Raw genomic sequence first — 144,179 nt, forward strand, 5'->3', positions numbered from 1 at the left:
AGTATGAGGGACTGGTGGTAGAAAATGTGTTGAGGTGGGCCTGTTGAGAACCATACTCCTGCAACAGCTTGAAACGTAAGTGAGACTCTAGTGTCTAGAAAATGGGTCACTATGGCACCACATATTTCAACCTTGGAGAGAATTGTCGTCCTAGCCGAGTAAGTGAGCATCTCACCAGGGAACCACAGTGTCTAGTTATTATTTGGTGCTGTGATTACTATTACAGCCGAGGACCAAGAAAACATAAAATAAATAAAAAATATCACCAAACACTGAATAAAAGAGTGTTTCTGGGATCCTCAATATTTAGTGAAAACCAAGTTCATGGGAGAAAAAACTAAGCCCGTGCTTTTTCATTTCCTCAAACCCAGGTATATGGAGTATAGGTGTGGGCAAGAGCAAGTGTCCCCCATGAAAGGTTTCTGTATCAGAAAGGAAGCAGAGTGGCTGCTTGGCTTCCAGGAAAGTGTTCAACCTTGCTGTCTCAGGCCCTGTTTATGAAGTTGGAAGCAGCGGATGGGAGTGGCATATTTTGTCCTTTCTAAATGTCATGAACTGCTTTATGAAAATTTACTCAAACGTCAGGAAGTTTTCCATATGTAAAAAGCCCAAAGGTACAAGAACAAAAGATTATAAAAATATTGATTTAGAAATAGGAAACCTCTTATTTTTCTAGCAAGACCATGAACCTGGTTCTGTGCATCCACTTCAGTAGCAGGTATGGCTGTCAAAATATTTACCTGGAGGAGAACCAAGCAGAAAGCTGGCAACCTTGCCCACAGGCCTATCCAGCCACCGTGGTTGCTTGTCTTAGGAAAAATGCAGCGCCAGCTTTCTTCGTTTCCTTGTCACATCATAGCTTTATGCCATTTTATAGCTTTAAGGGCTTCACGGCTGTCTTTATTTTGTATTTGCCCACTTTCCCCGCAGACAGAATTTAGCCAACGTTTGATATTCATTTAGGTTCTTTGTAAAAAATGGAAGATTGTGGTTCTAATCGAACCCATTCATGTTCTTTTCTTTCCTGGCTAAATCAGGGGAGGGGATATTTCCAAAATCCATCCTCTCGAGGCCACGAGTTGAGGTGGTTTGGATTCCCTCCCAATCTAATCTCTGCCCCTCAGAAGGAGAAATGAATCAGGGTCTTACAAGGAGAATCGCTCCAGGTCTGATGGTTGTTCTGAATGACCACCCAATTCATCCCACTCTCAGAAAACTGCTTTCCTATCATTTGTTTTTGGGAATTAATGATTATTGCTGAGATGGAAAGTACAAGGAAGAAGATCAGTAGCCTTGAGGAGACTGAAGCCCCTCTAGGAGTCCACAGATAGTGCCAGTTTCTTATAAAATCTCACTCGAAAATCCACTTGGGCAGTAGGATCGATACAGTCAAAGGCCTGCAAGAGAACCCTGCCTTGAGATTAATTTCATGTTGTAGTGCTCAAGAAAATAGTGTTAGAGGAAAGCATTAATATCCTATACTGCCCCGTGGATCAAATGAAAGGGTATAAAATGCAATAGATAGGCTCTCTTAAGAGTTAAAAAACAATGACCGCCGAAGGATGTGCATGTTGACCCAAAGCTTACTCACTTCTTTTATCAAGATTGATAATAGGATTCTGGTCATGGGAAGCCATTGGAGCCCAGATGGAGACCAATTTCCTGGGCTTAACACACTAGGTCACTTTGGATGTGGACAGGCAGGTAGGAATCACCTTGTGTTTCATTGCTGAGTTAATCCCTTTTCCTCCCTGTTATTTAATTTTCTTTTCTCCAGGGTGACTTCAGGATTTACACAGCATTTTATTCAGTTCAGCAGCCACTCGGCTCTGATGGTGCAATCAGCACTCTGCCTTCAATTTTCTTCTGTCAGTAAACGACCTCTCTGGAACAACTGCCTGGCAAACAAATTGGGTCACAATATGCTTGTCTGTAAAGCCGACAGCCCATCACATCCTCCACGCAACGTTACCCAGATCAACTGTGTCAGAGCCCCAGCGTTGTCATGTGACTCTTGTTCTTATTTCTTAGCTTAGTGAGAGATGGCTTAATTTCCCGTGGGTGAGTTTAACCCTTGAATGGAAATTTGCCTTAAAAAATTGGAAGAATGTGCAGATTGCTCATTCACCACTGTTCTCTCCTACAGTAGTCAGAATAACAATTTATCATCAAGCAATCCAGGAAATATTTTCATGCCTCCCCCCCTAACCTCTGCCAGACTGCTGTCTGGCTCTGACTGACTTCCTAACTGAGCTTTCACTAAATAAATAGCTTTTCAACAAGTCCAGCAGGGAGGCAGAATGGAAACTGAGTATTGTGGCTTTTTCGGGAAGTGAGACTATGATGGATAGAGTCCTTGCTTTCTGTTTAATCCTAAATAACCCATTTGAGCATTAATCTTTGAATAGAGAGTAAGTGTAGATTATTATGAAGCTTTGATTCAAGTCCCCAGTCCTCTCTTCACTCGGGCTGAGCCAGCTGAGCACCTAACAGCAGGCAGTCACTAGACCCTAGGTATGGTGCCATTTCCTGCAAACCAGCTAGCCACTTGGTGGCGAGATGATTCCATTGGACCTCTTCCAGTGCAGAGAGAAAAGAGATTCTCATTTTTGGAATGCACATGTCTTCTCAATATCATCTGCCTTTTTGCCTATAATGCTTCTGTCTTGTTCATCATGGTGACTTAACTCCACACACTGCAACATGTTGCTTCTGATTAAGAGACTCATTCCCCAAAGAAGTGTAGCAGTAGGCTTGTGCCTATGGTTTCCACGCAGAAGTTGCTGGCCTACCAGGACAGTGGCATGGCCTCCTGATGACCATCCCTTATAGGACACAGGAGGTGCCATGGAGTGGAAATCAATATGTGTGTCTCTCCTGAAGCCAGAAAACATGGCCCAGGAACAAGGAATGGATTCTCTCATTATTGTAACAAATAATCCATTTGCAGATTTCTTGTTTTCCATCCCTGCAATTTTGAACTTTGCTTGTTTGGAGATTTTGAGTCCTAAGGGAGGAATGTATACATGAGGAGATAAAAAAAAAAGTGTTTCCATTGTGTTGAAAGCTAAGACTGCCCAATGTCCATTTTGGTCTCCTAATGTCATTGGGTCAATAGGCAACTCAAAACTACAGTGACACCAAAGAAGGAAGAGGAGGAGGGGTGGGGGAAGAGGAGGAAGTAGAAAAGAGAAAGGAATGGAGGAAGGAAGAAGGAAAAAGAAAGAAAGACAAGACTAATGAAAATTCAGACCCTTTAGGAATAAAGCTTTGTGTTACCCCTATTAAGTAAAGAATTGTGACCAGCTGAGGTTCTGTTTGAGGGCAAAGAGAAGATGAAATGAGAAGTGGAAGAAAGAAGATAGAGCTGGCTGCAGTAGTGCATGCCTATAATCCCCAGCTACTTGAGAGGCTGAGGCAGGAGGATCACAAGTTCAAGGCCAGTCTGAGTAATTTACTAAGACCCAGTGTCAAAAAAAAAAAAAAAAAGAAGGAACATATAACTTTGTGACTAGTTAGGAAAATAAGCACTACCATAGCAGTGATGAATATTTTTCTTGGTTTATGTGTATATGGGTACATGAGCACAGTGTATGCATGTATATTATAGACATGTCTGTATTAACTATTTTCTTCTTTTCTCTTTTTTTCCCCTTTAATATTTTGTACAATTTTTGTACTAACTTTACAATTTAGTAATTAGGAAACAGAATATTCCTATGGCAGTATACCAAATTTTTTTTTGGTATTGTTTGGTTTGTTTTGTATTTTAGCAGGTTCTTATTATGTTTCCTTGGCAAGTCTCAAATTCAGGGGCTTAGATGATTCCACCCATCCCAGCCTTCCAGGTAGATGGGACTATAGGTGTGTTGCTGTACATTACACCTGATAATCTGACAAACCCTTCTTTCCTTCCTCTCTTTTCTTCTTTCTCTTTCTACCTCTGTTTCATTCTTTTCTGACATAGTGTCTTGCTCTGTTGCCCTCCTGTGCAGCTGGGATTAAAGTCATGTACCACTCTGCTGGGCTTTGTGTCTGTTAAGGTTTGGATATGAAGTGTCCCCAAAAGCTCCTGTGTTAATGCAGAAATGTACAGAGGCAAAACGATTAGATCATGAGAGCTGTAACCTAATTCTTCCATTCTCATTGGGGAGGTGGGTCATTGGGGGCATACCCTGGAAGGCCTGCCCTGCAATGTCCCTACCCCTTCCTGGCTGCCAGGTAGCAGAAAGCAACTTTTCTTTGCCTCACCCTTTGGCCATAATGTTCTGCCTCACCTTGGGCCCAGAGCAATGGAGTTGACCAACCATGGGCCAAATCTCTAAAGCTGTGACCTCAAATACCCTGTGGCCTTAAGTTGTTCTTGTCAGGTATTTTGGTAACAGCAATGAGGAGCTGACTAACACAGTGTCAAATTTGAGGAAAAATTGACATAGCTGAGAGGTGGATAGTATAACTACCTTCTAGAGATGGATGCAGTGGATGTTGAGACTTGGTGTCTCATCATTTTGAGGAAAGTGTGAAAAATCTTCCTTTGATGGAAGGAGAGCTGTACTTGTTAGACTGAAACATGGAGTTGTGTTTCTTGTTGTGTAAGACTTCAAATATGAATAAAAGATGTGCATGAATGCTGAGCAGGAGAAGGGTGGGTAATGGCCCTATCAAGCTATCACTCTGGGCTCTAAGCCCTTCATTTTGTGATGCTAATGCCCAGACTGTTTCCATCTGCCAGCTGCTCCCTGCTAGACTCTGCCAACAGGGGCAGGAGACAGATAGTCTATAAAGGTGGGAGGGAAGGGGTTCCCTCTTCCTGTTTGCTTCTCAGAACTTCTTGCCTTATTCCTGTTCCAGCAAGTGTCACCTTACTCTCAATTCACCCTGACACTGGCAGCTTACGTCTATATGCTGAATCCACATTGGCAGAATCCACTTTATCCCCTTTGAGACCTCCTGGCTGTGCCCCTTCTTTAGAGGTTTGACTTTTAGCTCTGTGAGATCCCTCCTCTGAGCTTCTAAGTTTTAATAGTTTTAACCACTTCCCTCTAGTTCCCCCAAACCGAGGTCTGCCACCTCAGTATTGTTTCCTTTTTCTGTTACCAAGTGAATAATTCTTTCTGCTTGTTTCACAGTTCTGGATGTTAAATTTTCTCTGGCATGGGGCTTTTTGCAGAAACGGAGTAAGCCAGGTGGCTGGAGTTTGCTGAACAGAGCATAGGAGAGTAGAGTCTCTCTTTGAAAGACATAAGCAGAATAAAAAGACAAACTCTAGTCTGGGAGAAAATATTTCCAAATGAAATATCTGACAAGGGACTTTTATCCAGAAAACGTAAAGAACTGGGGCCATGGCTCAGAGGTAGAGCGCTTGCCTAGCATGTGTGAGGTACTAGGTTCGATTCTCAGCACTGCATATAAATAAATAAAGGTCCACTGACAACTAAAAAAATACTAAAAAAAAATTTTTAAAAAAAGAACTTTCAAACTCAGTATTACGAAAACAGTCCTGTTTAAAAAAAAAAAAACAAAAAAACAAGGGCACAAAACTTAAACTGACCCTTCACAAAGAATATAAACAGATGGCAAATAAACACATGAAGAGAAGCTCAACATCAATTGTCACTAGGGAAATGCAAACTAAACTATAATGAGATTCCATAACATGCCTATATTGGAATGTCTAAGATTTAAAAAACTCATTGTATGTGTTGGTAAGGATGTGGAGGAATTGGTACTTTCATATACTGCTGGAAGGAATACAAAATGGAGTACTTTGGAATAATACTTCAACATTTTTTTAAAAAACTTAAACATATACCTGCTATTTGAACCAGACTTTCCATTCCTTTTTACCCAAGGGAAATGAAAGTACATATTCACACAAAGACTTGAACCAGAATGGCCATAATAGCTTTATTTTTAGAACTAGAAGCAACCCCAATGTCTATCCACATATGAATGAATAAACAATTTATAATATATGTGTTTGTGTGTGTATGTACATATATATGCATATATAATGAAATATTATCAAGCAATTAAAAGGAACAAATCATTGAAACATATAACAAAATATAAGTATTAAAATAATTGTGATGAATGAAAGAAACCAGGCAAAACAGTATGTATTTTTTATTTTTAAGTGGACACAATATCTTTATTTTATTTTTACGTGATGCTGAGAATGGAAGCCTGTGCCTCACGCATGCTAGGCGAGCACGCTACCACTTGAGCCACATCCCCAGCCCCAACAGTATGTATTATATGGTTACATATATATGTAACCATATAATATATGGTTTATATATGGTTTATATATATATATAAAACATTCTAGAAAATACAAACTATTGTAATATACAAAGACAGAAAGCAGATCAGTGATTGCTTGGGATGGTATTTCAGAGAGGAGCACAAAAAAATGGATTACAAACGGATTTCTTTGGGAGGTGATGGATATTTTTATTGTTTTAATGGTGATGAAATTTTCATGAATACAAAACCTATGTCAAAATTGATCAAATTGTATACTTTATTTATTTGTGTATTTTATAAATTCATTCCATAATTTTTATTTTTGGCTATAGATGAACACAATATCTTTATTTTGCTTATTTATTTTTATGTGGTGCTGAGACTGAACCTCACATGTGCAAGGCAAGCACTCTGTCACTGAGCCACAACTCCAGCCCCCAAACTGTATACTTTAAACAAGTGTAGTTTGCTATATGTACATGTGATAGCTTTTCATCACTGTGACCAAAATATCTGACAAGAACAACGTAGAGGAGGAAAAATTTACTTTGGGCTCATTGTTCAGAGGTTCTGTCCATGGTTGGTCAACTCCATTGCTGTAAGGCAAGGTGAGGGGAACATCATGGCTGAAGGGTGTGAAGGGTGTGGAGGAGGAAATCTGTTTAGCTCATGGCAGCCAGGAAGAGAGGAGGTGAGAAGGATGGAGGGGGAGAGAGAGAGAAGAAGCAGACCAGGTACCCCCACCCAAAAGACTCTTACCATAATTAGGTTTCTCCAAAGACCCTTCCCATGATTACGCTTCTTGTCACCAAGATTTTACAGATTATCAACAGGATTTCACAGGAGTTCTGCAGAGAGTTCAGTGTGGTGTGAAGCTTCCACTTTCTTGTAAATGCCAGATTTGCACACAAAAGGTGTGATAGAGTCTGTCTCAAATAGTTTATTGCTGTATTAAAGATACTCTGTTTTCTTGGTTAAAAACTTAGAAGACCTCTGTCTAGCCTAATCATATGGGACAAAGTGTAACTTTTCCCAAACATTGGGTATAAAGTTCCCAAGCAGTGGATATAAAGTTCAAAGAATTTCCAGACTCGGGGTCCCAAGAATTTTAGGCAGTAGACCCTCTGGACCTCTGCAGCTTAAATAAACCTGCTTCCTGAAAATTCCTCAGGTGTCCAGCTTCATCTGTCCTATATCAGAGATAGATAGACATAGAGGAGCCAAGCACATGTTTTCAGTGATCTACTTCTTTCTGCCACTACTACTTGCTTACAGTCACTACTCAGTACTCTATTCAAATTATTTATCCATCAATTGCATTAATCCACTGATGAGTTGGGCGTGGTGGCACATACTTATAATCCAGGCCACTCCAGAGGCTGAGGCAGGAGGATTGAGAGTTCAAGGACCTCTCTTTCTCTAAAAAAGATTAAACTACTGATCAGAGTGCCCACAATCTACTCATTGCCTAAACACCCCACTTCTGAACCTTGCAGTATTGGGAATCATGCTATAAAAACATGAGTTTTTCAGGGGACATAAAGAGTTCAAACCACAACAATCAGTGAGAAGTAAAACAAATCAGAATGCTGTTAGAATGGTGGTAGTTAACAAAACTGCACAATATTCCTTTTAGTAGTTGACCAACTAAACTCTCTCCTGTGACTCTGGCTGCACACTGCACTCTTTTTCTTCTCTATTTATTTATTTTTTATTTGTTCTACTTAGTTGTATATGACAGCAGAATGCATTTCAATTCATCCTACACAAATAGAGTGCAACAATTCAATTCTCTGATTGTACAGGGTCTAGAGATATACCATTCGTGTAATCATACATGTACCTAGGTAATGATGTCCGTATCATTCCACCAGTTTCCCTGCTCTTATAACCCCTCCACACTCTCCCCTTTGCCCAATTCAAAATTCCTCCATCCCTCCCACCCCCCCCCCCTCGCCCTCCATCATAGATCAGCATCTACTAATCAGAAAAAACATTTGGCCTTTAGTTTTTGGGATTGGCTTACTTCGCTTAGCATGATATTTTCCAACTCTATCCATTTATCTGCAAATTAATGCTGAGTAATATTCCATTGTATATATATATACTACAGTTTCTTTATTCATTCATCTATTGAAGGACATCTAGGCTGGTTCCAAAGTTTAGCTATGGTGAGTTCAACTGCTGTAAACATTGTGTACACTGCACTCTTACTACAGAGATTTCTTGCTGGGGTGAGCAAGCCCAGCTGAGTTTGGAGGACAATATGTTTACATCCTACTGTGACCCACATATGTGCAGACTGGAAAAATAATCCTTGAAAGAAGGAGCAAAGGAGTAATAGGATCACTGCATGGGTGGGGCCCAAGAATGAGGGAGGTGAAAACAAGGAAAAATATATGGCTAAATTGTTTATGCACATGTAGCCTAGGGACAATCAGGAACTGTCTAAGCAACATTCTCAATGCTTACTTTAGCTTTCTGGAGAGAAGGAGGCATGTTTCTGTCTTTAAAATACTTAAAAACAGGTTCAGTGATGGCAGGACAAAGGGAACATGCTTCTTTATATGACATCATCTCCCACTTCCATGTTCAGAAGGGTTTTTATACTCAAGGTCATTTTCTGGCAGGATTCTTAAAAACCTAAAGATGAATGAATTACATGTTTCATCAAGACCCATTGAAAGAGTGACTTTGTGGGAAGCAAGGGGTCATTTTTCTTTCCCACATTTTGTTACCATAATCAGTGATTATTATTGGCAGTGATTATTATTGCCTAAACACCCCACCTCTTCTTGTCACCAAGATTTTACAGATTGTCAATAGAATATCGCAGGAGTTCTGCAGAGAGCGCATGCTCTGTGGGTGCATATGTGTGTACAGACAGAAAGAGGGAGACAGAAAAGGATTAGAAATACAGAGATAAGGCTTGGGGTTGTGACTCAGTGGCAGAGTGTTTGCCTGGCATATATGAGTCACTGGGTTCAATTCTCAGCACTGCATATAAATAAATAAAATAAAGGTCCATTGACAACTAAAAAATTATTAAAAAAAAAAGAAATACAGAGATAAGAGAAACTGTAAGAGGTAAATAGTCAGGTCCTCATCCCACCCTTCCACTCCCTATATTATAAAGAGCTTTATTGGGTCACAATAAAGATATACTAGAAATTCAGGGGTCAAAGATGCTATAATGAACGACTGTTTAAAATTTTTTTTAAAGAATCTGGTAAAATCATCATTATTATCAGCAGTAGGGACAGGTTTAAAAGAAGCACATAAAAAGATTTTTTTTTCACATTATGACCCCAGCTGACAGCATAATTTATTACTGATGTATACACCTTTTTTGTGTGTGTGGTACTTGGGATTGAACCTGTGGTACTTTACCACTGAGTTATAACTCCAACCCCCTCCCTTTTTTTTCCCTTTTGATACAGGGTCTCACTAAGTTGTCCAGACTGACCTCAAATATGTGATCCTCAGACTCCTGAGTTCCTGGGATAGCAGGTGTGCTCCACCCAGCTCTTACGTGAAAAATCTTTTTATTGGTTCTTTGATGATGTGTACAATATTTGTCTTAAAAATGCTGAAGAGGGAAAAATCAAATGGATTGTGCTAATGTCTGTGTCCCTTAGATCACTAGGACCACTGATGAACAAAAAAAGCATTTTCTGAATTTCACCATCACTAACATACATAAACCAAAACAGCAGACAATTCATATTAAAGTCAGAAAAATTTCAGTCTGATTCTATGAATTTATAAAGTAGGATGAGTTGTGGAAGGCAAGGAAAATACATTCTTAAAAATGAATCTGGGCTTATTTCAAAGAATTGCATAAATGAATACCTAGATGATGTTTTAGAGCATTGTAGAGTATATGTAGGAAGGTACCTTAAATTTTCACAAAGCTTGAGGGCTGAGGATATAGCTCGGTTGGTAGAGTGCTTGCCTTACATGGACAAGGCCCTGGGTTCAATCCTCACTACATAAAAAAACAAAACAACAACAACAACAACAAAAAATCCCATGAAGCTTGAGAGGTGAACCATAATAATAATAGTACTTCCAGAATATGGAAGATTGGCAATTGATATTAACTAAAATAATATATGCATAATCATAGATTAAGATACCAGAATGCATAGAAATAGCATTACAACTGATAATCTCTTTATAAGTTGTTTTCTGTTTCTAGAAAGGTAGAAACATACATGTAGAAAGTATACACGTGTTTAATGGCAAGGTATTTTGGTGGACTCTCGTCATTATTTGGCTACTTGGCATTTGAAGCCCCTTAACCCCGTGTTAAGATAATCTCCTACATTTGAACCCAGGTGGTAGAGGCTGAACCAGCCCAATGCTTGCTTTCCCATGCTGTATAGTTAATGCACAGGTGTATGACCTAGATTCCACTATTAGATCCACCTGTACCAGATTTTTGACTTGTAAGCTAGTAATGAAAAAGAGAACCAGTAGCAATAGCAAGTGGCATTTCCAATGCAAAAAGAATACCAACTAAGAAATGATGGAGCATCCTTTCCTTTCGGACAACTCAACTGCAGTGCTTGTTGGAATAAGTTCCAGGTGCAGAACCAGCAGCCATGCTGTGGTGGTGACAATTGTGAGATCTGTTTCTTTGCTGAGAACCATCCAATCTTTTAAAGCATCTTATCTAATTTAAAAAATGTGACGACTGCTCATTATTGGAAATATGTAGAATTTAGAAAAAGACAAGGTGTTTTCATGTGTACACACATATGTAGGGTTTATAAGATTGGGATCATACCATAGTTTTATTCTTGTAATGTGACTTTCTTTCTTTTTTTGGGGGTACTGGGGATTGAACTCAGGGGCACTTGGCCACTGAGACACATCCCCAGCCATATTTTGTATTTTATTTAGAGTCAGGGTCTCACTGAGTTGCTTAGGGCCTCGCTTTTTGCTGAGGCTGGCTTTGAACTCACCATTGTCTTGTCTCATCCTGGGATTACAGGTGTGTGCCACTGTGCCTGGCTTGTAATGTGATTTTCTGTTTTATTTTCAATGCCTTTCTTTGACAGGACAATTCTAAATAACAACATGATTTAACTGTTCTGCTGTTGAATGTTTAGATTTAATATTCTGTTGTCAGAAGGCTTTGAAGAACATTCTTATATGTAAAACATTGACTACATCTCTAATTATTGCTTTAGGGTAAATTCCTAGATGGCAGATCATTAACAGTAAAATGGGAACATTTTAAGGCTCTGTACCCATTTGTAAAATTGTTCTCCAGAGGTGGCTGACCCACTCTTGATTCCCTGGTGGGTTCTGAATATACAACACTGATAATGAACTTTTACAAAACTGGAATGTCAGACATGAAAATATTTTTTAAAATAATGAATGTGATACCTGCTATGAGTACACTACTTGCTCAACAAAGCTATGGATTTTAGAGGCATTATCATATTGAATCCTCACAATAGCACTATGTTTTGATACCCTAAGTCTCATAAAAAAAAATTAAAGGGAAATGGCCAAACTTCCTGAGTTTCACAAATCATAAAATGTAGACTCAAACCTGGAAAAGCATTAGCTTTCTTATTTCAAAATTCACCTTTTCCCCTAATACCACTGTAACTCAAGAATGTAAATAGCTTTTGCGTTTTGAAATAAGTATTTGGAAGAAAAGAAGTATGAAGTGAGTTGAAAGTAGTAGCGTAGAGGTAGAGAAAGTGTTAAAAAGCACAGCACATCTTAGTTACCCTTGTTTACAAACTGACAAAACATGGGATGAGCACGGTGTTTTAACCAACGAGTATTTTATTAAAAGCCAGTGGTGCACCAGGCTCAGTTGTTGTCCAGTAGGCCGACAAATACAAATGATGCCACCAATTCACTTAGCTTATCTGATTAAACAAAATACATTTCATAGAAATGATTATAAAATGCATTGCTGATAGAAACAGAATATATTTTATACTTCTAGATCTTGTACCCTAAATAATTATTAGTAAAAACCAGCCAACCCATATGGTAAATAAAGTTAGCAACCAGTTATTTATTTTAGTCAACAGAGAAAGACAATTGTCTTGTTGGAATGGGTTTCTGCATTCATCACAGCCTTGCTGTTTCAAAGCTAACGTAGTTGACCTGCAATATGAAAAATTAATTTTTTATTCTGCATTAAATAATTGTTAAACACTTTTGGTTTAAAGTTAGTTTTGGTTTCAGAATAAGTTTAATTTAGTATTTCTGTCTCTGTGCCTCATGATTCACCATCTGTGGTGGGTGAGAATCACTCCAATTAAGTATTGGTTACAGGAACAAAGCAAAACATAAATGGGATATTTTAATCCACTTTGCTTGACATTATTACCAAAACTGAATAAGAAGTTAAGATACACAGGTGATTTCAAGCAAAACACAACAGCAGAAGGGGGAAGGGAGTGGGCGGGGAAACTGGTGTTATTTGAAGCAAGCCTGTCTAATATTTAGAGACATTTATTGCCTTTTTGGAGACTCGGGTCATTCTTTAAAGGACTGTATTGGGTCCATTGGTGTTTGATGTATCCCTAGGTTTGAAGGTTGGCTAGGAGGGGTGTAAGAGCAAAAGGAGGGTGGGAAGGACTTAACAGGTGTTGGGTGGAGTGTTTACTGACACAATCACGGCAATCGCAGAACCCCAATTACCCCAGGGAGTGTCCACCAGGCCTTTCCTGAGACCTCCAGAGATGGGTCTGTTTTCTTCAGGCAGCGGCCGCAGCAGCAGAAGCAGCAGCAGCAGCAGCAAAAACTTCTTCAAAGACAAGGTCAACTTTTATTGCACAAGAAGCAGAACACATCCCCTCCCCTTTCCTGAGCTGGAGACCTCCCAGTGCAAACAGGTCTGGATTCTCATCGGCTCGCACCTCTGGCCAGCAGGGGGCGCTTAACAAGCACGCCTGGGGAGCACCTTCTTGGCGGGAAACATGAGGTATTGTGTTGGCCCCAGCAATGTGGTGGGTCAGTCACTATTCTCAAGCAGCTTTTGTAAGTTGTTTTGTATCTTGAAATAAAAAAGAAACTTCTGTTAGTAAACAGAATGGAGTATCTTAAGGGTGTATTTGCCATGGCCTGTATAATACTTGAGATTCAATATTTTCTACCTTGAATAAAAAGGTACACATAGGTTAAAGTGAATAAGGCAAGCAAATGATTTTTCAAGGACTAGAATTCTGTTTGACAATCGAATCTAAAAATGAAAAAAAAACTAGAGGAAAAAAAAAAGAGTGGCACAAAAATGAAAATGTCAGTAGAGACTGAGAGAAATGAGGTAGAAGAAAAAGAACAAAGAACTGACAACATCCAGTGCCACCCAAATTCATTTAGGTGAGACCATGGGAAATTGGCCTTTCCAGAACCCATTTGATTTTTTTTGTACCAGGGATCGATCTCAGGAACACCCAACAACTGAGCCACATCACCAGCCCTATTTTGCATTTATTTAAGACAGGGTCTCACTGAGTTGCTTAGTGCTTCACTGTTGCTGAGGCTGACTTTGAACTCGAGATCCTACTGTCTCTGCCTCCCAAGCCGCTGGGATTACAGGAGTGTGCCACCACACCTGGACCCTTTGGTGGTTTTAATTAGGCAAATGCCACATCATAATCATTAACACTCCCATTAGATATAATTTATGCACAACATTCCCAAGAAGACTGTAAATTTCACGGGGATAGGGATTGACCAAGGGATCGACCATGTCTTATGCTTGGACTTTAAGCATAAAAATGGGCATTAAATGTCTGTTGAATAAAAGAATTTTAAAGAATTCAGAGCAAGGAATTCTCAACAACCAATATGGTGATGGGAGAAAGGAACTCCATGTATCAAAGGAAAAAAAAAAAAAAAAGAGAACGTATTCTCCTATGATCTGGGTATTTGTCCCCTCTCACACTCATGTTGAAACGTAATCCCCAAAGTCATATGTTTAGTATTTTGAGGCAGGGCTTTATAGGAGGAGGAAGAGATACCCAAGTTAGTAAGCTTGTCTCACCATGTGAACCCTTGTGCTACCTCAGGACTCCACAGAGTCCCTATCAACGAGAAGGCTTTCACTAGATGTGGCCCCACAACCTTGGACCTACCTCCCTACCTCCTGAACCATAAGCTGAATAAGCCTTTATTCTTTATAAGTTGCCCAGTCTGTGATCTTCTGTTACAGCAAAAGAAAATGGACTAATAGACTAAGATATCTTTTGAAAAGGTCTGTGATGCCCTTCAGGCATACTTGGGCAAAAAAAGAGAAAAGGTCTCTAATGTGTACGTTCTAAGAACTGGATGTGTTGCTCACCTTAACCACCCAATACCACACACAGGCAGTTCTGTACATGAAATTGAGGACCAGAGGGGTTAAGGAACATGACCAGTTACACAAGCAGAAAGTGGCAGAGTAGTGATAAAAACAAAATTTACACTCTTTCTACCATACCACTCTACCAACCATTAATGGCACTTCTAGTATCAAGAAAATAACTATGTATTTCTTTGCTCATAAAAAAATTGCCTTCTCTCATATTCCTGCTTCTTAACTTCCCTGCCTCCCTTAGGACCAAGGATAAGTGGAAAAACAGGAGTAGGAAGATAAAAAAAAAAAAAAAAAAGAAACAAAAGATAGATATCCAAAATAGTGAAGACACACTTACTAAGGGCGAAAAACAAACAAAAAACTCCAAAACAAAAAACCAAATCCACAAAAATAAAACAAAAGAGGCAAACAATTTGTAGAAGAAAACCCAAATGTCTGATAAATAGATGAGAGGGTCAACCTCAGCAGTAATTAGGAAAATACAAAGAAAATTCATAATGAGATTCATAGTATCAGACTGGTAAGCAGGGGCCTGAATGGGTGAGGATACAGCCAGTGAGAAGAGACTTTGAGGAGACATTTGAGGATAAAGTTCATAGGGTTTGCCAACACATTAGTCAATCAGGTGCAGGCGAAAAGCAGAAGGAGGTAGACATTATTCTTAGACTTCTAATGAGGAAGACTGAAAAGAACAGTGATCCTATGAGCAGAAACTGGGAGGTATTAACCAGGGAAAGACCATGAGGCTTAGACATGACCCATCCTTGAAGGTGTGAAAAGGAATCAGTGGTACCGTGTAAAAGGAGCAGCCCCCTTTCACACTTTTCCATAGCATGGAGCTGCTATTTCACCCCAGGCTGAGCTGTGTAATTGTAATTGCCTCTGAGGAAGGGGGCAGACCCATCCAAAACCAGGGGGGTGGCCTGATAACTTTTTCCTACTCAGATTCCCTTGAGTAATGCATGTAACTTATAGCTTTTCAGAATGTCAATTTGACCCAAATCTCCTTTTCACTAATTCTGCTTTGGGACAAAGGTGGTCTCCACTGGTACTACTGGAGAGGTCTCCCTAGCTGGCTAGCTGAACTGGGTCTGAAGCCCTACCAGAGACCCAGCCAGCTGTAGATCTGCTAAGAACAAGTCTTCCTGTATTCTGTCCCATTTCTACAGAATGTGGCATCCTGGCCAGGCCTGGCAGGAGAGTGAGAAGGAGAAAGCAGCAGGATCCAGTGTGCTTCCTATTCAGAGAATACCATTTGAATGTCAGAGTGAAAACTAATACCACCCCGTTCTCTAGGTCAGCATGAAAGGCAACATTAGTAAGCATTTCTTTATAAACAAAACCCAAACAACAGAATAAAAAAAAATCATCTTCAATTCTCAGAACCTGATGTTTTAGAAAGGAAAAAAAAAAATTAGTATCTAACCCACATCTGGTCTAGTTGATTTGGGATTTAAAAGAAAATGTTTCTTAGTTTGGCCAGAGATATAATGACTCAATATGAATTATCTGGTTGAAACAGTGGTTTGGAAATTCCTTTGCTTTCAACCCTTGTTTCTTAAATGCTAGGTAACATTTAGTGTAGGACAGCAAAGATAACTTTGCTCATTTATATTTCATATTTCTTCCTAGAACTGCACTATTATGTAAAGCCACCAAATACTCAGAATTCATGATAGCAGTTCTAAGCAAACACTTGATTTTTCACTCTATACCTTTCCTTAAGGATTAAGATTAGAAAGAAAGACAGAAAGACAGAAAGAAAGAAAAGAAAAGAAAAGAAAAGAAAAGAAAAGAAAAGAAAAGAAAGAAATGGGAAGGGACACAAATGCTGAAAGACCTGTTTATTAGGTTTAATTCTGGGATTTTTCTAGCATGTTGTTTCTCCTTGTTCACTCTCCCATAGTCTTCCAAGAATGCTACAAGCTAATGACAGATTTGCCCTGAGAAGATATTATTAAAGGTAGAGGTACATCAGTGGCCTCATCTACAAAGTCAAGGTCTGGATTCTGAGAAGCAATAAAGCCTAGGGCTGCTTGCTTGACTAATATATCAATTAACTGATATATGCCTCTGTTTGTCTTGTCCAAGAGATTGAATCCAGGGCTTCTTACATGCTGAACACATGCTATACCACTGAGCCCCAATCCCAGCCCCTAGGAGAGAAAGTTTCTAAGCACAAGTTTGCAATCAGACCAGTTTCAAAATGTAGGTCCCCAGTCAACTTTCTAGTGTATCACCTTGAGCAAGGTAATGAAACTTGTTCCTTCTCTAATAGACAGTGACCTAATGCAATATTTTATGTATGGCAAGAATCAGCCTGGGTGGTGGTGGGACTGGTCAATTGTCTCAGTTGACTCCCTACCGTGCCCAGTGTCAGTGGTCACTTTCCATTGGGCCCTAAGGCACAGAGGAATATGTCTAATCAAGGAGAAAACAAAAGAAAGACCAAGGGAAACCATGTATTTAAAGGAAAATGAGATTAAAACCTGTTTCTTGGGGGTTGGGGTTGTGGCTCAGTGGTAGAGTGAATGTCTTGCATGTACGAGGCACTGGGTTCGATCCTCAGCACCACATAAAAATAAATAAATAAAATAAAGATTTGTGTCCATCTACAACTAAAATATATATATATATATCCATTATGGAAATAAAAAGTATTTTTCCACATTTACTTTGTAAACCCCCACCCCCCGCTCCCCTGCCAGGTTTGGTCATTTAGGTTTTCTGCAGACTGAGTTGTGTGAGTGTATAAACCCTGGCCCATGACAATTGATGGAAACTACCATGAAGAAAATGGGTCACCTTTTCTAACTTCACTATGTTAGCTGAAAGTTCTTGGCAGAGGACTTCCACATTTAATTGTACTTGTGATCCCAGGCTGGATGGTGCTATCTGTCTATAAAAACAAAGAGAAAAATTATTAGCAGGGAGGGCAAAGAAAGAAGTGGAATGAATCCATTTTCAATTTGAGTGGCAAACTAGGCTATAATAGGAGAGGGAGCATTTCACTTGTTAATATCAGAAAGGCCCTGCAGTAATCCCCACCTCCAGACTAGGTATTTAGGAAATTAATTCTCACAAGCTCAGCTGAAAATCTTTTAAGCTATTTTTGTTCAAGGGAATGAGTTGTGCCTTGGCTTCCTAACAAAAATCAGACCATTATTTTCAAGTACATGGTTTCTTAGACTCCTTTTATCAACTCCTAACATCCTTTCTTTCCCTACCACAGCATACATTTGTAAGGCTTATTGCTAACTCAGTAATACACAGATCTTTTTTTTTTCAAATGGGAGAAAGTTTAGAAATGTCTATCTCATTAATTAAATTTCCATTCAAGTCTGAGATTTTTTGGTTCCTTCCTGGAGACTTGTCATACCATCCATCATAACAGGTGCCCAATATTTACCATTTGACTATTTTGGGCATGGCTCTTCCTCTGGGGTCCTTTAGTTGTTAACACCATAGGAAATTTGGAGAAGTACAGTAAATACATTTTTCTCAGAGAGATGATCTAAAGCTGTTTATGAGATTTTCACAATCAGGTTAAGAACCATAATCTGTATCCACTCTACATTTCTTAGTTGTGATTTAATTGGCGCTGTTCAGTTTTTGCATGGTGGTGACTGGTCCAATTTATTTTACATAGGTGCTGTTTTTAAGATAGAGGGACTTGGTAAGTTATGGACAACTATTTAAATCTTAAGAAAGATGTCTATATTCTTCATCCTTGACCCATGGAAACATGATCTCAATCCCTGATTTTTTTTAGGTGAGGGATCTAAGACCTGGAAAAGTGACTTACCAACATGAGACTCTGAGTAGCAGGTGTTTTCATCCCTGGGCTAGGGATGTGGGGACGAGCAGAGCCAGCACCACAGGCTGCTAACATGCTAACAAAGCTGGCAATATGCATGGATTCACAAGGATGGCTCTTCAGCAATGGAAGAGGAAAATTCACATGTGGATTCAGCTGCCTGGCAGCACAGGTGGATCCCTCTGGACAAAGGACCTGGGGCAGCTTGGGTCCTGGAACAGGGCTGTGTCAACAGACCTTCCCACCATGCTGTTCCCTGACCATATGTCACAAGCGATCTTTGTGATTTTTTTTCCTTTGGAGGGTATTTTTCAGGTTCTTATTTCCTCCTGGATTGATTATTTTGAAAGTAGAATGAATATTCAGTTTGTTAGTAGAATTTCCCACTGATTATCACCAAGATTATTAAATGATAATAGGACATGAGATCTATTTTTCTAATTGAACCAACTTCTTCTTATGTAATAGTGAACTAATAGCCTATAATAATCTGGAGTCACTATGCCTCTAATTCTGGTAGCATTTGAATAGGTGAGAGAGTAAGGGCAGATTATGAATCTATTCCAAACTATTTATTAGGCTTCTATAATATATTGGTTCAAATGTAAACTGTGGCTCAAAAATAACCTGTAGACCAGCATATAGTAAGCCACAGAAGGTCATTAGGAAACTTAAAGAGTAAAGAAAGCCCTAGAATGGTATACACAGCAATTCTCAAAGTGTTGATTCTAGACCAGCACCATCAGCATCAATTGGGAAGTGCCATCCCAGGCCTATTGCATGAAAAACTCTTGGATGGATCCCACAATTTGTCTGAACAAGCCCTGAAGATGATTTTGAGGCATCTTAAGGTTTAAGAGCCACTGATAGACTGGGAAGCCTATCTTTGTAGTTTTGTAGATCTGCATTTGAATCCTGGTTTTACTATAAACAGTGAGACATTAAGTTAATTATTTCTTTTTATTTTATTCATTTATTTATATGGGGGGCTGAGAACTGAACCCAGTACCTCACACATGTTAGGCAAGTGCTCTACCACTGAGCCATAGCTCCAGCCCCCTAAGCTAATTATTTCTGAGCCTCAGTTTTCTCGTCTGTAAAATGGAAATAACAACTCTCTCATCAGATTATGGTAAAAATATAATGAAGATAATCTGTTTGTATTTGTATCTGTATATATCCATTCTAATAGAGACTCTTGCATATGGCAGGTAATTTGTTAAGGACTACCTCTACTTTTAAAACTCGAGCTAAAAGTATGCTTTCTAACCTGAAAAAATGATTTTATTTTACTTGAGGAAAAAATACTATGTCTGAACAGATTTATTTGGTCAGACATGTCAAAAAGGAATGAATGAAAAATCTTCATAGACATAGTCAACTAATTACTAGTCGTATGATTCTATAGTTGTTGGGAGTTTTGTAAACAAATTGGTTAAAGATTTAGACATGATGAAATGTTCTGAGTTACTTGCATTGTTTCTCTTTTACAATGTCCTGACTCACTGCCATTTTATGAAGATAAACTTGTATAGGTTAATAAACAGGCCAAGGTCACAATCGCCTCTTGGAATCATAGAGCAAGACAATGTGAACTTAGGTGCGTTTCTTGCCATATTACTGGCAACAGTATAGTAACTCGAGAACAGTGCAGGGTTAGGTCATTCATTCCTAGGAACCTCCTACCTCTTGACTTTTTTATATCCTTAAAAGTTTCATACAGAATGCATTCTCAGTGTTTGCTAAGGAGGATGCCAAGCTTGGGTCAATTATTATGCTAATCTGAACAGCCAGCGGAGGTCAGCTAGAGGAAGCGTCTTACTCGGTACTGTGGGTATCCACGAAGGACGTTAGTGACCCCAGTCGCTCCTCCAGAGTGTTAATTCTGTATCTCATGTAGAAGGTCGAGATGATTAGGGCACAGGCACTGGAAAGAGATAAAGAACAATTTCCAGCAGGTTAATGGCTAGGATCTAATATTCAAAAAACAATAAACTCAGAGCCAATTTGTATGCTGGAGCAAAGCATTTTCTAAAACAACTTGGCTAAAGAGGTGTTCAAAAGATCATGATGCTTGGGGCTGGGGTTGTGGCTCAGTGGTAGAGTGCCTGCCTAGCATGTGTGAGGCACTGCGTTCGATTCTCAGCGTCACATATAAAATAAATAAAAATAAAGGTCCATCAACAACTAATAAAAACATTTAAAAAATAGGTTGATGCTTGTCATGGAACTTCATGGCCAGAAGGAGACTTAAAAAGACTATAGCTCTAGCCTGGGGATATAGCTCAGTTGGTAGAGTGCTTGTCTCACAAGCGCAAGGCCCTGGGTTCAATCCCCAGCACCAAAAAACACAAACAAAAGACTATAGCTCTAGTCCCTCAAATTGCAAATGATGGACATTCTAATAGGACTGTTCAAGGTCAGACCCAAGCTGGACCATCAAGCCAGTGTTCCTCCTCCCTCTACTGGAGGAGTCTGGGCAGAGAGTGCCTAGTCTGCTCCCCAGTGACTCACAAATCCCTTGCTTTATCTGGAAACCAGACTGGGCATGTTCTCTTTATTGTAAGGAACAGCTTAGAATTGGACCATGCTATTTTCAGAAGGACTGGTTACAGACTGGAAGCTGTTTAAAAAGTCAATGCCTGTGTTTTTAGGAGAGGGAAAAGACATTTTGAAGATGTATTATCTTTTCTTCACATTTTGAAGATGTCTTGTCCTTTCTTCAGAGGACAGGGAACAGATGGAAAAACAACAAGAAAAAGATACTTTGTAATTTATAGAACAATGTTCCAAGGAATGGTATCTATTCAGAACTTAGTTCTCTGCTGAATTTGGTACAATCATTATGAAAATATGACCTATGCTTAAGAAACAAAACAATGTCAATGTAGGGGACAGAAATTGTCAGACAAAATATTTGGGTCCCCTTAGAGACAAATACAACAAAGATTTACAATGGCTCTTGGCAATGTGAAGAGGTTTTTCCTTGAGAGAATTGAATCATTTGCTTAAATCACTCAGAGTAAATACATTTACTTACACAATTGCATAAAATATAAGAATATGGTGGAGAGCCGGACATTTCTGGGACTTCACTTTATGCAAAATTCCAATGTTTTCTGACAGACCTGTTGGGTGGAAACCAGAAAAGCAACAATTTGACACCATGGCATACTTCCTTCATTAGGCAATGTCTCAGTGGGGAAAAGATCCTGGAGACAGGTGATCATTCCCAGGGAAAAGACATAAGAGAAAAATATTAACTGAAGCCTTTTAGTTGTCACTTTAACCAGTAGTTTCAATTGTTTCTAAAATGTTTCATCCAACACATGTTCACTGAGAGCCTTCTTTGGGTCAAGTAGAGTCGGGATCAATGGAGAACAATAGAACACCATCCTTGCTCTCATGCCAGCATAACTGGTGACCAGTTATTAGAAGATTAGTGAACAAGAACCAATTCAATGATTTGCATTTACCACCAATATTTTGATCATCATCTCAAAGTATTCAAAAGAATGAAGTGGTCTCCATGAAGACTAATTCAGCTTTGTCCCCCCCAGAGTACAACGCAGAACTGGGTACTAGTTGCTTAATGAACAAGAGAGAATTAAAATGCAAAGACCTACAATGAGAAGGAAGGGACTATATAGTCATCAAGTAAGACAATGAGATATTTTAAAGGTTACAAACAGAAATCTCCTCCCCTTCAAACAAAATAAACAAACAACCCCTCTTCCCCAACTCTGCTTTTTACCATGTGCAGGGAGACTTTTGACTTTTCCTTCAGGAGTTCTGTTGACATGGGCATCTGCCCGAGTTGGTTTTGCTTCTGCCTTGGAGACGTTCAGAACTGTCTGGGATTCTGTCACATGGAAATCTACCAAGTCAAAATGGAACTGGATCAGTTTTCTCCCCAATGCATTTTAAAACACAGGATCAACTACAAAGCAAAGCGCTCTTAATCTATATAATGGCCAAGTACATAAATGGATCTTCTCATAAGTTGGGTGAAGTGGCTGGTGATGGAAATCCAATGCTCAAGCAAACAAGTAATAAAACAATATAAGCACAGCCTGTTGTCACCCCACCAATTTGCAAGGGCAATTTGTCTATAACAATTAATGCTATCACTGAAATAAGAAGTATGAAAATACTACATGCTGATTTTCCTCGACCATGCTAATATTATGTCCATTTAAGAGACATTTGTTAAATGCATAAAGGGAAATGGACTTTGACCACTTAGGCAATTCCTTCCCCTTTAAACTTTCAAGTTGCACCCTTTCAGATTCCCTTTGCAACTGTTAACTAGGACGACAAGGTGGGTTTTTTTTTTTTTGTCTCTTTCTATGGGGAGAATGAGAGAGTTTAGTGAGGAATTCAATTTTAGTTAAGAAACAAAGATCTGCCAGACCTCGAGAGTTCTCAGACTCTGGAGTTTGAGAACCAGAACTGCTGTATCCTTCCATGTCTTGACTTCTCTGTCGAACCACTCCATCCACATCTGAGAATTCATCATTGAAATCCTGAGAGAGACAATGAAAGGAAGAGAGGCCAATTTTTCCTCATTAAACAGGCAGGCTTTTGTGACTTGTGGCCATCTCCATTAGGCCTGACCCATAAAATACGGAAAAGAAGGAAGGATTACCCCACACTACTGGGATTTTCCTAAGAGATCAGAGTATCTGGTTACTGAAACTGAGATTGTTCTGGGCAGTTAGCATTCTGTCCACAACAGTGGCCAACTTGTTTGAGACAAATGTCTAGAGAAAAAAAAAAAAAAAGCTGGAATGCTAATGATTTGGAAAGCTTCCAGTATAAAACTGAAGAATTCTCATTAGCACTTTGTAATGAGAAAAAACTAAGTGCTATAGACATACAGAGGAGAAAAGAGTGGATAGAAAGCTCTAAATCCAAGTTTGAATATGCAGACAGAGAGGTATTACTAAATTATAGTTTTTTAAAAGATGTTAAAAACAGAAGGAAAAATGACTTTGAAAGTAAACCATAAAATGAAAGTTTCAGCTGTTTTTTCTTCCCTCAACTAGATCAAAATAAGGTCAGTAATGTAAAATTTAAATTATAGGGAGATGATAGAGGAGTAAGGGAAAAGGCAGAGATGTTTCAGTTTGCATTCCTTGGACTCCTCCAAAGTACTTGGAACTACAGAGATAAGTGGGATCATTAAAATGTCCCAGCAGGAGTATAATTAGGCTGAGCTTTTAACATTTTAGTTAGCTGCCAGATGAAGAAGAGACTCCTCTTGCAAGCAAATCACCAACCTTTTGCCTTGAACTTGCCTCTTTTGGTCATCTCAAAATTCATTTGTATTTTACATAAGAATTTATAGGGGAACGAAAACTGAAAAAAATAAATCTCTTCAAGTTCATCATGATCTATTGAATGCCTATCGTGTTATCAGGCTGTATGCAAAGCTCCTCACATACATGATTGCATTTACTGCTCCTAACCACACGGTGATGTGGGCATTTTAATGGATGAGAAGACTGAGCAGTGCCAGAACTTGCCTGATGACATCACATGATAGGTGGAGCCTGGATCTGAAGCCAGGTTTGCTGGATTTCAAATCACATCTAATTGTGTTTTGCACTGCTTCCCATTACTTTTTGTAAAAGATAAATCCTTAAAAAATTGAGATAAAATTCACACAACATAATTTAAAATATGCAATTCAGTGGTTCTTAGAATATTCACGAGGTTATGCAACCATCACCACTATCTTGTTCCAGAATAGTCCTCCCCAAAGAAAGCCCATACCCACCAGCAGTCACTACCAATTTCTCTCTCTTCCCACTCCCTATTAACCACTGACTTAATTTCTGTGCCTATGGTCTGCCTGTTTGACACATTTCAGAGGCAGAGGGTCCCTGACTCACAAGTTTTTGACTTTGTGACAATGTGAAAGCAATTCACATTCAGTAGAAACTACATGTCAAATTTTGAATTTTGATCTTTCTCTAGCCTAGTAATATACTCTATAATAATCTCTTGTGAAGCTGGATCGTTGCAGAGAGCAGAAGCTCTGGGTCAGCCAAGTGATCATAAGGGAAAACAATGGATACTTTGTGGTGTACTCCACTGGTAAGCCCTGACTTTCAATGAGCTAGGCATAGTGAATGAATTTTTGACTTATGATATTTTCAATTTATGATGGGTTTATAGGGATGGAATCCCATCATAAGTTGAGGAACATCTGTAACTGTAATCATACAATACATGACCTTGTGTGTCTGACTTCTTTGATTGAGCATTATGTTTTCACTTGCCACCCATTTGGTTGCACATATCAGCACTTCATTTCTTTGTTATGGCTGAATAATATTCTACTGTATGTATACACTACATTTAAAAAAATATATTAGTTAGCTGAAGGACATTAGGGGTTTCTTTCTACTTTTTGTCTGCATGAATAATACTGCTATAAACACTCTTGTGATAGTTTTTATATGAACACTCTACTACTCCTTAAAAAAAATTCTACTACTCCTTAAAAAAGTTCTGTACAGGAAGATTTGTAGGAGGTATTGAAACTATGGAATCATACTGCTTCACTAAATGCAAATATATAAGAATAACAGATTTGGGAATAATTACACTGTACTCTTTGGGGAAACATTATATTCCATTAGAGGTACAAACCTTGTACAAAAGGGAGTTATTTCCCACTGGAGATTTACCCTACAGTCAACAAATTCTAAAGGAACCAAAAAAATGTCTACCTGTTACTTAGGCATTATGGTTTCCTTTCAATCATTTCTGAGTTTGCCTCATTTTCTTTTCTAAGCTGTCAAGCCTATGAAGACAAGAATTAGCTTTCTCTCCACATGTCTGAGGCAGGAAAACAAGGCTACTACTCAGCAAAAAGAGATGCCCACTCTCACCTCCTGATGGGAGAGAAGCCCTGAATTAATTTTGATTTTTCCAGTTTTCTTATAATATATACTGGTATGGTGCTTTGAATATAGAATACATTTGTGGGCTGACTTATACCCTGCTTCAAATAGATTTGCAAATCCCTTTAAAACCATGCTAATGGTATATATAGCTCAGTCATAGAACACTTGCCCCCCTCCACCACCCCCGCAAAAAAAAAAAAAGAAAAAGAAAAAAACAAACAAGCAAACAAAGCCAGTCCTTATGTATTTCTGTGGTGACCACAAACTCACTAAGACAGCTTATTATCATGTTTCATTTGTTTTACAGAACTCTTCAATTACTAGAAAAAAGTTATGGTTTCCAGTGTGTCCCTCTTCTTCCAGAGAAAGAGAGATGTGTCTCGCTGCTTCAGCTCTGCCTCAAACTCTGAGGTCCTAAGCTCTTCCAAACCCTGGCCATGGTGTACGCACACAGTAATTATGGAACACACTCCCTTTCTTTTGCATGAAGATAGTTATGTAGGCAACTTACCAGGGGCAGAGATGAAGGACGGTCTGCTTGGAAAAAATTTTCACCAGAAGACTGAATGGGGCTGCTACCAACACTTACATTCTGAAATTATTGGAACAAAATGAAAATCCAGATCAATTATAAGCAACCAGAGTCAAGAGAGAAGAAAGGCAGCTATAGAAACTCAGGATGGTCACACTTACTTCCAAGTGCCCACACACAGATTTTAGCAGTTTGTAAGTTGAATCTCTGGAGAGCAAGGAGACAAATATGTACTGAAAAACCAAAGAGAATAACTATTAACAGAGACTCCGTTATGAGAAGCATGAGTTCAGAGTTCAAATAAGCAGCTGTATATATTTGTTTTCAAATGACACAAACCATCGCCCTTACCCAAACATTCAAATTTTACTTCATTTAAATAAATAATAAAGCAAGTACAAGGAATAAAGCAAGTATTACCTCCCCCATAGCAATAAAGCAAGTATTACCTCCCCCATAGCAATAAAACTTCTAGACTCAATTTAAGAATAATAAAGAAATGTAGGGCTCCAAAATTCTGACATAAGTGGTCCCCCAAAGCTCAGACAGCAAAGGGCATAGACATTAAGAAAAGACCAGTGGTATCTGCGAGATCCTCTTTAAAGTCTCTCCCACTCCAGTTTTGTTTTTGTGTTTAAAGGTATTTAACAATTCCCCTGGGTCCACTTTCTCTGCCCTGACCTAGATTTCCTCTGAAAACTTCCCAGCAACTCTAATAGGCCAGTTCTTTTTCACACCATTTCCAGATTCTTCCCTGTACAAATATGGAGATTTTTCTAGTGGTTGCTTATAAGTGAGTTATGGGAAAAGAGTAAAATCAGAGCCAGGCAAATAAGCTGGAGACAAATGACATAAGGAAAATTATTACCATAAATGGGATATTCATAAAATATAAAAACTCACTTTTTCTCCATCTATCTGAGCAACTGAATCTTTTCAGATTCCCTTTGTATGACTTTGTGATGACCCCTCTCTTTCATCAAGAAAACTCGATGTCATTTCCAAGTAAGTATTTATTATATTCCAAAGTAGTTAACACTGTGGGTTCTGGCATTAGATTCAGTTGTAAATTTTGGCTTTGATATTTACCAAGTGGGTAATTTTGGGGAAAGCTGCTCAAGCATTCTTCCCTCATAGGTTGGTAGCGTGGAATAAATGAGAAAATACAAAGAAAGCATTTGATGTGTGAGGGATACTAATGCCAGTTAGCTGTTGGTATTTTTTAAAATCTCAAAATAGATATACTAACTTATTTTCTAGCTCTTCAGAATTGCCTCTTTTTATCTTTCCATAAGCTATCTAGTATGGTGAGAAGTGGAATATAGCTATGTGTTTTCATAAATATAGTAAGTAAGAGATTAAAAAAGAATGTCAAGTAAAAAACAAGTAACTGAACTTCTCCATTTCCTCTCTCCTGTCAAGCTAAATAAATACCATTCTCTCTTACCCTCCTCCACCCTCTCTCTTTGTGGTGATGGGATTGAACCCAGGGCTTCAGGCAAGCTCTCTATCACTGAGTGATCTCTAGCCCATGAATTATTACCACCTTGAATGGGAATATTTCTGGTTGCACATGTCTGGGATAGCCCAGGAATCAACAGTAGCTCTAGAATTTCTGGATAGAAGAGAGGTTGTCCAAGCACCTGGCAGCAAAAAGGGGTGGGAACTGATCCCAAAGCTATAATTGTGGAGCAGGTACAGGTTTCATGCATTTGGGATGACTCTGGGGAGGCACCTAACTGGTTATGAGAAGGCTGGCCAACCCCCTCCTAGAGACTCCTCAGTGTCACCTGCCTCCCCTAACAGCAAGGCTGCTGTCATTATTTTTTTTTAGTTATATTAAAGAAATTGAATATTTCAGTTTTGTCTGACTGAACAATTGTTAAGGAAAGGGAAGTTGGGAAAGAATTTAACTTTTTTGACCTTGGTCAAGCAAGTATAGTTAAGTCATTAGGAAATTCAAAATTGGGAACAATTACATTAGAATAAATCATTTTGTGGGGGGAAATCTAACATGATTTCCCTAGGCTATAATTTTTAGAATTAGTCTTATAGAAAATCTCCAGCTTCACTGTGGGAATGATGACATTTATGGTTTCAGGTCTCTGTCCTTGGCAAGAATCCTGGAAGGCAACAGGAGGATAAAGCAAAAGTGCTCACGCTCTGCAGGAGTACTCACCTTGTCTGTGACTGTTGCTATAATCAGGGCATTTGGCACCAGAAGAGCAGTTTTGGTTTTCTTTATTAGGGTTACTGAGAATGCCGGAATAGAGATCTGAAATAGATTCAGGAAGTTAGCACTGGTTTAGACTTCACACAACACCACTTCAAATCTACACATTAAAGGAAAAATGGGGAGAAAAGATAAACAAGGAAATCAACACTAGCATCAAGCTCCCTAGACTTCATGAAGAAAAGTGAATCTTCTCAGCAATTTAGTGAGACCCTCAGCAACTTAGTGAGATCAGGTCTCACTAAGTTAGTAAAGCATTCCTGGGTTCAGTCCCCCTGTACTAAAAGAAAAATAAAAGTGAATCTTACAAAGTGGTATGAGTCAGGCGTGGTGGCACACACCTGTAATCCCAGTGGCTCGGGAGGATGAGGCAGGAGGATCTTGAGTTCAAAGCCAGCCTCAGCAATGGTGAGGCACTAAGCAACTCAGTGAGACCTGTCTCTAAATAAAATACACAACAGAGCTGGGGATATGGCTCAGTGGTTGAGTGCTTTGAGTTCAATTCCTGGTAACCTCTCCCCACAACCAAAAAAAGAAGAGTATGGATGGTGCCACCTGAACTCTTCAAACTGGTATTTATAAAGCCAGAGGACAAATCTGGACCAACAATTCTACTGAAGGTCTTACTGGGAAACTTTTCTCTTTAGACATGGGGAATAGAATATAAAAATTACATTCATGTTCCTTTATCAGAGCCCAAGAAGTTTCAAGATTTCAGTCACCGGCTTTGAGTTAACTTCCACATGCCCCCCTCCCCTCTGTACAGGGCATGTGTGGGTGGGGGCAAAATTCAAGAATGCCAGTGTAGTAGAGAAATCACTGCAGAGTCTGGGTTATTCAGTTCTGTTACTATCTGCATGACTCGCTCAGTCTTATAAACTTTCTACTCTGGGCCTGTTTCCTGATCCATGCATTGGAGATAGACTTGTCTATAGAATTTTCTATGACTTAAATGTGAAATATAATATGGAAATATATGGAAAAAGGCCAGTGTCAGATAAAAATTTCCATCCATTTCCTCATTTGTCTCATGAAACCAGGATTTTTAAAAATTAGAACCAAAAAATAAATTTATTAGAACCAAAAATTACAAAAATAAACATACATTGGTGAAATATAAGTTCACCTTTGGTTCTAATAAAAATGACAAAACTATAGAAGCTGTCATTATTAACACTTATTTACCAGATGGGAATGTCATTTAATTACGATAAGACTATAAAGTTGGTATCTTATAAGATAATGAAATTTGTTTAGAGAGGTACATGACTTGCTTGAGGTCCTACACAGAGAAGGTTACAAAGGTGAAATCTGAACTGAATTGATCTGAAATATAGGTTCTTTTCAATATATTGTGTTATAAGAATGTACAAGATGGTGCAAAGAACACTAGGTTCTTCTGATATCTTGTTATATCCTCCCAACCTCATTTGGTTTCAAAGAAGAATAGATCATACCACTTTGATCCCTGAATAATAGAGTCACACAGGACTGGTTAAAAGAAAATGATGTCACTCCCTCCATAGGTCTGTGTGCTCGCCTGAACATGTGTTTTGTTAAAATGCTTCATTTATTCCAAAAGAGATCAACAAGGTTGACAGGAAAGAGGAGCCTTGAGTTAGTACTACCAGCCTGAGGAAGGAAAACAAACTTTTAATTTTGAATCTTTGCATTCTCATTTGGGTTTATGAGATACGCTGACTAATTGCGCTGCCAAGTTCCAGACAGGAAGACTAAGGAGGAATGAGGAACTAATCCAAATTAGGTATTTTCTCAAAGCTCTTTTGCCAAAGAACTCTACCCACAAAAATTTTTAAGAATAGGAGGTAATTCTGCAGTTGTAAATTGGGATACCTTTGGGAAAACTGAATTTGAAGACCTATGAAGATTAATGATGATATCAAAATGAGTCCAATTTGGTTTTTGAGCAGCAGTGCAAACACACAGTGACAAGGGACTATAAATTTAGATTTTTCTAAGGCACCGAACACCCTTAAGGAGTTTTCAATCATGAGTGCAAAATTACAAATCCACAGCATTTGTGAAACGAAGCTGAAATTACTTTTCAGTGAGACTAGATGGAACTTGATACATGCATGCTAATTTTACTAGTGTCTGAAATAGAGACCGGCCGACGACAAGGTTCTGATTAAATTAAGGCTAACTTTATTAACATTTTTCCACGGCAGGGTGCTTAGAAAGTTCCCCTTCCGAGAGCAAATTATCTGGGTGTCTTCAGTTCATATTGGAACATGCTGGACTTCTATTGACAGTGAGGAAATTCTGTAACATCTCGGAAGCCCAGATCTCTTTTGATACTCATCAGAGGGGAAGAAGCATATGACTCACTATTATGGTTCTTATTCCCACCCCCTGCTAATTTTCAATATTCTGTCTCTGTAAGTTAGACAGAGCATATGCAAAAACAATCCCCAAGAGTCTGCATCTTTAAATACCTAGGGTTTTACCTTCTTTTTATCATTTCTCTGTTAGGTAGAAGTAGGGTTTTTAAAGCCATTGCAGAATAGTATTAGCTTGAAACTACATTTACTACCTTTTATTCTTTCATCTCTTACTAAGGACTGTCTTGGTCCATGAATATCTTTAACCCTTGCTTCTCTGCTCAGAGATGTTGGCTCTCCCTGAACTTCTGAGAACTACCTTTACCACACTGATTGGTACTACATAATCTCCTTCCCAAATCCACGAACGAGTTCTCATAATCCAGAAATCTAGACCGTATGGTGAGACACTGCTTAATATTGCTTTGTGTTATATTGATTCAGATAATACCTCAAACCAAAATTTGCTTATTTAAATGTGTCTCTACAAAATAAAGAAGGAAGGGGCTGGGGTTGTGGCTCAAGTGGTAGTGTGCTCGCCTAGCATGTGTGAGGCACTGGGTTCGATTCTCAGCAGTACCACATAAAAAATAAAATAAAAGATATTGTGTCCAACTAAAACTAAAAAATAAATATTAAAAAAAAATAAAGAATACAAAAAGAACATGTTTTACCTGAAGAGTAGTATGCTTGTCTACACCTAATGCCAAAAAAAGAAAGTTTCCATTGTATTTGTTGAGTGGTCTCTGTACACGTGCCAGAGGCTTTCAGGAAAATATTTTTAAAGGAGCAAATCAACTCAAATAAAAAAGTTTATCATCAGCCTACTTGCTGGGTATAGAGACTGCTTATTCATCATCATGAATCAGAGTGACTGAAAACTCACTGTCATGCAACCCAAGAGGGTGTTTTTCTTGACTTCTTACTCTGGTGGCCTGAGTGAACTGTGATGTAACACCATGCTCGAAGGCAAGGATGTCATCAGGAGGGGATTATCTCTTCTCTTCCTACACTGCAGGTTTAGAAGGCGGTGCCGTGGGCAAACTGCCAATTTCCTCAGGTTATTCTCATTTATGTTCAAGTGTCACGCACCTCTGCTCCCTGAATCTGTGTTTAAATTAGAGAATGAAAAGGCTCAGTATCAGAGAGTCCTTGGGGAAGTGGGTCTGAGCCTCCTCCAGAGGAGGCCTAAGTGCTGCCCTTGCTGCTGAGGACGTGCTTCATGTGCAGGTCTCCTCTTTGTTGGTCTGAACATGGTGTGAAGTTTAACGTGTCTTACACAAAGGGTTTTGGTTTTAATGAATGCCTGTGAAAGAAATTGTATCACCTTCCCATATGAAACACTCTTGGAGTGTTTCTGGTGACATTTGGGCAAAGGGTATCTAGGGGAGAGGGACATTGTGCTTGTACAAGGAAACGCGTGAGCATGCTGAAGGGAGGACTCAATCCTTGACTCCATTTTCTCTCTCTCTGACCTGTTGGTCTCTTGAGTTATTCTTCCCCTCAGATATCTTAAATTCCAGGTCTGAGAGATAACATCTGATGATGGATATTGAAACTGCCCTTTCTGCCCCCAGCCATGATTTTGTTGGTGCCGACAAGACCAGGACAAAGATCAACTCGACCAGGATCTGAGCAAGATCACAGGCACTGCCACCCCCTAGCCTCTCGCCTCTGCTCTTTCCTGGTAGAACCACAGTGCTCCTGTTGAGGCCCTGAAGACAGTACTCTGACCTGCCTTCCCAGTGCAACCACCCTGAGAATATATTCCTCAATCGCTTTTGCTATTGTTGTTTTTTTGGGGGTGGCTGGGAGTGGGCCTGGTCTGCTGGGATTCCCCAGGGGCCAGGACTACAGTTAACAATGGTATTTAGGCAAAGAGGGAAGTTTACATCATCTGGGGGCATTGAAAACCTGTAGTCTTTGAAACCATAGCAAAAGAAACTTGGTATAAAGGCATAATCATGACATATTTACAAACAGAGTTAAGCTAAAAACAATTTATATGTGCAATATATAAAAATGCAGGATTAGCTTTCTTTTCTAGATATCATACCAACCTTGGTGTCTTTCCCAAAGACCTTGGAATGAAAACAAATCCAGTTTTCTGATACAAAGAGCTTTCCTTGGTATAGTATTTCTTTCTGTAGAGCGCAGGTAAAGCCTGGGAGAATACAGACAGGTATAACAGCACCATTTAGGATCCCACTAAAATATTATTTTCATTATTTCCTTTTAAAATAAAAGTTGTGCATCTATTCAAGAATGGGCAGAGATAGTACACTCATTCTCCAAAATTCTATCACCTCTTTCTCAGTCATCTCTAGTGGAATAAACGCTGCGGTGATTGGATTTTATTTTTTAATTCAAAGTCTTACAGATTCTAGAATAAGAATCAAAATGGGACGCAAGTCAACCATCATACCCGAGAAACCGAGACTGGTGTTTCGGAAGCCTCCTGTTTAGGAAGGTGTGTCACCCGTGTGCCAACTGTGGCACGCCTGGTCCTCCCTTCCCAGGGATCCTCACTAATGACTCACTAAAGAAATAGCCGGCCACTTCAGGGAGAGCATGTGACTTTGCCCTCTGCCTGGAGATCACTGCAGGAATCTAGCACCTTGCCTTCAACACATGTACACCAAGAAAGGCTAGGAGTGAACCTTGGGGCCCAATGTGATGGGCCACACACATTATCAGCATTCTGGGAATCTGCATAGCACAGATATTAGCATAACTGTCTACTTTGACCTGTGTGTCCTTTTAACTTTCTTGTAGCCTCTCTTGACCCAGGTTTGTCATACTAAAAAACAAAACAAAAAAAAAACAAACCTCAGGATGATTCAATCTGCTGTATTTCATCAATAAATACAAAAGGCAGGAAATCATTCTGGAACTATGCTGGATGAGTCCATAACTCATGAATAGATTCAGCTTCTCATTCTACTCTCTTATCTTGCAAGGCACTAGGGGAAAGGTGACTGTGGCTGGAATTATTGCTCCTCCATGACCTGCTGCCTTCAGAAATCTATTCCCCTCACTGACTCGGTCCCCCAAATAAGTAGCAGGTTCTCACATATGTGGCTTAGAAGGTCAAACAGGTCCAAACTTACTTTGCCTCAGTGGTTCCTCAGTTGGGACATCAAGAAACAACTTGTGAAAGTGCATGTTCGCCTTGTACTGCAGAGAGAAAGACACAGGCCTCACTGCACAAATCCTAACTCCAAATTAGATTAAATAACACATTTTCCCTCCCTTACTGCTATCTTTAGGAATTTACCCTCTCTGATCTTATAAATCTCCAAACCAGCCCTTCAGTTGGGGCACAAAGGTTCATTCTAACAGGATTAATGCCTCACTGGGTGGACACCACATGCAGCAGGTGGTCCGTTGAAGTATCAGGCAGGACAAGGATGTTCCTAATAAGAAATGAGATGAACTATAAGGAATCTCACTAGAGAAGGTACTGGCTACCAGGGCACTAAAGATACGAGTACCTCAGAAGACCCCAAAGGGTAGAGCTTTGTACTCAAATAAATCTGAACTACAGTCCGTGGTGTGGGATCATGGCCCAGTCAATTCACTTCCCTGGGTCTTGGTTTTCTCTTCTGTGCCAGAGGCCAAAGCATCAGAGAGATGCCACTAGGCTTACAAGGGTAGCACACTGCCTGCTTTCCTTCTTTTCTCCCTTCCTTCCCCACTTCCCCTCCTTCCCTCCTTCCTTCCTTCCTTCCTTCCTTCCTTCCTTCCTTCCTTCCTTCCTTCCTTCCTTCCTTCCTTCCTTCCTTCCTTTCCCAGGGGCACTTAACCATTGAACCACATTCCCAGCCCATTTTTAATTTTTTATTTTGAGACAGAGTCTTGCTGAATTACTTAGAGCCTTGCTAAGTTGCTGAGGCTGGCTTTGAACTTGAGATCCTCCTGCCTCAGCCTCCTGAGCTGCTGGGATTATATGCCTGTGCCACTGTGCCCGGCTGACAAGTGGGATTTCACACAGAAGAATTATCTCTCCAGGGCAGTAGAAGGCCCAAGAGTTGGAAATGCTGCACATTTCTTCATCTTTACCATGTGCAGCTTGCAACTTGCTTTCACAAACCTCATCCTCAAAATAACCCTAGGAACTCGGTGTCCCTATTCCAGGGCTTGGAATCTCTCCTCAGGAATACCGGGAGCTTTAAGCCATACCAAAAAAGTAGGTAGTGTGCTACCCCTTTAAGCCTGGTGGCATCTCTCTGAGCTAGGTCCTCCCTCTGCAGGATCACTCTGCTGCATAGGATGCTTCTGAAGAAAAAGTCTGATTAGGAGAACTGAGAGAGACGGGCAAGTAGGCCCCTGATGATGTAGTCCCCAAACCAGGGGGGCTCAACGGCAGGACCAGACCTCTTGTTGCTGTACAGGAAAGCTGTAGACCAGGTTGTCACAATGACAGGTGGTCCCTGCAAGCCAGCTATTTTATAGATAGACACCTTACATAAAGTACATTCTTAGGTGTGCAAAGTGCCCTCCTAAGAAGCATCTTAGGAGGGCACTTTGCACTGAGAAAGATACCCTGATGAAAGCTAGGTGTTTGATGGGAGCTTCAGTAGGATTTTGTGTTTAATGGCTACAGGGAGCACTGTTCACACATTTGTTTAAAACATCCTAGGCCATGGAGTCTTTAAAATCATCAGTGTAGAGGCAGGAGGATCTCCAGTTCAAAGCCAGCCTCTGCAATCTAGTGAGGCCCCGAGCAACTCAGCAAGACCCTGTCTCTAAATAAAATACAAAAATGGGCTGGGAATGTGGCTCAGTGCTTAAGTGCCCCTGGGTTCAACCCTTGGCACCCCGCTCTACCCCAAAATGTCAGTGTAATGAAGAGCCAAAAAAAAAAAAAAAAAAAAAAAGGTAGTGGAACAACACATATAGTACCTGACTCTTGATTGGATCTGGGTAGGGGAAAAAAAATCCCAAACACCTTTACTTTATAAAGGACATTCCTTACTAGGGCAGTTATGGAAATGCAAACTGAATTTTGGTACTTCATTAAATTTCATGGGTGTGCTGTTTGTTTTAATTTTTAGGAAATACATATTTAAGCATTTGGGGTGATGTGTCATAAACCCCCTCTCAAGCCCCCAAAATGACAAGAAGACGGGCCTAGAAGTGGAGCTCAGGGGTGGAGCATTTTCTTAGTGTGTGGGAGGCCCTGAGATCAACTCCCCACACCCAAAACAACAACAAAAAACACCAACCCCAAACTCCTGGCCCCAGTAAACACGTCACACTCAGTGACACAGAACTGGGCTTTGTTACCTAGCGGGGTGTATCTGAGAGCAGAACTGAAATCACTTCTGCAGAAGGCCTTTCTTCTCTGGTGCCTTTTCTGTAATTTTAATTGTGATGTCACATCGTCCCCTGTCCTGCTAACTATTAGACAAGCACTGTGTTGGTATATGCTCTCTGGGTACTTGTCAGAGTTAGGGGACATAGCACAGCATCCGCTACCTCTCAGTATGTGTGGAAAGGTCAGGTGTGGAATCTAATATTGATGAGACATTGACCAGAGGAAGAGCCATGGTCTGTCCTTCCAAACTCTCTGAACTCCTGTGCTTATGTCAGCCATGCAGGAAGTTGCCTGCTCAGGTTATTTTATTTTATGTGTTGTTTTTGGATACACATGATAGTGGAATGTATTTTGACATATTATACATACGTGGAGTATAACTTATTCTAATTAGGATCCTATTCTTCTGGTTGTACATGACGTGGAGTTACCTGGTCATGTATTCAAATACAAAGTTAGGAAAGTTATGTCCGATTAATTCTACTGCCCTTCCTATTTCCTCTTACCCCTCCTTTCCCCTTCCTCCCCTTTGTCTAATCCAATGGACTTCTTCTACTCTTCCCCTTCCCACCCTCCCTTGTTGTGGGTTGGCACCCACATATCAGAGAAAACATTCAATCTTTGTTTTTTGGGGACTGCCTTATTTCACTTAGCATGAAAGTCTCCAGTTCCATCCATTACCGGCAAATGTTAAAATTTCATTCTTCTTTATGGCTAAGTTATATTCCATTGTGTATATATACTACATTTTCTTTATCCGTTCATGTGTTGAAGGACACCTGCGCTGGTTCTATAGCTTAGCTATTGGGAATTGAGCTGCTACCATGCTCAGGTTCTTTCCCTCCCTGGGCCCTAATGGGTCTGTCATCCACTTACTCCATTCCCCTATTACCTGGCTGGAAGAGGAAGACTTTTTTCTTTCAGTCTTAGGGTCATTTTTGCTTTCTGTTTTACAGTCGTTCTTATCACCTACTAAAGAGGTACCATCACAATTGGATTTTGACCTGGGGAAATAAAATCCAGGAGATTATAAGATGAATTGTTTTATCCACTCATTATTTATTATAATAAATCTTGATTATTATACTATGTCACGCGAAAACCTGATGTTTATTTGTCTCTTCTAGATATCAGCAATCATTTCTGATACTCTAGGGCATTTACACAGCACGAGTCTCAAGTGAGTGGGGGATTAGAGCAGGCTCTCAGCACAAACTGCAGAAATGATAACTTATTTATAAAAGGAGAAATGACAGTTGCGATGTGAAAGTAACCACATCATTTCAAAAGTATTTTTGTCAGTATAAAGAGGTGTATTTGAAGCAAATTACCAAATAAAATTACAGCTATAATTCAATTAAAGAATATTTCAGTCTCAGGACCCATTAATATTTAACAAGTATTAATTGAGGGAGGCATTGTGCTAAATGCCTTGGGCACACAAGGCAGTCTTTATGTTAGGGAGCCTGTGTGCACACGCAGCAGACACGACTTTAAAAAGGCAGGACTTGATTCAGCAAGACGTATCAGAGGAGTTGGGAGAAGGTACAGAGACAGTAGGTCAAACAAGAGGCAAGGGAAGAGGAGGTCAACAGAACAATGTGGGCTTAATGAGTGGGGCCTAACAGGATGAGCAAGAATTGGGTATGAGGAAAAGAGAAACAAAACATCTCAGATGGGGGAAAATAGTAAAAGTGAAATCAGTTACAAAAAACCCAGAAACAATGTTTAGATCTGGGTCAAGTCTTCTTAGGTCCTGTCTTGTCAAGGGCAGAGGTCAGAGCTCCAGAACTTCTTTCTAAGGTGATTCTAGTTCTGGCTCTCCATTTTAGCAAATGTGGAATATGAACATTCCTTCAATCCTACAGCTAAAAACAGTCATGTCCAAGTGGAATGCATATATGATCTCCAGAGGTAATATATGAACAAGTCTTATGATTGCACAATTGCCTGCTTATTTATTGGGAGGAAATGATATACAAGAAATCCATGATTTTACATTATTATTCCTTTATAAGAGGCCCTGTTCATATTTGGTTCAAAGTAGATTTAGGAAGAATATGAAATAATTTGGATGCCACAGAGGGGCAGAAATGACTGACATTAGACATGACACTAGGCTCTGATTTGCTTAGTTGTGAAAACACAGGCCATAGATGTCCTCGGCCCCTTCCAGCCCCAACAGTTCATGATCCCACTACGCTCACAGCACAGGTTAAGTGCTGCTTAGCAACTCAAGGTAAGTGATTGGGTTTCAGTTACAGGCCATTGAACCTATTTATACATATAAATTTCCGGGGAATTCTAGAGATCACATTTTGGAACCTGTGAGTAAATGTCTGTTCTCGAAAAGGAAATTATTCTTACAAATGTCAAATTACCAGTTATTCACACTCCTTTCTGATTTCACTGTCATCACCTCTTCTGATTCAAGTGAGTACCAACAGCATTGCCAAGGACATGGCCAGGTCTTCTGAAGACCCACATGCCGCATGTAGGCAGGTATGACAAGGTGAGCAGGTGACTCTACCTTGGGTAATTTCAAGCCACAGGGGGCTGTCTGTGTAGGGGGTGGAAAGCTTCTTTACTCTGGGTTTTTTCAACTGTGCCATTCTCAATGAGCAAAGCCCCATGCAAAATTAAAGGGTGCAGCCCCTGCACAAAAATGATTAAGGATTTCCTGACAGTGCAAATAGAGCATTTGCCCCTGTGCCATAGCCCAGGCCATGAGGCCACACAGTTTCCAGCGTGTCCTTCCTGATGCAATGTGCTGTTCTCATCTGAAGCCTGGAGAAGTTGGAGTAAAACCAACAGTGTCTGCCAGGTGACAGTTGGAGCCAGTTGACACTGCTGAAAATTACATGAAACAATAACGTATTTGGTGCCCTTACGGAAAGACTCACTTGATGAGTGAGGCAGGATGTTTTTACAAAAAAATATTGTAGAAGGGATGGAGAAAAGTGAGATGCCACAAGACAGGCATGCAGAAAAGATGGAGAAATAATTGGAAATCAGAGTCTGAAAAGAGAAATCTGGAGGCAGAGTTAAAACTTACGCTTGGTCCTGAATGAAGAATAGATTTGGAGAGAAGATATGGGCTGGGAGCCAGGAAAGAAGTAAAAAGAAGCAGTTAGTTAATTATCTGTTAGTAGGTGTCAAAGAGGGAGAAGTTCTAATAATGGGCAGGGAGAGTAATTGCTGTTCAGTTGAGATAAAAAAAACATTGGGGGCCAAAGATGTAACTCAGTGGTAGTGCACTTGCCTAGCATATGCAAGGGCCTGGGCTCAATCCATGTATTTCAAAAACCAAACCAAACCAAACCAACCAAACAAACAAACAAACAAAAAAAATCAAGCAAATCACCAAAAAACCCAAACAAAAAAATTTCACATTTACCTTTCATTGACCATTGGTTTAATTACTCTCTTTAAAGGGCTCAAAAGCAACTTCAAGTCCCTTCTTGGTAGTTGGTGTCTCGGAGACTGATGGAAACCACAGCTATATACCTCAAAATACCCCTTCCCTGCTAACTTCCCTCACAGCGTAGTCACAGACACAGGTGGCCTGGTGGATCACTGGGATGGGTTTTCCTCTGTTCTTTTCCATGGCTCCCAGGAAAGTGAGAAGCCAGGCCCAGAGGCTGAGCAGATGCTGCAACTGGCCATCCTTGCCAGGTGCTTCATAAATCTGTGCTTTGGGGCTGGGGCTGTGGCTCAGCCGTAGTGCACCTGCCTGGCACGTGTGAGGCATTGGGTTCGATTCTCAGCACCACATATAAATAAATAAATAAAATGGAGGCCCATCAACAGCTGAAACAAACAAACAAACAAATAGCTGACTGACTGAATGAATGAATAAATCAATCAATAAATCTGTGCTTGGGAGTGGGGCTTCCTGGCTTCAGTCTGCAAAATTAGTGCTTTCAGAAAAGGCTACCCATACTTCAGAAGGCTGGGGCAGGAGGAGAAAAAGAGGCTGCTAGAAAGAGATGAGAGAGGAAGCCAAGTGCCTGTGCCTGGTTGTCAAGGAAAAACACTCTGTTCTTTCCCGGAGGCCTTATTTGCCTACAGTCGGTCCACACTCTTCACACCAACCATAAAACTAGAAACCCCAGTGCTTCCCACAACCCCGAGAACAAAGAGTCAAGTGAGGACTCACCGCAGGCAGATGCTTTTCTTCTGGTCTGGGGACTCGGCCTCCAACGAGGGGGTAGGGGACTGGGCTGTTGGACTCCTGCTGGTTTTCTTTTTGTCCTCCACACCATTTTCAGCCTCTGAGCTGGAGAAGAAAGAGAAACGCTTCACCTTAGACATCCAGAGGGAAGTGGAAGGAAAAAAACGGTGGAGTAACCTGGAGTTCTGGAGAGCAAATGATCTTGAATCCCCACTGACAGGCTGGTCAACTTGGACAGCCGTGTACTTTCCCAATCTCCATTCTGACCCCTCGGGGCTGGAGCCTCGAGGGCAATACTTGCAGATCACAGCTACTTCACTTGAAAAGGCCGACTGTGCAAGGATTGCTCAGCTCCCAGGGCTGTGCCTGTGGGCCCTGCACCGCCCAGCTTTGGCCAGCCTAGGCGTGTGCTGGGCAGCAGATCACCTGGAGGGTGGGAGGGCCCTGTGCGCAAGCACTCTGGAACCCACAAGGGGTGGCTGCCTGCAGGTGCTGGGAACTCCCACCCACTCTGTTTGTACTTCTCTTATGTCACTTATCACCTTTTGTTGTAGTTATGAAGGTTCCACTTTGGGTTGTTGTTGTTTTAGCCAACCACTTCCCTAAGCAATTTACAGTCTTTAATCTTTACAACCACCCAGGCTGGATAGGATTGATTACCTTCATTTTACAGATGGGATATCTGAAGCTTTCATCAAATATGAACAAGTTTACAAAACCAGCATCTACCTTGGTTGAAATTCAAACTCAGTTCCGTTCACCTGTAAGGTATTTGTGTACACGTTCTCTCTTTCAGTCTCTCTCCCCACTCAATCATCCATCCCCCAACCACTCACTCGTCCATTTATCCTTCTTACTAGCTCTTCAGCCTGAGAGCCCCATGGTGAAGTGGAAATCTGATTCATCTTTACACAAACCACAGGGTCAAGGATAGTGACAGTATGTAGTCACGGTCAAGTGGTTTTGGAAAAACTAGATCTAACCCTGGTAAAAGACAGAGTGGAAAGGAGTAGACAGGAAGGTGAGTCAAGAGAATTTGTACATTGAACCACTAACAAATGGACAATGACCATCATGGTGTACACCACTTGGGTACAATTTCCAATGTGGGAAGCAGGAGAAAAGGAATATTCAGTTTTTTTTGTGTGTGTGGTGTTGAGGATTGAACCCAAGGCAAGCACTCTACAGACTGAGCTATATCCCCAAACCGAGTAAAGAAATATTGAGGGGAGAAAAGAAGGTGTTATTAAAGGATCAGAACTTCTTTGATGCCAGCAGTAAACACATAAGACATACTTTTGAGGATGTAAAAACACTGTGGTAGTTGAGCATAAAGTAAGACATAGTAAAATGGCATTGCTATGACAGATTACTTCATTTTAACCCTAATTTACCACCTATTAGATATTTCCACCTGCATATGAACAAGTAGGCAGGAAATGTTATTGGCTGGTTTAAGCTTTGCTGTTGCTTGCTTAGCCCTTGTCACACATAGAAACATTGTAGTCTACACTAGGAGTCCTATCCTAGAGTCGAAATCAAGATCCAGTGTATCTGACAAAGATAATCAACCAAGTAATAATTCCTATGAACGACTGATGTTCTCATTCTGTAGTTAGCATTTCTTTCTTTTTTTTTTTTTTTTTCCTAAGTAGACAAATATTGGAGAACAGAGATCCAACCTTTTACTTCTCTGGTTCTTCCAGTACTTAAAGCACTCAAGTATATTAAAAAGGCTTAGTTCTTATCTGCACTGCATTATGTGACAAAGATTATATGGGAGACCTTGGACTCTTATTAGAAAACATTGATTTGGTTTAAAATAAAATAATTGAACTTTTAAATTTTAGTACTAATTTAACTTACGAACTTAGAGTTTTCAAATTGTGAATTGGCCTTGGAGCACACCTTTGCTTTTTCTATTCATCCCTTAAGACATACATATTACTCCTATTCTTTAGGGGCATCAGGCAGAAATCCACTTGAGAAGTACTCTTTAGTTAGGGAGACCAATTGTGTGTGGAACTTCAACAATCCATCTCCGCATTCATTTAAATATTTACTCAATTTTATGCAGGGGACAGAACAAGATTTGGAGGCAGAGCCTTTGCTGTTCTATATAGCCCTTTTGTATAGAAAGAGCCATTCCTGCTAAGAGCCACTCTGAAAAAGGTGTCCCTCTTTCAAAGCCACATCCCTGATACATAGACTGGCAGAGAGAAAGCTGCTCCTCTTACATCCAGCACCAAGATGTAAAGAAAGCCCAGCTCCCTCTGGCTTTGAGCCCCTCCTGGACCTTGCCCTACCTGGTCAGGCACTTTAGTACTGAGTGTCACCTGGTGGTTCTGATTCAGGGATTCTAGCTTAGCACTGGTCAGATTACAACATCTGTGCATCCTATCTGAACAATGTCTTGCAATACAAAACACACAGGCATGTTCAAGTCAAAAGAGGCTATTTCCAGATACCCTCCACCTGGCTCTTCCTTAAACTTGTGCTTGTCTTCAGTGCAGGTTCTGTGCTTGAGGGCCCTACCAGGAGGACATTCTTCTCAAAGCCTCCCTGTAACTCACTTTGCCCCTAAACAATGAATGCCTTGATCTGTTAGCTTTTCACCCACATGTCTTGTTATCTAATGACTACACCAAATTCCTTGCAGGCAGGGAACTTCTGTTTGTTTTTTTTTTTTTTTTCCCATAACAGTTCTGCATTTTGCTCACAGTGGTCATCACATGTTGATTGATGTGGGATTAATTACATATTGTCTCAAAGAAAAAGTGAGTTTCATCTATGGGTAAATTCCATGTTTAGTTTTTTTTTTTTTAAGATGCTTTAGACTCAAACAAGCTAATTCCTAACAGCTGAGATTTTTTTTTTCCCTGCCCCTTACCTTGGAGGTTTTGTCAAACCTAGACTGAAGTTATTGTAGAATCCAAACAGTAGGGACGTGCCTGCGTCTGAGAAGCAGAGTGTGGGAGGGGAAACGGAATGCTTCCTCAAGGACTCTCCGTAACTTTAAAGTTACTCTCCATGAGGCTGAACATTTTTATTTAAATCACGAAAATAAGCAAATCAGGGTTTTAAAGAATATTTTTAGTTGTAGATGGACACAATGACTTTAATTTTTTATGTGGTGCCCAGAATCGAATCCAGTGCCTCACACATGCTAGGCAAGGGCACCACAACTAAGCCACAACCCCAGGCTGTATTTTATTTTATTTTTTAACAGAAAAACAAAGCCTTTTAAGCTCCCTTAATCTCCAACTGAGAGACTCAACTAGAAAACAATAAACAACAACAACAAAAAAACTAATTTTTTTTCTTTCAACAAATATTTATTGAAATGGTCCCTGCTGGTAAGATGCTTGGAGCTTCAGGAGGATAAGTGAGTTGACAGTTCTAAGCACCCATAGGAACAGCAGAAGATGGTGGAAACCATCACTTGGTGCTGGCAGGTTATTTCTTCTCCCATCTCCATTCCAGTTTATGCATCAGCTATGGGTCCTGAAAGCTCTTCAGTAGGAATTTCAGAGCAGTGAGACAATCATGATTACACCCACCAAGCCCAACTTCACCTCCTAGGGGAAAGAATTTTTATTCAGCTAGGACAAGCTGGATTCAATAAAATGGTTACACAATCTAAAAATAAAAACCAGGTTGGACTATCCTTATCAATGGCCCAATATTGGTCACTGCCCAGACCTCAGTAGTCTGATGATGACATAAATTCAGATGTCACAATTTTCCAGAACTTGAAGTTTTACATAGAGTTAACTATCATTCCTCCTGGTGATAGTCTCTGTGAATTTAAGGTAAACTCGACCCTCTTTTCTCTTGTCACCTCAGTCTCCCCAGCCCTTTGCCCCTCCTGCTGAGAATGTATTGCACTCAGGTATCCTCACATGCAAGGCCAGGTAAATAAGGAGCCACCTGGCAGAAGCTATATTAAGCTGCAGCTCAGGTGAATAAAAACAAGCGTCTCTCTGTGGTTTAGTGTTCCTTTCTAATTACAGCAGTAATTCCTGTGTTTGAGTCTACCTTCATGTTAAATTAGTGTTCGCAAAGGCATAAAAAAAAAATCCCACTAGATTCCTTATGTTAGTACAGGTGGGGGTAGTTTTACAACCACTATCATTAAAAAACAAACAAAAAAACCAACCACCCTCTGGTCATGATTTTTCAAATGACAGTTGTTACCAACAAAGAGGATCCCCACAGGATACATTTTTGGACATGGCCAGGGAAAGCAGAGTGTCGCGTGTTGTACTGAAAGCTTAGCTAGGACTGACTCACTAAGACCTGGGGACTCCTCACAGATCCTTCCTTGTTTCTGGTGTGTGCCTGCCTGTGGCTTCATAGCTGAAGCAAAGACTGCAATACTTGGGAAGCAACTAGTTAACCAGCAGGGACAGAGGAAGTTCCTGGGAACTGCTGGGCAGCAGCTATAGTACAAACACAGACAGACATCTAGGAACCAAAAGAAGGAAGTAGCGTGGGGTGCAGAGGTGCCAAAGCAGGTAGAAGCTGAGCCGAGGACAGCTGGGTGACTCTGCAGCTATTCTAATTTGGTAAACTTAGAATCTCCCAAGAGAGATTTTTAGGTCAAAATGGCCTTCCATTTGTAACTCTAATATAGTAATATCTTTGTCTAGATACTTTAAATTTAATTTATCTATCTACATATTTATTTCTGAATAGGTACCATAAGCACCAGTGCAAAATCTGAAAATTACAAATAAGGAAACAAATTTCCCTTCTACCCCCGTTTAGTGGTGGCCTGGTTTCTTTCTGCAAATGTACCTACTGTTCCTAGAAACTTGTGCTTTCTTCCTGGGACATCTGGGCATATATGTGTGTGTGTGTGTGTGTGTGTGTCTGTTTTAAGTATAAATGACAGCTTTAGTATTCCACACCTCGTTTTGTTTTACTTACTGTATTTCAGTGTTCTTTTCCTTATCAGTATACAATAGATCTTCCTCATTCTTTTTAATGACTGCATAAGAGTTCCATTTTAATGAATGAACAATATTCAACCAGTTCCTTATCGATGGGCATTTAGGTGGATTTTAGTCTTTTGCAAACACAAAGAACATTTCAACACGCAACTTTGTATTTTTATTATGTATGTGAATATACCTACAGTATAATTTCCTGTATATGCAACTGCTATGACAAAGGCATGTGATTTTAAAAATTTTATAGTGATTGCCAAACTGCTCTCAGTAGGGATTCTGTGACTCACATCACAATATATAGCTGTGTTTACACATTTATGTTAATGAAGTGTTAAACTTAAAAATATGGCGCTGAGGCTGTAGCTCAGTGGCAGAGCACTTGCCTAGCATGTGTGAGGCACTGGGTTCAATCCTCAGCACCTCATAAAAAATAAATAAAATAAAGGCATGCTGTCCATCTACAACTATATAAAAACATGTATTTATTTAAAAAGTACCTAGCAGTGTACCTGATACATAGAATAACATCATTTTAATAATGACCAGTGTTAAACTTTTTTAACAGGCCTTTACATTTATTTTAAGACAGATTCTCAGTAAATTGCTGAGACTGGCCTCCAACTTGTGATCCTCCTGCTTCAGCTTTCCAAGTTGCTGGATTACAGGTGTGCATCACTGTGCCAGGTTTTCTGATGGCTTTTTGATAAAAACATTTAGGAAAAACAATTCTTATTATTACTGCCTCGTGGATTCTTGGCAACACTCTAGAACCTCCTTTGTTTTCAAGAGTTGGGGGTCTTACTATGCTGCCCAGGCTGGTCTTGAACTCCTGAGCTCAAGAGATCCTCTTGCCTCAGCCTCCCAGTAGTTGGAATGTTAGGCATGCACCTCCAAGTATGGCTCTTTAAATAAAAAAATCTTAAATATTTAGAAGAGTTAAGTGGATTTTCAGGGTCAGTGTGACATTAAAATAAGCCATGAATGACTAACTTTATTTTTTCTTGATAGACTTATAGACAGATACAAGGCAGATAGATAAAAATTTACCTCCTCTCTCTAGGGTGTATAAAATGAGGATTTCTAAAAGATGCAATAATTTTGATATAAGAATGATAGGAAACCATCATTAGAAGAGGGATTTCTCCAAATTTCTGGAATATGGGGAACAGAATATAAAGTACAATATTCACTCATGCAGCCAAGTAGTCTAGAGTATGGGCATCAGTGTGACATAAGAGAACAGAGACCTGTTGGTCAGCAATTCAGAGAGGTGCTATAGGAGGGGTAGGTGAGAAGTTGCTCAAAACATTAGATTTGAAGGTGTACCTGTAAGAAACCTTTGATAGCCCTCTCTCAGTCCCAAATGGCAGGCAGTTAAGAGTTTAGCCCAAGAGTGAAAATATCAGAAGTTTCATTTTTAAAAAACATTAAAACCTGAGGTACAGAAACCAGGATACCTAGTACAAGGGAGAGAGCCCCAGGTCACACCCCTGACCTTCCATTTTGAATAAGGCAGTCTTCAGACAGAAGCCATCTCCCTGTCCATGGACAACAAAAGTCCAGGCTAGATACTCTAACCCCTTCTTTTCCCTTTAATCCCTTGTTCTTGAATATGAAACAATAAGCAAAGATTGTCAGATCTTTAAGAAAACTTTGTGAAAGTCTGAAAGAAAAGGCCAAGATAAACCTTGACAAATAAGACAGTAAAATCCTAAGGAAACTCACTGCAGAAACCAGAAGAAAATAAAAACACACAAGCATAAAAGAAATATATATATATATATAAAAAAACCAAAAAAACAAATCCCCAAACCTAATTACTATCTTCAGAGAGAAGACAGTCCCCATAAAAAAAGAACTTCAGGGGCTGGGGCTCAAGCGGTAGCGCGATCGCCTGGCATGCGTGCGGCCCGGGTTGGATCCTCAGCACCACATACAAACAAAGATGTTGTGTCCGCCGAAAACTAAAAATAAATATTAAAAAATTCTCTCTCTCTCTCTTTAAAAAAATAAGATAGAGAAATAAAGTCATGATGCTTTAATTAAAAATAAAAATAAAAAAAGAACTTCAGTATCATGGAGCAGAAAGGACCATTTTTTTTTTTTCCCAGTTCTCCCAGAGTCCAAATCCTTAACATAACCTAACAAGGACTCCAGATCAGGAGGGTGCCCTATCCACTCTCCTAATCTCTCTGACCCTAGCTCACTCAGCCCAGCCACACCCCAAGATATGGGGAGAGATTTCTGCTGGCCTGCTCTCCTCAGAGAGTCACGCGATTTCCCTCCTCTCCTTCAAGTCGTTACTAGAACATCACCTTCTTCATGAGATCTATATATTAACCAAGGGCTGGGAGACATTCAGAAAGATAAAAGGCAAGAGGGAAAAAGAAGACACCTGTAGGGCAGGTGCATCTATATTAAATGAACAGGGGTTCGAAAGAGAACAGAGAGGAGAGACGCAGGGAGCAAGGGAAAGAGAAAACATTACTAAAGAAGAAAATGGGAGGGTGAAGGGCAGAGGCTACTGCTTTCTTATCCTAAAAAGTGGGAGGTTAAATTGATTTTAAAAAATGCATGAGAGAATAGGAAGGGGTATTATGCCATTTAAAACTGGGAGGAGGGGGCTGGGGACTGAGTGGTAGAATGTGCTTAGCATGCACAAGGCCCTGAGCTCAATTCCCAGCACCAAAAAAGAAGAAGAAAAAAATTGGAGTTGGAAGAGAGAGAGGTCAGCAGTGTCAGTGAGCTGAGTCTTTTCCATCAAAACAGGAAGCTGAGAAATAAGGTTTAAAATTCATAAAGCAAGAAAGAGCAGGAGACATATATTTTTACAGATAGTAAGGTGACTAATTCAATTAAAATCCATACTGTTAAAAGTGGCAACCACTTTTAGTCACGGATGGGTGAGGTGGTATTGACTTCATCACAAAATTTTAGTGCATTACATCATTTAGGTAAACATTCTAAAAATTAAAAAAAATCTTTATTAATATCTCTATAGATAGAATGTAAAATGCAGAGTGAATAATAAAAATAGATAGATCTACTATCTTCGGAGGAGTTCATACCCTGTGTAAAACCCAAATGCCAGATTCTGTGTTTTCAAGTTACTTAGCTTTTACTAGGAATTTTAGTTGAGCTCACAAAGAACAACACAGATGATAAGCATAAAGAAATCAGGAATTCATTTCTTCTAATTATAAAGAGAATGAAGGATGTTTTGTAAAAGAAATAAGCACAGCATTGTGTGGGCATGAGGTGACCTATCTTTCTCAATTTAGCAAAAAAAAAAAAAAAAAAGAAAAGAAAAGAAAAGAAAAAGAAAAGCAAGAAAACCCACAAAGTAAGTGCCAGCAACATATTTCAGTCCAATAAAGTAGAAATGTAAATAATATCTCTATTTGTCTTATAAACCAATAAAAACAAAATAGTTCCTTAGATTGGAAAAACTAAAATCTTCCATTACTACCTGGCAGTCTTAAGTACCTCTTGTGCCAACAGAATGCCAAAACTGTGCAGAACTGATTGTAGAAGGATTGACATTTGAGCTGGGTACATATGATTTGGAGGGGCAGAGATACCAGAAGGGATAAGAAACATGAAGAAAGTCAGAAGTTAAATCATGCCAAGGAAGAGTCACATGCTTACAAGGAAATCTAGCAGCTTGGTGTTTTCTGAAGTACAGGCATCAAGAAGGAAGCAGCAGTAGTTAGGTGGCCATGAAGCTTGATTCCTGATGGGAAAGAGCTGCTTTTAGACTTTGATTGGCAGTCAGGATTAACTAAAGATTTGTAAAAAGGGGGAATGAAAGGACCAGATATTCAGTACCCACTTTTTCCCACAACCTCATCAAGAATCTGATGAGAGATGTACTTCTGTAGGATTATTCTCATGTTGGTGTACATGAACTGGGGAGGCCGGAGACAGAAAATGGAAAGGCAGATGGGGGATGCATTGGAAGGCAGGAAGCAGAGCCTGTACTGGAGAAATACTCCAGAGATAACACCAAAATGAATGGGGAGAAAGAGCAACAGAGAGAAATCCTGAGGTTATCTGGGGGATGGTATCGATGGCACTGCTACTATGAACAGTTACAGGAACGCAGGAGGAAGGAATTTTTAAGTCTGTTTTAGATATAATAGAAAGAACATTGTTACTAACTGCCTAAAAAACTGAAAGAGCCCAAAAGAAATGAACAATTTTCAAAAGAGTAAAGACTTTTCGGAGGAAGATTTCTGCCAGCTTGAAAAGTAATTCTGTTGCGTCCCAAGACACTGCCACAGCAGAATAACACCTCAATCTCATGCAACAGCAGGGCTGGAGGATGGTGTAGCTGAGGCCTCCATCTGGCTCCAATGCACCTCTTTAATCTGATCTCACAGAGCTCTCTCTCTCTCTGCTCCCATTAAAAATGGGCAAGTCACTGTACCCATTTCCTCCTTCACATCTACTCCCAAGTCTGTTTTTCTAAATCATTACTTTTCTCAAAGCTTGAGGCAACTCACATTATTCCACAAAGTGTTTAATTCAAGATTCTGATTTCAGAAGGGACAGAAAACTAGCTTATGTTAAACACAAACAAATAAACAAAAAACAGCCCCCAAGAGTTTTGTTGGTGCCTTAAAATGAAGTCCACAGCTGCAGCTGCCGAAGTTGCCCCTTCCACCCCTGGAACATGCAGCAACGATCTCTGATCTCTGGGGTGTCCCTTTCCAAGTCTTGGGACATCAATGCCTGATTCATTCTCCTGAGACATCGCCTCCATTATGTCATGCCGCTGCTCCTGAGCCAACAATGGCTTTCTATGAGCATCAGATGAGACCTCTGGACAGGAGCCATGACCCTCCAGAGTTCCCCAGTCCCCCTTTTTCTACTTTTCAAAAAGAAATTCTCCATCCCAGGCCTGACTGTGGGTCCTCACACCATGACCTCGGTTATGTCACATTCCTTCCTCCCTCCATGTACTATTGGCTCTTGGTTCCTCTGGCCTGCAATGCCCTTCCTGCTCCCCAACACTGCCATATTTCCAGTCTTGGGACAGTCCAATTACACCCTCCTTATCTCCCTGCTGTATTTCCAATGTCTGGATGTGAGAAATTGTGCAATTAATTCTCGTTGATCGGATAACTGCGATATTTTGCAATACAAGACAAAAATCCATATTTTAAAAAAAGGCTTGAGCTTACATTTTTGTCTTGAAATGTACCTGGTAACATCCTTCCCAAATGTGGTGAGCAGTTGTATTGGAAGAGGGCCTTGCTGAGAGCTGGGATGGGAGGAGGAAAAGTGCCATCTTTTCACTTTCCCTCTGCTGAATTAACATTGTGTGTAAACTTATCCTTCAAACTGACTGGTAGGTGAGCAATATTTTGAAACCATATGAAAATACTGCCTTTATTACTGGAAGAAATAACAATACTAAGCAAAACCATAATCGAGCTAAATAACTTCTCAGCAGTGGCATTTTGAGGCCAAGCACTGTTGGAAAACAATAAAGGAAAATGACAAGAAAATCCATGAAGGAGGCAGGATTGACTTCTCTGATTTCCAGTCAAGGTAGACTGATGCTGCTGATAGTAATCTTTTGTTACTCACAACCTGAGCACGTAAGTAAATATCATTTTGCATTGCTTAATCCTAACAAAATTCCTGTAAATATATACTGAATACGTCTGAGTTATCAAATCAGAATATAACCTCCTCGGGGGCCAAGACTTTAAATATTTTTCATATTTCTATTTCCATTCCCTTTTGAAGCTGTTATTCTGCTAGTAATTGCTGACTACCAGAGTAAGCCCCTTTTCATACACCTAAGATATATTAGAGGGCATCTATTGGGTTAAGGTTTTTGGCCTGAGGCATTTATTTCAGGAAAAACAGATTTTTAAAATATAATTGAAAACCTTACCCAAACTGAAAGACAGAAATTCACAAGAACGGAACATAATGTCCAGGGAAAACAATGTAGATAAAGTACAATTAACAAATCTTCAGCTAATAGGGTAAATATGTAAAATATCATGCATATCAAATAAAATTAGAAAGTAGTTCAGGACCTTTAGAAATAGCTATGGATTATGGAAAGCAATGTAGTCTTTGGACATATCTTTTTTGGAGGTGATATAAAAAATATGCCACGTAATAAATCAAAATAGCCACTTGGAATTAAAGACAATTCTGAATGATAAAATGAAGCAAAGCTCTTTACATAAGCCAGGCTTGCAACAGGTCAAATTTATAAGTGATCCTATCTTTAAGAGTAGGAATCATGGAGTTTAATAGCAGCTAAGTTCTTTCACCTGTCTTTGGGTAAGGCCATCTACAAATTTCATATGAAAATGTAGTCTACACCAAAAGCCATCCTATATGCTTGATAAATAGCCACATGTATAGTTTTTGAACTTCCACCTGGTAGGGAAGAACAAACATAGGCATGGGCCCTATTTCCAATACACAGAGTTGAGATAAAGAGATTAAACACATGGATAAAACCCAAAACCCATTGTGCTATCAATTCTATTATAACTCAAAATAATGTTATTAGTGTTCCTTGGGATTTTCAGAATTAAGTGGGGTCCATCATAGAGGAAATGAGTTTGGAACCCTGTTTTGAAAGAACAAAAGACCAAGATAGTACAAAACTGGGAGATTGAGGATTTCAGGCTAAAGTCATAAAAAGTTATAGCATGCAAAGAATGAGAAAGAACAGTATGTGGGGCCTCAGGAATGACAAAGAGAGGCAGCATTTGTAAAATGAGGACTGGGAGGTAAGCAGACTGCTAAGGAATTGCATGGCTGAGGTGTTGATGGGGGGCGGAGGGTGCAGTTGAGCAGAGAATTTCTAGTTAGGAGAATAACAGGTCTTGCCACGATTTTGAGATGAGACATTTTATGAAAATGATACACCACTGAGAAAAATGATTGTGTATCATCTGATAGATGGGTATCGCAAGAGAATAATGTCAGTAGTGCTACGGTGTGAATGTTTGTGTTTCCACAAAATTCTTACATTGCCCTCTAAATGCCCAAGGTGAGAGCATTAAGAGTTGTTCCCTTCGGGAAATCCCTAGGTCACAAGAGTGGAACCCGGGCTGGGGCTGAAGCTCAGTGGCAGAGTGCTTGCCTAGCACGTGTGAGGCACTGGGTTCAATCCTTAGCACCACATGAAAATAAACAAATAAAATAAAGGTGTGATGCCCATACACAACTACAAAAAAAAATTAGAAGGAAAAAAAGAGTGGAATCCTCACAAGTGGGATGCAGGCATGAATATGACACTATGAAACTCACTCGGCTGTATAATTCATATGCACTAATTTTAAAAAAAGCATACATCACCATGTCAAAAAAAAAAAACAAAAAACAGACAATAGAAGACTGAGGGAGTGTACAGCCTCCATAAGGATACAGTAAAATGACAGGTGTCCACAAACCAGGAAGCAGGTCCTTACTAAATAGGAAATTTCCTGGCATCATTTTTTGGGGAGGAAGGGTATCAGGGATTGAACTGAGGGGCATTTGACTACTGAGCCACATCCCAGACCTATTTTATATTTTATTTACAGTCAGAGTCTCACTGAGTTGCTTAGTGCCTCGTTTTTGCTGAGGCTGGCTTTGAACTTGTGATCCTCCTGCCTCTCCTGAGCCACTGGGATTAGAGGTGTGAGCCACTGTGTCCGGCTTCTGGTATTTTGATCTTGGACTTTCAGCTTCCAGAACTGTTAGAAGGTCTGTTGTTTATAAGCTACCTAGTTTATGGTGTTTTGTCATACCACCGATAACAGATGAAGATATTAGGTTTTTCGTTTCCAGGAATAGAATGAATGAGGATCAGGTAGAAAATGAAAGAAGGAAAGAGGTGCCCCAGAGAGGCCTTGCTAATACACTTTGTAGGCAGGACATTCCTTCATGTAAATCCTCTCAAGTTTCAATTCTCTTGTTGTGACCTTAGTGAAATTATACCCACAATAACAAATTTTATTGAGGGGAAGAAAGTGCAGAATAAATCATGCCAGAAATACATGTATTTGGCCAGAAAGGAATATCATACCTATTAATAATGCTCTAACATTTAAAGTTAAAACAGACAAGTGAAAACGAGGGCCATTAGGAGAAAACTTGGAAGAGACAAATGTTTGCTTTTGTTTTGAGAACTGTCCCTGTCCCCATGGAGCTGAGCTGTACTACTCTGTCCCTCACCGGGATGGGGGATGGGACGGTGTGTGGGGGGGTGGGAGTAGGCAATTGGACCTGCAGCACTGGAGGGAAGAATAGCCTCCTGTCACCCTGGCTGGCAGCTGTGATGACTAAAGCCCTTCCCTTCCTCTTACACTCTTTATTTCCTGTAACTCTGTCTTTCCATGTGGGACAGTAAAAAATAGATCAAAAGTCAGAGTGAGTTCAAAGATCAAGATGTGTGGGCACCACTGCAGACTTAAAGGCACTGAGAATCCAAAACAGTATGGAGTGCTCCAGAAACCTGGCACTGCTGTTTCTCCCTCTCTCAAACTCACCATTTCTACCCCGTCTGCTTCCTGTATTCTGATTTCATAGTTCAGACTGGATGGGTCTGAGGGCAGCACAGGACATCCACAGGGGCTGTGCCATACTGGAACTTGCAAGTCATACCAAGTAACTAACATAGCTTGGATTGTATGGATGTCATTAGCACATTCTTTGTTAAAATGCCATGTATTATTAAAACTCAGGACTCTTCCAAGAGAAAAATTAGCAGAGTACAGTGGTGCATTCCTGTAATCCTAGCTATTTGTGGGATGCTGAGGCAGGAAGATCACTTGAGCCCAGGAGTTTGAGGCTAACCTGAGCAACATGGCAATACCCAACATGAAAAATGGAATTACAAATATAAAACAAACTAGATAAAAAATTAATAGGACTGAACTTCTAGGAAAGGCACTGTCATTTCTTAAGAATAGGACAATTATGTATTAGATAAAGCAGTTTTCTTTAGAAAGCTTTGCTTTAACCAAAACACTCCCAAACTAGACACATACTACCCCGTGACAAAAAAATAAAAGAGTACGGTTTTTGTTATTTGCATTTTGAGTGAGGTTTTAACAAATGTAATGTAATCTACCTAGGAAAGCAAATGTTTCTTAAATGTATTTGGCTTTTCCTATAATTTATCATATTCTGCATATCATATTATACAGATTAGTATCAATATCTAATTAGTATCATATTCTATATATCATATTGTACATATTAGTTGTCAATAATAGAGTTGTTCCATATTATTATCAGCATAGCAAAAATTTAAAATATACAGTTATAGTTATATATGTGTCAACGTAGAATAATTGAGGAATTAGTGATAATTTCTCACTGTTATTGAAAAGAGATGTTTATCCCAACATTTTAAATACAATTAACTTGTATAGACTAGGAATATTAGATTTAATATAATTTACACATGATAATACCTCTTTTAAGGAAATAAACATTGAATCTGAACAGATTCTAATCTTACATCTTATATCCGTATTTCCCATCCTTAATTTTTCCCACCACAAATAGGTATTTTCTCTATCTGCACTAAGAACATGTTGCTTTGGAAAACACACCTTCTTTGTTTTTTTCCTTCTTCCTCACCACTCCTTCCTACTGAATTTTCCAGATGACTACACTTGCATTATATCTTGCTATCCTCAAAGAATACCTGCACCCATGATGGTCCTGCCAATCTTTGGGGTATGCATGTGAGACAGGTGCTACCTGTCCACACTCCACAGAGAAAGGAAACAAAGGTAAGGACACTAAGAACCACACATCTGCAGCCTCAGTGATCGAGCCTCTGTTATTCTCATACTTTGTCTATCTTTTGCTCAGCAAGCCCATTCACACACCAGAGCCTGTGGATTTTACTTCCTTGATATTTTTTACTTAAGTCTCCTCCTTTTCTTTCTTTAGTTGGTTGACTTAGCTAGTGATGTCCTTAACGTCTCCTGCCTGAGCCACTGTCCCTCCCAACTTCAGAGTTGTATGTGACACCTTCTCCTTTCATCTGTGTGGAAGATCACTTTGCTTATTTGAAAAGCTCCAATATGATCACATTATTCCTTCACCTTCTTTAAAATCTTATGGCTATCAGTTATCAGGTGCTGATGAAGATGAGTACAGCAAACAGGTCCTCCCCATTCTGATGCTTCCCTTTCTGACTCTTCTCCCAAACACACTGTGCTTGGGCTGCTATGCCCTCTCTTGAGGTCTCCCCAGAGCACTGCACATCTTTCAAAACTTATCTCTGGCTGGGTCACCCCCTAAATGAAGCCTGCCCCAATCTCCTTTATAGCTTTATACTAGGTCTATTTAAAAATTATGAATGGGCTACGGTTGGCTTGTCTTTCCTTTGCTTAGACCATAAGCCTCAGAAGGATAGAGTTGTGGTCTTATCACATCTCTTATCCCTACAAAGATGCTCAATTCATCTACCTCCAGTACTTCCTGTTCTTGAACTCAGCCTTAAAGGTCAGATTTGCTGATTTCTGGCCTAGAGTCCCTTTTGGCTATGTTGGACAGTAATAAATAGCAACAGGAAGGGATGTATTTCACTTGAAATTCCTGGGCTTGGGAAGACTGGCATGGGAAAGGCCAGAGAACTTTTCTGCTGGGGGCTGAATCTTGCTCTGGAAACTTAGACTAAACATGTGAGGGCAGTTTGGGGGGGGGGCAACAGCTACCTACCCAATTCTTTCACACAAAGATAAAACAGAAGGCTCCTGCGAAAGTGGTGGGTAAGGAAGAAACATTTCCATTGAGGAAGCTTTACCATTCCTTCCCACAGAACTGGGTGAAAGGTAGGGGAGTTGGCCTAGTTACGAGGCTGATGACTTTGTCAATGCTGCTGGGAGGGACCTTAGTGCCTTAGTTTGCTTTGTTAGAATTTGAAGGGTGATGTCTAGATATTGCAGACTGCAAGAAACTGGAAGAAAATGGGTTTTTTTTTTTTCTTCACTTTACTCCATTTCAGAAATGGAGAAGGCTCTAGAAGAAGAATCTCTATCCCATGATCTGTAGCTTCCTAAGAGTAGCCAAAGGCAGTTTCTGGGAGTAGCATCTTTGAAAGGGATGTTTATCATATTTTGGTATCTTAATAAGAGCCTGGACTTTCCTGCCTCTCCACCAGCCCTCCCTGTCATAGCCTGTGTCTCTGTCAGATCTCTGTCATAGCTGCTCTTTGTCAGATCTTTCTCAAATTTAGAAAACCCAGACTTTCCTCCTCTTCCATTTATAAAAGCTTTGAGGAAAGGAGACTTAGGGTCTGTATGCATTTTCTTTCCGATGAAAGGAGTTACAAATCATTGATAAAAGGAATAGTGGCAATGTTTGAAAATCAGTCATGGTTATTGTTGGGTTTCATAGAAAAAAACTCAGACGGGTCTACTTTTTGAGATTAATAAATTTACAGCATAACTGAGTAATTAAGGGTAGTCACTTAAAGTTGACAGAATAGTATAAACCTGAAAGTTAAACTTGTTTAATCTATATCCAAGCCCACTACTTACACTTCTTATTTATTCTGAAGCAAATCCCCCAGATCATTATTTTTTCATCTGTTAACTACTACAGTACATAGTTCCAGATTGTTTCTTTAAAAACAACAACAATAAAAAAAAACTAATATATTGAGCCTCAAAACGATCACAAACTATAATTGATTTTTTAAAATGAGTGAAAACTAGCCACCCTGCAGGGTAGGTATCAGCTCTATACGGTAGGATTCAGGTCTGGAGTAGACTGAGGCAGCTGTAGGCATGTGGCTGGGTATTTGGGTACCTGGAAAGGGAATCAGGAAGGTCACATTCCCTGAACTAGTCCAGATGGCCGGGGCCAGCACAGATGTAGGAGGCATCCTCTTGGACATCCCCCAGGACCATACCCTTTTCTCTTGGGGGCTACCTGCTCTGGCTATTCTGTGGGGAAGAAAAATATAAATGACATTCCCTAATCTCAACATCTGGGCCAGTAATCTGGCTTCCTTGAAGATAAAGGAAGAAAGATTCCCAATTACACAGAACAATATAAAGCAGTTATAATTGTGAACAGAATGTATCAAAGAGGATGAACTACCATGACTTGGTTGCAAGATGGAGTCATACCTGCATCCTGTCTGGGCCTTATGTGGCAGCTACTTCTATCCTGTAACCTTTGCCCCACAGCCAATGGACAGTGTTGAGAGAGGCTTAAGTAATGGCAGACGAGAGCGAGGTGACAGTCCATCAACACCGTGTGTCAGCAAGGCCTGGGGCTGTGCTGGTACGAGACTGTCTGGGCTTTCATACAGGCATGTTCACCGGTCTTTGTGATTTTTGGAACAGTCTTGTAGCCATTTGAAAAAATGAGCATTACGTGGGTTTGAAACAAAATATGGAGTTCTAGATGCAAAGGTCAGTTCTCTCAGAAGTATGTGATTCTCAAATGACACCTGACCCCTTATCCTTGCAAGAAGTTCTTTGAAAAAAAAAAACATATAGAATTTTGTTCACGAAAAGCAGCTTGTATGCAAAAATAATTCCAATCCTATCCTTGAATGTTTCCAGATACCAAATGGGCAGGTTACTTTAGAAAGAGCACTGAGGAAATCTCTTCTAAGCTAGAGGGCCAGCTTGTTTTTAAGGCAGACATCGGCACAGTACGGTTTGCTCAATAGTGAGAGATAATGGGAAGGACCCCTCTCTGTAGAGTTCCTGAACCCTCTCACCACCATTCTTGTATGTGGCCTCTTACCCCAATGTGGCCATCGGGCCTCTTACCCCAGTGTGCTCCATTTATATTTCTTTGGAATCATCTTTAGAAGAGGTAGGCCAGCATTAGCGGTGAGGGTAGCGGTGATGATTGGTGGAGGGCCTATGTCTCTTTTGCAGCTCATAATTTTGTTATGAATATAACAGTATGAATGTATGAAGTCACTGGTGGAGTCCCCATCAAAGCTGAGAGAAGACTGATTTATACATAGAAGACAACAGAGGTACAGTGGTCTCGCTGTACCCATGGAAGGCACACTCTGAAACCTCTGATGGACGTCTGAAACTTCAGATTGTACTGAACCCTATATATAATATGCTTTTTCTCTTATGTACATACCTATGATAAAGTTTAATTTATAAATTAGGCACAGTAAGCAGTTAATTGCAATTACTACTAATAAAATAGAACATTATAAAAATATACTGTAATAAAACTGCCAATATTACTGTTCTTATGCTTCAGAGCTGTTATTAATTAAGTAAGTAAGGGTTACTCGAACACTTCCACTATTATAGCATGACTGTCAGTAGCTGTGAAACCAGCTACTAAGTGACTAACGGATAGGCAGTGTATAGAGCGGATATGCTGGAAAATGGGCGGTTTATGCCCTCTTGGGATGGAGTAGAAGGTAAGGAATTTTGTTGTCCTGCTCAGAAATGTATGCAATTTAAAAAATAAATTATTTATTTCTAGAATTTTCCATTTAATATTTTTTAAAGCATGGATAACCAAAACAGCTCTTGTGCAGTAAAGTTATCGATAATGTTAACGTAACTAGAAGAGCAGCAAGTAACTGGACAAAGGGGACAAAGGGGTAAAGAGATGTGAGACAGGAAGTGGGAGGGCCCTGACCCTCCAGATTTTGACTGGAGGGTCCTTATTGGCTTTTCTAGTTAGTGGGACTCTGGCTCAGCAAAGAAAATACACAGATTGCAACACTTAGTAAGACTGAGAATATAAATTAGACTAAAGAACTTTTCTCTTCTCTACTATGGGTCATTTCAAGTGCACTTAAGCGATACGGTAAACTGTCTGTGAACTCCATAAACTAATGGTTCTCAAAGTGTGGCCAAAAGACCTTCTGTGTTGGAACTACCAGGGGCTGAAGAAAGACCGGCTTGTAAAAACGCACTCCTTAGCCCTACTTCATACCTCTTTAAAGTCTTATAACCATGAAAATCTTGGAATCACTGAACTGAATATCAACCAAGCTGAGATTATTGGGACAACTGGAAAGCAAATTTCTTTTTTTCTTTCACCCAGCAATGTTATTAGGGAAATTGGGAGACAGTGGTAAATTTATCAGCACAAATCAGGGCTATGGAAAAACAATCCCTAATAATGATGAATCTGTAGTGCTACCTTCAGGAATAAAGTTTCTATATTAGACACAAAATTCAAAATCAAAGTATGAACCACTTTTGGGTTTAAGACTTGGGAGATACAATTACTGGTCATTTTTATTTTTTGTTTGATTTGTGGTTGTTACGGTTTCCACCACAAGCTTCTTAGAATCATTGGTATTAATTTTTAAAACATTCTTGGAGAAGGAATAAGGACCGCATTTCATTTTGAGATACCCAGTATGTGTGGTATATTAAATGTTTAGGGACGGATTTTGAGCAGGAGGGTTACAGAAAAATCTAGAAGACTTACAATGTATACATGTGACTGACTATACATTGGAAAATGAATTTTAAATATGGTTTTGAAGCATTTGTTTCAAAACTATGAGTGACATTAATTTTTTGGGTGAAGAAGGTGGTGAAAATGAGATTAGGAGTCTGGAAGTCCATGTACTAAATTCAAATCCTGTGTCTGTTTCTATTTTTCCTGGTATTCAGGGGGACAGTAACTTCTCTGAACTGTCATCATACACATATCAGGAAGAATAATTCCTTCTGCCTTAGGATGTTGTGAGACTTTTAAAAAATTTAAATGTTTTATATTTGAAAAACACACAAATACATTAAAAATATTTTTTTTTTAAATTTGTTTTTGCCATACAAAAAGTGTTCTGAATTGATTTAAAATTTTTAATGCTAGGAAACAAAACATTGAATAGATATAATCCCGTGATCCACTCTCACAATTATCACATGATTTGTTTTCAGTTTAATAGTAAAATGGTTGGAATTCAGAAATATATTTCATTAAGAGATTCCAATAAGCTGGCTCACCCACTTCTAAGAAAACTCTCATTGGAGGAGCTTTTCTCATTAAAATTAAAACATATTTTCTGTTTACAAATTTTTATGTAGGGATTAGCCATTGAAATGATAACTGTGAAATGTTCTATGTGCCAGCATTAGTAGCTATGGTTCTCCCAGGTAAGGAGGATCAAATGACCTAAATATGAGGAGGGATATGGAAGAAACAGGGGGAGGTAGGCTGGGAGATTCCTGCTGATTTCAATGAACAGAAATATTTACATGGAATTTTACACAATTGAATCATGTTATATGATTTTTTTGTATTTCACAATTAAAAAACATCAGAAATATTCCTGAGATTATTTTGCTCAAATGAACAGAGATAAATGCCATCTTTCATAGATGCTATGAAATATCCCACTATATTTCTGTGTAGTTCACTAAGCTAATTCAAAATTGATGGTCTTTATGGTGCGTTATTTTATTATCACATTTTTTATTTTGGTTAAATTTGTCAATCTTTTTTTTTTTTTTTTTTAAATTTCTGAATTTACTTCCATGCATAGCAAGACTTTTCCTACTTCAAGATTATATAGTGGTTCTTATTTTCTTCTAGTATTTCATGGTTCTTACTTTTTGGAGTTTGAACACTTGATCAATTAGAAACTAATTTTAGTTATAGAGTGAATAGGTTCCCAGCTCTAATTTTTCCCTTATGGTTGGCCTGTTGTCTCATCTTTTCCTCACAGTTTTGAAAATACTTCCAGATATATCTGAATTACTTTCTGAGCCTTCATCAGGATAGTTTCACCATGATAAGCTATAGATCTATTTTACCATCATCCAGATTTTTGCCTGGATATCCTTGTTCTTTCAGAAAAAATTTTAGGATCATTCCATAATGTTTTCTTGAGTCTGACCTTTGTTTGGAGTCGCATTAAACTTATAAATTTAAGGAACACTTTGTAATGTTAACGTCTCTTTAAAAAATTTTTTAAAATTTGTTCTAATTAATTATATATGACAGTAAAATGCATTTTGGCACATTATATATAAATGGAGTATAACTTCTCATTCTTCTGGTTGTACATGATGTAGAGTTACCCAAGTCATGTAATCATATATGCACACAGGGTAATTATGTCCAATTAATTCTACTATCCTTCCTATCCCATATCTGCTCTTCTCCCTCTACTTCCCTCTGTCTAATCCAGAGTACCTCTGTTCTCCATCCTGCCCTCCCCTTTTATTGTGACTTAGCATCTGCTTATCAGAGAAAACATTCAGCCTTTGGTTCTTTGGGATTGGCTTATTTCACTTAGCATAACATTCTCCAGTCCCATGCATTTACTGGCAAATGCTATAATTTCATTCTTCTTTAAGGCTGAGTAATATTCCATTGTGTATATATACCACAATTCTTTATCCATTCATCAGCTGAAGGGCACCCGGGTTGGTTCCACAGTTTAGCTATTGTGAATTGAGCTGCTATAATCATTGATGTGGCCACACATTATAATATGCTGATTTTAAGGGCTGACTGAAGTTGTGGCTCAGTGGCAAAGTGCTTGCCTCGCACATGTGAGGCACTAGGTTCGATCCTCAGTACCACATAAAAATAAATAAATAAAATATAGATATCGTGTCCATCTACAACTAAAAAAAGAATATTTTTTTAAAAAAATATGCTGATTTTAAGTCCTTTGGGTATAAACCTAGGAGTGGGATAACTCGGTCAAATGGTAATTCCATTCCAAGTTTTCTGAGGAATCTCCATATTACTTTCCATAGTGGTTGTACCAATTTGCAGTCCCAAAGTTCTGAAGAAGATAAACAATTATTCAAGTTATGTTTTTTTAGTAGTTATATTGTTTTACTTTAAGTCCTATTAAATTTATCTATAGGCATTTTATATTTTGGGATTCTTATCCATACCTCTTTTTCCAATTTCTTTTTTAAAATTTGGTAAGAAAGCTATTTGGTTTGACTTACAATTTGGTAAGTCAGCCAGCTTACTGAATTCTCTTGTTTCTAATTGCTTTTGTTGTTAGTTCACTTGAATAAAAAAAATACTGTATAATAAAATTTCACCTCTGTTCAAACTTGTATATTGAGAAAGTCCAACCTCCTACAGGTCACTCTTAACCTAGGTGTCTTTGATTTTCCTTATTGCTTTTGTTCTCTGATGTATGCTCCCTTTTTAATTTTTTGGCACTAATAACTGAACCCAGAGGTGCTTTAACACTGAGCGACATCCCCAGTCCTTTAAAAAAATATTTGTAATTTTTTTCTTTTGAGATAGGTTCTTACTGAGTTGCTGAGGTTTGCCCCACATCACCTAGGCTGGTTTTGAAGTTGTGATCCTCATTCCTCAGCCTCCTGAGTGGCTGGGATTATAGGTATGTGGCACCATGCCTACCCGTATGTTCCTTTTATTGAGAACTCTGACACATGGACACTTCATTATCTCTCTGGATGGCATCTAACAACTCATGACCTTTACTGCCACGTCACAGAAATCACTTGGGTTAAAGCCTGGTTTCACTGGGGCTTATAAAGCTCTCTGTGGCAACCCTTCACCACCATAATCTCTCCAATGTCCCCACTGTCTGCCTGTGACCGCCTACTCTTCCAATTCTCATCTAGCTGCCACCCTCCACTCCTGTGCTTCCATGGTCTTCAGCCTGTCAGTCCCTCTGGACTTTACTTACTTCCCGAGATAGCTCAGACCACACATTTCAGTGATCATTCCATTTTCCAGTTCTTCTGCAACATCCACTCAACCTATTACTCTCCTTCCCACATTAGATCCAAATTTTTATGTACTAGTTCATGAATGCTGAGGTTGAAAAGGAAAACATTCAGTCCTTGTGGACTGGTGCCTTTGTTGTCAGCTGGGCCCCAGCTGTTCTTGGACACCCTCCATTCCTATTCCTTCAACTCATACTCCAAACAATCTCCGTACTTCTCAAGCCCCTAATCAAACACAGTTCACCCACTAGAGGAACAAAGCCATGCTGTGACTTCTCTTAAGAAAGCTAAAATTTAAAGTGCACAGATTAGAGCAGCCACCTACCTTCTCTTGAGCTACAATTACATGTACCTGTACTGTCTGAGTCTATTTGTTCCTCCAGTTGCAAGATGTAAGGTCTCTCTCCTATTCATGTTGGAGCCCCATTTGCTGAAGCTTCTGGGCTTGTTCCATCAGTTATCAGATGTGCTACATCATCTTCTCCCTCTCTGCGGGCTCTTTCTCCTAGTTTATCACACTCTGTCATCTAAAACATAAAACCTTCTATGGACCTCATTGCTCTTGTTACCTTCCTCTCTTTCCTTTATTTTTCACTGGAATGTCTTGACGTTCTAGTCTATAAATGCGGTGTCTGCTTCCTCATTTCCCACTGACGCAATCCGTGACAGTCTAACCTCTATGCCTGTCATGCCACTAACATTTCCCTGGCAAAGTTTACTAGTGACTTCTACATCAGTAAGTGCTAAGGGCATTACAGTAGTTCTCTTAATGCTGGTTTTGGTAGCACCAAGACTATTCTCTCTCTCTCTCTCTCTCTCTCTCTCTCTCTCTCTCTCTCTCTCACACACACACACACACACACACACACACACACACACACACACACTTTCTGTCTTCTTTTCTGGAGTCATTGTTGATTCTATCTGACTTTCTTATTCCAGTAAGATAATCATTTCAATTCCATTTACATTAAATTCAAAAGCTGTTTTTATTATATTATTTTAAATTCAATTCAGAGGGTTTCGTTCTTTAATCTTTAATTTTTTTTTTTCATATTCCATCAAGCAGCGCTGAGCTCACAGAACTTGGCTGGCATTCCTGTTCCCTCAAGTTCAGCACTCCCAGGAATTCTCCTCCCTTTGAGAGGCTGGGTGTGACGACATTAAAAAAAAAAAAAAAAAAAAAGCACCCGAGTTCCTGTCTTCAAATACCTCGTATCTTCCAGGCACAGCATCAGACCTTCACATATATAATCTTACTTAATTTCCACTACAGGCTCCTGTTACCCAGATGGGAAACTGAGGCTCAGAGAGGCCATGTGATTTACTATTGTGAAGTCCCAGAGATGGTGAAGGGGCAGAGCAGAGCTCTGAACCCCAGTGGTTATCTTGCGTGCCTGGCCATTGCCCAGCCTGGCTCACTAACTCCTGGCTCAGAGTTTCATATGATGAGTAGGGAGTCAGGCATGGAGCCAAGGCAGGGGTGGGATGGGTGTGAATGAAAGGAGGTAGTGTGGGTGTTGACTATCTCTTAAGAGTCTCTTTTCTTTCTTTTTTTAATATTTATTTTTTATTTTTAGGTGGACACAATATCTTTATTTTATTTTTATGTGGTGCTGAGAATCGAACCCAGTGCCTCATGCATGCTAGGCGAGCACGCTACCACTTGAGCCACATCCCCAGCCCCCAAAGAGTCTCTTTTCCTTGTTAGTTTTTTCATGATTCTTTTCCTCTGATTGATTTTTGTGCTGTTTATTCCCCTGCATTTTTGTGGCCTCTTCTATTGATCTTCATCCAAACATAGGCTCATTCCTAAGTTCTGTCTTTGGTTTCTTCTTCTCTCCATTGAAAAATCCCATCCACTCTCCATCTACTATAACCTGTAGGTCAACAATTCCCAAATCTGTCTTCCAGCTCTGACCTCCACTCCGATGTCGACTTTTTATAAGAGAATTCATTTCAATATTGCAAATATTCTTTACCTCCTATGTTTTATGGATTAATATAATGGCATCACAACCCACACAGCCCTCCTGGAGGGAGAAAATAAGAGTCATCCTAGCTTCCTCCCTCTACCCATCAAATCCATCACTGGCTCTTACTGTTTTATCTCTCAATATTTCTCAAACCTATTTTCTCCATTTCTCCTATCAAATAATCTCACTTGGATTGCTTCCCAGTCAGCTAAACCCTGCTTCCTGCTTTGTTTGCCAATAAATCTATCTTAAACCCTGCTGCTCCCCGGATTGTCTCTAAAAAGCTCAATCTTGACTGTATCACATCTCTGGTTAATCCCTTTGAGGGCTCCCTATCCCTTATAATAAACCTAAGTTCTGTCTCATTGCATTAAAATATCCTTCTTCTGTGAAATTCCACCCAACCACTGTTCCCGCTGCACGTACTGCCATTCAATTTTATACAATTTAATGCTCAAGTCATATAAACTTTCCATAGTCACCAGGCCACGACTTCATCACTGTGTCTTTATTTAGGCTCTTTTTTGTTTTGAATGACTTTTTTTTTTCCCCTGAGGGGGCTTATGCTTCTTCCTCCTAAAAACTTACCCAGATTCATCATTTCCTCTAAGAAGCCTTCACTTTACCCCTATGTTGGGCTGGTTCCTTCCTCATTGTTCTCTTAAAAAGGTTTTTCTTATATTATTTTATCATTCTTATTTATCACAACAGATTAAAATTCATATTTAATGTCATATTAAGATACTGTTAAAATTATAGTAACAAGTTATCTGGAATGTATAACAAGAAACTCAACAGCAAAAAAAAATAAATAAATAACCTAATTGAAAAAATGGGCAATTAGGGCTGGGGATATTGTACAGCACTTCCTTGGCATGTGCAAGGCCCTAAGCACAGTGACACCAAAAAAAAAAAAAAAAAATGGAAAAAGGGTAGGTGGTGGGTGATTAGAGATCTAAATACACATTTCTCCAAAGAAGACACACAAATGGGCAAACAAATATATAAAAAATGTTCAACATGACTAATCATCAGGGAAATGCAAACTAAAACCACAATGAGAAATCATGTTTCTCCAGTAAGAATAGCTATTATCTAAAGACTAATGATAACAAGGGCTAGTGAATATGCAGGGAAAAGGGAACTCTGGCACACTAATGCAAATTAGTATGGCCATTGTGGAAAACAGCATGGAGTTTCCTCAAAAAATAAAAAAAATTAGAACAACCATATGATCCAGCAGTCCCATTACTGCTGGTATATGTCCAAAGGAAAGAAATCAGTATGTTGACAAGGCATCTGTATGTCTATGTTGAAGCACTATTTGTTACTTCTAGGCATGGACTAGAAATAACCTAAATGTCCATGCATTGATGAATGGATAAAGTGAACATGGTACATACATACCATAGAATACTATTCAGTCACAGAAAGAATGTGATCCTGTCATTCTTGACAACATGAATATAATGGAGATCATTACATTTTGTGAGATAAGTCAGATACAGAAAGACAAATACCACAGGATCTCATTCATATGTGGAATCGAAAAAAGTTGGTCTCATAGAAGTTAAAGTAGATTGGAGGATACCAATAGCTGGGGAGAGTAGGGGGTTGGGAGGGATGAGGAAAGCCTGATTAATTAGTACTAAGAAAGGAGTAATAAGTTCCAGTGGCTCTTGCATAGTTGGGTGACTATAGAGAACAATAATGTATTGTATATTTCAGAAAGTTAGAAGAAAGGATTTTGTATGTTTTCTTCATAAATGTTTGAAGAGATAGATATGATTAGATTTAAATATTACACAATGTGTACATATATTGAATTATCTCATGGTACCCTGTTAACATGTACAATTTTTATTTTTTTTAATGAATCAATTTAAAAATAAATTCAGTTAAAAAATTACAGTAAATCTATGTTAATGTTTTGAGGGCAGGTTCTGTGCCTACTACATCCTATTATCCTATAATATAGCATAATGCTTAATAATTGTAGGTCCTCAAAAATGTGCATTAAATTCAATTATTGATGTAAGAAAAATACTTTAAATAATAAATAATATAATGTATACTAAAAGTGCTAGTACAATCATTAAGTTGAACTGGGCAGTGAATATCCCTTTTTATTTCCCCAATTTCATTTCTGAGACAAAGGACATTTTAACCTTAAATTGTATTCTGCATTCAAGTGCAATAAATGATTCTTCTCAGATATGAAGTATACTAGAGAAGTCTGAAGCTCTACTGACAATAAATTTGATTCCATCTGTATTACAGGCTTAAATTAAGTAACTTGACTAGACAGTTCTACTGTGGCCAGTCCACGAAGCCCCGTGGCCAAGAGGGGCTGTCCGAACGCGACATGAATGCTGATCTACCTATATAATGTGAAAGAGGGCAGTTTAAGTTGGTTCCAGTGGCAGTTCTGCTTTAAAACTAGTATAAATTTACCTAGGGAAAGACTTCAAAAGAAAAAAAAATAAATAAAAGAGGCCAAAAACATGTAAGAAAGCAAGGATTCTATTCTTTTCTCAGTTTGTTCAGCCAAATAGAGTTCTTTACACAGAGGCTTCCTCGGAGCGCTGAGAAGTAGGGCAGTTTCTTCAAAGACTGGTCCTCTTCAGGCTGGAAGAAATCTAACAACTCTGGCCATTCAGTCCTCTCCTTTTACAGAGGAGGGAACTGAAGACCATAGAGGAGAAAGATTTCCCCAAGTGTCAAAGAGGCAGAAGTGCCAAAGCTGGGAGATGGGCAGAGAGCAAAGCAAGGAGGGGAATGCCCAGGGGACCCCAAGCCCTCCCCTTCACTCTCCCTGCTCAGCCCTGAAGCCCACCAGTCCAGCCTCCAGTAAACCCTAAGCAGGCATCCAAAACAAGAATTCCAACTTATAAGTGTACTATCCTTGTTCTTCCCTCTGCTTGGAATAATTTTTTCCCTTTAATCTGTGGCTGAATTCTTTATTAGCCTTCAAGCTCACTTCAAACATCACCTCTCATCTGCTTATCCCAAGAAAAACTGATGGCCTACAGTTTTTGATACCAAGTGGAATTTGATACCAAGTGGAATTCCTATCACATGGTATTAGTAATGTATGCATCCCATTCCCTATCCCCAAACTGGGAACTCCTAAAGGACATCATACATGGGTAACTTGGCCTCAGATTTCCAGCGTGGAGTAAGTGCCAGGAAAGTTCTTGTTGAATTACAGTGGTTAGAGGACTGGAGACTGTCAAAAATCAGATTTCAGGTAAAATGGCTGTGTAATGGCTGTGCTAATGAATCTATCATGACCAGAAGTCAAGAACAGGAAAATACGCTTGCCTTGAATACGTCAGGGATTTACCAGGGAGTAGACCAATCTGCTTCCAGATGTTAACTATTAGTGGCACTTAGGCAGTAATGGAAAAGCTTCATGCTAATAATTGGTAATTACCATATGAGAAAGTCAAGAGTAATGCCTTGCATACAGTGGAAAAGGCCCACCTGGTGTAAAACTATAACATGGGAAGGAAAACTGAAAAAAAAAAAATAGTAAACCCTATACAAATTCCCATTACATGTAATGAAGTAGAAAATGGCACAAGGAAATGGTGACAGCTTAACCTCCACTGTAGAAATTCACAGATTTTTTTTCAAAAATTGTTTTCCGTAATAGATACGGTATACTTTTCAAAAAAAAAAGGAGTTATACATTACAGTTGCATCTTCAAAATATTTTTTTAATGCTTATTATGTGTCAGCACCTATCTGGGTATATTATAAACACTGAAAAAATATTTGGGAACAGAATAGTAACTACAAATGTTTACTGTTTCCATAACGCAGTTAACAAAGTAATAAATCTAGATTTGAAAGTGTGAAACTGGCTTGTAAGTATGGACAGAAGCTGTCTTAATATTTTATAGTCACATCTTGTTTTTGATCACACATGAGCTCATGCACAGAGTGATTTAAAGGTATTTAAACTGTTCTTATCCACCTCATCACCAAATTTTGACTTTAAACAACTTCAGGCTGTTTCTAAAACCTGAATTCATTCTGAAAAGAAGAATATTTGCCAACCTTATGACTAGTCAAGGAGCCAGATCCAGGCTTTGAAAGCAGCTCTGCGAGAAGAATTTCAAAAAGATTTTGTGCAACTGCAGCATTGTTGAAAAAGTTCTTGGGTTCCTTAGGTGACTATTCTTAGACAACATTCACATGCTTCTTCAATTAGTCATGTTACTTTATAGAGACACGCTGTGCTTGTGCAACAAGAACTCAAAACTATGGTTTTTAAAAGTTGTAATTTATGAATGACCCCTGTGCAAATCACAATGTCAAGCTGCATCTGAGAAATTTGCTTTCTACTGTCAGATCTGAGTACAATACAAGTACCCAATGAGGTACTGGTGTTTGAAAATACAGCAAAGAGTACCACTGCTCAATTATAGCTAATCTTGTCTTATACAGAGCATGAGAAATCCTTCCAATGGTAGACCCATAGAATGGAAATGAGTCTTAGTTTTATATTTGAGAAAACAGACCTATAAAAACGTAAGAGATATACTCAGCGGTGCACAGACGTTTAGTGGGAGTTACTTTGCCTTCTGCATTTTGCTTTTCCTAAATTTAGGGAGCTTGTATTATTAATGATTTTAGCAAGCTGGTTCAGATTAGGCTGCCTGCTTTTGAAATTTGGCATCAACATTTTTTAATACCTATGATCTTGGGCAAGTCCCTGTGTCCCTGTTGTACATAAAATGTGATGAAACAGTATGTACCTCAGTATATATACAGATGTCAAAGCATGGTAAACAGTGCCTAAAACAGCACTGATATGTTTAAGCTCTGATATATTTTGAAAGAAGATTAAATCTCAAAATAATATATGCCTTTCCTCTATTCCACTTTCCTTATGAGCAAAGGCTTCATCCTCTTCATCCTGGATGTCCAAGATGTTCTGTATGGCTCCCAATGTGCCAAACTACTTGGTACATGTCAGCTGAGCACAAGAACAAATCTCTCCAGTCATTAGCGATTGTCAAACACTGCCTACCTTTCTCCTAGCTCCTATGCCATTTGTAATTCTCTCATCTCATAGGTCCTGATGAAAGGTCTGCTATTTTTTAATGTTGGAATTTCAGAAAAGGTGCTGTGCTTGCTTCTTTGTGACATATAGCACTATAGACTAGGGGTTTCAAAATAATGGTTAGGGTCACGAAATAAGTTTTTCAGATAATAATATTTAACAGTAAAGGACACAAAAACTGTCATGTCTCTGAGGTTCTTCCCAGGTTTTAACTCACTGCAGAAGATGGAAGACATAATTTGAAAAATCTAGAAAGATAACAAATATGGGTATGATCATACACCTGACCTTTATAGACTTCAAGAAAACACCAACATACATATACAGATCAATAGCAGATCAATATCTCCAGCTGGAGGAAGAGGCATGTCCACACCCAGCTCATTGTCTGAGATGTCACTGCTAAGGTATGGAATGGTGTAGAGAGAAGTGCATCTTCCAGGATGGACGAAGATGATTAATGCAAGTAAGCATTTTAAAAATTTTTCTTTTCAATATAACCTCAGTATTATTTATTGCTATCTTTTCTAATTCTCTTCTTTCTAATACTTTATAGTGACAATAAACTGGTTTATGATTTACTATATTATTCTTTATTGTTATTTTTGAATGTACTCCCACATGTACATGTGTAGACTGTAAAACAGAATGCCATGTTATGCCAGCAACCCCCTCCCTCATCTACCTCAGTGGCAGAGTCTCCTGTCACTTTCTCTTGTGCTTGGTTTCATCTCTTACTGTTTTGTTCATACATATCAGAACGCCACTGCCTACATATCAGACAGGCTAGGTATGCGGTTGACTATAGCATCAAGTTTTGTGAAGGCACTCGATCACATTCACATCACGACAAAATCACCTCATGACATCTTTCTCAGAATGTATTCCTGTCATTAAGCCATGTATGAATGTATGTACATTGGAACATGGCTATCTCAAGAAAAAAGAAAAAAACAAAACAAATAAAAAAACCTTGATTTTGGAGGATTTTGTTTTTGTTTTTGTAGTTGTTCACAGACAGCATGCCTCTATTGTATCTGTTTATTTTTATGTGGTGCTAAGGATCAAACCCAGTGCTTTACGCGTGCTAGACAAGCACCCTGCAACTGAGTTACAGCCCCAGTCCTCATGTTGGTTTTAAATGACAATTTAAAATTAAGAAGAAAAATTAAGAAGAAAAACAGAACCTTGGGAGATAGTTACCTTTGACAACAAGGTGGGAGGCAGGAGAAAGGCCTTTATTTTTCATTTTGTATGTATCTATATTGTTTTAGATTTCTGAACTTATACGTATGACTTTAAAAATGTCAACACCAACATGAAGGTTATAATCCAAGTTTGTCATTAAAAAAGTAATATATTTATATGCAAAATATTAAAAGGTTGTAAAAAAAAGAAAAGCACCCAAATATCATGGCCTGAGTTCCCTTGACATTGTGATTTGGAGAGTGTTTTAAATCTTTTTTTTTTTTTTTGTGTGTGTGTGTGTGTGTGTATGTTACTAGGGATTGGTCCCAGGGGCCCTCTATCACTGAGCAATATCCCAAATCTTTTTTTAAAATTTATTTTGAGACAGAATCTTGCTAAGTTAACCAGACTGGGCTTGAACTTGTGATCTCCTGCCTTAGCCTCCTGAGTCACTAGGATTATGGGCATGTGCCACCTCACCTGGCAAGTTTTTAAAATCTTAAGTGTAAATATCATTTGGTCAACATTCAACAGATATTCGTTATATAATAATATGGCCTGCCTTTCAGGTGCTTATAATCTTGTTTCTCTGCTAATGTGAATGTCCTTTCTCTTAAACCTACGACATATATACATGCATTGCCAGTGGAAATATAAAATGCTGCAATTACTTGAGAAAACCCAGCTCCTCAAAAAGTTAAATACAGAATACCATATGACATAGCAATTCCACTTATAGGCACATCTTCAAGAGAAATGACAGTATATGTGTACTAAAATTTGCATGCACGGGTTCACAGGTGCATTATGCCTAACAGCTAAAAAGTGAAAACAACCTAAATGCTCCATAGGTAAACAGGTAAAGACTTGATATACCCATGTGATTGAATCCTATTCAGCAATAAAAAGGAATGAACTACTGGGACATGTAGTTCATGGATGAACCTCAACCTATGATAGGATGTGCAAGAAAGCAGACACAAGAGACCACATATTGTGTGATTCCATTTACAGGCGGTCGTCAACTTGTGATCCACTTATGATCTTTCCACCTTATGAAAGTGCAAAAGCAATACAGATTCAATAGAAATCATACTTTACTTCTTGAATTTTGATCTTTTCCCAGGCTAGTGATCTGTGGTATGATGTCCTCTCCTGATGCTGGACAGCAGCAGTGAGCCACAGCTCTCAGTCAGCCATGTGAGTAGAACCTCTACTGCACACCATGTTGCTAAGCTGTGATGCATTGTAGTTTAGATATATTAAATGCATTTTCAACTTACTGAATTTTCAACTTAGGTTAGTTTATTGGGACAGAACCCGATGGGCATCTGTACATAAAATGCTGAGAAAGGTAGGTTTAAGGGACAGAAAGAAGAGTGCCCCAAGGCTGAGGTTGGGGCTGGGAATAGCGATTAAGTATGAATGTGTCTGAGGAATTCAGTGGAAGGATGAAAATGCTCTAAAATAAAGTGATGGTGTTGGTGCACCACTTAGTGCACCATTAGTAAATGTCATTAGGAATGGGTTGCTATGGTTTGGATCTGAGATATCTCCCAGTGGCCACATGCCGAAGGCTTGATGCCCAGCTGGTGATACTACTGGGAGGTTGTGGAGACTTTAGGATGTGGGACCTAGTTGAAGGAAGTAAGACAGTGGAGGTGCACCTTTAAAGAGTTTATTCATCCCTTAAACCTTCTTCTCTGCTTCCTGACTACCATAAGGTGAGCACTCTGTTTTGCCACATCTCTTTGCCATGGTGTGCTGCCTCACCATAATGATGCAGCCAAGTGACCATGGATTGAAACTTATAAAATTGTGAGCCAAAATAATTCTTTCCTCCTTTACACTGTTTTTCTCCTGTATTTTGTTACAGCAATACAAAGCTGACTTAACACATGGGTAAGTTTTATGACATATAAAACATACTCAATTAACCTGTTAAAAATAACATGCATCTTGGGACATCATGTACCGTAACACATACAGGGACCTCTGAGATATGTGGAATGATGTGTCAGTGACAGCATATAAAGCAATCTATCTTGGGGAGTGCGGTTAAAGTTGGTCCGGCTTCTCTTCTAAGGGCAAATAATCAAACCTATGTTCCTAGAGGACAAAAAAGAAATCATTCATGTGGCTGAAGAGGTGTTTTCCCCCAGGACCTTTTTCTCCTTATATTTGAAAATATGTGAAGTGCCTAAAGCTAAGCATTTAAAGAAAGAGGAAGGTATCGAAGACAGTTCTGTTGGAATTTAGCAAATAGAAAAAGCTCACTAGTTTTTTTTTTTAAAGAGAGAGAGAGAGAGAGAGAGAGAGAGAGAGAGAGAGAGAGAGAGAGAGAGAAAATTTTAATATTTATTTTTTAGTCTTTTCAGCGGACACAACATCTTTGTTTGTATGTGGTGCTGAGGATCGAACCCAGGCCGCACGCATGCCAGGTGAGCGCACTACCACTTGAGCCACATCCCCAGCCCAAAAACTCAGTAGTTTAAAGCTGAGAATCTATGAGATCAAAGCTTAGGGCCAGAAAGTAGGATGTGAAAAATTAATGGATCATGGATAAAAGATTTAGACAACAGATGTGATAATCGCAAATAAGTGAATAATATCTAAATAAGCCAAGAGGCCACAAAACAGTTATGATATAAGAACTTTTTTGCATAGAGTAGAAAACAGAATGCCACATCAGACTTTTGGAAAAATTTGAGTGTTATTGTAAGACTCCTCAAAACTACATAGTAGGTGCTATTGCAGGCTACTACTGTAAGAGTTTGAGTCTCCTGAATTTTAACCATTTAACACAATTACATTTTATATCATCCTTCTATCCCCACCCCATAGCATGTCCCAGACCTTGAACAATTAAGGACTAACATAGCTACAGTCTGGGCAAAAAGCATTTCTTACATTTCCCATTCAAACTTCAAATTGAACTGGGCATGGTGGTACACTCCTAGCAATATGGAGGCTGAGACAGGAGAATCACAAACTGGAAGTCAGCTTCTTGACAACTTATTTTAAGACTCTGCCTCAAAATTAAAAATTATTTATAAATAAACAAATAAATAAATGGGCTGGTGATGTAGCTTGGTGATAAAGTGCCCCTGTGTTAAATCCCCAGCACCTAAATAAATAAATAAATAAATAAACTTGAAATTGAGCCTATATGAAACAGAAGATGAAACTGAGACTCGAGGTGCTCAGTCATTTGCCGTGGTCACATCTCCAGCAGATAAAAAAGCCAGATTCAAACTTTTGTTTCCTAAAGCCTACTTTCTTGCCACTTTATGAGCAGCCTTGATAAATCAGCAATTTTCTGTGACATTAATCTGGACATAAAGCTGATCTAGTTCATATTTCTTTTCAAAAACTTTCAAACCAGAACATGTGCTATTGTTCTCTGTTCTTCAAACACTTCCATTAATTGTTTAAAATAATTTTTATATTTTCTAATATGATACATGTAAATTTTTCTTCCTACCTCAAAATTTATATTAGAAATTGAACTGGCTCCATTTGATTTGATGACTTGGAAATAAATAAATATATACATATATCTTTTATATATATATATATATATGTATATATATATATATATACACACACACACACACACAAACACACACATGCATAGAAAGCTAAAAATATAATGAGATTCTTTTGCTAAATAGGAACTTTCAACGTTCAGAGTTGAACAAGCACTAGAGAAATCAAATTATACTCAATTAGTTATTTGCCTTTGCTTCTCTTGCTTTCAACAGAAGATCAATTCCTAACCCTTCATTGTGATTGTCAAGTACCCCTAATATGCCATGCATAAAGACAGTATGGGTTACATAATACTTCCTTTCATGGTAGGCTGTTTATTTTTACTTGAATTCAATATTAAAAGCAAAAAAAATATATAAAATAATTCATACTAGAGAGCTGTCATTTATTGGTAACCCCCACCCCCAACTCTGTATTGGCAGATGAAACCCATGGCCTCCAATGCTAGTTAAGTGCTTTACCACTCTGCTACATTCCCAGCTTCCTGCCTCAGCCTCCCTAGTAGCTAGGATTACAGGTGTGTAGTAATACCACACCTAACTGAGAGCTTCCTTTTAAGGTAAATATTTATGTTGCATACATCTGTCCTTTTCTTATATATGGAAATGAAAAAAATTTCTAGAACTCTTATGTACTAAATTATTAAAATTTAAATATGAAAAATTCAAATTGTGGGCTGGGGCTATAGCTCAGTGGCAGAGTGCTTGCCTAGCACATGTGAGGCACTGGGTTTGACCCTTAGTATCACATAAAGATAAAAACAAAATTAAGGCATGTTGTCCACCTACAACTATAAAAAAACTGTTAAATTCAAATTGCATTTAAAGTGTATATTATATGTGATATAATTTATTATCTGGAATATGAATCAAGGTAAGTTTTTCTGAGAAATACATCAGTATTAGGTTTAGCTCTTTGTTGAAATTCACTAAAAGCAACTTAGTCATTACAAAATCTGGCCCCTAAGAAACTAAGAAATAAAACTATGTTTTATAAAATGTATGTTAAAAAAAAGTCCACGCTAGAACTGTCTATATAATGGTACATACAATTCAGAATAAGAAAGGCAATAAAAGTGGGTAATACTGGATCTCAAAAGGAGATATAGAGCTAAATCACCTATTCTTTGTCAGAAAAGGAGTACAGTGTTATTTTCAAAGCAACTATGCAGTTCAGTGATGAGTGAATCAACAGCTTCACCTAGCTACAGCTCTCTGGAAAGTAAATGTATCTAAAAATAACTGATAGAAACTTTAAGGAAATGGTAAAATGTAGAATTTGCCCTGACATAGTCCAGATGAATGGCAGTATACTATATATTTTAATTTAATTATATTATATATTTTAATTACTGGATTAGGGGTCTCAACTTCCTTAGTTCACTAACAGATGGTTTATGAAAGTGACTACTTGTGTGCCTTCTGAGAAATTCAGTAAGGAGAAAATGCAATCAGAGTTTGTGATCTATTTAGGGAAAGACACTCAATGTAATCTGGTGGTTAACATGTGAGTTAATATATGTTAACAACTTAAAACAGTACTTTGTATAAACTAACCCTTCAATAAGCATTAATTGTTAAATAGCAGTAGCGAAATTCCATAGGACTGACCCTGTAGGTACAACATGAGCACTGATAAGGAAGAGATGTTTGTGGCCAGTGATAAGGGAAGGCTTTAAGTGAAGAGGAACTGATTTCTAGAATTCTAAGAGACAGAGAGGGAACTGCTTGAGCAAAGGAATAGAGGTGGGGAGAAGAAAGGCAGATGGGGATTCATTCAGTCCTACAGTAGGCATATATTTTTGTTCAATTTGCATAGTGTCTCTTTTTTGTTTTCTAAGAAATATATACTTTATTTAATTATTTTTAATTTATATGTTTAATTGATTGGTCGCAATTGTGTACATTTATGGGAAACAGTGCAATGTTTTGATATATGTATAAAATATGAAAGGATTAAGTCAAGCTAATATCTGGCACCTCACTTACCTATGATTTTTATAAGACATTTAAAATTTACTCTTAAGTTATTTAAAAATATACATAGTTACTGACTAGATACAGTCACTCTGCTGTGCAACAGACCTCAAAACATTGAACCCTTTGTATCCTTTGATGAACAATTCCACATCATCCCTAGCCTGTGGCAAACACCATTCCACTCAACTTCAAGGAAATCAACATTTCTACATTTCACATATAAATGAGATCACATTCTGTTTGTCAGTCTGTGCCTGGCTTATTCCACTTAACATAATGTCCTGCAGATATATCTGTGTGGCAAATGACAGATTTCTTTCTTTTTAAAGGATACACTATTTATATGCTGCTTTTTCTTTATCCATTCATCCATTGATATGTGAAGGCTGATTCCACACATTGACTACTATGAATAATGCTACAGAGAATATGGGAGTCCTGCATAATACCTCTTTAAGTAGAGGACTGCTAGTATGGTTGTCTACAAAAGATGTACATGTTGACCGATATTAGGCGATGAGGTAAAAAAGAGTCTTATGAGTGCCCAAATCATTAAAGAAAGATCTTAAAATCTTAGCAGAGGAGGCTGTATTTCAGAGTAGGCCATGGAAAGTGACTCTAGATTCTAGATTCTGGAGCTAAGGAACGGGATTAAGTTACTGTGCAGTGGTTACAAGTTAGCTCTTGAATGAGTTTCAGTGTTCTTATCTGCAAAATAGAGATTAAAATAGTGCCTATCTCATTCCATGTGCAAATGCAAGTAAAGTGTTGAGCATACTCCCTGCACATAGCAAGCATTCTCAATAAATGGTGGCGATCATTACTTACCTACGAGACTTGGTTCTAGGTCACAAGCCTAGGTGGGTACAGTGACAGACACAGGGAAATGGGGAAGAGTGAGCTACCCAAATTCTCCTAGAAGAATGTCCATGAGGACCCCTGAACTTCAATAAGACTTTGAGCTCAGTAGTAATTAATCTAAATATAAAGTCTAAAACAGAAAAGCTAGACAGGATTTCTAAGCATAAATATTTGGCAGCCTAGAATGATTTCAATACAGAATCACCACACTAATGCATAATTGTGATAATGATGTTCTTTCTTAAAATTACTCTTATTCTGACACTAGAACAAGAGTTTAAGAACTCAGAAGATAACAGTATCTAAAATCTTAGATCAAATCAGAGATGATTTGGTATCGTAAACACAGATACCATTTTGTAGGGAAAAACAAACTTCCAATAGAGTTTGCCAAAGACTGACAAATAGGTAAAAATCTTTACTATAGAGAAGATTCAATTATAGGCCTTGTCTGTGTTTAATGTGGCAATGGCCACCGATGTATATCCCTTGAAGTACATACAGTACCATATATCTGTGCCTCCCTGCTCTTGGAGTTCCAGAAGGGAAGATCCCAAATCACAGTTATCTTTGCATTGTCCATTACTGTTCAACAAGCAAGTTCTGTGGTATTTATTAAGCTGAGATGAATTTGTGAAATTCAGTTCTAAATGAAGGGCTGTGTGGGGATCTTAAGCCTCAATGTGGTTTAGGCTTATTTTCTACAAAATTATTTTCCCACTATCTGAGTTTCAAAATAAGAAAAACTTTCTATAGTCTATGGTGGACTTTTTAATCAATCAAAATCATCTTTTCAATGAGTATCTGACAACTGGGAATACGAAGATTTCAATACTTGGGAACCCTTGGGTACATTTAAATCGTCCTGCTTTGTGTAACTGGAGTTAAAGGCTGCCTTGGACAAGTCCTGGGCTAGGAGTTTCAAGGCCTGGATTCCAGCCTTTCTTCTGGAAAGTCTGGATCTAAAAGGGGGTTGGAGGGATAATGATAGAGACAGAGACAGAGACAGAGAGAGAGAGAGAGAGAGAGAGAGAGAGACAGAGAGAGAGAGAGAGAGAGAGAGACCACAAAAAGAGTTCATGACACAACACTGTCCATATAAAAGTTCCAGAAAATTTTTTCCATCTACATTTTTTCATTCTAGCATCAATAAAATGCTCGTCACCTCTAACATCTATACCATGGTGAAAGGACTTTGCCTCTTCTTCAGATAAATAAAGTATACACAAGAATGATGGAAAGCAAAGTAAATAGATGTAACTTGACAGTTCGTATTTTCCCTTGTATAGGAAATATTATAAAGTTAGAATTTTATATTGAGTGAGTAAACAACATTTTCAGAGGGTTTCACTTGTAGCAATTTTCTCTTTATCATGCAGAATAGGAATGTCAGATTACATTGACAATCCTGGGAAGACAAAGGATAGGGCAGTCAAAGGAGGCAGAAACCCTGGACACAATATGACCAAAGCCTTGAAATGACACATCAAAGCTGTCAATGATGCTCTTCTTCTGAAACTTAGGCTTAAACTTCAGCTGGTATACATTTAGAATCTGCATTTATTGGCACAAGTCCTTATGTGGAATAAGGCTGTGATTTTTTGAGAAAAAGAAAAAAGACTCAATGATAAAATGATGGGGATTGAGTCTTCATTATTAATAAAAAGTTATCATTTTTTCATTCTAGCATCAATAAAACATTTTAGTACCCCAACAACTTGACATCATAAAATAAAATTGGGTGATATTGATTTAGATATTGATTTTACTCTTACTTAAAGTTATGGTGATATAATAAATAAGCAAATGCTGAAATATCATTTTCCTTTTAAAAATAAGAATGGGAAAAATTATCATTTAAAAACCACACTTCTTCATTTAAAAAGCTATTCAAAGGAATACAAGGAAGAAAAATCAGTTTCGTTACAGGAAATTAATCCTGTGATCAAAATATTTGAACTTTTAAGTTTCTTAAGTCAGAGTTTATAGGTCAAACAATGTGAAAATCGTGCTATTGTGCACATACATGTTTTAAGAAGAGAGTCAAAGTCCAAGTGTTTTTATTGCATATTCATTGTGCTTCCCCACCTCACCCTTACACTCTGTACAAAAAAGTTTGGATTAAGTACTCAATCAAAGGCAGGTAGTCTCTGAGGGGAAAGATAAGGCATATCTCACGTTTCTCACAACCTTTCTTGACTCTCGAGGGGAAACAGCGAAGGAGATGGGGCAAAGACACCCACAAGCTCTGAATCACATAAACCACACATCATTGTGAAGGTAGTGGTCATATGACATCCAACATATGACAACTGGATCTCCCCAGATGTCACTAAGAAGTAGGACAACTGAAATGAATGTTAGTGCAGTTTCTTGACATGCCTTGAGGATTTCAAAGTTTTCTCAGACATCCCTTGAGAAGTAAAAAAAAATCACCAATTATGCTTTCGGATCAAATATTTCACATCCCCAACGACTCAGAGCTCCATCGCCTAAGTAAAAGACAGAGGGGGGAGGAGACGGAGAGACCGGGCGCCACGGAAAGAGTTCAGGACACAAGACTGTCCACATAAAAATTCCAGAAAATCTTTCCCATGCGCACTCGTCCCCGGGCAGAGAGGTGTGGGGTTGGGGCAGCAGCGCGCGGTCTACCGCCTCGGATGTGTCCCACCGGAGACTACTTACTGGGCTGAACCAACTTTGCTCTCTCTCTTGGCGAGCACTTTCGCAGGCTTTGTGTCTTCCACATCTTGCTGTAGTTCAGTCATCAGGGCCGGGTCCACAGGGCACCTTCAGACTCGGCGCGCGGCGTGTCGGCGCGGTTCCTTCCCGCAGGCTCCGGGGCGCAGGCCAGCGAGCCGTGCCGCGCCCTCCCTGCGCCCTCCGCCGCGCGGCGCAGCGCATCCAGGCCCCCGAGCTCCGGGGGCCGCCAACCTGGCCACGTTCGAGCCGGCGCGATTGGTCCCACCCACTGTGGGAGAGGCGGAGGGAGGGAAGGGGAGGGCCCAAGCCAAGTGACAGCCTCTTTCCCCAACCCCGGAGGCCGCCGGGGAGAAAAAGGAAACCTGTTGAACTAGTCTTTCTGGGAGACGAAGCTCATTGGCCAAGCAGGTGATACATTTGCCTAAGAAGGCACAATATATTTAGCCTCCTGGTAAATTGGGCTTTTTTTTTTTTTTTTTCCTACCTCGACGTAACAGGGGAATTTTAAAGAACGGCAGCGGGATCTAGATTCAGGAAATGGATGCGACGGAATGGGACTTTCTCGCACACCAAAGCACTGTGTGGGCTGGCCTATGCCTGGCCTAAATTATTCAGACAGGATGTTGCCTCATTGAGGACTGCCTCTTCGTGCTTAAACAATAGGTCCTCTCAATTTTTTATGTGGGAATAACTAAGGTGATAAGAAGTAGTTTGTCTTTAATGGTTGCCTGGTTAACCCTGTGGTAGGCGGGAAGCCATCATCAAAATCTCATTAGCATCTTATTAACCATGCACCCAGCCAATACAATAAATGCCTCTTCTTCCCATCTTTGGTGGGGTTTTGACAGGCTGGTCCTTATCTGAGGTTTTGCATTTAAACAACCCCTTCGCTCAACAAATTCTTGAGGCCTGGTATTCCAAGCATAGTTCTAAACATTGACATTATAACCAGTAACATTTTTTGTTGGTGGTTTTCCAATTTGCTAGAGAGTAGTTGATAATAAGAATTACTAATATAAAACCTATTGTTGGAAATCTAACTTCGAAACAATTAAAAGTGGAAATAGTTGCAAACATCACCTGGGAAGAAGTTAAGAAATCTGTGTTCTCAGGTTGCACGTCCTTCATCTTTCTTTTAAAATTAACTTTAGATTTAGGAATATTACAAGGAATTTTAGTATTCACATTTGTATGTGATGTGTGTGTGTGCCTGTGTAAGACACTCACATTTCCAAATAAGCTCAAACATTTTCGAGATGCAAGTCCCTTCCAAGGTTTTGTTACATTCTTTTCATCAACTAGCTTACATTGTTAGACTGGGAGAACAGAAGCATCTTTTTGTAGTCAACTTGCTCCAAAATTGGTTCTTGTGACACTTGAAAAACAAACGAATAGTTTGCACATATTCCTTTAGAGTTGGCCTAGTCTGGTCTCTTCTTTCTAAAAAGGACACCGCCCCCACACACATTGGGGAGCCATGCTGGGTAGGGAATGCTCTGGGTGACCAGGAAGCTAGAGGCTGTCTCTTTGGTGTGCATTGTTATGTCTTCCAGTTCCCCACCCTATTCAGGGTGGGAGTGGTCTCGGAACTTAGAAGAGGTTGTCAAACCCCCAACTTCTGGGTAGTGACTCTTCAAATCTCAGGTGCCTTCCAATCACTACTGATCTCAGATCTGACTCTGACTTTTTCCCTCAAATTAATTTAAAATAAATTGTGGTAAAATATACCTAACATAATATTTATCATGTTAATCATTGGTAAGTATATGATTCAATGACACTGAATACATTTGCAATGTTGTGAAATCATCACCATTACCTATATTAAAAAAATTTTATTCCCAGCATAAAATCTCATTAAGTGGTAATTTCCATTAAACTCATTAAGAAATAAATCTCTCTTCAGCTCCCTCCTCCCATCCCCTAGTCATCTCTATTCTACTTTCTGTCTCTATGAAAGTGCCTCATATTAAATGGAATCATACAATAATTTCCCTTCTGTGTCTGATTTACTTCACTCAGCATATTTTCAGTGTCCCTCCTTATGGCATGTCAAAATTTCATTCTACTGGTTGGCTGAATAGTATTTCATTATTACATGCATATAACATTTATCTCATTTTCTTTATCCATTCATCTGTTGATGGGCATTTGGGTTATTTCTACCTTTTGCCTATTGAGAACAATGCTGCTATGAACATTGGTGTACAAGTATCTGTCCAAGTCCCTGCTTTCTGTTCTTCTGGATACATATCTAAAAGTAGACTTCCTGGGACATGTGATATTCTATGCTTAACCTTTTGGAAAACTGCAGTCAGGCCTCTTTTGTTGCATGGTTAAGAGAAAGTGTTCCGAGTGGCTCTAGCACAGGCTTATAGCTCAATTAAAAAGGACACAGATACTTTGAAACTCATTCTTCAGTGTATGGGATAAGGACTTCCAATGGTGTGGTCTTAAGTGAGAAAGAACAGGAGAGGTTATGGGAGTGGAAGGAAGTTGGGTCTGAAGCAAATAAGTTACATTATTTTACTCAGTGACATTTACTGACTTTTTTAAGACATTGCCAAACAGCCGCCTCCTTTGTTTATTCTTGTAGCTATTAAACCATAAAATGGAATACAGTATTTAAAAGGCAGCAGCAATCAAACAAGAGGGGAAATTTCAATGTGGTATAACAAAATAGAGACAGAAGATTATGCCTAAGATAAATTTTAGGAAGATCTTTTATTTTTACTTTTCTTCCTACAAGCCTCTGGGAATCTAAATTCTTGTTTATAATATTGAAGAAAAGTTGTAGCTGATCCTTTTTACAGTTGTTGAAACAGGTTTGGTAGAAGATACCTAACCTGTCACCTTTATGGAGATGGGAACTTCTGTTCAATCAGCTTAGAATATTGGAAAACATTGGTCTTTTTAAAAAAACAGATCAGATATATTGTACATTCATTTGTAGCCTCAGGGTCAGAGTTCAAATAATGAGTTTGGAAATTTGAGTGAAGATTTGGTTATGATATATGGACAAATTATTACCTAATTTATAATACATGGCAGAGGTGTATATTTATTAGTCAATATAAGTATGTGTAAATTATCTTCACATTCTTGTAATTTTATGCAGATTGTCTGATGGCATTTTCCATTGTTGAAAGATGTTGATGACTTTATTAAGATGAAACCTGGATGCTCTGTAATAATTTAGCTATGCATACTATTTCATAATCAAAGAACTTCAGAAACATTTATCAGATCATTCCTATTTTCAATTAAGGTCAATTATCCAAAAGAGAAAATGGGGGAAAAGTGAGAATAAAGAAGAGAGCTATACGGTAACATTGGAGAACTGAATTCTTTTTTAAAAAAGTTATAAGAATGAAGATTGAGAAGCATTACCTGAAGGGATACTATTGTTGAATGTTTTATATTAAATACAAAGAAAAGCTTCCTAATGAATACAAGCATTGGACAATGGAATGGGAATATATAACAAGCTGTGGAATCTTCTACAATGAAGGCCTTTGACAATAAAAGTTTTCAAAAATTGAAAGAGTGCCAGACGTGGTGGCCCACAACTATAATCCCAGTAGCTCAGGAGGCTATGGCAGGAGTGTTGTGGGTTTGAAGCCAATCTCAGCAACTTAGTGAGGCCCTAAGTAACTTAGCAAGACCCTGTCTCTAATAAAAATATAAATAAGGGCTGGGAATGTGACTCTGTGGTTAAGCACTGCTGGGTTCCATCTCTGGTATTAAAAAAATAAATAAATCAAAAGAGTGATTTTAACCTACTACTTCCCAAGCCAAGTTATATATACTGGGAAATTTGAAATATTATTTATCTCCCTAGAGATGAAGCAAGAACTAAGCTTAGCACCTGTGTTGAGAGGAACAGGCAGATGGGAAGTGTTCACTGGTCTAGGAAACACTAGAATAAATCTGGTTCATTGAGAGAGCAGTAGCCATACAAAGCCATATGAAGAGTCTTCCTGGTCAATGTTCTTTAAAAATTAAAATAAATTAAAATAAATATAAGTTAAAATCTACCTCAGAGTCCTAGAATGTCTATGTCCTATGCGGTAAATGCTACAGATCACAACCCGTGAAGTAGGAAGGTGTCTGACACCATCCAGTTCAGTAGTTTTCACACCAGATTCCCAGGGAATCCAGGCTCTTAGGACCAATGTGGGGAGGATCTGGCACTTGAACTTAGGTCTCTGGTTCTGGTGCCCTCTTCTCACCAGCACTCCAGTATAGTCTCTCTCACTTCAGTTAGAATTCTTTCGCTCCCATCTGTTTCATATATTTGTGTCTTAATTTCTACTTGGGGAAAGAAGTAAGAGTTGCCCAGTACACACTAAGTAAAATTTAAAAATCAAATCCCCATCAATTTTCAGAGAAGAACCCACGCTTCAGGGAGTCTAGGGATTTGCTAAAATTACAGTAGTCCCAACTCTATGGAGACCCAGTTTCCTGACCTCCAGTGGAGGTTCACAGGTTTTTTATTAGACTAAAAAGAACAAGACACTTTTTTTTTTTTTAATGGCAGAAATACATGCTTTGTGGGAGAGTGTGTTGGGCGAAACCTCAATCCAGGTCTTCAGGCATGAATACAATGTTTGCAGAAAAAGAAATGTTTGGATCTTGGACCATTTTTGGTGATGGTATTTTGCAGTTTTCTGTTACTGAATAAACTAAACACCTGAAGATTCGGTGGCTTAAAACAATAACTTCTTATTACTTCTCATTGTTCTGTGAGTTGACTGAACTCAGCCAGATGGTTGTCACTGTGGTCTTTCCTGCAGGTGCAGTCAGAAAGAGCCCAGGGTTGGAGTCATTTGAAGACAGCTGAGCTATGTGTAAGATGATGTTTTCTTTCCTCGGTCTGGTGCTTTAGGCAGGATGGCTGGAAGTGCCAAGTCTATCCATGGGGCATTCCACAGGACTGACTCTGGCTTCCTTTTGTCTGGTGGCCTCTGTGTGGTTGGATATTTGTACTTGTGGGAGGCCTCGTCCAGACCATGTGTGGAGGTGGAATCTACAAGGCCTTGTGTGAGGTAGCATTGGTGGTCATGCGGCTTCACCTGTGCTGCATTGTATTGATCAAAGGTGAGCCACGGGGCCAGCCCAGATTCAAGGTGCCAGAACTGCATAGGAGAAGTACTTCACTGGCAGCCATCTTTGGAAACCAGTTGCTGCAGTGGAACTGGTTTATAATAACCGGTTTATAATAGATTAGGCGTCTGACTATAGACTTTGTCATTGGGCCTTTGGGTAAGTGAACTTTTCTAATAGCACAGTTCTAAATGCATGGGATATTGGGGCAAACAAACAAACAAAAAAAGCAAAATCCATGTTGTTGGGTTTCTACATCTTAGTGGGACAAACCAAAAATTTGGAAAGTACAGTCAGCCCCCTTATTGGCAGGTTCTGCATCCTCAGATTCTACCAAGTAAGTACAGATTAAATATGTAGTTAGGCCTCCAATGGTTGTGTCTGTACTGAACATGTATGAACTTTTTTTTCTTTTCATTATTCCCTAAATGATACAGTATAACAACTACTTACATAGCATTAGGTATTATAAGTAATCTAGAAATGATTTAAAGTATATAAGAGAATGTGTGTAGGTTACATAGAAATATTATACAATTTAATATAAAGGACCTGATCATCCTCAGATTTTGGTGTGGGAGAGGGTCTTAGAAACAGTCCCTGGAGGACAGTGAGGGAGCACTGCTAGGATATAAAGGAAACAGAAAAGAGTAAAGAGGAAGGGAGGTCTATTTCACATGGAATGACCAGGGAAGCCTCTTGGAGAGATAATATCTCAGTTGAACCTTGAGTGAGGTGAAGGACGCCCTCTGAGGTTCTGGGTGCAAGGCTTGCTAGGCAGAAGGAAGAACCAAGGTAAAGACCCTGAGGCAGGATTGAAATTGGCATATTCTGGGAACAGCAAGAAGGCCACTGTTCTCTATTGTTCCTGCAGTACAAGGAGGGAGGAGAAAGTTGGTGAGAGAAGGCTGGTGTCTCAGACACACACTAGCTTTTCTGTTATTTGTATCTGCTGTCTTCTTTTAAAGGCATCTTCTCAAAAGCAAGAACCCTATCTGTCATGTCCACCATTGTATCCACAGTACCTGCTTCATGTTGGATGCTTAGGCAATGTTTGCTGAGTACATGAATCATCAAGTGATTGCTTCTAGCCACTGATTCTCAACCATACTCTGGAAACTCACACTGACTGACATGTTCTGATATTGGGTAATATGGTTTTTTTTTTTTTTCCTTTTCACTTTACAGTGAGAAAAAAGGAGTGAATGAAATAGAAAGGTAGTAGAAAATTTCCTCTTGCAACTTAAAAAAGAAAGCCCTTGGTCCTTGCTACTTGCCTGCTAGTTGGGTGCAAGTACCCCAAACATATCAGAGAGGCCCGATTACTCCCAGCTGGCCCAGCTCTGGAGCAAGTCCCAGAGGCACTGTTTAGAGTTTAGGCAACAACTTAAAGTTATGGAATCTCTCATTTTTTTTTTTCTTAGAGAAACATTCATTCAGCCTTTTCCTCTCCTTGTTTGGGGCACTAAATATTACCCCATGAGTGTGCGGAGGGCTTTTCTCTTTCTTCATGCCTATTTTTCTCCCTGTGAAACATTCTGACAGTGCTGTCCGTGGGAAGCACTTGTCTTATTGTTTTGAAGTATCTGATGTTTAACTAGCTAGTTTCTGCATATAATGTATTTTTTCTATCACTTGTATTAAATATTTTCTGTTGCTTATTCTGACCTTTGTCATTCTTTTTCTATTTTCATTTTAAAAAATTCCCATTAGCATTTTTATCTTTTTTTTCCAATATTTTCCTTCAATGTTACACTATTCATTTTTTAAAAAAATCATTCCAAAGAAATAAGTGAGCCAAGAAGGAGTAAGAGAAAAGGATATCATGAGACTCCTCAGGAAGATAAGAAAGTTCTTCTCTCAAGTACCTACTGACTTACTTTCCTTTTTGGTTGAATTTTACAAATAGATCCTTCATTTGAGGTGATTTGTATCCTCCCTACCTTCCTTCCTTCTTTTTTTCTTTTCTTTCATCGAATATTATTTTTGTTGCCTTTAAAGTGCCAGGCCATATACCGAGTGATGGAGATATAAAAATGGATAAGCCCCAAGCTTGCTCTTAAGTGAGTCTGTCATCCTATTGGAAAAACATACCAATAAACAGATATTTACCAAACGTATGTATGCAGAACCTTAATCAAAAATTATTGTCCTTATATTTTATAACCAGACACTTGGTGGTAAGTAACTTCATGGTGTCAAATGGTGAGAAGGAAAGGGTAGGTCATTTGATGCTTCCTGTTCTTCTGTTTTGGGCCACACGTAAGCCACTCCACACACATATCCACACAACTTTAGAAAGGGCTGAAAGTCAGGAGAACTGGGCTGTAATCCAACCTCTGTGCTTGGTGCTGGAATGTGAATCTATTAATGGAAAACAGCATGAAAGTAACAGATCTCCTGGCCCCAAAGAAAGGACCCTAGACCTCATAGTTACAGAGTTATCGCTTCTTTCTGCCTTTACATTGACAAACTACAGGGATGAGGGAAGAATTTTTTTTTTTTTTTAACACAGAAGTGGTATGTGAACCAATTGAAAAAAATTTAAAATTTTCTCCAGGAGAGAGTAAGTATTGAAATCTATTCATCTGAAAAGACAAATGCAGTTACTGGCTTCCTATAGGAAGGGCTTTACTTTGCATTCATTTCCACTTTTAAAAGCATACCAGATGAGAGGCTGGGGCTGTGGCTCAGTGGGACAGTGTTTGCCTAGCACGTATGAGGCACTGGGTTTGATCCTCAGCATTGCATAAAAATAAACAAATAAGCTGGGGGTGGGGCAGTGGTTCACTCCTGTAATCCCAGTGGCTCCAGAGGCTGAGGCAGAAGGATGGAGAGTTCAAAGCCAGTCTCAGCAAAAGCAAGGCACTAAGCAACTCAATAAGACCCTGTCTCTAAATAAAATACAAAATAGGGCTGGGGATGTGGCTCAGTGTTTGAGTGCCCCTGAGTTCAATCCCCGGTACCATAAATAAATAAATAAATAAATAAATAAATAAATAAAAACAAATAAAGTCATGCTGTCCATCTACAACTACCAAAAAAAAAAAAAAAGCATACCAGATAAAATAAACTGAATGCTTTCCTGTGTGTTAAAGATCATACACTAATTAAAATCAGTCTTAAATTTATTTTTAGGATCAAGGAAATAATGTTTTGAACAACCAACAATAAAAATTATAAAAAAATAATAAAATAAAATTATATATAGCTAGTCATCATTTTTAGCAATTTTAAAATTTTGTGTTAGTTAAGTGTTTACTGTGGAATTAATATTTGTAACTTTATAACCAATCTAAGTGACTTTGCTTTTCTTTATAAAGTTTAGATATTTTCTTTCGATATAACTGTACCAAATATGTCATTTGCCATCTTATTGCCTTCTACTGCTCATCTAGATAATATATTATTTTATTTTATATTTTCTAATTCTATAATATGAAAGACTCTTTTTCTGTTATGCAAAAAAGTATTTGCCAACCTAAATAGAATAAATTTAAATTAAGAAATAAAAAAATTCATTTTTATTCCATATCAACAAATATAATAAACTCTCTGCTGAAGACATGTATCAGAGAGAGAGAGAGTTGGGCATTAGAAATGCTATGCATTATAGAATCCCCAGCCCCCATATTTTAAGAAAATATTGTGCGGATCTGTAGTAGACACTACAAAGAAGCAGCTGATAAGAACTGTTGGGATAGTCTTGGGTTCTAGCTTCTCAGTTGTTTTCCCCAGCTGGTACCACAGTATTTATTTTTCTGCCCTTGGATATCCGAGGGATTGTTTGTGGTAGCCTTTCAGTCAACAACTCTTCTAGTTTTAGCTGGTTAAGGGAATTGTCCTGGCAATAAGAGAGCCCTGACTAGGAGGTAGAATAAAGGAATGGTAAAGAGTTAAACTGATCTGAGAATTTTTAAATGTTCCTTATTATCTTGGACAGATGCCTTATCTTCTTCTAAACCTCATTTACTCATCTATTGGGGAAAAATGGGTACAGCAGAAGCATTTATTTTATAGAATTACTATGGAATTTTAAGAGATAATATATGTTATAAACTTGCATTGTAAGGCAGACACATAGTAAGCACTTTATATAACTATTGATTATCATCATTGCATTATTACTGACAAGAGTAGAATTTTAACAGATTGAGGATATTGCTTTCCCTTAGTTCCTTAGCTCTCAGTATGTCATGGCAATCCACAGTGTGTATTCATGTCACTTGCAAAAGGGAGTTACTAGAGATATATAAGATGTGATCTCTATCTTCTTCCACCATGACCCTATTCACATGTCAGAAGTTAAGGCTGTAGCCTTAGATCATAGGCATTGATACATTTAACTTGCTAGATCTCGACCATAATCTCTCTAGTCTTCTCTCTCTCTCTCTCTCTCTCTCTCTCTCTCTCTCTCTCTATCTCTCTCTCTCTCTGTCTCTGATGTCTTCGTTACCATAAAGCTTTAGCTTAACTAGTGAGAGTCATTGGAATTAAGAGCTAATCAAGATGAGCTCCTATGGAGTGGAAGCCTATGATGACTAGGGTGATTGTAATTCTGATTTGCTTGAGACAGTCCTGATTTAGTCCTGCTGTTAGACATAATTATATTAGAGTCCTCTTTCATTCTCTAAAGAGCTCCATGTTATAAAATTTTGATAGTCTAAAGTATTGACCACACTAAAATGTATTTGCTCAGTTGTTTAGAGTAGGCATCTAATGCACCCACATGTTGAATCTGATGGCCTTGTTGCCCAGGGGCTACTCTCTGTCACTTAATTTACTTCCACTCATATTAAGTGACTTGAAAGTTATTGGAAGGGTGAAATGAAAATATTTGTATGCAAGAACGTCAAATTATCACAATTACCTGAAAAAACAATTTAAGCTCATGCTCCATTAATATAGAGGGAGTTACTAAAGATATATGTGATTAGCTTTTCGTTGTTGACCAAAATATCTGACCAGAACAACCTAGCGGAGGAAGAGTTTCTTTGGGGTTCATGGTTTCAGAGGTATCTGTCTATGGTCTGGGGACTCCATTGCTTGGGGCCTGAGATGAAGCAGAACAGCACGGTGGAAGGGCCTGGTGGAGGAAAGCTGCTCAGCTCTTGGCAACTGGGAAGTAGTGACAGTGAGAAGAAAGGGCCACTGACTGATGTAGTCCAAGATCATGCCCCCAGGGACCTACTTATTTCAGCCACACCTCACTTGCCTCTGATTACATCCAGTAGTCCAGTTAAATAATTAATGCATCTGATGGATTAATCCACTGATGAGGTTACAGTGCTCAGAATTCAATCTTTTCACCTCTGAATATTGCTACATTGCCTAACACATGAGATCTTTAGGTGACATTTTTAAATCTAAACTGTAACAATATCAATCCAGAGCATCCCTCTATGTACAGAACTGACAGCTTTATGACCCAATCGAGAGTTTGGGTCTGACTGATTTATTATTACCTCTCTTGACTTTATTAACCACAAGGCACAGTTTTTTTGTGAATCATACTTATGTTGACACTGAGGATGTAAAGAACCTGGCTTAATTCTCCAGATGCTTTCCTTAACGATTTGCTCAAAATGAAAGAAATCAAGAGTAATTCCCCTTTCTTACAGTAAGAATTTGAAGGCTAAGTCCCAGATCATGGCTTTCAGTTTAATCACTCAGTGAACTAATTCCTCAGAGCTTTGGGTATCTAATGGTTACTAAATTTCCAACAAGTAAGTTTTATAATGAAAAAAACAAAACAAAACAAAAAACCCAGCATACCCTAGAATACACAACAAAATCAGTTTCAGGATTGCTTCACTATTTTTGTTATCTGCCCTGTTTAAAAGGGGGAACAGTGTTTACATTGTGGGTATGGAGTTTTAAGGGTTCTTCAAATGTTCTATATGTTGATCTGGGTGTGTCCACATGTAAAAAATTATTAAGCATGCACTTAAGATATAAATTAAATCTAAATTTTAACAATTAAAAAGAAAAGCCTTAAATCTCTGTAGCCAGGACTCGTTAAAAAAATGTATTTTGAGTTAATAAAAGAACAAAAAGAAAAAAAAAACAACATACACAAAGTTCTTAATCTCCTTTTTTTCTCTTGAATACCATTATGACCTGTCTCTATTCTTTTCTATGAATTAATGCCTCATTAACTCTTCTATACTAATATTTGCTAATCAAACTCCAAATCATGAACAAAAGAGTTTTTGGACAGGACTTTTTCTGCCTATTCTCACTCAGTTATTTGTTTTAGTGTGTAACATTGTAAAGTCTTAAACTTTTAACTATGTTGTTGTTGTTTTATAACTTGTCAAATAACTGGTGAAAATTTCTAGGTCATGTCAATTATGAATTATAAATATTATGTATCTTCATTTCTTTTTTCCTAGTTTATCATGTGGCTGTTTAAAAAGTTAGCTTAAGCAAAAAGATCAAAAGAAGCAAATAGCATTTGGATGTAAAACATGATAAATTAGAAACCTCCAGATTTAAAAAAGAATTTGAGGGGCTGGGGTTGTGGCTCAGTAGTAGAGTGCTTGCCTAGTGTGAGGCACTGGGTTCCATCCCTGCTATCACATAAAAATTAAAATAAAAATAAATAAAATAAAGGTATTGTGTCCATCTACAACTAAAAAAATATTTAAAAAAAAGAATTTGATACCTTCGTAGGTCCTATATTTTACTATATATCCACCTCCAGAGGGCATTTGAATAGTTTGTAACCAACCAAACAATGATCTGTTTCACTAGACTTAGGTGAGTTCAAGAACTGAAATTATATGCAATTAAAAAAAATGGGGCAGGTGGCATAGAAGTCATGGAGTGCTTCCTACCTGCCAGGTACTGGGTCTAGCATACATTATTTAATCCTCACAACCAGCCTAGGAGGATTATATCATTGTACCAATGAAGATAATGAGATTTGGAAAAGACAAGCAACACACCTTCTATCACACAATGGATCATTTAGTTGTGTTGTTTTCCAAAGTTTGCTCTTTCTCTACAATTTACTACTTCTAGTGATGTTACAAGAAGTGAATTCCAAAGATTCAAAGATCCAAAGCGATTTTTGAGATAATCTCATCCATCCCCCTTGTTCAAAGATAAGAAAATAAAGAGTCCAGAGAGGTCATGCTGTTTCCAACAATTTGTGTATGTTGTGGGCAACATACAGCTCAACTACTGGTTTCTACAAGCTTCTTCTACTTCTTATCCTACATCTCCACCTCATTCTGCCCCCATATCATAGTCAGAATTCAAGCTTTCAATTCCACATTATAGGTGGTCAAGAGTGAGTGGTTTCTGAAACTTAGATTTAAATTCCTAACCTATCACTATGAGTCATGTGAGTTACTTTACCTCTGGAAGCTTCAGTTTCTTTAGTGTAACCAGAAAGTAAGTAATCGTGGTTTTGGTAACTGAAGGAGTTAAAACATGGAAAGTCTTGAGAATGAGGCATGTAGAAAATGTTTTTTGATGCCAGGGATGAGTTTGGTTACTGTACTGCACAACTTCCTCCCTTGATTTATGGCTACCTGTGCACAGGCATGTCTGCCCCTGACAGGGAGATGGTATCTCATCCATCTCTGTTAAGCTCTCCTCTTCCCCTCCACCCCGGTACCAAGATAAGTATTAACAATTCTAGATACAGAATAAAGGGGCAGGTGGGTAGGAATGATGGTAGAATGAATCAAACATTCTGACCCTATGTGCGCATATGATTGCATGACCTGAGTGACTCTACATCATGTACAACTAGACGAATGAGAAGTTATACTCCATTTATGTATGATGTGTCAAATTCATTCTACTATCATGTATACCTGATGAGAACAAATAAAAAATATTTTGAAAAACCATCATTTTAAAACGGATATATATGGAGAAGCTACATCATATCTCATGGTGACTTCTCCACTGAATTCAGAAATAGATTTCCCTCAAAGATTTCCTTCTGAGATAAATATTAGTCCAGTGGTATCCAGAGAGATGAGTAACTGACTGCTAAGTGGGAAATATTTTCTTCTTGTGGCTTTGAAGCAACTGGTTCCATAAAAGTATTCTTCTCCCATTAAATTCCCTACTAAATTATGAGGACTTCTAATTTTTATGTATGACTTTCTTCTTTAAGCTCGACACCGTGCATAGTTGCCTTAGCCTCTGAGAAAACAGTAAAGAAAAATTCTGGGCTTATTTTGAGGTTGCTATAGATCCTTACGCCTTTATCCAAAACCCAGAGGACTAGATATATTTTTGAATTGAGTGTTATTCTTGGATTTTAGAATGGTAATGTGACACACATGCTGCACATTACATAATATCTGTGTTAGTTTTCTGTTGCTGTGACAAAATACCTTATATAACCAACTTGAAGGAGGAGAGGTTTATTTTGGCTTTTGGTTTCAGTCAGTGTTCACTTGGCTCTGTTGTTTTGGGCCTCTGGTGAGACACAACATCATGGTAGGGAGTATGTGGTGGAGCTAAGTTACTTACCTCATGACAACTGGGGGACAGAGCAAGCAAGAGAAGGGGTGGAAAATAAAACATACCCTTCAACAGTCTGATCCAGTGACCTACTTCCCTCAACTAGTTTCCACCTCTTAAATTTTCCCCCACTTCCCAATAGCCCCTTAAGTTATTAATTCAAAACCCTATTAATACACAAATGGATTGATCTGTTGATGAGATCAGAGTCTTCATGATCCAATCAATTCCCAAAGGCCCTCAGATCTGAAGCATTAGGGAACAGACCTTTAACATATGAGCTTTGGGGATGCACTTCAGATCCGAACCATAACAATATCCCTGGCTGGTAATCCAACACAATTCTATTTCTTGAACTAAATATATGAATATTCCTATTAAGTGAGATAAATAGATACTGCTTATAGCTTTATATCACTTTGACTGAAGTTCTGCCAACAAAATTATAAAAGTAATTTGATTTTCAGAAGCCCTTTCATTTCAGAATTGTGGCTAGGAAATTGTGGATTTCTAATACCAAAGTGGTTATGTTTTAAAAAAGAAAATGATGGAGGTTGTTGCAGTCCTTGGACTAGGGTCCTAAGTCACAGGGACTCTGAGATGAGGGCAATTACTTCTTTTAAGGAAGCTGGTGCTACACTTCGGATGAAGGTCAAGCATATGACTCAAGGTGGTATTTACCAATATCTCCTTGCTCAGTCAACCCATGGTTTCATTAGCAATCAGTGTGGCTATTATTGGTGTGCCTGTTGTTTATGAAACTAGGCATTTTGAGTTGGCTGGAAGTACCGTCACACTTAGAAAACTCTTCCCCTTTGCCTTCTTCTATGGTATGTAAGATGACAAGAAGTCACAAGGAGAGCCAGGAGCCCCAATGCAGATGTTGGCAGAAGCCCTGGACATAGAAAAGGGACTGGAGGAGAGGGCTGGTAGCAGAACACTAGGGCCTAGGACCCAATTCATCTGGGACTCTCACCCAGGCTTTTAATTTTCCCTACAGCTAGTTCAGCAGTTACAGAACAGTGATTCTCAGCTAAATATGAGCAAGCAGTGAGTTTTGATAAAATGTGAAAGCCAAATAGTGAACTAGGAAGTTTCTAATTTTCGGTAGTCTCCATAGTCTCTACTATCTTCTGTGATTTGCACATTTGTGTCATCTGCTGGGATTAGCATTTGACCCTGCATTTGATGTGAGGTTATAGGGTTACCTCGGTACTGGATTGTCTGATCCTAATTAACAGCAGTGATATCTTGATTATGTTGAATAGATCTGGCCTACTCAAGACCGTGTGGCTAGAAAACTGTGTTATTAATGTAAGCTATCGAGGGTTTATTTGATAGTAAACTTTTCTAAGTATGAGATAAGGCAGATCCATGTTCTGAAGTTTCTATAAAATGTTCCTTGTTGGAACAAGAGAAAAGCAGAAATGCTTTCATTAAAAAGGTCTGAGAGACCTCCAAAAATCTATGGCCAGACCACTAGTAAACATCTTTCTTTCTAAAGTCAGTCAGTAAAGGTTGGAGGAACTGTTTTCCTTTAAATTTGAATATTTGAATACAGTAGCAAGAGACTTCAGAGAACATGAAAAATCAAGAAAATACAATACCATCAAAGTAATACAATGATTTTCTGGTAACCAGTGCCAAAGAAATGAAGATCTATGAACTGCCTGACTAAAAATAATTATTCAAAGGAAACTCAGTGAGCTAAAAGACAACACAGATGGGAAGCTCAGTGAATCAGGAAAGCAATACATCAACAAATCAAGAAATTCAACAAAGAGATAGAAATAAATTTTTTTAAAAAAGAACCAAAAATATGAATTATGGAGTGTAAAACACAATAACTGAAACTGAAAATTTCAACAGAGAATTTAAAAAATAACAGACTATCAAACAAAAGAAAGAATCTCTAAACTCAAAGATAAGTGATTTGATATTATCCAATCAGAAGAAAAAAATGAATGAAAAGAACCAAAAAAATCCTATGGAATTTATGGAGCACCATCAAACAAATCTATATATGTATTATAAGAGCCTATTATAAAAAACATACTATTGTAAAAAATTACCAAATCACAAAGGAATATAATAAGAAAGGAATAAAGGAACAAAATACTATACAATCAGAAAAAAAAAAAACCAAGATGGCAATGGACACCAATTAATATTTACCCTGTATGTAAATGCTTTAAATTTACCAATCAAATGGCATCGAGTTATTGAATAAATTAAAAAGAAAAACAGAATCCAGTGATGTTCTGTTCATAAGAGACTTTACTAGATTTAAAAGCACAGATGAATAGAGAAGATATTTTATGCAAAAGGTAACCAAGACAAAACTGGAGTAGGTATATCAGAAAAAGTAGATTTAAATTTAAAACTGCTTTTAGAGACAAAGGTCACTTATAATGATAAAATGGTCATTTCAATAGGAAGAAATAACAATTATAAATGTATACACATTCAACATGAAAACAGATAAATATATAAAACAAATATTGATCCATCTGAAGATAAAAGTTAACATCAATACAATAATAGCAGGAAATTTAAATATACAGCTTCTAATAATTAATAGAACATCCAGACAGAAAACCAATCAAGAAATGTCTTCCTTGAAAAACGGTATAGACCAAATGGAATGTTTGTATGTATACACTTCTCATCAACAGCAGCAGAATACTCATTCTTCCCAAGGATATATGCAGCATTCTACAGCATAGGTCACACATAGGGTATATAGAAAGTCTTAACAAATCTAAGAAGGTAAAAATCAGGCCAGGTATCTTTTCCGGTTGTAATGTATGAAACTAGAGATCAATAAAATCAAGAAAACTGGAAAATTCACAAATATGTGAAAACTTACTCTTGAATCAAGAAGGAAATCAAAAGAGAATTTTAAAAGAGTCTCTACGTGAATGAAAATGAAAACACAACATACCAAAACTTATGGGATGTAGCAAAGTCAGTTCTAAGAAGAAAGTTAATAGTGATAAATGTTCATGTTAAAAAAATTTTTTTTAAAAGAACTTAAATAATCAATGTAATTTTTTACTTTAAGGAACTAGAAAAATAGCAAAAAACCCTAAGCCCAAAGTTAGCAGAAGGAAGGAAATGATAAGGTTAGTGAAGATATAAATCAGATAGAGAATAAAATTAGAAACAACAACAACAACAACATTGGGGGCTGGGTATGTGATGTGACTCAGTGTTAGAGGGCTTGTCTGCCATGTGTGAAGCCCTGGATTCCATCCCCAACACCACAAAACAGAAACAAAAACCAGTGTAACTAAAAGTTGTTTTTTGAAAAGAAAAACAAAATTGATAATCACTTACATAGACTAAGAAAAAAAAGAAAGATCCAAATAAATAAAATCAGAACTGTAAAGGAAGACATTCCAATAGATGCCTCAGAAATAAGGATTACAAGGACTTACAAACAAATATATGCAAACAAACTGGTAACACAGAAGAAAGGGATAAATTCCAAGTCACATACAACTTGCCAACAGTGAATAAAAAAAGAAATAGAAACTGGAATAAGCTCCTACCAAATAAAGAGGTTGAATCAGTATTCAAAAATATCCCAAAAAAGGAAAGTGCAGGACCAGATGGCCTCATGGGGGGGGTTCTCCCAATCATTCAAGGAAGAATTAATATTAGTCCTTCTTAACTCTTCCAAATCACAGAAGAGGGAACACTTCCAAATTCATTCCATGAGGCCAACATCACTCAGTGTACCAAAATCAGTCAAAGATACTCTTTTAATGAAAAACTGCAGGAAATATCCCTTATGAACATAGATGCAAAAATTCTTAATGAAATACTAGCAGACCAACACATTAACTCATTTTGTCTCATTGCTCCAAATGTGGGACACATAAAAACTTAAATATAGTAAATAATGTAATAGCATTAATTAATATGGTAATACATAGGTATTGATTATATAATATAGATTATTAAACATGAAATAATTTATCATTTTCAATCCATTTTAATGCATCTGTGTCGAAATTGAAATATTTACAGAATCGAAAACTTGGGAGAAATGGGTTCACAAAACTAAAGACAAACAACACGATCATCACAGAAGGCACAGAAAAAGAATTTAACAAATTCCCATATCCACTCATGATTAAAACTGTTAACAAAACAGGTATAAAGGAACTTACCTCAATACAATAAAGAGCACATATGAAAAGCCCATCATAACTAATAGGGAAAATATGAAAACTTTCCCTCTTAGATCTAGTATAAGGCAAAGAAGCCTACTTCCACCACTTTTCAACATAGTGCTGGAAGTCCTAGCTAGAGCAATTACACAAGAAAAAGAAATAAAGACATCTAAATAGAAAAGGAAGAAATAAAATTATCTTTATTTTCAGGTGATATGTCTATGTAGAAAATCTAAAAAACTCCATCAAAAACTGCAATAACTCATAAATGAATTTAATAGAGTTGCCAGGCAAGAAAATCTACATACAAAAATCAATTGTGTTTTTGTAAACAATGAACTATCAAAAAAAGAAATCAAAAAACCAATCCCATTCACAATATCCATAAAATGAAAAATATACTTAGGAATAACTTAACCAATGAAGTGAAAGATTTGAACACTGAAAATTATAAAACATTGATGAAGGAAACTGAAGACACAGAAAAATGGAATGACATTTTGTGTTCATAGATTAGAAGAATTGATATTGTTTAATGGCCATACTGTGCAAGGGGATCTATAGATTCAATACAATTTCTATCAAAATCCCAAAGGCATTGTTTTACAGAAATGGACAAAGCAATTCTCAAATCAGTATGAAATCACAAAAGACCCAGAATAGCCAAGGAAAAGAAGAACAATGTGGGAGGCATTATGCTACCTGACTTCAAGATAAAGGATAAAACTACAATAATCAAAACAGTATGATACTGGCATAAAAACAGAAGTATAAAACTGAATTGAGAGACCAATAAAAAACCCGTGAATCTATGGTCAACTGATCTTTGGCAAGCGTGTCAAGAATACATAATGAAAAATCATAGTTTTTTAATAAGTGATGTTGGGGAAAGGGGGCATGTACATGCAGAGGAATGAAATCAGAGCCTTATATCATAATCAAACATCATCCTAAAATGGATCAAAGATTTAAATATAAAACTTGAAATTGTAAGACTATTAGAAGAATAAAATAGGGGAAAGCTTCCTGACATTGGTCGGGGCAATGATTTTTTTTTTTTTTTTTGCATATGACTCCAAAGCAAAACAAAAGCAAAAATAGATAAATGAGATCGCATCAAATTAAAAAGCTTCTGCACAAAAGGGAATGATCAACACAGTGAAGAGATACACTAAGGAATGGAACAAAATATATTCAAATTCAATACCTAACAAGAGTTAATATTCAAAATACACAAGGAACTCATGTAACTCAATAGTGAAAAAAAAAAAGAACAAAACACCAACAGATATATGAAAAGCTGTTCAGTATCACTAGTCATCAAATAAGTGTGAATCAAAACCATGATGAAATATCACCTTAGACCTATTCGGATAGCTATTATCCTAAAATGACAAAAGACAACAAGTTTTGGCAAGGAAGTGGAGAACAGAGAACCCTGTACACTATTGGTGTGTTGTACAGTCTAGATTTGCTGAAAGAGTGAACACACATTTTTTTAGGACACACTACACACACACAAATCACAAAATTAAAGGTAACCATGTGAGGTGATGGATATGTGAATTGATTATGGTAATCATTTCACAACATGTACATATATCAAAACAGAGTCCTAAATACTATGCAGTCTTTATTTGTCAATTATATCTCAATAAAGATGGAAATAGAAACATCTTCCCTCTTGTTCTGGAAATTGAGCGGCAGGCTCTCTCCTTCTGCTTTTGACTTTTTAGTCCCTGACATTATTCTTTTTCTCTTTTCAACTTCTAACATTCCAGCACTGATGAATACTTGGTTTTTGAATAGGTTTTTCTTATTAGGCCTAGTGATAAGACAAACTTAAAAAACCTTCAAAAAGGAATAAAATGAGCATTTATGCATGTAAGTTAATTTTCCATGAAGACTGCTCGTGTGTTACGTGCTACCTGGGGCAGTGCTGGGAGGATCAGGGAGACCAGTCTCTGGAATTTTCCTTTCTGCTTTTCTCCCCAACCTCCCGTCAAGCCAGGCAAACTCTTAGAGGCCTTTCAGCTCCAAGAGGCCACTATCCCAAACCATCCTGTGAGTTCAGTCTGAGATCATGGTTGGTAAGCTCCGATTAAGGTAAAATGATCAGATCTTGAAATGTGCTGATTGGGAAAGTGATTCGGAAAATGAACTTCACTGATTATAATGAATAGGCAAGAATAGATTGTATTTAACCAGCTTTGTGCATTAAAGAATTTAACTCTGAGACTAAATGTTAACCATATTTTAAAATTCTTTTTAGTAGGTTTCTTAATCAGCCTTAATTTTCTTTCTTAATCACAAAACATTATTATTCCATTTTTCTGATGAAGTATCTTTTAATCATAAAATAGATATCATTGAGTTATAAAAACTGTGACCAAAAGCACCAGGACAATTCTATATAGATTACTTTAGGAAAATGGTTTAGTCTTGTCCATTAATGTATTTTGGAGACCTCTAGTTATAATTTTAATGACTCCATCCTCTTAGCATGCCAACTATTCTCTAAGCTAGCCTTAGGCTCTTTCATAGCCAAGTTGTGTCAGTTAGGGTGGCTCCCACTTGGCAAGAAAAGAGCCACATGTGGGTTATTCCAAATGGGGAAAAAAAACATGGCTTTCATTTCATAGAATGATAGTTTCTTGGGAATAGGAAAACCTTCACAGTCCCTATGGTATTTATATTTGAGTTTTCTCTATTCATATGAAATCTTCCTACCAGAATGTAAGTTGGATAGCAGAAGTAACCGGGACTATTCCATTCACCTGTGTATGGACAATGTTGAGCCTCCAGAATAAGCATGTGATTAAGGAGTGTAGAATATCACATGAATCTACTAATGACTTAAACACCTCTGGCTACAGGGAACTCATCCCCGTTCAAGGCATCCCAGTTCACTCTTGGTCCCCTCTGGTCATTTAGAGTTCTTCTTTATAATGATTGGACTGTCATTTCTGCTTGAGTATTTAATCTAGATTTAGCCCTTCTGGCTGCATAGACTTGCTCTACCAAATGACAAATCTTTAAACATCTGAGTTCACACTTGTGTCCTGTTCTCTCCACCTAATCTCTGAGGTTTATGCTGCAGACTAGTATCCCTGGTCCTTTAGTAACGGATATAGACATGAACAGCTCCTCATACTCTCAGATACTATCCTCTACCCATGCACCAGATTGTCATCTTTTCACTGAACCCACGAAGGTTTAGGGAAGGTGCTTCCAGCAAGTAAATTTACCTTATGCATTCTAAAGACTGTTTTTGCTCTTTGCTATCAAGTTAACTGTTTCTTTTTTTTCTTTTTTAAGGCTACATTTTTTTTTAATCTTTCCAGAGAGAACTTCTAATTTAGTCTTAAAACCTGGCCCCAGTGGAAGGCAATTGTAGATAATTATTATCAGCTGCTGGCTTAGCCTATGAATTATTCATTGGTTGTGTTTTCTTTCCAGTTGGACTTGTTTGGAGATGCAAGATTATTTGACTCTTTGTGAAGATTAAGCCTGCTGAGATAGCTGGGGGGTCCCTCCCTGGATTGAAACCCAGAATGCTTTTTCCATGGCAGCCAGGCCAACCATCCAGACTCCTAAATCTGATTCTGGGGACAGGGTGCTTCCCCATGTGAGGAAACCTGACAGTGAAGGAGAAACTTTGAAGATTCAAAAGACTGTGAAATGTTTCCATCTTGCTGCTAAACCAGGTCCAACTTAGTAAAAAGAATTTATTGATTTTCATGATCTTTGATAGTTTCTAGGGGGATTTTAAAATCCAACCATCAATTTGGAAGTTGCTGTACATGCAAACATATAGGAGTTTTTGTAGAAATCATCTATTGGTGAAATAATATCGTATACTTGGGAAACAGAGAAGCAAAATTTTTTAAAAAGCATTTTTTTCTGTTACTTGAATTTTTTGAAATTACAGTCAGTTGATAATTGGGGAGATGATCTTGATGGGAGGTGGAAGGAAGGAAATGGAGGATGAGATAGGGTAGGGAAAAGGAGGAAGGGAAGAAAAAAAAAGGAAAAGAGCAAATAAAGTAGAATGTCTAAAAAATTCCAGGTAGCCACTGGGTCCTTAACTACTTTCTTTTATGTACTCTGAGACCTGTACTATAGTTCTATATTTTGTAATTAGCTGATCAAAAGTTAGACAATTCTTATGTAACAGAAATACATTGTTCTGGGAAGAAAGACAAATTTCTGGTTTATATTTCAAGTGTATTCTAGTTGACTTATTGTAGTTACCTGCTCCAAAGAGAATGGGACAGAAAATAGATCCTTCCATGCTTCCATAAGATAGAAAGTGATTCTGATCTACGCTAATAATCACAGCTAGGCTACTTAGTATTTCAGGGGTGTATCATGAATTCCGTTCTTGATGAATTCAGCATCTGTATCTCTGTGAGGATTCCTCTTTGAATGCCCAGTGTGAAAGGCACAGGTAGAACCTGGAGGAACCCAATATTGAGAAAGGTGGCTTACTGTGCCTAGAATTGTGCAAATAATATGATTTAGTTGAACTCCTGCTTTCCTTCCGGGAATTTGAATTTGGGGTAGGCAGTAGTTGCCTATGTGATTTAAAAATCTTGACTTTCTCCAGTGAGGGTTCCAATTTTTCCACCTGCTCACAAACACATAATTTTTGTCTTTTCACATATAGCTGTTCTAGTGGGCATGAAATAATAATATCTCATTTTAATTTTGTAATGACTAATGATATTTAGTTCAATGTTGCCTCTTATTGCCCATTTACATATTCTCTTTGATGAAAAAGCAATCCAAATCCTTGCTCATTTTGAACATTAAGATCCAGTATACAGCATATATAAAGATTTCTTACAACTCCTAAGAAATCTTTATATATGCTGTATACTAGATCTTAATCAGAGGAATTATTTATGAATATTTTCTTCCATTTTGTGCGTTGTCTTTCACTTTTTTGATGTTTTCTTGTATTTAATTTTGATGATGTCCAATTTATTTGCTATTGCTTTTGTCACTAATGCTTTTGGTGTCATATCTAAGTATCATACCAGATTTTAATCATCTCACTTTAGGAGGTCTATATCTTTCAGCCCAATTTCATTACTCCATACATAATGGAAGGAAGTTGAAGGTGAGAGGAACTGGAATACAGTGAAGTTGAAAGGCCATAGGATTTAGAGTCTTAATATTGAGTCCAATTATTCTGTTATTGGAATTGGGAACTTAATCTTTCCAAGCTTCAGTTTTCTATCTAGAAAGTGAGGAAATAATAGTTCTCACTTTATAAGGTTTTTGTGAAAGTTTTGGACTAGCTCTTTTGAAATAGCTTAAGAGGAGACATTTAATAAATATCTGGTTGTTGTCATTTTTATTAAGATATTGTGTAACTGGGCTGGACCTAATCAAAAATTGCTCAACAGATAAAGTTATTGTTCTGTTCCTAACAGTACATTTCTGAAAGGCTGCTGAAATTATGTAAAACTGTACCATTACTTATGGTCATATAGTCTTCTGGCACCATCAAAAAACCTGAGAGGCACACAGAAAAATGATTTTATTTCTTTGGGTTTCAGCAAAAATCAATGCTAATGCTCTTTGGGATCTAAAGAAGAATCCTGGCCCCCCAAAATCTGTGGAGTCAGCATAACTGAACATTTTATCATGCTGTGTTGTTATCTATTGTTAATTAATGACCATTTATAGAACTACATGGAAAATAACAAAACTCCTTCCCTGTCAATTAGATACAGTACTTTAAGAAAGGTCATTTGATAATGTCAGTTAAATATTTACCATTCTTTATAGTAATACTTCAGCACTTCCACACAAATGTCCCCAGTCATTTGGTATCCATAAGAATAGAAATAGGGTAGGGCCACAATAAAACAAACTATTCTATTATTGTAAACCTAGATATTGGTGAAAGTTCAAAGTCAAATCATCTTCTCAGTTTAACCTGCTCTACTGTGTCAAGTAGACTAATAAGTAAGGAGAGACCTTCCAGTAAAGACATACTCATTAATCTATAGTAGAGACCGTTCTGCAAGTTTGGTTCAAAAAACTCCATCTAACATTTTGCCACTTTATTCACCAACAAAAGTAAACCTTGGTCAGGAATTGAAGTACTAAATATTTTCCAATGTGGACAATCTAACAAATATTAAAAACTTCTTTAAAAAAACACACAATAATCTGATGCTGTGAAACATTTACCTTAAGCCACGGTTTTCTATTTTAGTCATTCCTATCTTAATTTGCAATCCGAAGAAACCATTTAGAGACTCTAAGAGAAGACTAAAGGACACCTGAGGCGGATACAAAGATGAGTAACATAGTCTCTTCCATCCAAAATGTGGTGATTTAGTACGTGATCTAGGAGAGTGAGAACAGTCTTCAGTCATGACCCAAGCTGATGAAGCGATTTGTGAAATGACAGCCCAAGGGAGAAATCAGCAGCCTGGCCGAGAAACCCGTGCTCTAACTCCTGTTCTGAGCTACTTGTCAACTCACATGGGAATCATCGGTGGAGTGGCTTTTGGATTTCTAGAAGCTCTAGTTCTTCAAAACTCCCCCAATACAATAATACAATACAATAATGTAGGTAAATAAAAGAGTCAATAGTTTTCCTTTTCTTTTTTAACAAGGAGAAGAAGATAATATCATTTTTGTCTATGATTTGCTGTAAAATAAAATTTTACATTGAAAATATATGATTTAGTGTGCTGAATTATTTGGTTTATATGATATATGATAATAATATGAATGTTCCCCTTCCCAATAAGTTGTGAATCTGTAGGGGAATAATGTTGTTTCCATGTTTTCCAGTAAGAAATCATTTTGGAAATAACCTTTCATAGTGTAATAATAACTTTTTTTTTATAGGTTTGTTAAACAACCTGTTAGTGAATATCATCCCATTTACTAGAATGACGTTCTGATTATAATAGTTAGTTGGTCTTGGTTAACAGTTGTAATAGGGCCTTGAGCTTATACAGTACAGTATGGGGGACTTCTTTAAGAAAAAAAATACAAAATTAGGTGCAAATAGTGAATATTGAATTAGTAGAGGCATTTTCAAATGATAGCTGTTGAAGTTTCAGCTTCATTAGTTTCACAGTAAATCTGCCACTTTGGATAGCAACTAAATACAATTTCTAAAAAATACCACAAGAATAAAATAATCCCTGAAAAAAATTCACTTTTTTCCCCTTTGAAGAAAATTTCTTGTTTGATTCCTTTCATCCCTTCTCTTTTCTTTCTCCATTGTCTGGAAAAATCCTGTTCACAATGAATCTCTCCATCTGTGAGATGAAGAGAGAAGTTACTGATTTGCTCCAGGAAGCCGAAGCCTGTTAGAGCAGGGCTGGTTCTTTCCATTTATGCTCTCAGTGTACAAATTTGGAGAAAGATTATTTTGTGTACACACATGGAGAACTTTCACTTCCTAGTGTCTTTATTCTTATTTTGCAAGGGGAGAAACTTAAGGTCAGAGACATTTAAAACTAAGCCACAGTATAAACACTCAAATTCCCGAGAACAAAGCATCATTATTTAACCTCATCCAATAGCAATGTTGGAAAAATCTATCATTTTTGACATGAGATAGACTTGACCATTGGAACTTCTCTTTTTTTCTAGAAATAATCAATTTTTGTTTTCCAGAAAAGCTGTAATTTCGAGAAACTCACTTAGCTCAGCATTGGTAGTTTAATTTTTTTCCCCTTTAATTTCATGTTTCTTTAAGGTCATCACGATATGAACTTCAGCCATATGAAAGGAATAAAATAGTTTAACAGCTGTTAAACTTCTTCAAGTTTGGCTCTTATAAGTCTTCATGGTTTCTACTGGTATTCAAAGATACAAAAGAAAATAATTCTTTTAGCTTCATGTAATGTTTCTTCCCTGTTTTTGGCTCTTACTAAGTTATGAAAGAATGTATAGAGATAAGAAAACTTTAAGAAAACTTTAGAATTTGCCGTAGGGTTGTATGGATAATGATTTCCAACTGTATGTCTTTAGCAATAATTCACCTATCTTAGATGTAGTCATAATAATGGACAGCAATTATTGAGTGCCTCCTACTTTCCAGAAACCAGAATCATCCACACCTAATCTTCAAAATAATCCAACAAGTTGGGTGTTATTAACCCTGTCTCACAAATGAGAAAACAGAGGTTTAGAAAGATTAGATAACTGAACTAAGGTGACACATCAGAGGCAGTTATAATTCAAATACAGATCTGAGTAGCTCCAAGGCTAATTCCCTTTCACCATGCACCATCTTTCAGGTTAAAAATACTTGGTGGTTTTTATGTCATCCCACAGCTGTTGTGGTGACCAGCCAAGAAGATGTCCCCATCATCTCCCCTCCTGCTGCTCTCATCCTTTGTATAGTCCCTTTCCACATGGAATACACAGGGCAGACCTTCATGACCAACAGGATAGTTAAAAAAAAAAAGGGCATATCAGACACTGGTTTTCATATGGTTATCTCATGTATCACTTGCTCTAGGAGATGCCATCTGCGAGTTGTAAGGAGATCAAACAACTTTCTATTCACATGGAGAGAAACTAAGGCCTCCTGCAGACACCAGCACAAACCCACTGGGTGTGTGAATGAGTCACCTTGTAAACGCATGCTCCAGCCTCAGCCAAGTCTTGGGAGGATTGTAACCTTGGCCAATAGCTGACAGCTACCACATGAGAGGGTGCGAGCCACACAGGTACCTAGCCAAATTGCTCCCAATATCCACAGATACTGTGTGTGTGAGAGATAACAAGTGCTTGCTGTCTAAGAGGCTGAGTTTTGGCATAAAGTGCTGTGAAACAATCAACAGTTCACACAGACTTTGTCAGCTGTTCCTACTCAGTTTGGAACGTGCTTCCGTGGTGAGTTCATGTTCATGTCACGAAAGGATTTGGAGCTTGGATTTGCCTTTGCATGTCGAATAGGACCGAGTCATGCAAGGATCAGTGGACAAAACTTCGGTAGTGATGATGAGGAAAATAAATATACTTTGCCCAGTAGAAAGATTGGCCTGTAGAAAGAACAGCTGCTAATCTAGCTTCTATAGTAACTGGACATGATTTCTAAAAGGAATGCAGATAGTATGATATTACTCCTGGATGGTGTTTTGTTTATGACTCAAGACAAAATTAGGCTTTTGCATTCTTCTTTACTCTTTGAGAAAAGTGTATCTGGATTCTACCTCATCTCCTCCAACCTCCCTGGCCCCTCTGCTCCAGAGACCTGTTTCTTTCAGCAACTTGAAGTGTACTTTCTTTTCCACAGAGATAGCAAATGCTATTTTTTTTTTAACACAGGATTCTGTCTCTCCCTCTTCCTCTCTTCCAGTCACTCCCCTTTGCCTAAGGTTCAGATCTCTTTCATTTCATGTTTTAGGAATGTTTCATGACTTTTAGGGACTGGCTGTCTCTCCTTGTCTCATGAGCCCTGTGCTCTGTATTCTTAAGATACAAGACATCAGGATCCTTTAACGCTATCTTCTTCTAACTACAAGTAACATAAGGTCCTGGACCCCTCTTATTTTATTCACTGCTGGATCTCTAGTGCCTTATTACACAACAGAAACTTGTTGACTAACTGTTGTTTGAGGAAAATATTATTTCAGGCAGAGAAAATAAGAACAGAGGTATGAAGATATAAAATCGTGGCATGTGTGATTATTTATTATATTAAAAACTGATGTTTTATTGAAGTAAATGCCTACTTAGTTCATATTTAATTTAGTTCAATTTTACAGTAAAATCATTTTTTTAAACTTTGATTAAGTCAATATGAAATTCATTATAATTAAATTTGCACTTAAATTTATAGAAATAGAAATTTCATCCTATATTGCTTCTGGTAGACTTTTGTTGTTGTTGTTATGTAATTGTAATTCTCCCTTCTTTTCTCCCCAATTCCAAGGATAAAACATTTGAGAATACAGAGAGTCAAATGCCAATTCAGATCCAATGATAAATTCCTGTGGGGCCCTGACAGGGCCTGGACTATAAGTCAGAGGGTTTGAGGTGTCATTTGACTTTGCCACTCGCTGTTCTCCTTGGACTGGGCAAATTAAGGACTTGTGTGCCCTGTGTGTTCCTCTGAGCACCATCCTCTCAGGGGTGAGGTCTGCAGCAACCCCAGCGAGGGGTAACTCGGGGGAACCCCTCCTTTACCTGTCCCCCTTATAGCATTCATTCACCTAACATTTATTGTTGTCTGCTTTTTTCTGGGAACTGTGCTGCGTGATTGGTTAGAAACCAAAGGCAGCACAGTGAGAAAGAACAGCAAATATTTATAAGAAGTATAATTCAAGAGGTGTTGAATGATAGACGGGAAGTAAACAAAAGGCACACTGTGAACACAGGGGGAGGGAGAGTAATGTCGGGATGGCTTCCTGAAGGCAGTGACAACAGCTCAGAATTTACTGCGTCAGAGTGTTGTAGGCAAAGAAGGAAGTGTATAGTCCTTGCAGTAGTGTGCGTGGCTAAGAGCAGACTTCTGGGCAGGGGGAAGGCAAGAGATGTGACCAGGGAGCTGACCAAGGCACAAAGCGTCCCCCTCAGAGACCAGAGGACCCCTCTGTGAGATAAGTGAACACACCCATAGTGCTTCACCATTCCTACTTCAGGTTCTTTCCTCTGCACAGGGCCTCGTGGGGCCTGAGGCCTGGTCACAGCACATGGTCTGCCCCCATGGGGCTATTGGAAGGAATAAAAAAAGGTTTCCTTTCCTCCAGGATCACCCTGGCAGCTGGTAGTTTTTTACATTAGGCAAGATTTATTTTGTAGTACTAAGAATTTGAAATGTGCAGCTCATTTCTAGATCTAAGTGTTGGAACATGGGGACAAACAGGAAGCATGCTGTGGAAAATGGCAGTTTGGAGATTTATGGTAATAATTTAATTTTCCGAGTGCAGGCACATTGTCTGCCTTCTTTTTGGTATCTGTGTCAGTCACCAACAGAGACTGAAGCCTCTGAAAACAGAAGCTGAGTCTTCAACTAGTTACTCACAACAGTCTCTTCTCAACATAGTTTCTTCTTTGTGCTGGGTTCTGGGATATAGAGGAATGGATATATTCTTAGTCCCTAGGAGCTCCGGGTGATGAATGAATATATTATATTCCTCTGTGCCCCCCCCCACTGTCTTTTAATAACAAAAATTGGTATTAGAACAACTGCTGTGCCAAGCACTTCAGATATTTTCTCATTTAATAGTCTTCATAATCCTAAGACTATCCCCAAATCACAACTGAAGAAAGTGAGGCACAGAGAGAATGCAAATCTCGTAAGTGACAAAAACCAGATGTAGATCAGGTAGTGCTCCTTACACGGATTATAGAAAGCATTCCAGGCTATTCAATGAAATTGCCTACCCTTCAAAATTACTTATAGCAAATAAATAGCAAATTGCTTTTTACAGAATACAGATGGTCCCTTACAATTTTTCTACTTTATGATGGTGTGAAGTATGGTACAAACTGTACTTCAGATTTTTATTTTTTCCACCGCTGCGGTATGTGTTATAATACTTTCAATGCTAGGCAGTGCCATAGAGCTATAGCTCCAGTCAATCACATAAGCATGGGCACATAACCACTGACACGCTACAGTATAATGTATTGTCGAGCTATAATGTTTAGTAGGTGAGGCATATCAAATGCTTTTTCAACTTAGGATCTTTTCAACTTAGATTGGAAACAATGTGTACACTTGATTGGAAACAACTAGAATCACGGATGAGTTCATATAGGATTAGGAATCCCAGTTACATTTTCTTAACCTTTCTTCCAACAATACTGTACCTACTTAACCCAGTGTCCCCCTCAGGCTCTAAAAATGACTTAGATGAGATGAAAAAAAAAAAAAAAAAAACAGAATGGAATGAACTTTGAAGACAGATTTGACTTTTTGACTTTTGGAAATAGCCCAAATAATTTGAAACCAAGCCAAGTAAATCAATTGGTAAACGAAGTTGAAAAGGCCCCTTTGATCATGTGTCTGGTTCTGTATTCACCCCTGAACTAATTTTGTTGGTTTAATTTTGTCATACTTCAATGACAGAAAACTTCTTTCCTTTTTCTGTTACTTGCTCTTTATCTAAGCATCTACCATAGTGAAAAGCCACCGAGGTTTGTAAAGTCATGTTTGTGAAAAATTTCCATAGATGACACCGTGCAAATAGTAGAAATAATTAATACTATTGCTGGATTTTATATAAGCACTCATTTGTCACTTTTGTACTTCCTGGCAAAGCTCCCAATTTGCCCTTATGTAGCTCCATGCTAGATCTCCTGGATAATCACATTGGAGGCAGCTCCTAGAATTTTCCATTTAATTATATTTGCCTGGTTTTGGTTTTTTAAATACAAAGCCTAACTAAATAATAAGTAAATAAAGATGAAGCTATGTAAGTCCACTAGATTAATATTTTTTAAATCTGCATAAGAAAAAGGTTTTAATGAAAGACTATAGATTGAATTAATCTAAAATAAATTTCGATGTGGTCTTAAAATTTCATTAGAAAATGAGTAAAAGATTAGAGCACAGATTATTAAATTATGTTTTTTTCTTTTTAAAAACAATTTTAGATGGTCTGAAAATTTTAGTGTAGTCAAAACTGCTCAGACCAGGCACGATGGCTCATGCCTGTAATCCCAGTGACTTGGGAGGCTGAGGCAGGAGGATCTGGAGTTCAAAGCCAGCCTCAGCAACAATGAAGAGCTAAGCAACTCAGTGAGACCCTGTCTCTAAATAAAATACAAAATAGGGCTGGGGATGTGGCTTAGTGATCTAGTGCCCCTGAGTTTAATACCCAGTACTGCAACACCCCCCTGCAAAAACAAACAAACAAACAAAAAACCCCAACAACAACAACAACAACAAAAATGCTCAAAACCTTTCTGTAAAATTGATTTCCCCATAAATAGTTTCAAACTGCCAAAAATGAAAGACTGATCACAGGCGTCACTTTTAAGCCAGCACTTATTCCACCTGGGAGTTTGTCCCCTGCTGTCCATTCCTTCTCTCAGCCTTGCAAAGTACATAGCCTGCATCAGATTCTGTACACAAAAAAAGCTCAGATCTGTGGTAGAACAGAGGCCTAGGAGCACTTATTATTAGGGACAGGTGCACCTTTGTGGGCCTGAAGCTTATATAAATTTAAGGTCTTCTGTAAGAAAAATTATGAATAAAAGATTTAGGTATGAAAGTGAATATTTCATTTAGAATGAGGAAAGAAATCAAATCATTAACCTGAAAAAACTGACCAACTTCACAAACATTTCCAAATCCAGACAAATAATGCAATAACTCTCTGACATGCTTTCTAATATTTCCTTATACTTTTTAGCTGACATTCATTGACCACTTTGTATGGCAACAATTTTGTACTATTTTTAGTCAAGAGAATAGAAGATAATTTAATCTTTCCCTACAAAAAAGACTTACTTTTTCATTGATAGGTTAGTTAGACTTTTGTTTTTCAATTTCAAACTCATTCTTGAGTGTCATGTTAATCTATGTGACACACATGGATCCAATGGCTGTTTTTAGTATTACTTTATAGAATTTTGGAAAGTTCTATTATGTACAAGTACCATTGAAAAAGAAAGTAAAAGTGTAAGATTGGCTACTTATAATTATACCAGCTGCATTATTGAGTACATAGTCCTTATGGGAGAGAACTGCTATTGCGATTAGACCATAATGAGAACAGAGTCCACCTCTTAGAACTTATACATCTAAAGATTGGAAGAAATTCCCAGAACCTAGCTTCTAGCTTCGTACATTTCAAACCTTGTTTCTATTCTACTACCTTCATGTTTCCAATGCACATCACCTGTGGAGAGATGTCATGATGATACCTCTGATGTCACTAAGCAGAGTAGCTTAGTAAGAGGTTCCTACACCAGCAATGTTATGTGTACCTAGAAATGAAGGCAAATCACTTAAATATATTTCTCTAATCCCTAACTCCAAAAAACTTCCCTTAGATTAGGATGCTACAGGGCTGGGGGCAGGGGGAGGGAGGGACTAGAGTGGAGAGAAGTAGCAATCATAATTGCACTTAAAATATTATTTGCAAATTTACTGACCTGTATGACTATATGAGCATATCACTAGGGATCCTCCTGTGGCCTTGGAAGGGCAAATGAGGGTACAAGATAAAGCTGCAATGGTTTTGTGAAAAACACATCCCTATGGTAGGACATTTTAGTGAGTAGTTAATTTAGGACATGGTATCAACCAAAAGCCTGCTAACTCAGAGCTGCAGGAAGTTGTACTAGACCTTTCAGGAAGTGCATCTGGAAAGATGAGTAAGAGTTTTTGAGGCCGTCATGGGGAAGAGTGGGATTCTGTCATGTTCAAAAGCCTAGTAGCACAGAACATGTGTACTGAGAAGAGCTTATCTGCTTTGTATAAGTGAAGGGTCTGGTGAAGTTTGAGAAGACTGCAGGTCCTTTCTCTCCTGGAAATAACAGCTTCTGAGGACTTCTACTGGAAACATCTAATGAGAGGCCTAGTCCTCTGCACCCAATCTCCTCATTGTAACTTCCACAGGCTGTTTCACTGTGTCCTGGCACCCTGGCTACCCCTGAGTCAGCCTGCTCCTCACTTTTGTATCTGAAGTTCTGCGGCATTCTCAGGTCCTGCCACCCAGACTTGCCCATGCATTGAAATATGCCCTTAGAAAACCTCCATCAGAAGGAAACTTTTTAATAAACCCTGAAATGTTAACAGCACCCCCCTTAAAATCAGAAACAAAACGAAAATGCCTGGAATTGTTAGTTATATTCAATGTTCTGATAGGGTTTCTTGCTTGTGTAATAGAGCAAAAATGATTTTAAAGGAGTAAAGATCAGAAGGGCATAAACAAATTTTTATTAATTCAAATGATATCATTATCTACAAAAGGAAGCATCTTAGAGTCCACAGATTATTAAAATTAATAAAAATATCTATCAAGGTTGTTGAATACAAGATCAAGTTAGAAATCCAATTATATTTTTGTACAACATCAATAAAATAAAATGCTATAAAATATATGTACAATAGCAATAAAGGTATAAAGCACCTAGAAATAAATCTAATGAGCAACAGACAAGAGCTTTGTGTAGAATATTTGAAAACTTTATTAAAGGACATTAAAGAAGGCCTTAATAAATGGAGAGGTATACCATGTTTATGAATAGACATATTTCTACTGTAATGATGCTGTTTCCTCAAAGTGAGCAATTGATTCAATACAATTTCAAGTAAAGTTTTTACTTGACAAGCGGATCCTAAAATTCAAGTTGAAGAGCAAAGGATCAAGAGTGTCCAAATGCTTCTAAATCAAATAAGGGGTCTTATCTTGCCAGATTTTTTTCAAATTATAAAGTGACAATAATTAAGAATGTAATGTATGACAGAGCTGACATTGCAGATTCATAGAAAAAAGTCTATTCAATAAGTAATGTAGAACAATTCATTATCTATTTAAAAAATTAAATTATGCCCTAACTCATAACAGAAGCAAAAATTAATCCCAGATGTAAAAAAAGATCTCTTTTGAAAAGAAGACATACTATTAGAAGAAGATGCATAAGACAATTCCTTATGGTATCAGGGTAGGGAGGGATTTTTTTTTTAAAACACAAAGTGCAAACCATAAAAAAAATAAATACTAAATTAAAAATAAGGTTTAGGACATAACAGAGCATGAAAAGACGAATTCATATATTGGAAAAACATTTTACTACAACCTATATTACTAACAAAAAGTCACTGTTTGGAGTATTTTAAAAACTGTTAAGAAGAAAAGATAGTGACTCTTCCTTTCCAAAAGAAGGAGGAAGAAGGAACCACAATGATGAATAAACATGTTGAAACAATGACCCTCCTGTTATTCATAAGAGAAATGCACATTAAAGTCATATTTCACAATTTCCAGATGGGAAAACATTAAAAAGGCAGACGATTCAAATGCTGTTGAGGCAGCAGTATGAGGTAATGTGACCCACAGAGTTTAGAGCATGATTTGATGTTAATGAGGAGAGTTAATCGTGACCTTAAGCAATGATAAGCATATTCCTCTCCTGGGTGTGTACCTGAGAGACACTGAAGTACAAGAATGCCAGGAGACACCGACAAGACGTGGCATTGCTTGAATGAGCCAAAAACTGGAAACAACCCAGAGGGAGAACTGAGCGTCCTGCTAAAGTGAACATCCCATCACTCCTCTTCTAACCCTGGATGGCTTCCCATCATAACTATAGAGTAGAATGCTAACCCACTAGGCACCACTCTTCCCAGACTCAAGATCCTGCACACCTCAGAACATCATGCCCCTTCCCAGTGTTTTCATGACTGGCTCTTTTCATCATCTAGCTAGACCTACGTATTACTTCATTGGAAAATCTCTACTTAATGATTTCATTTAAATTAGTTCTCCTATCTTCTATCTCAGCTTTGATTTGTTCCCTATATGCTAATTTTTGAACTATGTATTGATGTTGCATTATGTATTGATTTATATATATATTTTGCCCGTCTCTGACATTAAACTAGTAACCACCATGAGGGCAGGTGTTTGTCTTAATTGTGATTGAATCCCCTGCGTCTCCCACATAGCTGGGCATGTAATAGTTACTCAATACATCTTTGTTGAATTGAATGATTAAATAAAAATATTGCATAAATTCTACCCATGCTCCTTTAGTTTGTTGATCTGAGCTCTAGTTCATGGAAAGAATAATGGATACTAAAACAGCCACATAAATTCTAGCCATTTATTTTGAAGCTAAAGGTAAGTGTTTAGTTGGTCTTATTTTTGATCTTAAAAATTTGAACAATTCCAAATTATCTTCAGTGATTTTATATACAAAATATTTAATAGATTTGTCACTTAGACTAAAAGGTCTCCAATGTCTAAAGTATTTGGAGAAAATTTTAGGTTGGTTCCAATACATTTTAAAATAGCACTTGTAAATGCTAAGATGGAGATCTGATGTTGAATGCATGAATATGCAGGTGACATGGGCCTGGGATCTTCCTGAAAGAAGTTTGCATTTAAGTTGATACAGATTTTTTATTTTTATTCTATTTATTTTTGATTGATAATTATAAAAGTTATACTTATTTAACTTGCATTTTATATGTATTTATTTGCTGACATATTTTAATTTGATTTATTTTTCCTGGTTATAGCTTGTGCCCAAAGAGAAGTTTGCATGACAGTCTATTTCAGAGACAGGTTAAGCAGACAAAACATGTGAGAAATACTTGGAGTTCAGCAAAATATGTTTTACATTTTCAGTCATAAGAATTGTACTCTTGTTCAAACAACCACTAATGCAAGTGAAATAAAGCCTTTTTAATGATAGAAAAATTAAGCTATCTAGAAAATAGATATATTAATCAACAATTTGCATAAATTCTTGGTCTATGAAACTTTTTAAAATTATTGAATTTGTTTTCATAATTGAACATTCTGACTTGTAAATGCCATTAAATAAGCTGGGATTTCTTTGTTTTTAATTTTATTTTTAAATGTTATAACTTATTTATTTTTTGTGGTCCTAGGGATTGAACCCAAGGCCTCCTGGGTACGAAACAAGTACTCTATAATTTCAACCCTTGAAAGAATCTAAAGCAATGTTGTGTAAGTGATTTTGAATGATTAAAGAAGAAAATAAATGATCATGTCTAACCTTTGACCTCCTGGCATGGTATTATCTAAAAGTAAAGTTTGGGTGTGGAGATTATTTCTTTGCTTTCATTTGAGAAATTTACACTAAAGTTCAATGAGAAACTTCTTATATTTAAGCTTCCCCCTTTACTTGATTTCTACATTTTATAAGTTGCTAGAGAATTATTGAGACAGAATGAATAGAGTTTATAATTAATTGAATTTTTATTAAAATATGTATTTGTAAAGTGTCAGAGTGATACTGATATGGATATTAATATTTGCAGCTCAACAGGGTATGTTCTGAATCTGTCCAAAGCTGGCTATAAATCACTATACTGTAAATCATTGAACTACATTATAGCTAATACTATTTTAATATTTAATTTAGAAAGGAAAAAAGAGAGCAATTGTCTTATATTTTAAAATTGCTACTTAATATATTTTAGTCATAATTCATGTAATTTTTGACACCAAACTAGGCTGTTGGTCTAACTCTCTGGCTTCACTTCCTGTGAACCTGACATTAAGTGAAGAATTGAGGAATTTCCCGTAACCAGTTATCTAGTACCAACAAAATACACAAGAAGGCACTAAATGATTTCCTTAGCAGTGGTGACAGTTCTATTTGCTCAATTCATTTTTCCTTCTTTTTGTGCCCCATCAAATTCACTGGCCGGGATGCCTCGCTATGCCTTCTCTTTCCTTTTGACTGGCTGTTACCTCAGGGAAAGAGGAAAGAGCCCTCCAACTGCCACTTGTTGGGTGGCTGAGACCACTCTGGGTACTTACAGGATGGCCAGGTCCAGGTTGTACCCACCTGAGAAACACGGATCCGGGGCTGTCCGTGGAGCTGTGCGAGGTCCCTGCACTGGCCTTCTTTGGGCTGCCAGGAATCTCAAACTGGAACACCGTGTCATTGGAAGACAACCTTTTCTTCACCATTGTAAGCTTGTCCACCAGTAAATCAAGAAATTAGCTCAAAAGCTCATTTCCAGATCTCCCAAATAGAGTGAAAGACTTTGCTTTCGGCTCTGCACAGTTCCTGTGTCTCGGGAACCTCCTCGCCTGACTTCTAATCTAGCTGAGTTTTTTTTTTTTTTTTTTTTTTAAGTTAATGAGTAACATATCAGTATGATGTGGGTGGTTTTCTTCCTACTGACATTTGCTCTAAAAGAGAAGTACATGTGTTTGGGAAATTTTGTTTTCAGTTTATTAAAATGAACACCACTAAATTGGTGGACTTAGACAAATGAGCCTACAGAAAAGAAAACACTTAAACAAAGAAAAAACAAAGAGGAGCAGAGACTGGCAGCATCTAGATATTAAAAGCAGGATGCTTTTGCTAATCACTGAGCTTGACCAACAGGGTGAGGAATGTGGCTGTGCTTCATGACTACACAGGCAGGAAGTAGCCAGCCCACTGTGTGTGTCGCACCTCACGCTTGTCAAGATGCACCTGAGGTTCAAGGCTGTGTTCTTTGGTCCTTGGGATGTAAAGGTTCTGGAATTCTTATGGACATGATATGTGTAGTCAAGGGAGTCTTGACATGAAGGCTATATATTTTGCTGGGCCACAGGAGACTGTGACTTGTACTGAACAACAAAGACAAATAAACAAACATTAAGAGTTTGAGTTCTATCTCTGTTGCTTGCTAGCTGGGACAACTCAGATGGTCCCAGTGCTGCTGTGCTTGATCACAGGGTTAGAATGCAATTACACAGGAGAATGGGCAATGGCAATGTATGACTATGATTGTCTGGATATGCATTGCATTATAAACAGAAAGTGCAGAGAGTGAGTTTCTTTATGTGATCATCTTCAGACACTTAATGTTTATGCACACAAAAACATGAGTGTCCTTCTTCCAATGTTTCTAGCAGCGGTGTTCCAAAGTAGCTATGGTCTCTTATCTTATTGCCTTTGACTAGTGAGTGACATTGGAGAAAGCTGGCTTAAGAGAAGTACACAGATTCTGATTGTAGAAGAGAGCAAAGTTTCTTGGGAAATCAAACCTTTGCTCTGACCAGCTGATAAACCTGTCAGGGACAGGTTTGTGCTGCTTGGTGTGCAGTATTGACGCTAAATACACTTTTGAAGTCAAAGTATGTTCTTCAGTGGGATTTTCCTGGTGCCTTAAAGGGTGACTGTCTTATCCTGGTTTGCCTAGGATTTCTCTTTTTAGTGTTGAATTTCCTGAATCCTAGGAACCCCTTCGTGCTGGTACCTATGATGCGTGTCCACCCTCATTCTCTGATTCTGATGAGGCACTGCTTCCCTCCCGTCCTTCACAGAGCATGACCTGAATGTCTTCTCCCCTTATATATCTATATTGCCATTGTGTTGGAAGTCATGCTGGAAAGATACTAAATAAGTTATTGCTGAAGTGTTGAAACAAACCAATCACCATATCTCATATAATAGGCACAACCTACATGGTGGTTTTTGCTCCTTCTAAACAAAGTTTAATTGTCACAGATGTTAATAACCAATAAAATGTAGTGTGTTACTCTCTTCTCTTGTGTGAGTTTGGATTTTAGCCAGGGACAACTTAGAACAAAATGTCTATAGAGTAGGGAATCCCAGTGTCAGTGGCTAGTCCTTGGGAATGTTTTTCAATAGGTTGCTTTTCTAGTATTTATTCAACACATGTGTCTATTGGCAAAGCTCTATGCTAGCTGCATATGTGAATGATACAAAAATTTTAAAAAATGAGTCCTTGCACCAATATGGTACCTAGGGAAAAACAATATGCATAATTGAAAAGCTAAGTAAAAATAAAAGAGGTAGGGAAGCAGTACGTCAGGCTAACGTTTCTGGAGTTTGTATTTGCTAATATTTTCTGAGAATATGTGATATCTCTGCTACATAATTTTATATGTAATATCTGATTTAATCCTTGCCCAAATTACATTTTTATAGATGAAGAAACTACGTCTTAAAAACCTAGCCATAATTAAATGGCAGGAATGTGATCATGATGGAATCCAGGCATTCCACAAATATTTATTGAATTCTTGCATTTAAAAGTAGGCAGATCATTTGAGATTATAATGATTCAGGAAAGCCTCATGGAAAAGGCGGGATATGAGTTGACTTTCAATGCCACACATTGGAAAGGCAGAAAGTAAAGGGAAAGGGGCTCATGAGCACTTCCATGAGAATAAACCAGATGTGTAGGGGTGCAATGTGTTGTTGGAGTAGACGAATCAGTTTGAAGATTCCCATGGAGGCTAAGTTATGAAGACCCCTGAGTGTCAGGGTGGCTGATTTGAAATTTATTTTATAGGTGAAGTGAATAAAATGATGTAAGATTAGTTTGATTGGCCATGTTCTCACTGCTTTGGAAGCAGAAGGAGATGAGTTGGACCTTTTTGGCAGTCATCTTGGTGATATGATTATTTCTGTCAGGCAGCAACTTGCCAGCCCATAGGAAGCACTTTGAAATAGTTAAAATAGTCTTGACTGAACTCTCAAGTAAGATGTCAAGTTAATTCCTTATCATGAGAAATTGTGCCAAAGGTGTGATTTGCTCAAAGTCTAGAGTAGAGGTCATAAACTCAAATGTCTTCAGGAGCTGGAAAGGCAAGTAAACTTCAAGGTGAACATAGAAGCCCAAAGAGGAAGATAGAAAACTGGAATGCTTGTCCCACCCCAGGGACATTCAGATTTTAAACAAAGCAGATGTTGATGGAGAAAGGCAACCTACATCTGTCCAGGGAGTGAGAGTCAGCAAGAGCTGGCCCTGGAATTTCTCTTCTTGATAGAAGCTGCCTATGATTAATCTGATAAAATTTGCAAGTAGTTATGTTTGGACTTGATGTTCAAATAGGTATAAGGTTCTGTTGCAATGACTACTGAAAGAAAATGTAAATTCTAATTTTTTTCCCCCAGTACTGGCAATTAAATTTAGGCCCTTCGGCGTGCTAGGCAAGCAATATACCACGGAGCTATAAGCCCAGCCCAGAAAATGTGAATTCTGGTTACTCTGTTGTTAAGAAAAATTGTAATTGACTGTAGTCCACATCAGGAATATAGCATTACCACCACATGACCCCTTTACCATTTTCCATAGCCTTTACCATTACCATTGCCTTTGCCCAAGGCACTGCTGACCTGTGGAACAGCTCTCATTTTTGTGTGTGAAAATTAAAAGAAAGACCAGGAGATCAAAGACAAACAACTGGAACATTTCTGTATGTATTCCTATAAATATGACATTCATGTAAATCTATCCATAAAAGGAGATTAACACTGGCCAAAATGAATAATATATGATAACAATTAGAATATAACTAAAATAAAGGTGACCAAGACCCTTTTATATCTGTTTAAAATAAAACCAAACACAATAAAAACTGACAACTGGCAGGAAGTTTTGAGTATGACCATCAGTGATCTAAATATATAATTTTTTCGGATACTCTCCAACAAGTCAGAATGTTGCATCTTTCTAAGAGAGTTCCACTCAGAAAAAAAGAGAAATGAATTTGGGCTCCTCCGGTTGTTAAGTTAGTCAACATCTTTGAACTTTGCTTTGCTCTTCTGCCAAATCCAGAGATTTTAGGTGAAAATTGTCCTGCTTGGCTTTTACAATGTTTGTAGGTAGAAATTTCTCACACATTCCTATAAAGCATGCTTATCTGCCTTGCCTGGAAAAATCAGACCTGATTAGAGTGTGGCAGTAACTGGTTGGTGCCAAGCAGTTGGTAGAGCCTGCTTGTGACAGGGGTGCCCTCTACAGTTGGCCTTCCTTGAATTGCTCTGCTTCCTTCATTCTCATAATCTGCAGTTGAGTTTAAAATTTCCAGCCTAGACATCATTGAAGACCTTCTCAAATTCTAATATTTTTGCTTAAACACCATGAATTAACGTTTGATTGTAAGATTTTCTTTCTTTTTTCAAGAAACAAGGCCCATAGTTCCGACAGTTTAGTGTTGTACAATGACGGTTGGCTTTGGTAGTCTTATACTACAAAGACCAAAGACTCAAGAAGAAAGCTCGCCTTGTTTCCAAGCATTCTGAGGTCCACGAACTCTTGTGTGTCCTCTTCTTCTTCCTCCTCCTAGAAGTGAGGGATTTATATGTATATCAAACTGAAAACACCAGATAAACAGTTTCAAAACTGAGATTTCCAGAGGCAGGAAATACAAATTTCCATTTATTAAAAACTGAGAGCTTTTCTATAATGAAGCAAAGTTAGAAGTATTTGTGTTTTAAGATATCTGGTGGATTATGCTGTATTCTGGCTAATGTTAATAACATTTGTTTGCATACTCGAGTTACTACTCATTTGGGCATGGAAAAGTGCAAGCATGAAGTCTATACATTGTAAGCATTCAGAAGATACTGAATGCTCCATACTCATGGTGATGGAGAAGAAGGAGGAGGAGGTGGAAGAGGAGAAGGAAAAGAAGAATATGATGAATTTTGAGCTGGTCTTATTTTCATAAATGCTGAGTGAAGACATATATAATGTAATTGAAAGATATAATCACTTTTCTCAATGTGGCCTCAGCTGTGTGTTTGCTTGTGGTTTTTGGAAGACCTAATCCCACAAGGAGAGTGAGGGTTAATCCTGGCTCATGAAGGGTTGACTTTGGTGGTAATGGCCTTGCCAAGCTGCTTGGAATATTCCAGTCTGACTCAAAGGTTACATTATATCTAAAGTTCCTTCCTGTCTCCTCAAACTCCTTTATTCTGTGGTTTCTGTAATTAAGATTGGAGAAGAGAATTAACATTCTTCCTTAAAGTCATGAACCTTTTGTTGAAAGGATGCAGAGAAAAATTATATGTTTGCCCTTGATGGAAAACTGTGTATATTTGTAGTGGGGTCATGATTTTAGAGGGAGTTTTGTCCCCCAAAAGATTAGAAAATTGATCCTGCAGCTCCAGTAAACAGGGTAAGATGAGACTTAAGGCAACCTTACTTTTTCTGCAATTTTTTTTTTTTTTTTGTGATACAAGGGAAAGAAAATTGAAAACACAAATTCCTCTTTTAAGCTCTTCCACCAACTAGGGAAATTTTTTTTCTGTTTTTAATTATATTTAATAAAGTTTATAAAATGAGTTGCAATAGTCAATTTTAAACGTTCTGTCACTGTAAATTTCTGTTGATTGATTGATATATTTATTATTTAACAGAGCTGTGCTGGTAAACTGGTTTTCCAGAAAAGGGGGAGGGAGCTATTATTTGTAGCATTGACCAATTTCCACAGTGTAAATACTCCTAATACGGCTGACCTTGAGCTACCAACATGCCTGAATGTGACTTTGGAAGAGATTCAGACCACAGCTCCTGTGAGCCAGGACGTGTTGACTCCTTGGCCCCACCTTAAACACTCAAATATTCAGATCTGGGTGTTGGGTGAAACACTTGAATTTGTCCATACAGTTAGCAGATTTATGAAAACTGTGTTCTTTAGTTTAAAACACTTTGTTGTCTGACAAATTGCAAAGTATTTATTCTATATTCTGACTTTGTTTGATTTTATCTAAATTGGTAATTATTTTCAATAGTTCTCAGAGAAATAGTTCTGGGGATGGTATGATCATTAGTGTCCCCATAAGAGGGTTTTTTTTGGTATATTATATTGGGGGTAAAATATATATAACATAAAATTTATCATTTTAGTCATTTTAAAGTTTAAAGTTAAGTGGCATTAACTACATTCAAAATGTTGTACTCATAAGTTTTTTAAAAGTACTTTTTTTGTTTATAAAACAAATGTATATATTGTAAACATTTTGAAAACACACACACACATACACACACACACACACACACACACACTCCTGTGCTCCTTAGCATCCAGAAATAAAATTACAAAAGTTTCATCAAAATTATGTTTTTCTCTGAAGGTTTGTCAAAACAGTTTGGTAATCCTGAAAATACGTTGGATGTTTACTAAATTTATTTTTATTATTTTCAAGAGGCCTTACTACTTACTACTTTTGAGCAACAAAAGACACATCTTTCCTCCCTCCCAGCTGGAGCACCAGGGGCCAGAGTAGTTGCAATCGAATCAAGAGCTTGTTTAGAGATTCCTGAAAATAGATTTGAGGCAGATTTGCTTGTGAGTAAACACACCACCAGCCAAAATGTTTGTGAGATTAGTCTAGAAGCTCCGTGAGATTTTTAACCAGTAGGGACCTTAGGAAGTGTCTACTTGAGTACTTCATGTTACAGATCTCTCATTTATGTCTAGAGGGCATAGATCCACCCAAATTCATGAGCCAGGGCCACCCCGATTCATCTTTCTCTCCCACCTGGTGGTCTGGATCCTTTGCATACCATAGTAATGTGCAGAACTCTTTGTCATCATGACTCAGGAGAACTAGAACATAGCAGGGACTCCCTCTAGCAACAGCCATCTGTGTGTAACACAGTCTGTATACTGGGCAAGGGAGGGGTCTGGTGACACCACCCACAGCCTTTTATCTTGCACCGCTGTCCTCTGAGGTAACAACCTTCTCTTTCTTTCCCTCTTGGGCATTAGCTTTCTTAGGCTCTATCATTATTTATCACATTTAAAAATGTCCCCAATAATCTCAATTTCAGACATTTTTCTCACCAACATTTTGGATTCCAGGGTTGGTACATATTTTGTTTTAAAAAATGCTGACTTTCTGTTAATTCTTCCTGGACCACTTAGTAGCTGGGGGATTTGAACATCTCTGTGATTTAGTGTCCTAATTTGTAAAATGAGAATAATAGAATCTATTGAATAGGTTTGTTGGGAAAGCAATTAGTTAACGACTGTAAAGACTCTGAGGATGACTTAGCACATAACAAGTGCCCAGCAATTTTTTTTACATTGATTTTGACCAATATTTACAGTCATTTTATCAATATAATAAAATCATAAGCCCTTATTTTAAGCACTGTTTTTGGAAGTTTCATTAAAAAATAGCATTAAGATATAATTTATATAATACAAAGTTCACCTGTTTAAAGTATATAATTTAGTGCCTTTTAGTATATTTACAGAGTTGTGCAACCATCCTCATCATCCAATTTTAGAACATTTTCATCATTCCCAAAAGAAACCTTGAACCCAAAGCAGTAACTCCCTCTCCTTCCTCCCTCCCTTCCCTACTGTCCTAGAGGCATCCACTAATTTATGACTTTATTTTTTCTTTCTGCAGATGAGGTCTAGGTTATGTCATCTGCAGAGAGAGAGAAAATATCTATTCAAGGCATTTCATGCAAGTGGGTCACACTACATGGAATCTTCGGTGACAGACTTTGCCCACTTAGCATAATATTTTCAAAAATCATTCGTGTAACATGTATCAGTATTTCATTCCATTTTATGACAAAATAATATTCCATTGCTTGGATATATCACATTTTCTGGTATCTATTCTTTAGTTGTTGGTATCTATTCATTGTTTCCATGGTTTAGCTATTAAGAATAATGCATCTATTGACATTTGTGTACAAGTTTTGGGGTGATTATGTTTTCAGTTCTCTTGGTTTGATACCCAGGAGCTGTCCTGTTTAACTTTTTTTGTTTTTGTTTTTAAAGTCATGTTTATTTTAGTATGAATCTATATTCAGTAAAATTTATCCTGTTAAGTGTGATATTTGAAAAATGTATAATCATGCAATCACCACCATAATCAAGATGTAGAACAAGATGTAAAAATCACTTAGAAAACTCTCCCTTATCCCTTTGCAATCAACCCTTCCTGTTCTTAGAATCAATTGATCTGTTTTCTGTCAAAAGGATCAGATCTAATTACTAAAATGATCTACTATGTAAAAAGATGGAAGCATACAAAACATACAAAGCCAAGTTTTTGAAGTATTTTAAAGTTTTCTTTAGTAAACCAACAATGAGGATAGTTTCAAGTTTTACTATGGTGTACAGTTGTTTTGCTCAGTTAAGTGGTCTTTGAATTTAAGTCTAGCATTGCCATATTATGTCTCCTACTAATTGAGTATACCATAAAAAAAGGGCATGGTATCTGGAATAGTAAGAATAATTTTATAATGACTTTTGTAAATTAAAGCAGTCAACAGATTTCTCCAGATAGTTGGAAAATAGCTAATTAAGTTAGAATTGTTCTAACTGATCTTTTTTTTTTTTTCCTTTTTGGTACCATGGATCAAACACAGGGTTGTTTAACCACTGAGCCACATCCCCAGCCCTTTTAAAATATTTTATTTAGAGACTGAGCCTCACTAAGTTGCTTAGGACCTCACTGTTAATTCTTCCAGAGGGCTTGAATAGCCAGAGGGCTTGAATATCTCTATGCTGAGGCTAGTTTTGAACTTGTGATCCTCCTGCCTCAGCCTTGGGAGCTGCTGGGATTACAAGTGTGCACTACCTCTCCTGGCTGTAACTGATCTTAATGAACTAGCCTTGGTCATCTTTGTAGGGCATATGAACCAAGAATAAAGTTGATCTTTAATTCTGTGTCGAGTTTCAGACTAGCCTGGTTGACAGAAAATCTTAAATGTAGAGATGCGAAATTCCCAGATATGCTATATGTAATTGGGATATATCTCAAAATTTACCCTTGCAACTACCAAGAAAGGACAAAGACATAAAAACCTCTATTTCATACAGCAACATTCACCTTATTATTTGAACAGGTTTACGGATCCTTTCACGCATCAGGCCTTATGTTCCTCAGGATCTTGAGCACCACTGAGCCAAGCAGATTGCTGAGATCAAAAAAACGTGTTTAACTTTTTGAGGAACTGCTGAACTGTTTTCCAAAATAGTGGTTATATTTTACATTCTAACCAGCAATAGATGAGAGTTCCAATCTCTGCACGTGCCTGCTGACACTTGGGGTTATTTTGCTTTTGTTTTCTATTATAGTCATTCTACTGGATGTGAAGCTGTGTCTTGTGTTTTATTTATTTATTTATTTTTTGCCATGATGCGTATTGAACTCAGGGCCTTGTGCACCTGAGGCAAGCACTCTACCAACTGAGCTATATCCCCAGCCCCCATGTCTTACGGTTTTGATTTGTATTTTCCTGATGAGTGATGTTGTTGGACATCTTTTCATGTGCTTATAAGCCATTCATATATATTTTGAGAGAACAATCTATTTAAATCCTTTACCTATTTTAATGGGTTATTTTGTCTTTTATTATTGAGTTTTCAGATGAAAATTCCTTAAAATATATGATTTGCAGGGTTTTTTTTTTTTACCATTTCATATTGTCTCTTCACTTTTCCTATGTTGTCCTTTGAAGCACAAAGACTTTTGTTTTGACAAAGTTTAACTTGTCAGTTTTTATCACTTGTGGTTTTTTTGTGGTACCTAAGAAGTCATGGTCTAATCCAGCATCATGAAGATTTTCTCCTGTGTTTCTTCTATGAGTTTTATTGTTTTAGTTGTTATGTAAAAGAAAGGTGTATGATCCACTGGGTTAATTTTTGTGTATGTCATGAAGTAGGGATCCAATTTCCTTCTTTTGCATGTTGTCCTTGCACTATTGTTGAAAAGACTATCCTTTTCCTATTAGATTGCTTTGACCACTTCCTTAAAAGTGAATCTTTTTTTTGTTTGTTTGTTTCTGGGAAAATAATTACTTTGATCAATATAAACAGACACTTACTCAGAATTGGTGAACTTGATCATCTCTATTCTTTTCAGAGCTATTGGGTTCCCACCCTATTTAAATGCATATCCACCAAAATCTAAGTCCACGACTTTAGGTATTTTCCCCTTAATTCTTCTTGATAATTTTGAAATTATATTTTTTCTAGGTGGTTATTTATTTCACCTGTCTACAACAGTGATAATAAGAAGGAATATTAATATATAATCATGCTTTTCTAGATTTGTTAGGCATTTAGGAGAGCATGAGCTATCTATCATCTCTTAAATAATGACAGGTAAACTGAAAGCACCTCATGTACAAATATGCATCTATGTTGCTGATGACTGTATCTCTTCAATTTAGCAAATTGCAGGATCTCTTCATCTTGCAATTTTTTAAAGTAATGAAGAATGTTACGGCTGGGTCAAATTCAGAAGAGGTGACTGAGACAGTGCTTCTGTGATATTTTAACCTTGAGAATTGAGCTCATGGGATCTTTTAAAATGTGATTCAGGTCATAAGCATGTAATTGATAGCAAAGGAAATAAATATGGCTAATAAACATGAAAAATATTCTCTCCTAGCAATAAAAATGTAAGTACACCCATTTGGGTACCAAGTTGGCGAGGAGTTTTTATTTTTTTAGTTGTTAATGGACCATTATTTTATTTATTCATTTATATATGATGCTGAGACTCTAACCCAGTGCCTCACACATGCTAGGCAAGTACTCTACCACTGAGCCACAACCCCAGCCCCTTGGCAAGGAGTTTTTAAAGGTCACCACATTTTTGGTGAAAGTGGTATGCTAGTGTGCAGTGCTGGAAATGAGATGGTGCACCCATTTTGCAGAGGAGAAAACTGAGACCCAGACATCTATGTGCGGATCTCGAGTCTCATAGCTTGTAAGTAGCAAAGCTGAGACTCAAGCACAGATTATATGCTCACTAACTCTGCCAAAGCCAAAGTGAGCAGTTAACTCAGGCAGGTCAGATGTCATGTTGAGATTTCTGGTAAACCAGAGTTTGAATTTGTCACCAGTCCTTTGTCCCTGTGAAAAGGCTGCAGGGTAAGGTAGGGTTTGGTGGTGAGCTGGGCCACCGCGCAAGTTGCAGAGCTAGAGGCAGTTTCTCTGATACCATGGTTGAGTTTCTTAGAAGAAAGCGGAGAGGCAGGAATTCATTTATTGTGTAGTTTCTATATACCTGGCACTTTGCATGTAGAAAATAATCTGAGATTGCTGGAGAACAGGTATTTTTTTTTTTTTTTTTTTTTTTTTACCATTTTGGACATAAGGAGACTGAAACTCAAGAAAATCATCTCTTTTCCTAGACTACACATTTAGTTATGTGGCAATGGAGCTGAGATTCAAAAGCTGGTCAGTAGAATCCAAAGTCCTGCCTCTTTCCACTGTTAGGCAACTTCTTCAAAAGGAAGATAAAACTCCTGATCTCCTCAATCCTTTTACATTTATATCATGTTTTCTGTTCCCATCATGCCTCACGGACACTCTGCCTTTACAGGGTTTGTGTGTCTGTGTGGTGATGCGTTCAAAGTTTTTTCTGGATACATTCTTTTTATTTTCCCAGGTCTTGGCTGAATTTGATAACCTTTAAAAATTCTTTATTTTTTTAAGACAGAATTTTTTGAGGAATTTTAAAGCATTTGTAGCTAGAATAATGGAGGAATTAAAAAAAATCTCTACATATATCTGGTACTCTGCTAGAATTTTCACAAACTTAAACTAGAAAACCAAGCAAAAACCTCCAAACCCAAAGCCTAGTTATGGTGCCTGATTATAAGGAACTCCAAGAAACCCAACCTAAAACCAAACAGATCTTTCTGAATTAAAAGGAACTTAAATCTAAACCTCACATGGCAAGTTTCTCTTCGTGCCAGTGTGTTCCACTGAAATGGAAATAGAGAACTCTCCAGAACAAATTGAGTCTTAGATTGCAATGATGCCTTCCAAGCCTCTCCGTAGCATTGCTCACTGTCACTCTTTGCTTGAACTCTTTTGACTGAGTGGCATGGGAAACCCTAAGCTCTCCCAGTTCTTCTATGCAACAAATATACAAGCAAAACATGCAAGACTATAAACATACAAGCAAAATGAACCTGTCTCAGAGGTTGCTGAGTACATGAAGTCTGTCGGATCATCCTTTTGCTAAGCTTCTACTGGTAAACCTGGAAAATACCCCCAGAAGGTGACCAAAGCCCGTTTCCATGTGGAGATACCGTGTTCTGAGATCCCACAAATACCTCTTACTGAGCAAAGAGGAAACACTCACTGTCAACTGTATTTTCAGGTCTGAAACCTTTCACTCACAATTCCAGCTCTGGATCCTCTTGCTTCATTTCCCTTCCCCCAAGCACATTCTTCAGGAGCACGAGTTGTGTTTGAAGGGTCTGCTGGAGGCTCCTCTTTCTTGCGAGGGCCTGCTGTCTTCCTCTCATCTTGTAGAGGCCAGCTGATCCTCAAGAAGCTATGGAGAGTATCAGGAAGGAACTTTGAGTTTATCCCTGAGCTGGCCAATGACAGCCCTGTCAGTCAGGTGGCCTGTTCTTACTTCACTAGTGATAGATCCAGGTTTCTCTTTCAGAATTGGTGTAGACAGATGAGATCAGCCACGCCTGAAACCCTCATCTGTGGGTCAGTTATGACCACAGGAACATTTGATGTGACTGCTCAGCTTATGTTGCTGCCTCACCTCCAGAACTTTGTCTTGTCTTGATGTTGACTTGGCTTTGCATTTCTCCACCCCTTATCATGTCCACTGTGCCTTTCTCCAACCCTGATGTCTGTCCTCACTAGAGCTTAGTGAGTACATTCTACATTGAAGGTTGTGCCCAAAGGCACCCTTCAGTTTATTCCTATGAGGCTATGAGTGCACAATATATAAATTAAATGTACCCCATACAACTTTGATATTAACTCTCAAATGGTATTACCCATGTCTCATCACTCACCTGTCATCTGTGCTTTCTGTAATCAGAATATCCTTTCTTAAAAAAAAAAAATGTTTTCTGCCGTATTCATCATGGTTCTTTCCTCACTGTGGAGATTTAAAAAATATTTACTGAAAATAATCCTGTCGTGCCAGAAGGTGAATTCATGGGATGTTTCTTTTTCTGTTATTCCTTTTTAAAATTTGTTCTACTGTGTCACAAGTGCAGACACCGAGGTTGCTCTTACTGAAGGGTAACACACTTTCAGTGTGAGGCAAACCTGGCTTCTCATCCTGCCTCACACCTGGCTTGTGAAGCATGCTTGCACATGCTAAGGGTCTACACCACGTATTTCAGTTTCCTTTCCTGCAAAATGGAGTTGAGATCTTGGCCAAGCTCTGTTCTTCTTGCCCACTGCTTAACCTTACTGTTAAGAAAGAAATGAGAAAAACAAGAAGCTATTGCTTTCAAGATGGTTAGTCCAAGGTCCTTTCGATCACTGGCAAAGATCTTTCTGCCGATTTAGAAACTGTAGGATTTGGGTCAGAGCTTTAGTAAATATTAACCCCCATTTTACTACTCTGCTATTAATGGCCAGAGAAATAAAAGTTCATAGATTTAATACGATGTGGATAGATCCAAAGTCTCACAGGGCTGAAGGTGAGGCCATAAATAGAATAATGATTTATTTGTCCAATTTGTACTACTTAGAGTAGGAAAAAACAAAACAAAACAAAAACAAGCAAAAAAAAAAAAGAGGTTGTTCTTATTTTGGCAACCTCTCATAAATGGAAAAGGGGCTGTTTCAGACAAATAAAGAAATTCAAAGGATTTCTATAGGCATCTCATCAAACTGAAAGTCCACTATAGATACCTCATAAACTCAGCTTTTAGGAAAAGTGAAAAAACAGTGTATTGAGAGGGGAAGGCTGGTGGAAAGTTGGGGTAACTTTGTAACAATAATCTCATCACTGTGATGGTATTTACTAGAACAAAGAGGTGCAGGCGAAGCATCAGAACTCTTTACTTGTGTGGGACTTGGCTCAAACCCGTTTATTTTCTTATCCTGGGTTTTCTTACACATAAAGTGTGGGCTTGGGGTGGATCAGTGCTTCCCTGACAGTTTCTCTAGCCCGTGTAAAAGCTGGGAAACACTGCATATAACTTCTGTTCCTTAGAGAACTTCATGAAGGTTAGTATTCAAGGCATCTGTCTAATTCACCTTTATCAACTCAGGCTTAACCAAATAACGATTGTGGAAACTGGTTAACCTCTGAAGCAAGAATCTCATTTGAGAAATGCAGAGACAGGTGATTCCTAAGACTTCCTCTGGCTGTAAAGACGCTTGAGGGAGCAGAGTTTCGAGTTCTATTGCACTTCACTATAGAGTTCATTTTTACCAAAGAAGGAAATACTGCTACTGGAGCCAAGCCAAGTGACCCTGCCTAGATCCCACAGGGGGGAAAAAGAAGGTGAAAAGGAAAAATGAAGTTTATGCAGTTTCATCAAACTTGGGGGAAGCAGCTAAATTTGTTTTCCACTGGTCCCACAGAAGGAGCTACAATTTATAGAAACAAAACCCAGGTGATACACATATGGAGATTTAGCTAGGTCGTGATAGCCAGGGAACAGGTCAATAGCACCTGGTTGCTGCATGAGGAAGATCAGGAGCTGTTTCAATAGGGAGAAAAAAAATCATATTTTATTGATTGCCTACTCTGTCAGATACCATCTTAGATATTTTATATGTTCCTTGTTTGCTGTTTGTAATAACTGTATAAAGCATTACTATTCTCACCTTACCAGTGTTGGTTGCAAGCATGCCATTGTTTGGGTAGCTACTGCAGCCTGCCTGAGAGATTGGCAGGACCTCAGGGGTGAGGTCGATGGCATCAGTCAGTACTGCTCTTTCTGTCTACACCTGTTCTCTAAGGGATATGAAATACTATCTGTATGCTAATGCTCCCAAATTTTATCATCCCCCACGACTTCTGTCTATTAAATAAACATCTCCAATTTCACGTGACCAAAGTAGAATGTCTACTTCACAATTGTTTTCTAAAACTATTCTCATTGCATCCCCCCATCCACCTGGTAATCAAGCAAAAATTTAGGTGTTGTTGATTCTTCTCATGCCCTCGTTCTCCACGTGCAGCTCTTGAATCTGCTGTGCCTTCAGAACACATCCTGAATTCTACCCTTCCCCTCACCGGAGCTCTAATCATTAGCCCAACGTGGTATCATCTCTTATCTAGACTATCAGTATTCTAGTTGTTATCTCTCCTTCCACTTGTGTCTACACTAGAATCAGAAGCCCAGATGATCTTAAAAAAAAAAAAGTTAAACCATGTTATTCCCTCATTCCCCACACACTTTTCTGTATTGGGTTTCAAACCCAGCGCTTCATGTGTAATAGGCAAGTGCTCTCCCACTGAGCTACACCCCAGCCCTCCCCTTTATTTATTTACTTTTTAAAGGGGGGGTCTCACTGTGTTGCCCAGGCTGATCTCACACTCTTAGGCTTCAGGGAACTTTCTGTCTCAGCCTCTCAGGTTATCTAGGGCTAGAGACATGACCACTGAGCCTGGCTTTACTCCCTTCTTAAAATGGGATGATTTGATTCACATTTCACTAAAAATTAAAATAAATGACACCCTGTGACCCTGATGGGTTTATTCCCTCCTCTCCAACCTCACTTGGCTCAGGCTTCCTTTCTGATCTGCAATGTACCAGGCTGGTCTCTACCCATGGTCTTTGCACCTGCTCTCCCTTCTGCTTGGGTAGGCTCACTTTCAGCTCTTTCTGTTCTCATTGAGTCGCTCTTCCACTGTCTCCTCCTTTGGGATGCCTTTCCTGACCACACTGTCAAAAATAATCTTCACGTTGTGCAGAAACGATCCTAGTTCTATGCTTAATTATTTTATAAAGTGTCTCTCTCTATTATTATCTTGTTAATTTTTGTTTTCTTTCTTTTCTTTCTTATTTTGTTGAATCTTGTATCCCCATATCAGTGGATGTCACAGCACCTGGTACATGTAGTTGCTCAATTGATATTTACAGAATTCCTATGGTTTGAATGCATCTGCCTTCCTAGGTGTTGCCAATGCAATACTATTACCAGGTGAGGCCTGTAGGAGGTGATTAGGCCATGCTTGTTAGTGACATTAAGGTCCTTATAAAAGAGGCTTTGCACAGGCGCATTTGGTTGGTTGTTTCTTCTGTTTTCTGTTCAAGGCTGTAACAAGATGTCCCTCATCAGGCACTGGGTATTCACCATGGTCTTTGACTCGCTGGCCCCAGAATGGTAAGAAAGTGATTTTTCTATTCTTTGTAAATTATGTCCTCCTGGGTATTTTGTTACAGCAGTACAAACAGATCAAGGCTAAGATTAATAAAAGAAACAAAAAAAATTTTCTTGATTAGTTTTCTAGCCATTCCTGTTAAATGCACATTGAAAAACATGAGTCCCATGTTCTCAAGCAGATTTGAAACATATGAACTCTTCAGGAAAAAAAAACAAACTTGAAATGAGATTATCATGTACACACACCTTCCCCCCCCCCCAAAAAATAGTAATGAGATCAAATACATTTGCAATGTGGCAATGGGAATTAGGAAAGAATAAATACTGATTTGGGTACACTTCAGAAGTCATGGTTTCTGGGGAAGGGCATGGATCAAGACATACATGGTTTTTATACTATTACTCATTGCTAATAAAGCTCACTACCTGCAGTGGTATTTCCTCCTCAGGATTAGCTCTCAGAGGCTAAGGGAAAGGAGAGGGTTGAGGTCCCCTCAGAACAAGTCTGTCTCTTATAACCAAGATAAATTCAAAGTAAAACTGCTAAATAGATAGTGAAATGTTGTTTGGTGTAATGCAATCCATTTCTATGGGTTGTAGAGTGGGGTTGGGGGAAGTGAATACATTGTATTCTCCACGCGAAATGCATACCAAGAAAGTTACATCTTTGAATTCCTGGCACCATCTAGTGGTTAATGAATCCTGATTTAGAGACCAGTCAATTTCTTAAAGGGTAGTTTTCAGATTTTTCTTAGTTTGCTTCAGAACAGTTCAGGGAGCTTGTGTATATATCCACTACTGCAGATTCTGATTCTAAAGGTTTGGTGTGGGCCTCAGGCATCAGCAGTTTTTAGTTGGATGATTCTGCCTTAACTGATTTTAAAACTAAGAGCTATCTCTGTGGAAGTTAGCACCTTGTTTGTATAATCCTGCCTCCTTTCTTCCTTGTAAAACATACAGGATACTTTACATTGTAAAAATCAAAGTGAGTTGTGATTAACACTACTTTAAAATTTTCTAAGAAGTTTATAACATAATCAAATCAAAGATGTGTGTGAACTGGGGTGCAGTGTGTGCCCTACTGTTGCAAATCACTGCTTCTAATCAGCCAACAGCCAATTAAACTTGACAGATGCTACTTGTTTCGTTTCAAGGGCCTTCTTCTAATTGTTCATCTTCCATTCTATTTAACAATTTTTAAAAGGTTGTCATTTCAAAGACTTCTAATTTTATTTCCAACTTACCGAAAGTTGCAAATGTGTACTTTCTTATCCAGATTCCTCAAACAATTCTTTTCATAATCGGGATACAACTATCAAAATCAGAAAACCAACATTGATACAATACCTGATTTATAGATCTTATTAAAATGTTCCCACTTTTTTTTCCTGGTCTATGATCCAATTTGGGGTTTTATATTTAATAAACATCTCCAATCTGCTTTCCTCAGTCTTTGTCAATAAACATTCTTTTGACACATGCTATAAAGTTGTATTTTAGAATCTCAACTTGTGTTTTCTAATACTTCCTCTTGATTAAATTCAGATCTCTTTTATTGGGGCATTATAGTTATACATAATGGATACATTATACCATATTCATACAAGCTCATAGCAGAATTTGATCAATCTCATTTCTTTCCTTGGTCTGCTTGCTCTACTAATCTCTCTATTTTAATTAGTGCATTTTATACACAGAAGATTCATTATGGTATAGTCCTACATGGATTTAGCATAACTTGGAGGAAGTTCCCCAGTATTTTTTTCAGGTTCTTTTTGATAAGAGCAGCATGGAAATAATTGTGTTCTCTGCCTCGGATCAAGAGGCAGGTGATGTCAATTTGTCCCAGTGATTATTTTGATCACTGGGTACTATGAAGGCTCCTTTTTTTTTTCTGTAAAAACAGGTGTCTAGAGATGATTCTCGTGGTTTTGTGCTGTGTCTTAGAAGGAGCATTCGGGCCACAGATCAACTTAATTGGGATAATGCTGTCTAGTAATTCATGGAGATATAAGGTTTGCGTAACCACCTCAGGCTCTACCTTTCATGAGGATTTCTAATGAGATGGAGCTTCAGATAATGCAGCTCAGACAAGCAGCAGCAGGTTCATGGATTCATAAACGTTTGGCCTGCCCTCTAGTTTTAGCTGTAGTTGTCCTGGATAGTTCTGGGCAGGCTTCAACTCATTTCCAGTCGACACTGGCTTTATAGAGATGCTTCATTTATGCCTGGGTTGTTCCTGTGGTGCCTTGGATGCTGTCAGAAACTTTCTAGGCAGATGCCCAGCTTGGAGGCACAGGGGAGGGTAGCATGCTTGGGAACAACCCTTGATCAGTGGGCCTGGAGCCAATGGGTAATGTTCCCTTGTCTCCTACATTAGGCAGGGGTCTTGTTACAAAGGCTTGTGGATACTGGTTTCCATATGGGGTTTTATTTGGTAGATGGAACTGGGTTTGAGAGCAAGAATTGTGGCAGGGAGAATTTTAATTAGGATTCTAGCTGCTTTGATGGTGTGGAGGTTAGATGGCTATGAGAAGTAAATGAAAGCAGGGACAGATACCAGAAACCAACTCTAATTGTTCCAACGAGAAATAAATTGGGCTCAAACTAGAAAGAGCAGTGCTGTAGAAATTTAAAACTGGAGACTTCACAGCAAAGCCCCAACTGTCCTAGCTCATTTTCCTTATTGAGTCAATGTTTACTAGCCAATAAAATAGAAAAAGATAGGTAACAGGCAGAAACTGGGTTAAAAAAAAAAAACCTCATTCAGGTTTAGAAGCTTAAATTAATATATTTATAAAGTTGATCTGGACTCAGTGAGTTGGTCCTACAGCTGCCCTTACTTAGGTGGTGTCCAAGTTGTTTGGGGGCTGGTTAATCGGGGCTGGGAGCAGTCACACAGGACCTGCTCCAGCCACCATCTGGCCTCCTCACATGGAGCGACTGGTCCAGGAAAGAGCAAAGATTCAAGCGCTCTTAAAGCCTGAACTCAGAAGTCATAATGTCATTTCCACCTCATTCTGTTGGTCAGAGCACTCGGGCACAAGGCTGGCTTGGTGGGGAAGAGACTCCATCTCTTCAGGGAGGAGCTGACACGATTTATGACCACATTTGATTTACTGCAAGATATCTTGGTAGCCAGTGAACTCAGGATGTCCTTTTATGTCTGGGTTTGGTTTTATAGCTAGAATTCAGACTCTAATTCCCTGGTAAATATTCTAAAACCATTGTTCCTGTTCCTGACTAATGTCTTGAAGCAGGGCACAGGTTTTATCTCCTGTAGGTGAAATATGGGGGGAAAGTACAGGTTCTCAGAATCTTCCAGAGCTACTGAAATTTGCATTTTTGAAAAACAAATTGTACTTTGAATGAGCTTTATGAAACTAAAGGGATTTGTGAACATTTTCGTGGAAGAAAAGGATATTTATATATACTCTTAGAACAACAGAATTATCAAAATGATCCCATACTAATAAACATCTAATAAACATCTTCATCACATGTTTTTAAATGCTGGTAGTCTTATGGAGCACTGGAAAGTTTTAGTATGTTAAGTATTAAAATTGGTTGTTAACAATAGTAACGTAGAAAAATCTCAATGAAGAGGACTGTTGATAGAAGGTTGTTTTAAAATAGGCAGAACAATGTCCCTGGCTTTATGTGCAGGGCTGCCTGGTGAAACTTAGTGTGTAGAAAGCTGTCCAAACCTGATCCTGGGCAGGGGTGCTGCCTTTACAGTTATTGCAGCTGGAGGGCCAAAGAGAGCTCTAGTGCAGGCAGGAACCTGATAATCTGAACCAGAACCTTCCCAGGAGGCTACTTTTTACTGTCTTCAAAGCAAGATGCCAGAGCTGGTTCTGGGCATTCCTTTCTAAGATGGCTTTTCTGATTTATCTTGTGAATCTTGAAGTTTTGGACAAATACTTGCATGTATTCATGGGGTACTATGTGACATTTCAACATGTGCCCATGTTTTGGAATGACCACACTAATGACCATGTCCATTCAACCCCTTCTCTTTCTTGAAATAGCAGCTGCATGGCATTGATCTTGGGCTGTTTCAAGAGGTGGTCTTTTCACTGTTGGCTCATTGTATTAAAACACATTTTCATTCTGGGGTTCATGTATCTTGAAGGTTTTTCTCAGAACACTTTTTTTTTTTTTTTTGCTTAGATGATCCTGAAACAAAAGGAATTCTACAAAACCGTGATGAACAGATTGTGGCCCATGCAAAAACAAAGATGGATCTCATAAATATAACATGGAATAAAAAAAAGGGACAGAGTACAACACAATCCACTTAATGGAGGATGAAAATCAGGTGAATTCATTTCTCTCCTTGTTTATTTTCCCATTCCCCTCACAACCTCTTATATGTAATTTTGTATAGCAATGAGGGTCTCCCTTCATTTCCATGCAATTTCCCTTTTCTCTCCCTTTCCCTCCCATCTCATGTCTCTGTTTAATGTTAATCTTTTCTTCCTGCTCTTCAGAAATGAATTACAGTAGATGGGGTAGAGAGAGAAGATGTGAGGGAAGGGGAGGGGGGATAGTAGAGGATAGGAAAGGTAGCAGAATACAACAGTTACTAATAGGGCATTATGTAAAATTGTGGATGTGTAACCGACGTGATTCTGCAATCTGCATTTGGGGTAAAATTGGGAGTTCATAACCCACTTCAATCTAATGTATGAAATATGATATGTCAAGAGCTTTGTAATGTTGTGAACAACCAATAAAAAAAAAATTTCCAATGTGTTCCACGTGTTGGAATCCACACTGCCACCATCTTTATCCATTGAATTAAAAAAAAAAAATCAGGTGAAACTAGTCTAGTGAGAATGGGGTAAGTATTACAGGCCAACAAGGGGGTTTTGGAACACTAATTAGGATTAACTGTGGTCAGTTGGCTTTTGCCTTGTGAATTTATTGAGTTGTGCACTTAAAACTTGTGCCGCCCACTCCCATCACAGCTCATTGAGAGGTGAAACAAGGATAAAGGCTTCTGACTCAAGGGAGATCTTATTTTCACTTCTCTAGTGGAAAAAAAGGGCAACAGTATTTTTTTTTTTTTTTGGATCCACTTCAAATACAGTAGTGATTGATTTTTCTTGGGTTTGTCTTTTATAAAACACAAGCAGGGAATCAAACACCCCATACGTCTGTGGCAGTCAACAGAAAACACAGAACACCATCAGTACAGTAATGCTGTAGGACTGCATTTTATTGAAAAGGGCATTGTGTTATACCAGGCAAGGAAGAGCTATCAGTAAAAAGCACTATTCCAAAGAAATGTGAAGAGGAAACTGAGAACTGAACTGTTGAACAATGAAACCATGAAGCCAGTGTTACCTAAACTACCCCCACCCTAAACACCATCTAAGACTAGATCATTTGGCATTTTTAAAAATGTTCTTTTAATTGTCAATATTTTTTTTAATATGTGGTGCTGAGGATCAAACCCAGTGCCTCAGACATGCTAGGCAAGCACTCTACCACTGAGCCACAACCCCAACCCAAGATCGTTTTTGTATTTTAGGGGAAATTTTTTGGCAGATAAGTTGTTTATTTCTTGAAAGGGGAAGGAAAATAGAAATCATAGTGATACAATTCATAAAATATTTTATATTTATCAATACAACTTAAATGCAATGTATCGATGGGTTTGAAACGGTCAGTAGATTTCTCTTTGGACCATCTGCATGGGAAAGCTTCTAGTTCCATAACAGAACTGACTGCTCTCCCATTTGGTGTCTATAGAACATTGGACATAATTCCTAAAGTCCTCATTCCCTCCCACCAGCAGGAGGGTTGAAATGGTGTCAGTGATTCTCTCAAGACACTATCCCCTGCATGTCTGGCATGTGCGTGTTCATCTTGGAAATTACAGGAGGAAAGACGGATTGGCAAATTAGCAGAAATGGAATTGCAGAGACTGCTGTGAGGGGTGGAAGTGAAGCTCATCCTTGATATGCTGAATGAGATGCTTTAGCCCATCTCCTTGTAAGCCTGGCCTATAGGTGGAAGGGTTATCTGCACCTTAACCAATACTTATTGGGTGGTGTTTACCATGCAAAACATTACTGATGAAAAAGATGAACAAAGGAGAGGTCTCAGAATTGTGGGGGAGAAAAATGCACAAAATATAAGGGCCAAGGTATAAAAATACAGAAATGGCCTTAAACTTGGAAAAGAGTGACTAATTGGACTGGTGCGAGGGAAGGCTACAGGGATAAAGGATCTGAAAAGCCAAGTGGGACTTTTTCCAGGTAGACGAGGTGGGGAAATTTAGGATATAGGAAGAGCAATAGTAGAGGCACACAGGCTTGCGTTTCCATGGAGATGGTGGAGTAGTGATTAAACGTGGAGTGGTAGGGGTTGAGGGAGATGGGGAGGCTAGGGTTGGAGTGGGAAACTTAGGCTAGAAGAGGGTCTTGGTTGCGGTGGGAGGGAGCTGGATTTTAACCTGAAGACCAGTAGAAGGAATAGAAAAAGGAGTAGCATGATCTTGTGCCTTAGAAAGGCAAGGTCAGCAATCATGTGGATAGTGGGTTATAGAGAGAGCAAGGAGACGAGTTGGGGAACTACTGGAATGTTCCACATGCTGACTGGACTAAGGCTAGGCAACTTCTTGGAGTGCAGAATTCTTCCTGGGTTTAAATAGCATGCATACGGTAGAATCACATAAAAACAATGTTCACCTATTTTTAATGATGCAGAAAGATGACCAAAAGGTATCATAGGATAAAGGCTTAAAAAGGGCATAGCGGGCCTGGGATTATGCCTCAGTGGTAAATTGCTTACCTAGCATGTATGAGGTACTAGGTTCAATTTTTGGCACTGCATAAAGATATTGGGGCTGGGTTGGTAGCTCAGTGGTGGAACACTTGCCTTGCACATGTGAGGCACTAGATTCAATCCTCAGCACCACATAAAAATAAAATAAAGGTATTGTGTCATCTATAAACAGTTAAAAAAAAAAGATTGTGTTCATTTACGCTAAAAATATTTTTAAAAAGGGCACAGTGAGGTGGTAGTGTGCTAATCTAGTGTGAGTCCCTGGATTCAAGCCCCAGCACTATAAAAAAAATTATGAAAACGTGAGTGGTAATATTCTATCCATGAACATATAAAAATATGTGACATACTAAAAAATTATCAGTAATTCTTGCTCATAGGCGTTTGGGTAATTTTGGTGAAAAGCAATTCGGGTGCCCAATGAAGAATATAGTATATAAGAACACTGAAAAATGTTCTTTTCCATATTTAGAACCTTATGGAAACCTAGTGGACAGTCTGGCATTTGAATGTAAGGGGAATATGCAGGACCACAAGTTGTATAGAAAAGGGTCAAAAGGTAGCAAAGAGAAAATGTGAGAATAGAAAGTAAAAAATGGCATTATTGAACTGAGAAGACAGGGGAATAATTTAGTGTTTAAAGCTTCTCTAGGTGCTTTTCAAGTTGATCCCTAATGTCAGCCTGAGCCTGGGGCTCCCTGAAGGTGGTGTAGGTCAAATGCTCTTCAGGACCCTTCAAACCATGCATTTCCTTGCACTCTCTGGTTCCACTGAATCAGTGTAGGAAGGGAACTCTTACATTTCAGAAATACTTTCTTAAATACTTCAATGTGTCCTTAAAATATATACTTAAACCTTGAAGTATGTCTTTTCAATTTCACAAAATTGGCTACAGATGCAAGATTGAGTGGATAATGTGGGATATTACGATTTACAGGCAATTGTGTGGGACCAAACTGTTTTACTAATTCAGAATAAAACACCATGGAAGCGTTGGAGTTTGGGGAAAGATTGAGGAGATTAGAACTAAGGTGAAGTATCACTCAGGTTAATTTGCAGGATGTTTGTGTTTTTTGATTTTTTTTTTTTTTTAAATTCAATAGTCATACCGCCACCAGTGATTCCACTGTTGTAAAAACAAGGCTCAAAGGAAGAGGGACCAGTATTCAGCCAATCAACAAAGTCCATCTGGGGATCTGGGGATTGTTCAGACTTGTGAGGAATCGCCTTTTTTTTTTTTTTAAGAGAACTTAATTTTTTTAGTTGTAGATGTACACAATACCTTTATGTGATGCTGAGGCTCAAACCCAGTGCCTCACACATATGAGGCAAGCGCTTGACCACTGAGCTACAATCCCAGCCTCAGGAATCACTTCTTGTAAATGCATTCTAGAAGCTAGGAGAGTTAAAGTTTACCTCTTCAAGCCCCCAGTGCTGGCTGCCTGCTCAACATCATTTTTTAAAAAATAATTTGTAGATGGACACAATATCTTTATTTTTATGTGGTGCTGAGGATCAAACCCAGTGCCTCATGCATGCCAGGTGAGCACTCTACCACTGAGCCTCAGCCCTGCAGCTCTACATCTTGGTTTTCACCTATACTTTGGTTACTTCTTTAATTCCTTTATTTTTGAAGGTATAAGTTTAGTTTAGGGTGTATGTGCATGTGTTTAAACCATGGGCCTCTTAAAGAGATAGGCTTAGAAGATTTCTGAAATGTCAGGGTCTCTGGCTCTTACTTCCTCAAGTGCCCTAAGAGGGGTTCCATAGAACTAGGTTTGAAACCTGTCACTGTTTCCTAGAGTCATATTAGCATGGCTAAGGGTATCTGGAGGGCAGGAAAGACCCTTTTGAAGATGTTATTTGCTTTTCCACATTTAAGCAGATTTCCCTAAAAAGGAGTTTATGTTCATCTTGTCGGGCACCCAGGATTGGCTCTTTGTTAGAATGAAATTGTGCCATCAGAATTGGGAAAACATTTCCTGGTCCGCCAATGGCTGGCGGAGGAGTCTTCTGAAAATCTGTCAGAGCTCCATAGGTCTTTTCCTCTTCTCTCCCATAAAGATCCTGTGAAGACTTCTAACAGAGATGCGTACCACTTTGAGGTTCTGGAAGGAAGAGGGCAGCTCTGGTCTGTCCTTGAAGGTGGTGTGTTCATTTGTACTTGATTAAGTGGGGGTTTGAATTCTTTTGGACCCCATGCCTCCCCCTGAACATCTCCCTGTTTAGTAGAATACTCCAGCCACTCTCCAAGGACTTGAGAAATTGCTGCCTCCTTTGTCAAAAGCATTTCGTGCTGCCGTTTTGGTCTTCCTCTCTGGACACACTGTATGAAAGGAGTGTGAATTATCCTTCCTTAAGGGGGAAAAAATCTGATCGTTTTGCTGTGTAGATGCCAGTTGCCTCCAATGGGTGACCCACCTTGACCTGCCACAGCTGCTAGCTAGCACAGATTGCAGACAGTGGGCGGTGGAGAATACTGGGGGATGCTAGAAGAGATTAATTCAAGGTACAGAATCCTCTTTTAAAAAATAATACATATTTTAGTTGTAGATGGACATGATACATTTATTTTTATTTGATGTGCTGAGGATCAAACCCAGTGCTTCACACATGCAAGGTGAGTGCTCTACCATTGAGCCAAACCCCAGCCTGGCAGAAACCTCTTAAGCTACAATCTTGCTGACCTTTGAGATGCACTCAAAAGCTGTATCTGGGACTTCTGTTCTATGTTTTTGAAGTAATATATCTTCATTAGGACTCAGAAGTAAATAATTTTTTAAACTTCTAAGGAGGAAGCAATTTGTCTTGACACAGTAGATTTGATCTTTAGAGAGGTGAACAAAGCTTGCTTTTTTTTTCCTCCCCCAACAAAAGCTAAAGATGATGAATGAAATGCCCAGGGCTAAGAATGCCTCTTCACAACAGGGAGGGTTAGTGGCAGAATTTTAAATTGGTGCACATATAGTTACCTGGCTAAGGAGCACTTGGCTCTGATTTGTGTCTCCCCACTCTCCCATGGGAGGTTACACGCACATATGTTCACTCTTTGCACCCACAAAAACCCAACATTGTATCTTGCAAACCTGGGAGAGTTGGTATCTGGTATATATCTTGCAAATTAAAATTTCTCTACATTTTCATCAAAAGAATAAACTTTCCTAAACCTTGAAAAAATACAAGGATTTTCCTTGGAAAATATGCCATTAAGTGAGTTTGCACAATTATTTGACACTTCCTCTCTGGATCTTTTTATAGTTAGACATTGAGGGGAAGCATACATGGGCAATGCCATCTAATGGGTATGTGAATGAGTGATAAGATGTCCTAAATGAAGTCTTAATTACCTATAGAAATAGAGGATTGGTTAGTGTAAAAAGGAATTTTAGTCTCATTAATATTTTGGTAAATTACAAAACTTGACATCTGTTCTACCTTTTCTATAGCTTTTGCTGGTCTAGTCCTGGGTCATTTGATGCCAGTGTCAGTCAAACAAATGAGCAAAATAACAAGCATGCAGTGGTCTCGTAGAGCAATGTAGAAATACATGATTCACTTTATAATGCTGGTTTATAACATGACTTAATGGGTATCCTAAAAATGGTGCCACACACCTTTCTGTTTAATGTCATCATTTAGTCTCCTAAAAACCCTGTGTGACAGGTGTTATTACCTCATCCTGCATATGAGGAAACGGAGGCACAGAGAGCACAAGTCGTTAGCTCAAGGTCACTCTAGAAGTGAGTGGCAGAGCTGGCGTTACCCGTGGCATTGAGTCCAGAGTTCATGTTTTTGATGGCAGCTCTACTGCCACCACCACAGGAAAAATGTAGGAGGGCTCGTATTTATTTCTACCTTTTACATTGTGGCTCACAGGAGGAGGGAGGTACAGATTTGTCCTACAAAGAGCAGTGTTAGCTTTGGTTGGGGTACCCATTTGAGTGGGTAGCCTGTATCTGTGTGACTTAGATAGGTAAACACTACCATAGATAAATTACTCTTCAGTAATTCTAAATTACTCTGAAGTTTACACTGAGTTGAATAGGGATGAGCTATGAATAGCTACCATCTTACAAAAAGATTTAGAAAAATATTGGACAAGGAAAATGTTAGAAACGGATTGTAGAATCTGGAAGGACTTTAAAATTCCCTTGGAGCAGAGACTCTCCCATTGAATTCATATTTGAGTAGGTCACTCATTAGTGTTTCCCAGAGGGGGTATGACACTCGTGTGACACTTGGGGCAGGTAGGTGCGGACTGGGGAATGCCTGTGTGGATGTTGATGCAGGGCCCACATCTCAAGGCCTAGGCTTTTTATAAACTCAAAAGTTAGACTTAATCAATGCAAAGGACTCCAAATTGAGCAATACTGAGTACCTACCAACTTAGCAACATAGGAACTCAAAAAACAGGTCAAATTTCTGTACCCAGGTCTTTGACACTGAGGTTTTGGTCAGAGCTAATAGTCACATGGGACAGGCTTTAAGGCATGCTAGTGATGGATTTAAAAAATTTCAAAAAGAGCTTCATCCATGGGATTGCGGATCATCCCTGCAGAGCTATGCTTTGGGGATGGAGCCTTGGATCACTTAGGCTCCTCCTGGAAAAGCAGCCAAGGCTAGAAAGAGATTATAGAAAAAAGTCGATTGAGGGCTGCAAATCCAAGAAATCTACTCTGAGATTTTAACATATGTCTGAGTTAAATGTGCTCTGACTTACAAAGGAGCAAGTTCAAATGTTCTTACGTAAAATAGTTTCTCTGTAAAAAGTACAATTGACAGGAAAGCTGGAGTCTGCTATTAATCTTCCTTATCTAGCAAAGGATTGAATATTCTCTTCTATACACGTGGCCAATTTCTTAGGCCAGGGACGTGCTTTTGGAAATAAAATGTCTTTTCCCAGGGCACACTTGTTCACTGCTGGTGGGACTGCAAAATGGTGAGGCCAATTTGGAAAGCAGTATGGAGATTCCTGGGAAAGCTGGGAATGGATCCACCATTTGACCCAGCTATTGCCCTTCTTGGACTATTCCCTGAGGACCTTAAAAGAGCACACTATACGGATACGGCCACATCAATGATTATAGCAGCACAATTCACAATAGCTAGACTGTGGAACCAACCTAGATGCCCTTCAATAGATGAGTGGATAAAAAAATTGTGGCAGCTATACACAATGGAGTATTATGCAGCACTAAGAAACGACAAAATCATAGAATTTGC

General features: G+C 38.3%; 1 protein-coding gene and 1 long non-coding RNA gene across 5 annotated transcripts; one reads left to right on the forward strand and one right to left on the reverse strand.

Moving 5' to 3' along the window:
• Positions 1 to 12,039: 12,039 nt before the first annotated feature.
• On the reverse strand, positions 12,040 to 116,410 carry Gramd2b (GRAM domain containing 2B). 4 transcript variants are annotated; one of them, XM_078048189.1, is made up of 15 exons: positions 116,155 to 116,405; positions 39,908 to 40,027; positions 38,804 to 38,846; positions 36,641 to 36,752; positions 33,539 to 33,605; positions 32,489 to 32,592; positions 28,033 to 28,128; positions 26,015 to 26,086; positions 25,833 to 25,913; positions 22,819 to 22,930; positions 22,159 to 22,281; positions 21,445 to 21,532; positions 20,227 to 20,331; positions 17,393 to 17,486; positions 12,040 to 13,285 (listed from the first exon to the last, which is right to left on the reverse strand). In XM_078048189.1, exons 1-15 carry the CDS (start codon positions 116,252 to 116,254, stop codon positions 13,244 to 13,246), a joined length of 1,359 nt encoding a protein of 452 aa, XP_077904315.1. In that variant the 5' UTR covers positions 116,255 to 116,405; the 3' UTR covers positions 12,040 to 13,243. The 4 variants fall into 4 exon arrangements, with proteins under 4 accessions (XP_077904315.1, XP_021585925.1, XP_077904319.1 ...); XM_021730250.3 differs by lacking the exon at positions 116,155 to 116,405 and adding an exon at positions 79,865 to 80,152; XM_078048193.1 differs by lacking the exon at positions 38,804 to 38,846 and having other exon boundaries at positions 116,155 to 116,410.
• Positions 25,907 to 32,208, forward strand: LOC120885313 (uncharacterized). The gene is made up of 2 exons (XR_005727836.2): positions 25,907 to 26,858; positions 32,006 to 32,208. It is a non-coding gene; the product is annotated as an uncharacterized LOC120885313 (long non-coding RNA).
• Positions 116,411 to 144,179: the final 27,769 nt, after the last annotated feature.

The sequence above is a fragment of the Ictidomys tridecemlineatus genome, chromosome 1, assembly GCF_052094955.1.
Source record: "Ictidomys tridecemlineatus isolate mIctTri1 chromosome 1, mIctTri1.hap1, whole genome shotgun sequence".
Taxonomy (NCBI): Eukaryota; Metazoa; Chordata; class Mammalia; order Rodentia; family Sciuridae; genus Ictidomys; species Ictidomys tridecemlineatus.

Bases quoted from the DNA above. Each gene is read 5' to 3' on its own strand.
- Gramd2b (XM_078048189.1), bottom strand. From the start codon at position 116,254: ATGACACGGTGTTCCAGTTTGAGATTCCTGGCAGCCCAAAGAAGGCCA. The intron at 40,028-116,154 runs GTGGGTACAACC...TTTCTTCTCCAG, and splicing joins CCCGGATCCGTGTTTCTCAG to CTCAGAGGCTGAAAATGGTG. The intron at 28,129-32,488 runs GTTGGTATGATA...AATCTATTTCAG, and splicing joins TCTTTGGGAAAGACACCAAG to ATCTCTATTCCGGCATTCTC.